Source organism: Dreissena polymorpha, chromosome 4, assembly GCF_020536995.1.
Source record: "Dreissena polymorpha isolate Duluth1 chromosome 4, UMN_Dpol_1.0, whole genome shotgun sequence".
Taxonomy (NCBI): domain Eukaryota; kingdom Metazoa; phylum Mollusca; class Bivalvia; order Myida; family Dreissenidae; genus Dreissena; species Dreissena polymorpha.
In genome coordinates this window covers 143,658,013-143,802,191 of record NC_068358.1, presented here as the reverse complement: position 1 = coordinate 143,802,191, position 144,179 = coordinate 143,658,013, and the positions used below count along the sequence as shown (strand labels likewise).

General features: G+C 36.1%; 7 protein-coding genes across 12 annotated transcripts; 3 read left to right on the top strand and 4 right to left on the bottom strand.

Annotated features, from left to right (window-relative positions):
- The first annotated feature begins 26,572 nt into the window (after positions 1-26,572).
- Positions 26,573-27,677, top strand: LOC127878865 (uncharacterized). Its single transcript, XM_052425391.1, has one exon. The coding sequence runs from the start codon at positions 26,622-26,624 to the stop codon at positions 27,675-27,677; it is 1,056 nt and encodes a 351-aa protein (XP_052281351.1). The 5' UTR covers positions 26,573-26,621.
- A 4,829-nt stretch (positions 27,678-32,506) lies between these two features.
- On the bottom strand, positions 32,507-38,649 carry LOC127877226 (tripartite motif-containing protein 59-like). Its single transcript, XM_052422906.1, has 3 exons — positions 38,375-38,649; positions 35,337-35,445; positions 32,507-34,418 (listed from the first exon to the last, which is right to left on the bottom strand). Exons 2-3 carry the CDS (start codon positions 35,416-35,418, stop codon positions 33,265-33,267), a joined length of 1,236 nt encoding a protein of 411 aa, XP_052278866.1. The 5' UTR covers positions 35,419-35,445; positions 38,375-38,649; the 3' UTR covers positions 32,507-33,264.
- Positions 38,650-39,035: 386 nt separating this feature from the next.
- Positions 39,036-48,847, top strand: LOC127877227 (tripartite motif-containing protein 59-like). 3 transcript variants are annotated; one of them, XM_052422908.1, is made up of 3 exons: positions 39,036-39,230; positions 45,683-45,772; positions 46,937-48,846. In XM_052422908.1, exons 2-3 carry the CDS (start codon positions 45,709-45,711, stop codon positions 47,965-47,967), a joined length of 1,095 nt encoding a protein of 364 aa, XP_052278868.1. In that variant the 5' UTR covers positions 39,036-39,230; positions 45,683-45,708; the 3' UTR covers positions 47,968-48,846. The 3 variants fall into 3 exon arrangements, with proteins under 3 accessions (XP_052278868.1, XP_052278869.1, XP_052278867.1); XM_052422909.1 differs by lacking the exon at positions 39,036-39,230 and adding an exon at positions 39,413-39,436 and having other exon boundaries at positions 46,937-48,847; XM_052422907.1 differs by lacking the exon at positions 39,036-39,230 and adding an exon at positions 45,019-45,174 and having other exon boundaries at positions 46,937-48,847.
- A 2,387-nt stretch (positions 48,848-51,234) lies between these two features.
- Positions 51,235-55,625, bottom strand: LOC127877229 (uncharacterized). Its single transcript, XM_052422910.1, has 2 exons — positions 55,128-55,625; positions 51,235-54,853 (listed from the first exon to the last, which is right to left on the bottom strand). Exons 1-2 carry the CDS (start codon positions 55,185-55,187, stop codon positions 53,807-53,809), a joined length of 1,107 nt encoding a protein of 368 aa, XP_052278870.1. The 5' UTR covers positions 55,188-55,625; the 3' UTR covers positions 51,235-53,806.
- Positions 55,626-60,024: 4,399 nt separating this feature from the next.
- Positions 60,025-60,678, top strand: LOC127878864 (uncharacterized). Its single transcript, XM_052425390.1, has one exon. The coding sequence runs from the start codon at positions 60,175-60,177 to the stop codon at positions 60,676-60,678; it is 504 nt and encodes a 167-aa protein (XP_052281350.1). The 5' UTR covers positions 60,025-60,174.
- Positions 60,679-62,696: 2,018 nt separating this feature from the next.
- LOC127877231 (uncharacterized) lies at positions 62,697-65,135 on the bottom strand. The gene is made up of 2 exons (XM_052422915.1): positions 64,796-65,135; positions 62,697-64,596 (listed from the first exon to the last, which is right to left on the bottom strand). Exons 1-2 carry the CDS (start codon positions 64,853-64,855, stop codon positions 63,943-63,945), a joined length of 714 nt encoding a protein of 237 aa, XP_052278875.1. The 5' UTR covers positions 64,856-65,135; the 3' UTR covers positions 62,697-63,942.
- Positions 65,136-68,468: 3,333 nt separating this feature from the next.
- On the bottom strand, positions 68,469-119,039 carry LOC127877225 (dual oxidase-like). Of its 4 annotated transcripts, none has more exons than XM_052422904.1 (34): positions 118,758-119,039; positions 115,612-116,102; positions 115,177-115,260; positions 110,883-111,044; positions 109,902-110,089; positions 106,781-106,997; positions 106,247-106,413; positions 105,597-105,699; positions 105,160-105,292; positions 104,643-104,739; positions 101,812-101,905; positions 94,522-94,580; positions 94,003-94,110; positions 93,580-93,767; positions 91,201-91,325; positions 90,102-90,263; positions 89,160-89,276; positions 85,692-85,933; positions 84,971-85,153; positions 84,611-84,703; positions 81,686-81,821; positions 81,122-81,215; positions 80,129-80,307; positions 78,734-78,833; positions 78,144-78,323; positions 77,631-77,773; positions 76,861-77,091; positions 76,488-76,581; positions 74,825-75,156; positions 74,218-74,447; positions 73,745-73,903; positions 73,373-73,528; positions 72,216-72,344; positions 68,469-71,930 (listed from the first exon to the last, which is right to left on the bottom strand). In XM_052422904.1, the coding sequence occupies exons 2-34, from the start codon at positions 115,664-115,666 to the stop codon at positions 71,808-71,810; spliced, it is 4,863 nt and encodes a 1,620-aa protein (XP_052278864.1). In that variant the 5' UTR covers positions 115,667-116,102; positions 118,758-119,039; the 3' UTR covers positions 68,469-71,807. The 4 variants fall into 4 exon arrangements, with proteins under 4 accessions (XP_052278864.1, XP_052278862.1, XP_052278865.1 ...); XM_052422902.1 differs by having other exon boundaries at positions 115,612-116,089; XM_052422905.1 differs by having other exon boundaries at positions 115,726-116,089.
- Positions 119,040-144,179: the final 25,140 nt, after the last annotated feature.

Below are 144,179 nucleotides of genomic sequence, written 5' to 3'. Positions count from 1 at the left end.
TAAATAAGTAATTTAGAGTCTTCAATCCTTTACCGCAATGCCCGGTGAAGATAACAAACATCAAACCAATAAGCCTCCATTCCTTTGCGTTTCCTTTAAGCAAGGCTTTATGCACGATAGTCACTCACTACAAACTGAGCAAATTGATTAATACTCCTCACGGATTATTATTTCAAAGCCTATGCGAATTTGTTAAAGCTATTTTCTCTACATTACGATAACACCAACATTAAGTATAGGATTTTACCTCTAAACTGAATTGTTTCTTGCGTACATTTAAATGATGTATTAAAATGCTTGTTTTTATCAAAACATCAGTAACAAAAAAAACCAGAAAACACTCACTTGCAAACATTCTCGTACTGTAAGAGGGTTACATAGTTCCGTTTTTGTATTGTGTGCACTTTAATTATAAAAGCCTATGGAAAATAGTTCAAATTTACGCATGTGTATTCTTTGCGTGATTTTCATTCATGAAGATGCGAACATAATTGTTTAATTGCAGCGTGTTCTCGTACTATATATATATATATAGTTCTATATATAGCAAGTTCCAGGTTAGAATAACGCCTGTATAAATGCAAAATTTCCTTGCAAAATCTACTTATACATATACTGGATATGTATCGAGTATTTTACGGATTTTTTTCAAAGTTTATTGGCAATTCGGCATTCAGCCTTTGGCCAAGTACACACATACACTAAAAATATGGCCTAGACAGGGAATCAGGTAATAATGCTAAATAAAGATAAGCAAATATGACAACCATAAAAAATCATAGGTGTGACTGTTAAATACAATTATGTGTGTTTGCATTCAATAATGCAACAGGTAGACTACTTAATACTCATCTCTAAGTTTGAATGCTTGGACCAAACATTTTGAAACGTTTTAAGCTTAAGAACATTAGTACAAGACATCATTGTATTTTTTAATGTTAGACAGCATGATTTCCCGATATTATATTTTATACTTAAATCGCCACATAATCGTTATAAAAACAACATAATAACAATTGATATTCGGCAGCACAAACATTCTAGTTACAGAGTTTCCACGTGCATTCTACTCGGAACAACTTACTATATCTGCCAACTTCTATTTTAAAACAATTTGAACTTAATCGAATTTGGCTCATTTGAATTCTCGACTTTTCATTATATATATACAATAAAGTTATTTTTCATATTCGACGCTTTTTAATTTTAAAGTAGAATACCATTTTGGAATGTAAAGCTAAAGTATCGCATCATTCTTGAACAAATTGGTATTGTATTCCTTGATTAACCATGTAAGTATAGTCGAACGTGTATCAGGTGTATAAAGCATATAACCCACTATAAACTATATTAAGCAAAACATTTATTAGAAACAAGAAGTTCAATAACTTAATCATATACGTTGTAAAAAAATATATTAAGAAATAAAGCAATCGTGTGTATATATGTGTCTGCATACTACATGACAATAGTTAAAATATTCAAGTGTATTCTCTCTGTATGCTTTTCATAGGACAAAAACAAAGTATATTAATATATAAAGCAAGACTTGTCATAAAACGATAACCTTGAGAGGGGTTTTAGTGCATATTTCATAAGTGTGTGCGTAACTTTCACATGTGCACAGACAAATCTAAATATGAAATGCAATCTACTGACCGTTCGCTAGTATTTATATTCAGCTACCGGCCGATAAACAATATAGGAATCAACATCAACATCTATTTGTATAACTGAATCTGTTTTATGTTATTTAACACTTGCAAATAGGTTTACAAAATCTGCAATCACTTTTTCATGCAAGTAGCATTAACAGTTTATTTAGCCATGTGTTAAAGCACATTAACACGTATTTCTGTGCGGCCTTTGGTTGTTCGGTTCTTAATCACTCGAAATATTGAAATATTTTAAACATATAGAAAAATACCAACGATGTTGATTGAAAGAAAATATTGCAGATATTTATTTTACTTATAATGCATAACTACTTTGTGTATGTTCGTTTTGTACGAATAATAATATGAATATAATGTATAAAAAATTTAGCATGTGTTTTTCAACAATTTATAAAAGATGTACAGTACTCGTCATACATGAAACAATGGTAGGAATGATCATACAATAGATACGGTATACACTAAATGAGTGTTCAATGATTTAAAACATTATTTTTAAAATGCATTACAAAGGGATGAAATTTGTTACAAAGTCATTGAAACAAAACAAACGTACACAAATCCATATTGTTTTTCATTGCTATTCATTTTTTTATTAATAGTCTAATACAACATTTTCCAGTGTCCGTACAATATTTTGAACCACAAGATACGTGCGGCGGCCTAACGAAGTGTGTGCCTTCTATATATATGGATGTGTGCGTGGTACTGACTTCTCAACTGAAAATAAATATATGAACATAGATTGGAACACTCCGTGGTGACGTGTGCAATTTCCGACGGGAACGTGTGCAAAATCACGTGCACAAAGGAAACGACGTATTATGACTCATGAAACGTATATGGACGTCAGCCCGCCATTTACATGAGATTATACAACAATCAATGGGTCGCATGCTTACCCAAGACATGACTAATCAGCGAAGCGAGCAATGGGCCATTACTTGGTGCGTTCTTCTCGTCTAGTTTGACGTTAACATATGGTGTATGTTTGCATATCTATTTAAGTAGAATTGCCCATATAAAAACATAACATATAAACAACCGATTTCATCAAGTTCTTTGCAATAAGTTTTACAAGAAACATTTAATATCAATGACAGTGTTAAACATTGTCTTAACACTCAATGATAATGTCATCAACGCAAAATAAATTGCATGTAATAATTTTTGTATTCAAGCCTGTGTATTGACAGTGCATCGGTTAATCGTCTGGACAAATCAATGAACAAGGGCTATACAAATGTGTATATTGAAAATTTTAAATATTAAATATTAAATCTTATATCGAAATGCACCTGTGAGGACAAATTTAGAACTAAGGATCTTCCATTTAATTCTGTGTATTATTGGCAGGATTCTGGCAGTGTTTTATATTAATTAAATGATTAAGGAAGAGACGATTATGGTACCTTCGTTTTGAGTTTGGATGTCCTGTTTCATTGTGTTTGTTTTCTTTGTTTCGAAGGGACGCACTATTTAATGAACAACAGGATGGTGTATAGTATTATAAGCATGGCATCATATTTCGTGTTTAATCAGCCATTTGTTTATAATTGTGATAACATATATATTAAGCAGTATTAATCTATATATTTCATTTATTGCAAGTGTTTTGTATGTGGGTTTAAGACAACGCGAGAACACCGGTCTGTTTGATGGCTAGTTTTATACTACACAGATACAGCGATAGGCATGCAGCAATACAACATGGTAGGCGGGGTTTATCATTACTGACGTGATCATTATACATAACAATTTTCCCCTTTTAAATGTGTTGATCATATAATTATTCATAAAGCTTAATTCATAATGCATTTGAAAAATAATATGAATGATCATTTTCAAACATAACATTTCTTGTTCAAATATCAGCTCAGTCAGTGTTCTTATCTAATTACTGTGAAATTACGCATTAATTGTCCATTTTTATATATCGTTACTACACTATGATATAAAATCCTCACAGCTCATTAGCATTCACAAGTACCAAAATGTCCGAGGAAAAGTACTGCAGCAATTAATCTGATTAGTAACAAATTACTACTGACAAGACAGTCGTTCAGGCTGTCGCCTGTTTCTCAATGGATACCGACGCTCCTTAGTTAATAGCTCATTTGCAACCAGAGGATCATTTTGAGAATCATTATCATTTTTATCTTTGTTCTCAATAAGTACCGGGTGGTCTGACATTAATTGGCTATGACACGGAGTCTCGGTAACAGATAGCGGTTCGCACGGTAATGGGATTGTGTCATTTTCATTTGAAGCGTTTTGCACGTCCGTAGCACGAAGCTGATCAATGTGCCTTCTCCACACTGTATTACCGATGTCCACTTTGTACATAAGTGGTCCGTCGCGTGAAACAATAGTGCCCTTTATCCATTTTTCCTTAGGGTTAGGCCTAAAATCTCGGGCAAGGACACTCTGACCTAAATCTAGTTCGCGAAATTTATTTCTGTCCGGAACTGACATTTTCATTTGTCGGTCATTCACGTGCTGCTTAGTATCAGGTTTAAGCAAATCTAACCTACTTCACAAATCACGACCTAAGAACAGTTTTGCTGGTGTTACGCCAGTTGTAGAATGCGGCGTGTTACGATGTGTATGCAAAAAGCAATTCAGTTTCTGGTTAAGGTCATTCGTTTCGCTGTTCATTGCGCGAATGCTTGATTTGAAAGAAGCATTGAAGCGCTCCACAAGACCATTTGTGGATGGCTTAGCGACCGCAGTCCTTACATGGAGAATTCCGTTTCTTTTCATGAACAGTTGGAAGCTTTCAGATGTAAACGTACTTCCATTGTCAGAAACAATTTGTTTCGGTAACCCATATCTTGCAAATACGGTTCGCATGACTTGAATTGTTCTTTCTGTGTTCGTTGTATTCATTTCAATGACCTCAGGCCACTTAGAGTGAGCATCAACCATGACTAAGAACATTCGTCCTAGAAACGGGCCTGCGAAATCAACGTGTATCCGCTCCCAGCTAGAGCTTGGCCATTCCCACGGATGTAATTGGACATTCGCTGGTAAATTCTGTTGCATTGCGCAACCATTACAACGTTTGACCAGACTTTCAATGTCAGCATCAATCCCCGGCCACCAGACATTACTCCGAGCTAGTCCTTTTATCTTTACAATTCCCGGATGGCTAGCATGTAACAGATCGAGCACACGCATTCTTAGCTTAATGGGAATGATAACCCTATTTCCCCACATCAGACACCCACGATGAAGTGTTATCTCGTTTCGGCGGATATAATAGCTTTTGAGTATTGGGTCATAAAAGACGGATCTCACTTGCTTGATTTTGCGGTGGTAAAATGTTAACCTACATTAACTAGTGGGCTGGGTTTATCTGCCAGTGATTTGCTAATAACATTAGAGTGTTTATAAACAGAAACACGTGTTTGAGCAGACAGCAATTTGGCATAGTGTTGAATCTGTGTTTACATGTAAACTTGATTTCAGTCATCCGCTATAGCTATTGGCTGAGAGAAGTTCATAACCTTTCAAGTGGGCGGTGTTTAACATTTACAGGGAAATTTGAATTTCAAGCAGACAACAAAAACCTTTTTTTCTGTAAGTCAATAACTATATAACTTACAACAACCAAATTTTACATACATATTGTTTGTATACTAAAGTATGTGTATGCAAAATCTCATCGGGAAATATTAAATACAAACTTAAATATTTTGAAAATAATCATTTTTGTTTTCTGCTGTTTACACACCAGTGTACAACTAAAAAATAGACATTTTGTGAGTTTGTGGCCTTTTTATACTGCTTCTCTGGTGTATGAGCGTTTGAAGCCCAGCCCTGTTTGGCGTATTCTAAGACGCTTGGCATAATTGGCTCGCGCTGCGTTTCGCGGCTAATTTGCGAACTTGTTACAGGGAGTTGCTCGAATTGTGAAGTGTAGAATATTTGTTCTACATCATCAGAGTTATGATTATGATTCGGCGCGGGTTGTCTGGACAACCCATCAACATTTGTATGCCGTTTTGTGCATTTGTACTCTATGTCGTAATCAAAACCGGATAGGTACAAAGCATATCTTTGTACGCGCGCAGCAGTTGTTGCGGGTATGCTTTTGCTTGGACTGAAGATTGATAACAGCGGCTGACAGTCCGTTACTAGGCAAAATTTCCGACCGTACAGGTATGGGTAGAATTTCTTTACTGCCCAGAATATAGCCAACGCTTCTCTATCAATCTGCGCGTAGCTTTGCTCGGTATTGCTAAATGACCTTGACGCGAAAGCAATAGGTTTTACAGAACCGTCTGTCATGACATGAGACAGTATCCCCGATATTCCTACCGGAGAGGCATCCGTCGCCAGTCTAACAGGTAGATCTGGGTTATAATGCGTAAGCACGGGCTCAGAAGTGATCAGCTTTTATGAATTTTGGAACGCGATCTCACATTCTTTTGAACAAATAAACTTACGATTTTTTTCAAGCATCGCGTTTAGTGGTTTAATGACAGTCGCGAGGTTCGGCAGAAACCTGTGGCAGTAATTGAGAACACCAAGACACGCCCTTAAAGAAGTAACATCTTTAGGTGTGGGTGTGTCAATCACAGCCTGCACCTTGTCATTACACTACCATAATCCATCTTTGTCGATCTCGTGTCCACAATACGTAACTCTATCCTCAAAGAACACACATTTGTCTTTGTTTTGTTTTAAACCAAACTCGTTCAAACGACAAAGCACTTTCTCGAGGTTATCCAAATGAGACTGATCACTGTCCCCTGTCACGATCATGTCATCAAGAATGCATTGCACTCCAGGTATTCCTTGAAGTATCTGGTCAATTGTGCGTTGCCAGATTGCGGGAAGATCGATATTCCGTACACACATATGTTGTACCGATACAGCCCTTGATGAGTGTGAATGGTCAACAATTGCTTGCTGTCGTCGTCGACCTCAAGTTGGAGATACGCCTGGCGAAGATCCAGTTTCGAGTATTTCTGTCCGTGTGACAGATTCGCGAAGATGTCCTCGATCCTTGGTAGGGGGTATTTGTCAACTTTAAGTGCTTGGTTGACTGTCATTTTAAAGTCTCCACAAATTCGAACATCCTGTCCGTTGCTTTTCAATACTGGAACGATTGGCGTTGCCCATCTGCTGGTATTTAGCCTCGAAATAATACCTTGCCTTTCAAGGCTGTCGAGTTCACGCTCTATTTTCGGTTTCATAGAGTACGGAACTGTCCTTGCTTTCAAGAATCTGGGTGACGCGTCTTCTTTCAATGTTAACCTGGCTTTTATGTCCTTCACTTTTCCAATACCTTCATCGAAACAATTGTATTGTTTTTCAAAATCGTGTTTAGTCTGTCTTTAACAATATCTATTTCGATCACGTTTAAGGTAACAATGCGTTGCCAGTCTAACTTGATAGCCGTTAGCCAGTCTCTCCCGAACAACATACGTCTTAAGTACTGATTTCGCGGGATCTAGTGGTACATTTCCGAACCGTTTTCGGAAATCAATTTCCGACATTAATGTCACTGCCGATCCTGTGTCAACTTCCATTCTGAATATATGTCCGTCAATTTCAGGTGACACTGTTAATTTGTTGTCTCCACTGTTCACAGAATTAATAATCAAAACATTGTCATTATCTGTGGTGTTCGTTGCATTGACGTGTTTCATTTTGGGACATATTTTCTGAATGTGTCCTTTTGTCTTGCAGATGTGACATACGGCGTTTTTCCACCGACATTTTTGTGACACATGGTTGTTCTTCCCACAGTGAATACAGTTCGGTTTGGAAGTAACTTGCACCGTTTCCCTTTTAGGCGGTGGTCTTGTCTTTGTGTGTTTACGGTTAGCAATCCGGTGTACACTACCGGTAGCTGCCGACGACTGAAGTTCTGCGGCGTCCTTGGTCGCTGTTTCCATAGCAGTCGCAATTTCAATTGCTTTAGCGAATGTAAGATCAACTGTTGAAAGCAACTTCCTTTGTGTTGTTTCCTCACGAAGACCGCAAACGAATTTGTCCCTTAATGTGTCGTTAAGGTTGTTGCCAAAGTTACAAAATTCCGCCAACTTCCTTAATGTCGCTACATAGTCCTTGATACATTCCCCCGTCGCCTGCTTTCGTTTATGAAATCGAAAACGTTCGGCAATTATCAGCGGTTTTGGACTAAGATGAGTGCTAAGCAAATCACACAGTTCCTTGTACGTCTTCTCCGACGGCTTTGACGGCGACGTTAAACTCCTGAGAAGACAATATGTCCTTTCCCCTAGGAGGGTAAGTAATCCAGCCACTCTCTTTTCAGCTGCAATATCGTTCACAAGAAAATATTGCTCCAGGCGTTCTTGATAAGAAGTCCACGTTTCCGTGTTACTCTCAAACGGATTAATGCTTCCTATTAACGTTGTTACCATGATTATCTCAGATGTAATATCCTGAATTGTATGCACAATACTTCATTTTGAAAGAAAGGATAAAATTCCCGAAATAAAAACTCTGCTCAATCCTCGTCGCCAATTGTTGTGTATGTGGGTTGAAGACAACGCGAGAACACCGGTCTGTTTGATGGCTAGTTTAATACTACACAGATACAGCGATAGGCATGCAGCAATACAACATGGTAGGCGGGGTTTATCATGACTGACGTGATCATTATACATAACAGCAAGAATGTTTTAATTGTTTTAAAACATCATTATTATATACCAAACTAAATGTATATACACGTGTTTCAAACAAAAAAAAACATGTTAATTCACTTAAAAATAAACTACCCGATCCAATATTAACTGTTATATTGTAAATCGCAATCAAGAAATACTACACCTCTTTGTCTGCAATTACATTTATGCACCTATTTGAACTAGACATATGTTTAGAATCATCAATCAATAGTATTTAAATTTAAGTAAATGCCATGATCGTTCTTTCTGGTTGTCCGATAAGGGCAAAGATTTGTAAACACGCTTCACACCTAGGCAACGCGGAAGCAATCACAGTACACTGAAGCATGTGCGTTTGGTTGGTGGTATTCGTACCGGACAGGTGGGGTTTCTAACTGGCTTTCCCCCACAACATAAAACCACTACAAATATGAAAAAAAGTTTAGAAACAACTAAACTTCTGGAAATTGCAGAAAAATTAAAAATGATCCCTACTTTGGTGAGTTAAGTTTTTTGGAATGAGTGCCTGTCACGCCTTAATATCGACCGTACGCTATTTCCGATCCTTATGGTGTATTTGTTGTGCGATATTTCATAGATTCGTGTTTTGTTTAAGTAATGTGGGGTTCTAAAGTCACCGTCACCACGATTGACTATCGAGACTAGGATAACACAGCTTTTACTTAAACGAGCTATTGTCAGATTCTGAGTGCTTTACTATACCGGCATTGTGCCATTATTACGTTTAATTCGTTGTTGGCAAATACACTATTATCTTATTTCACGTCCTGCCCATCACGATAGACAGACATATCTCATTTTTAAACCGCCAACCGGGCCATTTGCTATTTATAATCTCTAAATTTATTAGAAGTACACGCAAACACATTTCTAAAAAACTAATTTTATGCTTAATAGAAAGTTCATCCTCACACTAAAATAACACCCAAAAATAACAAGCATAAGATGCTATGCAAATTAAACTCGAATTTATAGAATACTCATGCAGTTAGGAAAATAGAATTAACAATCATCGTTATTGCATAGTACTTAATAACAACATATGTAAACACAATATTCTTCAAGTTAAATTAATAATAACTATTAATGGGCTGTGCCGAATGAACGAATTCTTAAAGAAAAATATAACCGTGGTATGTCAGATTAATAACCCAGGTTAAGCAAAATCATGGTTATGGTTTCCAATTTAGTTATTTACAGGACTATATTATTTGCTGCTAAAGAGTTAAAAATTTCATGTAAGTTATGAAAAGTATAAACTAAGAGGCCGAATCTGGCATTTACGTTGGTAGGATCGATTTTGATAATTTAGTTTTTGTGTCTTCTCGTACTTAAAACAACCCACGCATATGAAAGATGTTGAACAACATGGTATGTTCTTACCAAATGTGTACCTGTAATCAAATGCTGCTGTTTAAACTAAAATTAATATCGACAATTTCGTTCATAGCGCTACGCCGATAGAAGAGGTTACCTACCAAAAGCGGTAATAACACATAGGCACCAAAAAGTGGATATTTCCCGGCAGTTTGAACGTTTTATGTCATTTCATAAAACATCCGTTGATCGTTTTGCACCATTTGTTGGGTGTATGTATGCTCGTTTGTTATTTATCAACATTTTAACTGATTTTGATTTTTTTTTAATCTAACAAAGAGCCAAATTTTAGCGTCCATTGTCATGAGTTTGGTTGTACCATGTGTATAATTTTCTGCATGAAAACAACTATTTATTGTGTTTGGACATTGATAAATAATTTTAAAAGTAACATGCAGTGAACAAATGTAATGATTTGTTGATTAAAAGAGATTTGTGAATTTTATGAGGCAAGCATGTTGACAGCCTTCAGAGTTTTTCAGTGTTTATTAGTTTCGAGACAACAATATTGCTAAATATTAAATTCACGTATACATTTGAGTTATAGAACATATATTTAATGCATGTTGATGGGGTAAAAATGCTGACCATTCTTACATAGACACTTTACAAAAGTTTTATTCTGTTACCCTACACATCTAATGGGGCTTAATGAAATGTACTACGTTTGGTAAACCTTTTATTTCTGGAAAATTTACCAACGTTATTATAATTTATTTACTCTAACATTTACACATTTTTTTGACATCATCCTACAGAATAGATACAAAAAATCTGCATGCCAAATTCATAAGTAGATAATGCAGAATATACCAGTCGGGGGCTCAAGCGAATATGGGACTTACTGGGTTTTAGTGCGGTAAGTTGGAAATTACTTCCAAGTTGTTTTTGTGTTTTTCGTGAAGGAGTAACGGATTATTTCACACGGTAAACCACTTTTTAATTTTAAATGAATACGCCCTTTCGGCTCTACGGTTTTTGTACTTTCCTCGGATTTGTTCATGGTCGTAAACGTTGGGATAAACAAGTTATTGAAGGAAAACCGTCCAAAAATATGTTGTCTACTTACGTGACGCTCGAGACATTGGATATACAAATATCATTTATGCCATGTGGAACTATAAACGCTAAGTACCAAGCTCAATGATAGACACAGATAAGGCATGCTATTGATTTCCTTATAATCCGTCAAAAAGCTTTTAATTTAGAGACACGTTGATTATACATGTTCGTCAGTTGTGTGCTAACATGACAATGTAACTAGGCTATATTATTATTGTCCATTCTGATGCTTAATTACTTAACAACTCAGTCTCAACGTCCAGGTGAGTTCATTCATACGCATCCATATTATGAACACCTTCATATGAAAATGGGAATTATTCCGTATGCGGCCAGCGTACGAAATCGCGAATTCCGACCAAGAACTGCCCTGTCTGCTAACGAAACCACGAAAACTTGCTTGAATTTATATCAGGCATGGTAGCTTCTGATCAGACTGCACGGTCACATGCTTCGGCAACTCAGTCTCAACGCCCAGGTGTGTTCATTCATACGCATCCATATTTGAACACTTTGTAATTGATAAGACGTTGTGTTGAGGTTCGTTCTTTTAATTCAACAAACGATAACATAATATAACAAAATATGACGTTACGTTAAAAACAACGTTACATAAAGTGGCGCGACGTTACGTTAACGCGTCAAAACCGCGACATTCTTGGGGCCTCAAAATGATTAAGCAACATGTATCAATAAGTCTGATCAAACTGTTGATTTGACCAAAATACTTGAAGTTCAAATTATTAGTCAAAATAATTATATCAGTTACTCTCAAAGAATCAATTAATCACCTAAACACCAGAATATACCCTTTAAAAGTTCACTTTGTATCACATATGTATCAATCACATGTTAAGCACATTGTTTATCAACTGTTTATTGCGCTGTTTCTCATATGTTTAATGATTAAACTTTAATATACAATGTTCATCACTAGTTTCTCTCTGTGTCGCTTTCACATAGCACTTCTAACGGATAGAGTTTTACGATTGGCCTGGTTGTGTGTCCATTACACGTGCGTATTTTGGCGGCACGTGTTAACCCGTCATTTCCGGTAAGCAGCTCTTCAACCACTGCGAGTTTCCAACGTATCCTCGGGGAGTCATCTTTGATTTGTACCACTTTGCCTACTCGAATGCTCTGTGTGTTGTTGCCGGTCGCCCTATGGTATTCACGAAGACCCGTCAGGTACTCGAACTTCCCCCTCTTTTGGAACTGACTTATGATGTGAGCGTGTAACTTAGCTCTTTTGTTGATCTGGGAATGGTCTACGTTTGGGATCATCGTAGAATCGTCAGGGTTGTCGGGATATTGAAGGGTCGTCACTCTCCGGCCGTATAAAAGATGCGCCGGGGTAAGGGGCTCTGGATCGTCAATGTTGGTTGATACATGGGTTATTGGTCTATCATTCATCGTAGTGTCAATTCCTTTACGATAGTTTGAAGTGATTCAATACTAAAGTTAGCACGTCCAAGTGTTTTCTTCAAGGAAGTTTTGGTTAGGCCAATCAGTCTTTCCCACCATCCGCCATACCTCGGTGCTCGTTCCGGTATAAATCTCCATTATGTGCCCTGGTAACGTAGCGTTTCTTGTAGGGAGGTAGACTGGAACAATTCTTCAGATGCTGCTGCAAAATACGTAGTCGAATTGTCAGAAATCATTGTTGTTGGTAACGATTTCCGGCTGGAAAACCTTCGGAATGCGTTGAGGAAAGATTCTTCGGACAGGTTCGGAACCACTTCAAGATGTACTGCGCGTGTACAAGCGCACGTGAATAAACAGACGTTAGCATTGGATTCACTTCCGGATTTCCCTTTTACGGAAAGGGCTCCTGTGAAATCTACACCAGTCACTGTGAAGGGTGCGGCATGTTGTACTCTCATCTTTAGAAGTGAGGGCGGATCGAGCGTTCCATAAGATTTTCCAGACGTTTTCAGGAAGGTGGTGCATTTTTGAAGAACTGATTTAACGCATTGACGTATAGCCGGGATAAAGAACTTTTGCCTCATATGCGTAACTGTTGCTTTTGTTCCGGCATGGTGTTGATTTTCATGGACGTGTTCTACTATCAGTCGTGTTACAGGATGTCGTCTTGGCAACAGGAACGGAAATTTCGTCTGGTCATCCAACGGTGCATTATGTTTTCGTCCGCCACATCGGACAAATCCCTCGGAATCATGGACAAGTCGTAACTGTTTCACTAGGGTAAGTCGTGCTGATGACGAGGATATCATGTTGTGTATTTCTTCGTGAAACGCTGTAGCTTGGCAGTTTTGGAATCACTTTCATCTCCGCTGTATGGAGTTCACGCACTGTTAACGATCCTTGGTATCTTTCTGTGTTTTGGGATGTGCAGTTCTTCACGAATTTAAGCATGTATGCAAGTACTCTCAGTAGTTTGTTATAACGGTTGTTCAGATTCACGTCTATGATTAAGTGTAATCCATGTTGAGGACTAGATATTTTGTATACCGTGGTCACAAATGTTGTTTTACAAGTCGTCTGCTCATCTGATGTCGTCTGTTCGTATTCCGCTGCTTGTTCTTGTTGGTCCCAATGCGGCAACTTCTGTTCATCAGCTATCCACATCGGTCCGCTATACCATAACGTATTGTTCATGAACTGTGTCGCTGGAATTGCACGGGTAAGAAGATCTGCAGGATTGTCGTAAGCTGGGCAGTATTTCCAAATGTATGTCGCGGATATGTCATTTATTTCTCTCACTCTTTTTGAAATAAACCGTTTTAGTGGTTTATTTGTTTTCAGCCAATGTAGCACGATTTGGCTGTCGCACCAGAAGACCACATCTTTGGTAGAGAGGATTTTATTGTATGTGTGAAGCAAGACGAGCGCAAATCAAAGCTGTCATTAGTTCTAATTGCGGAAGTGTGAGCGTTTTTAATGGAGCAACTCTATTATTTGCCATAACTAATGAAGATTCTCTCCCTTTACATAAGAAGGTTACTGCTCCGTAAGCTTGGATGCTGGCATCGACAAAAACGTGCATTATAGGGGTATCGTCTGCGTCATGGTGGGAGGTATGTTTGTCGTCTGCATGAGGAAAATATAGTCGGAGGAAGGAAATTGTAGTCACTTCGTTGAAATCTTCTGCAAGTGATTTCCATTTCTCCCAATCTATGTTCTCTTTCCATATCTCTTGCATCAAAATCTTTGCTCGCACGGTCACTGGGTTCAGCAGTCCAAGAAGGTCATATCTGCGGGAGGAGTGTTGAAGGATGGATCTCTTAGTAGCGTTCTCTATGGTAAATGTATCACCAGATACATATGACAAATCATCTGTAACTGCATACCAACGCATACCCAGGACTTTGGTGATTGTGTCGTTGTCAAGGCAACCTTCAGCTTCCGCGAGTTCTCTTTCCGGAAGAAGGTTAATGCTTCCATCTCGTGCGCAAAGCTCGACAAAACATTGTCTACATACAGGTCTCCGTTCAAGGTGTCTGCGGCGCTGACATGAGAATTCATCTGTAGATGTTTCAGAAGGACGGTATTAGGTATAAATGGGGAACAAGTTGCACCAAACAATACAGCTTTAAACCTGTAGGTAATTAATGGGCTTTTATGGTTGTTGGGATTACTTAGCCAGAAAAACATCTCGTCGAATCTCGGTCGTTTTTGTGTAATCTCACGTTCAAAAACGCTTTCTCTATATCTGTGACAACGGCGTACTGGTGTGTTCGAAATATCAGGAGTATAGCTGTCAAGTCATTGAGGATAGGTGGGGTAGATTCAAGGCAGTCGTTTAGGCTCGGGGATTCACGTGCTTGTCGACAGCTGCAGTCGTACACCAATCGGACGGTTGTAGTGAGGGAATCTTTCTTGACGCCATGGTGGGGTATATAATGTACTTGCTGGGACGGTTGGGAATCTTCTGCGACCTTCTCTATAAAGTCTCGTCGCTCCTGCTCTTCTATAATCTGTCCGTACTTCTGTTAGATGAAGGGATCTTCACTAAGACGCTTGATAGTGGCTTCAGTCCTTCTCTTCGTGTCACCGTAGTTGCTTGGTAACGATGGATGATCCTGTTTCCATGGTACTTTTGCACAGTACTTGCCATCGAAAACGATATGAAGATGTCCTGGTAATTTTGAAGATATTCAATGGCTGTTTCATCTTTCTCGGCTGCGTTGATTCCAATACATTCTAAATTCAATAACCGTTCAAGCGCCATTTCTTCAGATTTTAGGGACTGGGGTATCATGACATTTAGGACAGTGTTCATTGGTATATTGAGATAATTGCTGTGTAAGGGGCCAGAAAGAAGATATCCGATCTTTGACTTTACTGCTGTAGGCACGTTTCCGCGTATAACGTCATCTTCTACCACATTCCAGTAATGGTCTGCTCCGATTAATATCGATATCTCAAAATTACAGCCGCCTTTAATAGGGCGGGCAAGTTTCAATCCTCGCAAATTGGGCAAGTTGGACGTAGCTTTTTGTAATATATTGCTCCTGGGCGTGGCATTGAGTGGGACAATCAGGACTTTAAGCGGAATTTTCTTACTTTCTTATGCGTGTAGTTAGATGCTAGCGCTCTCTATGTGCTGTACTTGGTTCGTTGTGCTTCAAAACGAAGATATGCTCATTTCTTCTGTTTAATCAGGGACGATGTTCAATTTCTCGGCCAGCTCTTTGGTTATTAATGATCTTTGGGCACCTCCATCAAACAGAATGTTAGCTTCAGCATCATAGAAATTAGAACTTACCGTGGCTTGCGCTGTTTTCAATAAAACTACAGTCTGTACTTTTGTAGCAGTGTGTAGCACTGAAGTATCATGGGAAGGGTTTTCGGACGTGGAATTGTGGGACGCAGATTCGGACTTCCGGCCACATATGCTCGTATGATGTTTTCGCTTGCATTTACGGCATCTTCCGTTTGCCGTACACTAAGCAACAAAATGGGTTACTAGACAACTAAAACACAGTTGATTCCCTTTGACTATCTTTCGCCTTTCGTCTACGCTTGTGATCTTTTAACATTCCGTTGTAGAATGGCTGTCTTCGCAAAATACACATTTCACATCATCTTTTCGTGTCCGTGTAGAATGGACCGCGTTTTTAGGTCTTTGATTTCCGTTCATCCTTTTAGGCTTCGTTCCGGTATAAAATGAGGCTGTAGAGTCAAATGTGTACATTTCTCTGCTATGTCCCTGTGGCATTCCCGCTTCTATAATATTTATTTCTTTACTTATCGCCCTTCTAAGATCACTTAGAATCCAACTCGCATCGTCATGATCACGAACCAAATTGCGTCGTATTTCTGCCGGGAGCTTCCCTATAATAACTGGTACAAACAATGTCCCGTATGTGTCCTGGCTTTGTCCTAACGATTCAAGCCCACGGATATATGCCTCCATCTTATCTTGGAAAATTCACAAGCTCTGTAAATTGTTACTGGGCGATGGTGTTTCTAACAATCCTTGCATTTACGCATTTATAATCTTGTGAGTTTTACCGAACCTTTCCCTGAGTAAATTTATATTTATAGCTTGCATATAGTTCCCGTTGGTAAGTGCAAATCCCTCAATCGTCTGCGCGGCGCTACCCTCCAACTGTGACTTCAAATAACTAAACTTCTGGACGTTGGACAAGTTGGTAATAAAATAAACCGAGTACTCAAAGGAATCCCAGAAAGACGGCCACTGTAGAATAGCACCGTTGAATGTGGGTAAGGACAATTTAGGTAATCTATGAAATTGGGAAGAATTTGAATTTATACCTGACAGATGACTGGTATCGACTGGATTATGTTACGCATGTGTATTTCTGTTCTCCAATGTAGTTGGTGTATCGTCGAGATGAAATGTCTGCTGTCGAATTTTCAACCTCGTATCCGCTTGATCACGTTGTGCATCTAAGGAATGAAATGTCGTCTGTTGACCTCCTACACCCGTATCCCCTCCAGAACGGTGCGTATCCATGGGATGAAATGTCGGCTGCTGACTCCCTATGCTCGTATCCCATTGATCACCCTGTGCTAAGGGATGAATCGCCGTCTGTTGACCTCCTTCACCCGTATCCCCTCGACCACGCTGCGTATCCATGGGATGAAATGTCGGCTGCTGACTCCCAATGCTCGTATCCCGTTGATCACGCTCGGCGATAAGTGTGTCTAATTTCATGCGTTAATCCATCATGTAGATGTCTGTTTCCACAATTTTATCTTCAATTTCTTCAGTTTCCGTGTTTGATAAGATTTTTTCGTTAAGTGTCTCTAGCATTTCCACTTTTGTCTCAATTTTTTTAGATGTGAGTTGATTTCTATCAGCGTTCCATTCTCTTTCTTTTCTTCGATTTTCTCCAGCAAAATAGTGATTGTGCGTTAAGTACCTCCTCTATGTGATCGTAACTTCTGTTAATTCGTCGTACTTCTGGCGTAATAATCACGGCACCAAATTGTAAAGACGATGTAAATAATAAGACGTTGTGTTTAGGTTCTTTCCTTTATTCAACTAACGATAACATAATATAACAGGGTATGACGTTACGTTAAAAACAACTTAACATAAAGTGGCGCGACGTTACGTTTACGCGCCAAAACCGCGACAACTATATACATTTTTACATAAAAAAGATTTCTTATAATCTATATGCATTTAACATATACACGTAGATTATAAAATTAATGCTTATTTGATGTTAAGTGCTTGGAACATCAAACCCTTTTATAACTAATGACATAAAGATAACAATTATTACAAAGCGCCGTGTTCATTTTTTAATTTATTATTTTGCATAATAAGACATTTATAGCTATAACATTTAAAATCATGCTATGGCATTATACACTGCAAATCCGGAAAAGTAATATTTTCATGTTGTTAATGTAAAAAACACAATAAATCACAGTGACAAGTGTAGGTTTCTTATATATTCATAAATGCGTTTCAATTGCTATAAATTTCATCAATTAGGTGCCTTTGCATTAAGGAATAAATACCAATCATGCGCCTATGATATTCCAAAAGTCCTTAGACTCTGGTTCACTCCCATCCGATTGAACGAAGGCAAACGTATCCCCTCAATTTATGTGTCCTATGCAAACTCCTAGAACACATTATCGCATCTAGCCTATCCACACACTTCACCAAACACGGCATACTCTACGAGCTGCAGCACGGGTTCCGCGAAAGGCGGTCCTGTGAGACCCAGCTTGTGGAGTTAGTCGATGTCTTAGCAAAAACTATTGCATCAGGTAAACATACCGACCTAATTCTCCTGGATTTTAGTAAAGCCTTCGACAAAGTCAACCAACTTAAATTACTTCATAAACTTAAGGAACATGGTGCTTCTGACCAGACCATATCCTGGATCCAGTCCTTCTTAATTGACAGTTCCCAATCAGTCGTAGTAGATGGTATAAAGTCTTACCAAGTCCCGGTTACCTCTGGTGTGCCTCGGGGATCCGTCCTCGGCCCTCTCCTCTTCCTCCTATACATAAATGACCTCCTTTCCCCTTGTTATATCCCAAGTACGCCTCTTTTCGGATGACCATGCCATCTATCTTACAGTGTCATCTGAGGTTGACTGCTTAAGGTTGCAAAACGATCTCTGTAAACTAGAGATATGGGAAGAGTTATGGGACATGGAGTTTAATCCTGGCAAGTGCCAGGTTCTCCATATGACACGGAACCGTAAGCCCTTTGAGTACCAATACAAGCTCCATGGTCAAATCTTATTCCCAGTTAAGGACGCAAAATACCTTGGTGTTGACATTTGCCATGATTTAAGTTGGAATACACATATCTCCAGGATGCAAACAAAACATTAGGTTTCCTCAAACGTAACATCGAGACAAAACATGAAAAGGTCAAATCACTATCATATCAAACACTAGTACGTCCCCCAACTTGAATATGCTTCCCCTGTATGGTCACCACACACTAAGGTCAACAATAACAATATAGAAATGATTAAGCGGTCACCAGTGTCACACATCTGCAAAATACACCCAACTGGCGCACCCTCGAGAACAGACACATAGATGCCAAACTCGTCCTTTTCTACAAAGTGTACCACCATCTTGTGACCATATCTCTTCCATCTTATCTTGAAGTCCCAACCAGGTTAAACAGACACATGCAGTCTCAGTCTCCGTCAAGGTCACACAGTCTATGATTATTTTAAGTACTCATTCTTCCCCCACACCACAGTTCTGTGCAACAGGTTACCCCACCCGTCATAATGCTGCCTGATCTTGAGAGCTTCAAGCAGGCAGTAGTCAAACTTAGTCACTAAACCCATGGGAATTGTTTTTATCAATTTGTATCACTTGTATTCTATATGACTTTTAAATCTCCTAACCACCTAACAACACTCCTTATTATTGTACAAATTCTTACTTTGCTGAAAGATATCTTTCTCAGCTTTTATTCTTTTACTTTACTAACAGTCGACGCGCACCCTGCCCATAATACTCGCGAAAGGCGTGAGGCAGTGATTTGAGATTGATAGATAGACAAACAGACACACAGACAATCAGACAGACAGACAAACACACAGACAGACAGACACACAGACAGATACACAGACAGACAGACACACAGACAGATAGACAGACAGACAGACAGACAGGCAGACAGACAGACACACAGACAGACAGACAGACAGACCGGCAGGCAGGTAGGCAGGCAGACAGACAGACAGACAGGCAGACACACAGACAGACAGACAAACAGACAGACAGACAGACAGACAGAAAGACAGACAGACAGACAGACAGACAGACAGACAGACAGACAGACAGACAGACAGACAGACAGACAGAGGTCATCCTTATTTATTCATTTATTCTTGTAATATATCGTTACGATATGTCACATATAAGAATGCACAGATTCACGTTCCCTTAAGTAAAGCTATAACCATTTTTAGCGTGTGGGATTTAGATGAGAGCAGCGTAGTACAAATAACATAGGCCGACACTGGATCATGGAGACCAAACTATTTAATGGATCATATTAGTTCAAATTGTGTTACTTATTCATAGAGTTTCATAGAGGCGAAACATTTGTGAAATACTTGTGAAGAATCTCATACAATGTTTAACGTACTAGATCGTCACTGATGTTCACAAAAGACCACTGAAAGATTCGAGACAAATGAAACTTTTGACCAATGTAGGCAAATTTACTCTCCGTTACTTATTTAGGATGCCAATACAAATGCAAGAGGCCGGTTTAGACAAAGAAAAAGTTTGAGCGATGTTATACTTTAATAATGGTATTGTCGCATACGCCAGAAAATCATCAGAACATGACACTATTTGAAGTTTATGCTTATTTATGTTTTAAGTTCCGAGTTAGTTTAGCAAACATAACCTTTATTGAATGTTTAAGTCATGGTTTAACAATTCTAACATACTCCGACAATGGTACCATAAATCTAATATTGTTTACTTCACTGTGATTCATAACGAACACGTTAAAGGGATCTTTTCACGGTTTGGTATATTGACAAACTTGAAAAAAGGTGTTTCAGATTCGCAAATTTTCGGTTTAGTTATGATATTTGTGAGGAAACAGTATTACTGAACATTTGCCATGGTCTAATATAGCCATAATATGTATCTTTTGACGATTTAAAAACCTTAAAATTATAAAGCGTTGCAACGCGAAACGATTGAATAATTTGGAGAGTTCTGTTGTTGTCGTTTAAATTAGTGAAACTACGAAAATTGCTTATATAAGGAATCAAATACACTTTTATGTAAGCTTGGCAGGATAGCTCAGTTGGCTAATGCGTTTTTTCTACAGGATTCTGGGGATCACTGGTTCGAGCCGTGCAGCGGGCTACTTTTTTTCCTTTTTAAAATTTTATTTTTTATGTTTTACTGGAGCTTTTAAAATTTAATGTTTTCATTTATCAATATAAAGCATTTAATGACAAACTTCAAAACATGCCAAAATCTGTGAAAAGGCCCCTTTAATATAGAAACCGATTTACATGCATGTGTTGCAGAGCCAAACAGTGTCTATGTGTCTTATGAACAAATATGCACTGACAAATGCGGACTTCTCAACAATATATAAGTATCGTGTACGTGACTGGCAACAAAATATAAGCAGTTGAATAAAACTAGACGCTTTTTTATCATCCAGTACTACTTCTTCGGAACTACTATTCTTAATTTTATTCATCAACGTATTTCATGTTTTCATAATCGATAAAATCGTACAAAATACTCGGTTTAAGAAATCGGTAATGGTGTTTGTTAGGCGCATTAATGTGTTGTAAAGATGCGTTTATCGATTAGCATGTATTTAAATTTTAATCATACCATATGTCAGATTATTGTGAACAGATAAGTCTAAGATGCAAATAAAATTCTAGGCATATTGATTTTAGTGAGGTACATGCTGATAACATAAAGGAGTGTTTAGCAAAGTATATTTTTGTTAGAGAATATGTCTTACTTTTTTCAAACTTTCAAGTGGGTTTACAGATCCTGTAATTACTATGGTCTTAATTATAGATAAGTGAATGTTTATTTAGCCATATGTTAGCACATCTAAACGCTTAGTCTAAGGAGTAAAATAAATATAGCAAGCCATGAAACTCCACAAATTCTTATCAGGAAAGAACATGTTGTTTTGATCCACGTATTGTTTACTATTCATTAACTATGAACACACAATGATAAAAGCATTGAAATAGACATAAAAAAATTGTTGTGAGTTACAGTCCACACATTCGGCTTTCAATTTATGACGCAGCAATAATAGTAATAAGACAATACAACGTTTACTCTCACGTCCATGTTTGCAAATGTTAAAAACATGCAAATACTGCTCTATTTCGGTGCGTTTCTTTCGAACTTTACATATAATGTGAGGAATACTTAATTCATAGTATAAAACTCGTTATTGTACATCTTTGATATTGCTCTGATATCACTGCATGAATAAGAAAGTACACCATTTACGACAAGACTAAATACAGTTGTTTTTATCAGATAAAAGACACATAATTGTGTTATTATATTGTTTCGCATATATATATAAATGTTATAATAATAGTTGTGTGCGCATTCATATGTTTACATGTGTATTGTTATATAGAAATGTGAATTAAATACTTTAGCCGACACTGTGAGCATGCATTCTCCACTGTACTTTATGAACTTAATGCAAATCCGTGCAGACAGTGATTGGGGTTTGCAATCTATCAAGTAACGCCACCGGACAATGTGCCTGCACATCTATACTATTCTGCTGTTAAAGACAACTAAAGCAATGTCTGCTAAAATGTGCTCTACGCGTATCAAATAACAGCAATGTGGTGATCAGGACTGCAATATTTGTCACGTTAATCTATTTTCTACGTATTAATAACGATAAAAGAAATTGTGGTAAGACAGCGTAATGGAGGCTCTGTCTTAGAGAAAAGTCTTCTACTTAGTGTATTTTGTCACGCACCCCAAATGCATTTTGGGCAGAAAAAAAACCCATTCAGAACCATTCGAACACGAAGCAATAATTCCGTTTTAATCAAAACGTATGATTTTCCCAAATGCGATGCCTCACGAATCTGTCTGTTCAGTAGTAATCAAGCTTGAGGTTCGTCTTTTATTCGCATCTGACTGGTAATGATCTTTAAATAGATACTCAAAAAAACATATGAGCTATGCTCCGTGAAATGGGGGTTTAATGCATGTGCGTAAATTGTTGTCTCAGATTAGTCTGTGCAGTCCCCACAGGCTTATCAGCGACGACACTTTCCGCCTTAACTGGATAATTGCTAAGAAGAGACTTTCTTGAAACGAAACGGACTGCACAGGCTAATCTGTGACGATACTTTACGCGCATGCATTAAACCTCTTTTTTATACAGAGCACGGCCCATATGTAAAAATAAAATATGGGGCCGTGCTCTGTTTAATGATCATGTTTAATGATTTGTAATTCCTTCACTTTTACAGCTCGATACTTATGTCATGTTCATGTTTATTTCAGTAAGTTACGCTTATAAATTTTGCTAAGAAAGGTTATTTATTCAGTTGCGATTGACGGACAAGACATCAACAAATATATTGATGAAAGCAAATCCGCACTTAACATTATGTAACAAACCGTGCGATAATAAGTTATTTCAAAAAATATTTTTGACTATATATTTATTTGAAAAAAATCAATAAGGCCTGTTATATATACTTGGAACCTGGACCCAAATGAATGTCAAATTGCATGGATCTGCCTTATGAAAACCGACTAAGGTTGAAAAAATGTTTAAGCATACAAAACTGTTACATAATTTTCATTAATTAATATATTTTATGACCTATTAGTTTCGTCCGCAAAAAAAGTGGTTTATATTTTTGATGTTTACTATATGCTTAAGTAAATCAGTATACGTTATGATTCATGTTTACTGATGTTCTCGCAATGCCTTTCGATTTATCTTACTTGTGCAAATGTAGTCTTAGTTATTAGTTTGCTTTCCAAAATAGTATGCGTTAATATTCCATTTAGTTTCAAAGCTGGCATTAATACCTTGTTGCAAACGAAATAGTGTTATATGTCCGTCTAGCTGGGCAAACCTCAGTCAATTACCGGTATTGGGCTGATTTCTTGGTTGACCTAACCTTTGTGAAATAACCTATGAAGTGGTCAGACTTTGCTGAAACGCTACCATTTATGAGTAGTTGTATTCCATGAACTTATCTTTTAAAATATATTAAATTCGTTTATAAAATTACGGCAGACCGTTTGTAAATGCTCGTTTGGAAAAGTAGTATTCATAATACAAACTAACACAGTATTTATAGATTGAATATTGTTTGTCTTATACAAGTGCAACATACCACTAAATAAACAATGAAACCTGTGAAATAATTCCCACAATCAAAGAGCACAATATATACCGAAATAATATTTGATGCATCGTTCAATCGTATCCTTATTTAATGTTCACATGTATACAAGTACTATATTGATAAATTAAAAAGACTTTTCGACTAATAGTGACCTAACTAAGGATATTCAGAATGGAGAAAACTTTAAAACATATCTAAAATATTGCAACGCCAGAAGATTGCATATATGTATCATACTCCAGATGGATGAGGGCCGTAAATAGCGAAGGATAATACTTTACTGAAATGGCGTTGATGTATTATTAACTTCAGGTTCATCGTGGTTACATTAAGGTCGAAATAGAAATATTTCAATCTGATCGTCCACGCAGAAGAAATGATAACCCCCATCACAGGCGATCAATCTGGAATGCAATACCACAGGTCGGATGCCAGACACATTGTTCGTTTTAAACTAAATATAACATACCATGGTATACGGGAACACAAGCGAAATACAATTCAAGAATTATGTATTACTTATGTAGATTACAAAATAAAACTATATAAACATTAATTTTTAAAATTGGTTCCGAACACTATATAGTAAATCATATTATAATGATCATTATAATCTTTTCATATCGTTGTTTATAAGTAAATGAACAACGCCTTATCGTTATAATCAGAGGTTATTAAGCTACCTGTGCTCACGCATGCAATGAGAAAATTAAAAAAAAAACTATTCGTACAAAGAAAAGCTTTTAACAATTTCCAAAATAAATGTGCGCCTCTGTTTTTTACAGATTGTTAATGTACACAATTCATGTCCATATAGATACACTTAATAGCGTCCATTTATTTAAATATTCAATAAATGTCGCAATTGTCACCAAATTGATATTATCATATACACGCAAACACGTATACTTGCATAAGGTACAACTATGTTAAGGGTAGCCTTCAAGCATTATTTAAACTTAATTGATCCTTGTTCTTGAGCAGTTTCAATAGCTAAAATACACTGAATAAAACATGGCAGAATGACGATGACATCATGATTATTTTGTATTTTGATGGCACAAAACACATAAAACAATGTGCGTCTCTCAAATTTAATATGTCTATACTTTGTTACATACATGTAAATTTACTATGGTTACCTTTCCACTAACACAGTTACAATAAATAGTTAAATTTCCGTAAACGTGTCTGGAAATCGCAACAAAAATTAAAGGAAACTATCAAAGGAAACAGTTTATGCAAATATTTTCACGAGTTTCAGGTTAATTATTGACATAATAAGTTCTTTACAAATGTCTGAGTTATTTTCCATATTTTTATTTTAATATGTTCCACTTCATTGAACAAAAAACGTTTCATATATCTTGAACAATTTCAAATATCTGTTTTTTGATAAATCAAGTGTACCCGAAATATCTAAAGCAATCAAACAATAATAGCTATCAAATAATGTTATTAAACAGAATACCAAACACAAATTGCATGTGTTATTCTTACACGGGAGAAGAGGACTAGAACACGAACGACCCGAATACTGCTGTGTTCAAATATTGCGCAATTTGTCTGCAAGTCAGATGCCCGTACCTAGATGGATATTTATTCTGGATGCGTCGCTTAAAGATATAACGTAACTATTAAACATCTTATTTCATCCGTCTCACATATCTGTTAAAACTTGATTTGAAAAGAATCCTATTCCTTTTGTTTTAACGCGATTTTATGGGTTGACATTTTCATGAGAGTAAAATATCTAATATAATTTGATAACCAATTAAAGAGGAATTACTGCAGTTCGTTACGGTAAACTATAATGGTGAAGTTACGGAATTTACTTACCATTTTCAAACTAATAACCTTACGTTTGATATGTTCAACGGCACATATAGCACAAAACCACCAACAACAATTCATGACACACCTCTGATAGTCTCAACATTCAATATGATAGACTAACAGTCATCCATATGAAACTTGTGTCGTTACTTTTGAATAAATGAAATCATTTGTTGCATAACAATGTCATTGTTTGGCTAGCTCCTCTTTTCAGCTCAACATTAGACTCACACGTAAATAATATGAAAGTACATGTGTTGTTGAATGTGTATGACTAATTAGCCTGTTTATCATATGGTCAGGACAGGTAAACCTGTATGATGTGTGCTTTGTTTGCACCCTGCCTGTATTTGAACTTAATATTTTGACATCACTCATTAAAGGGGCCTTTTCACAGATTTTGGCATGTATTGAAGTTTGTCATTAAATGCTTTATATTGATAAATGTAAACATTGGATCTAAAACGCTCCAGTAAAAAAAGAATAAAATTAAAGAAAGAAAAAAAAGTAACACTCAACTAGGTTCGAACCACTGACTCCTGGAGTGAAGGTCAATCGCTTAGACCAATCGGCAATCAGTGCTCATACAATGAGTGATGTATTTTATACTTTATATAAGCAATCCTCGCAGAATCACAAAATATAACGAGAACAACAAAACTCTCCAAAGTATTCAAACGTTTCACGTTGCAATGCTTTATAAGTTTCAGGTTTTTAAATCGTCAAAAGATACATATACTGGATATTTTAGAGCTTTGTTAATATTTAGCATTACTGTTTCCTCACATATATGATAACTACAACGAAATTTGCGAATCTGAAACATTTTCTTTTTATCTCTTGCCAATCAAATTAAAACAACACTCATTTGTACCATCTGTTTTTCAACAAACTATAAAACGGAAGGCTAAACCAAAGATATAAAGTCCTATACAACATTACAACTAAAATACACTTTAACGTAAAATATAACATGTATGGTATAGCATGTATCCATTGCAACATCCCGCGGGCATTTTATCGGAAACCATTGCAGTTTAAATTCATTTCCGTGTTTCATAAAATATAATAAGTGTTAAAACGTTAATGTATACGCGCATTAAAGCGTGATCAATAAAATAAACAGGAGCATTCGCTGTCAAATTAATGGTTTATAAGTGTTATTAATGATGAATCTCAGACTCGTAGCACGGATTAGTGTAGCAATGTTGTTCACGTATATGTCGAATAGTGTGACGTCATATCCAAGTGGAGCACCACGCAGTTCTTGTGAAAACGCACTTCCGTTCCACGTACTGGACGGCATTCCTGTAGAGCCGCAGAATTACTCCAGCCCGTATATCATTACAGTCAACGTGACTTCCTACGAACCCGGTGACTTCATTTCAGTTCGGGTGCATAGTTACGTCGGAGCCCTATTTAAAGGATTGTTTCTACAGGTCCGTCCTTTACCGGATTCCGGTGGCAGACGCTACAAGGATGAGCCAATTGGTTCGTATTTCCGAGAGCTACAAAATTCTGACTTGCTTAACTGCGGGTATTCACTGGACACTGTCACTCATGCTGGCGGATTTTCAAAGGTGGAGACGACATTCACATGGATGGCACCACTATTTGCAAAGTCTGATATTGAAGTAAGAGCCACCATTTTAAAAGACTTTGCAACGTACTGGACAAACGTAACGTCAAGAAGAATAAGTTTTAAACGAAAAAGCGACGATCCGTATCCAGTGGAAAAACTCGAGAAACCTTGGGTGAAGGAAATTATCAGAACAATAAAGGCGGAGGATAATCCTACATTGAGAAAACAGTTGGTGAAAGAACGATTTGCTAAAGGTACAAAGAATGCTATTGACCCTAATGGTTATATAATGGTCAACTATGTGAATGACATGTTGATGTTTGAGAACAAATTCCCGATTCCGCAAAAACAAGAAACGGCGCTTAATGATGATGCAATACAAAAATCGCAACGAGATGAGCCTAACACTGCAGGTTCAACTCCTACGCACACGACCACAATTGATGCTGAAGATAGATTTAAGGATCTGGAAACCACTATTCCGTTACCAGGTGACTTCGGGATTGAGGAGCTGGTGGGGTTTCGTTTCGTGGAAGGGAACGCTAGCCTTTCTGATTACGAGAGATGTCTTCGGGACGTGCTCAGGGGAAACAACTCAAACATTGACAGCCTGTCCAAATTGATTGAAGAGAAACCTTAGACTGCTTGGGTTGAGAGCGTCGACGTCTTTAAATCGAAACTATCGCACTGCACACTTTCTTATGATTATGAAAACGCCAATTTTTTATTGTAATGTGTGTATAAATATTTTATGTTTTACAGCAAGCTGTTGATTGGAACAATGTGACATCTGTAATTAGTGTGTGCCAACGATATGTCCGTGTTTGCAACGTCTTCCTCCTTAGTAGCTCCGTGCTGATCCATGATGGTAGCGATACAATCAAATTTTAGCAATTATAAATACAACACTTTAAATGAGACCTTACAGAAAAATAACGTTGTATGATTGAATGTATACAATTCATAGAGACATACTGATGACAACAATAAATTATTCATACATCAATGTATACATGAAGCACACACTAGTATGTATATCTAATGTGTACTCAAAACTGCGTGTGTTTTTCACATAGACCCAACACTACAGTCTACTGTCAAAAGAAATTTAAATGACAACTTTTAAAAAGGTAATGCACAACAGAAAAATCAAACGCATTGATATCGATCATTAAAGACAGCAAAAATTTCGATAGAGTCTTTTATGTATTAGGTTGATTAGTATGTTTCGGTAAATTATAAATTCTTATTTATCCACAACTATGTAAATTTTCTTCTTCCGCAATCAACACATTTATGTTAGTTTTTGTTAAACATGTGTTTGTTGACACACAATGTTAAAGCCCCAGTCCCATATTAGCACGGATGAATCACTCCGGATGAAGATCCGGAGCGAACCGTTGGACATTTTAGCAATTTGGAGCGTCGACGGTCTTCCAAAGACCACCACCCCAGTTACATTACGGCATCAACACGGACAATCACGGACAAACCCAACAGCAACACGGAATCAGAGCTACGGTGTGTTATGTACCAACATGGCAAAGACACGGATATTCACGGATAAACACGACATCGACACGGACCATCCCGGACCTTCCCGACAACGACACGGACCAACACGACGGCGACACGGGCCAAACACGATCTATCCCGTACCGAAAATAACTCGTATTTAACATTTTTTTTAGATTCAATTTTCTGACTCAGATGGTTATCCTTTTCATTCTTTTAATCGGTGTTGATACACTTTTTCGCGACTTTCCTGTTGCTCTTTCGTAGCTTCGCTTTAGCAACCAGGATACTGTTTTCACCTTGAGCGTTTTGCAGTAGAAGCTGGCATCTCATCAGCATCAGCTTTTTCTCGGTCGTCATCCTATCGTCCATGATGCATCGGCGGGACCGCAGGAAAAGTCAAGCGATTTGTAAATTGCCCATATTTAAATGAACATCCGCCAACGTCCGTGTTATGCCGCGCCGCCAATGAATATGTCCGTGTTTGCAGCGTCTTCCTCCCGTGCTGATCCGTGATGGTAGCGATACAATAAAACTGTACCGGCTGATCCGTATAACCGCCGCGAAGGATCCGGCGACAGTCGTACAACTGCCGTCATGGTCCTTAATGTTCCGGTGCCTGAAATTTGTTCATGGACAGTCAAGGGCGCACACGGCCAACCAAGGCATAGACATGGCTGTCGCCGGAACCTATACGGTTGTCCCAGGACCCTACACAGCTCCTACACGGACCATCCCGGATGCTGTCATCTTCTCGGTTTGATACGAATCAACTTCCCAAAACTGTCGTGTTTGCTTCCCGGATCCCCAAGGACAATACCGATCTGTCCAAGACCTACACGGATCGACACGAAGCTACATGGTTGCTACACGGTGTACATGCCGGATCGGGCCGGATATGAACCATGGTGATCCGGCCTCTGTATGGAACAGGGGCCTAAACATTCTAATATAATATATTACAATGAAAATATTGCCGGTAGTAAAAAAATTATAAGCCTGTCTGTTGACGACGTATTTTCAGTTCCAAGACTTAAAGGGATCTTTTCACGGTTTGGTAAATTGACAAAATTGAAAAAAGTTGTTTCAGATTCGCAAATTTTCGGTTTAGTCATGATATTTGTGAGTATTACTGAACATTTGCCATGGTCTAATATAGCCATTATATGCATCTTTTGACGATTAAAAAACCTAAAAACCCTGGTTCGAACCCTGATGCGGGCTGCTTTTTTTTTCCTTTTTTAAATTTTATTTTTGATTTTTAACTGGAGCTTTTAAAATTTAATGTTTACATTTATCAATATAAAGCATTAAATAACAAACTTTTAAACATACCAAAATCTGTGAAAAGGCCCATTTAACTATAAGATATCATGTATATCCTTAGATTTGCTGTATATATTACAAAGAAAGCATTGTCATATATTTCATAATTATCAACAGTTCTATCAATAGACAATTAACACTGTTGAATAGTGTAAGCGTATATTTATTAAAGTTCGCGAAATTTCTATTCCTCTATGTATAGGTGCAAGACTTGGAATTTTCTCCATCGCATCCAACTGGCATTTCTTCTTCGAAATCAATCAGTCTGTAACAAAAATGAGACAATAATTAACATTTATGTAGGATATTTACATCGATTGTTTTTTCTAATTACAAACACATTCATTGGATGGTGACATTTTTAACACAACCAACGCGGCTCAATATCACCGGAAATCTAGTCGAATAAATTTACTACTCTTGCTAACACATTTATAAATTGTCTGAACTATATTAACAGCATTTGGATATTGACGTTAGTTCAATATTTATAAAAACGGCTTCACAGAAAAGTGCCTTTGGATCTGGGTGGATTTATTTAATGTTTTGATGACGTTTAACTTTTTTAACGTAGTATATAAAGTGCATCTTTAACTTGAAACATAGCAACAACGGTCTTTAATTATAACTTCCATATACATGTATTATTTTAAAATGTTGTTAATATGTCAGTTGGCGCCTTTTATATTAGTTAAGCACGCGTATACGTGTACCGGTAGCTAACATGCAGTTGAATTTTAAAGATTGTAATTAGTCAGACACGATGGTCACAAAGCTCCTAGCTAAAATATATAATGTATATAGCTACATAATTACTACGTAATACTGTTATATTATTCAATCAATCTTCATATTAACATCAAGGTTAGCATGTACGTATCGTCCTCTGTACGGTCTTAAAATGCGTCTTGCCCATCACTGATTTCCTACATAAATTGAAAACACAAAAACATGTCCTTACAAATAAATTTTATATGAACAAGTATTTTTATTGACACAATAAGTTTGCTCAATATATTCCGACTTAATGTATGAATTGTTCTGAAAATACTTTACTTACCAATGGATCCCAACTTTTTGAATTAGGTAAAATGTTAAAATTATATACATTTCGTCAAGATATATCGATGTAATTGCCGCCTTTGATAACATATAAAGACATCGTTTTTTTCTTCATTCCGTGTATTCAAATTCATACTAAAACTTAGCATACGAATACCAGATACTCAACACACTTAAGAAGTTGTTCAAATATTTTATAAACGCTTTTACAAAGCCACGTATGGTCGTACAATAGTATGCATTCTACCAGATACATGTACATGGATATTCATTCGATAAGCATAAATTAGCAATATATTCACTAAGAAACGCATCGTGTGACTCGTTCTTCGATTTGAATCACGTTTCGAAGAAATCTGCATACAATACCGGTAACAAAAACTGAGAAAAAATGATAAAATGTGGTAATGGATACGTATTTTATATTAAAATTATATATAAATGCCGGTCGAATAACAGATAAAATGATTATATGAGGTCAAGATTATTCGCTGCTCAATGTATTTACTTTATATTCTGCTTTTTAATAAGAGCTTCACACGCACTATTTTGCTAAACGAACTTCATCACTCAACACAAAAGGCTGATACAATCTTATGATCGTTTCGTTATATAATTGTGTAATATATATTCACCGGTAAAGCGTATTGTACTCTGTTAATTTAAAGATGTACCGGTACTCGATGTTGTTGTTTGTTTTGCACAAGAAAATAATATAATAACGATTATAGGTAACAAAAGATTTAAGTCTACTGATTGTGAAGTACTGCGCTAATGGCCATATTTATTAGCTACAAATGCACGGACAACGCGAAATATATCAAAATCGATCGTATTATACCATACATAAGTTCGTTGAAAAAGACATTTGATAAATGATGATATTAATGTTTGAAACTTTCTTTGACATTCTTACAAAAATTAGACTGTTGAAATCAGTTAATATTTGAGCTGGAAGGGTGAATTTGTATACATAACGAAAGTGAAAGTGAAATTACGCTGTGTGTAATACCATGCGCGTCGTGTTCGGCTTAAACGCAAGGAATTCAAACCCGGATGGCCTACGTTAAAAGCGAGCGTGCGTATGAAGGCGATAGCTGAGTAGCCTTTCAAATACATATAGAAACTGGCATTACTTGTAATGCATTATATGTTATAATACACACAAATGGAGATGAAATTATTTATAACTATTTTAGTGAAACACTGTTTTAATCAAGAAGTCTATTGCTCTTTAAATTTATCAATAATTCGAAGAAAAACAACCTTTAATTTGTGAACAACTTATAAAAATACCCAGTGAAATAATGTCCAGTTTCTGTTTCATTCAATTCAGTCTGAATGACGACTTCTCGAGCAACCCGAGCAATCAAACAAAAAACGAAACGGACGCGACTGCTAAACTAAACCAACACCTAGAACGATAACATTTCCAATGTTCCAAATATTATAGGGTGCATGCACTAACTAATGGTGCAATTCTTACTGACGGACCGAAACGTTCGCTTCATAAAACAGGACCCAGTTTGTCAGCGTAAACTGAAGTCAGAAACAAATCTACATGTCTTCATATAAAATAACAAATTTATTGAAGCTATTTGGATTGCATAATAATGATTTGCATATCAAGTAATATACAGCAAAGTAAAAGTTATTTGTTCACAACAATTCTAAATACTAACAACATATATATTAATTCAAAACAATGATAGCATTTTATTTATAAGATTAATGTAAATTGTCAGTTAAACATTTAAGAATTTATGCTGTTTAATACACATTATGACATTTTAATCATGCAATATAACGATAGTATGAATAAGAAACGAACAAAGTTATGCACGTAATAAATATGTAATATTTAAGTTGAAAGCATAACAATATATACTATTATTTTGTCTAAAAGAAACTTACCTTGCAAAAAAAGGATATATCAGCGATATAACGAGTTGTTTTCCACTATTTAATATTAGACGAGCCGTGGACAATAAAAAATAATTAAGCATAAAACAAATGAATACTTTGGCGAAATAGGTAATAAAATGTATTATTGATAAATTTGATTTATCGTTATACAACAAGACAATGCAAACAGTGTCCATTCGTTAATATTTGATCTAAGGCAAGAGAAATGTTGTTGAGATGCGTGATTAAGTTACATTTCATTAATCAAACAACCAGAGCGGTAAGCAAGGAGTACGTATATTGATGCATACTATATCAATCACAACACCAAGTATTGTTAGCTAGTTGCATGTGGAATAGTATGTAATATATTTAAACTGTAAATAAAAGTCTGATACCTTATTTCACATTACTGGTATTTAATACTTATACGACCTAGTGGTAGATGGCGTGTAGCGGCTTGTGTAAGTACTTCCGGTGTAGTTGCCGTACCTTGAGCCACCGGTGTAGCTACCTCCGGCCGTATAGCTGCTCCCAGTATACGTGCTTGAACTGTAGCCATTCGATTGTCGCGTCTGAATGTCACCAAAATTGGCTATCCTGCTGATGAGCAGTGATTCGTCTCGTGCGTTGAACGTGGACGCCGTCTCGTCCTTTTTGCTTGAATCAGATTTTTCTAATCCCGGCTCCGTGTTATATGCTCGGATTTGCCTAAAGACTTTGTATAATGCCGGAACGTTGTCGGTTTTGGACGCCTTTTCTATTTCTGCTAATATCTCTTTAACCTCGTTTGATTTAGCCCCAAGTGATTTGATCTTCTCGTCCACGTTTTCAAAGCTGTTTTCTTGACCAGCTTTAGCCATTTCCAGAAGTTCTTGTTCTCTGTCATCCAGTGCCTTTCTAATCTTCTTGAACACGTCTTTGATCTGCCTTGCCAGAGTGTCATCGCCTTGATTGCATGATTCGAGCATAGTTTCACATTCTTTCTTCCGTTCCTCTAGCGCTTTGACCTCCCCTGCAAAATTGTTCTTACCTTCTTCAATAACAGGCAAGTACTTCTGTTTAGCGGTTGTTATATCTATGACAAATTGTTCCTTAGAACACGACTTATGGTCCAAGACAGTACAGTCTTTACAGATCGGCACGCCACATTTCTCGCAGAAAAAGTTCACCGCTTGCATCGCGTGTGAACTGCAATAAGTGACCGTCTGTTTGTCTGTGGTTCCAACGAAATCCAACAACTGGACGATTCTATGATCCGTTGTCAATTGTCTTATTCCATCCTCAGTCGTGATGAAGTTCGCCTTGCAGTTAGGACACGTGACTGACACTGCAAAGGTCATGTTGCTGGAAGGCACGACAGCCATGCTGTTCCGATACTCCGCCTCCTTGCGGTAGAATGAAGTGACGCATTTGGTGCAGAAGGCGTGGTGACAGGGCAGGAGGCGGGGCAACCTGTCAGTCATGTTGTAGCGGTCCTGGCAGACGAGACAGCGCAGGAAGGAATGCTCAAACTGGTCCTCGTCCAGAACTATCTTCTGCTTCACGAACACGGGTGTGATGTGTCGCATCTCTGTAATAAAATGCTTGTGTAAGCGTTTATTTCAAAATAAATTGCACTCCTGACAATCTTGATGCTTCTCAGGACAGTCATTTCTAGTTAACAAACGTGTCCGCAATTAAGTCAATGGACTTTTTAAACAATAACATTTAATTATCATTAAGTGCAGATCAGTGCACGTAAACTGCTTTCATTTACCATTAGTATACAATTGTTATTTAGTATCAAGATTCAGATAAAAGACGAAATCGCCTAGCACATCGATGAACATAATTTTAGTGTTATTCTTATTTTTCTATAACGTGTTAAGCTCACTGCACGTATAGGGGACGTAAGGGAGGAAACCTGAGCCGGTTAACAATTTAACATTCCATACTTGTCTTTCTTAAAATATGTTTACGGTTGCTTTACATCTGCTCCTGTGGTTGATATGACGCTATAGTTACTCTTGTTTAGAAGATGTTATAATAAATATTATTATTTTATTCTTTTCTTATAAACATTATAATGATTAAATTAATATAGAAATAACAAGCAAATTCGTTGAATTGATATCTCCCGCCAATATGCTTCTGGACACAAAAGTGTTATATTTGACACTCAAAAAAGCATTTTTTCAAGATACAAAGGGCCATAACTCCATTATTAACAGATGTTGTACAATGCCATTTGGCGTGCATCATCCTCTTATCCATATATATACTCATACCAAGTTTCAATGAAATCCGCCAAAGCATTTACAAGATATGGCTCCGGACGGACGGAAAGACGGACGGACAAAACAATATCCCTCCGCCTATGGCGGGGATAACAACTAACGAGCAAAATGATGACGGAGATCTTAATCATTGTTATCAATCCAGATATGATGTAGATGCCGGCCCTGTAAGACAAATTACGACTATTTGTTGCTTAGGGATCAGCTTGTACCTGAGAAATTTCGTTTCGAGTTGGGGCTCATGACGCCTCCCTGGAAGTTAGGATCTTCCGTCTCCTTGGCGGTCTCCGTCATGGTGGCTGCGGTAACAATCACCAGCAACTATAGAGGGTTAAGAATAGAATGGTTTCCTAAACATCGATTAGAATCAATCAAAAAGAAAGCAAGTAACTATCACCAGCATAAAGCGAGAGTTAAAACATAGTATTTACTAGTATTTCACATCGACACAAATTAAAGTCTGTACGCATTCATTAATTTAAAAAATTAAGCGATTAGCCATCATTAGCAACTTTAGAGGGTAATAGTCGACAAGTATTAGAGTGCCAGTAAACCACTGAAATTTGTCAAATAATAACACAATAAATATCATTTCAATTCATTTGAGCTGATGCCATTTTACATGCATTCATCTATTATCTGCGGACATGGGCTTCAAACTATAACTACATAGGCTCGCGGTATAATAATAGCAGTATTACTGCATCAGTATAATAACTTAACCTTATCAATTTTCCGAGTCTCCGGAATAATCCAAATAATTGTCGGGCAGAACAAGTATTTTTAAAACCAATGTGTCCAAAATACGCATGTACTTAAAGTAAGTGATCGTCGGATGTAAGGTCAGGTAAGCTCAACAACAATGACAATGTCCAGCGCTGACTGTATTTTTTTTATTAATGATTAAACATCAATCTTATGAAACGTGATGTTTGATTTCATCAAATGATTAAATCGAATTATTTCAAAAAAATGCTTCACTCATTAGAACCTCTATTAATTCAGCAGATACCCACATCGAATGCGCAAGCCGTTAACGATTTGGTTCATTTCATGGTTGACATATTTTGCAAAAAGCACGCCGTGAAGCGCTCGGTGTGATGGTTTACCCTACTGATTAATGAATATTTAATAAATGGGGTATGATCAAACTATTTTTTTTACAAACGTTCTACAGATTTAATGCATTCATACGAGTAAAATCTTGTAAAGTGTATATTACATATACAATAAAATGCGCATGTCCATGAAAGAACGCGTGTCAAAATACCCATGTGCATCTTTATAATGATTTCAATAGGTAAACCATCATATGAAAGACATGGCAAATGACTAAAACCTTTCCTGTTCGGTCATAAAAGTCGCATGTTCAATTCTGCCTTAGACGATGTACACTGTGCAAGTCTGAATTAAATTATAGTTGTCTTGTCTTGCCTTAGATATACACAAGATTATATGTAGTTGATTTTTTAATCGCTGATCAAAGAAGTATTTTTGGAAACCCGTTAAATAAGCGATTTCGCACATCATACAGACAGATAAACTAGTTGGCAAAAAATAAGCCAGTACTTCAACAATATCGACAAGACACAATTCGTAGAACACCATCGTAAATATTTCTGTGGTTGCATGAAGAGTTTCAATTTTAACTTTTTGCTTACCTAAAGGCTAAAAGTCGATATTGAAAGTTTAAAATGGCTATAGTTAATGGAAGTATCGCGATGAAAAGATGATGGGGAAGAGCGGATGTGGCGAAAAACTCTTTTACGTTTGAGTTTGATGATAAGTAATTAAACTGGAGATCAAAGAAATGAATGAAATAAGCAAAAGTAAACACAGAAAAAGAAAAAAAGAGAATAATTATCGCGATGCTGATGGCGACGACAAAGGCGAAGAAGAAAAAGACCATGATTATGACGATGCCTATGACGATGAGGATGACGAGGATGATCGTGCTGCTGCTGATGATGATAGTGGTGGTTCTGATATTGATGATGATGATTATGATGATGGTGATGATGATGGTGATGATGATGGCGCTGATATTGATTATGATATTGATGATATTTGATGATGACAATATGGACAACGATGATGATGATGATGATGATGACGACGACGACGACGACGACGACGACGACGACGACGATGACGATGATGATGATGATGATGATGACGACGACGACGACAATTATTATGATGATGATGATGATGATGATGATGATGATGATGATGATGATGATGATGATGATGATGATGATGATGATGATGATATGCTATTTGCGCTAAAAAGTTTAAAACGAAGACTTAAAAAAAATACTATACTTATAAGTTATCATTATTAGAAATTGATAAACTTTAAAAGCGTTACAGAATTTATTTTATCATTTGGAGTTTTTCTTTTTTTATCGCAAACTTTTGTGACAAAACATGGACTTATTAAATAAATCACACAATGCAAGTAATATTATAACACTTAGGCTTGTCGATGTTTTCTCTGTTTTGAAAAAAAAAATAGTTGTACACTGAAGCTCTTTAAGTCCGATGTGTTCGTGTATAAAATTTAAACATTAAAAGACAAACTTAAAAAGGCCAAAAATCTGTGAACAGGTCCCTTTAAAAGCATTATGTTGTGCTGTTTCACCGTGCATTAACATTGTACAATATCTGCTAATGTTTTCCTAATACTACGGGCTAAACTGTTTTGTGTCAAACAATAGCCCAAAATTAATGAACCAAAGGATTTTATAATAAAATCGCAAGTGAAATTTAAATCCTCGATTCAGCACTTTTACAGCTCAACGAGCGAGATATTTAAATATCGACAGCAATTTAACAACTAAGTAAAGTTGCTTTTAATCGTCATGATTTACATAGGGTAACATGTGACCATGTCTCTTTAAGCATATAGGATGTTTGAAAAATTATTTAGGGTATTATGTTTGTGTTCAGTTAAGATAGAATTCATTTACGCATGATAATTATGATACGTTTTATACCCTTTATTATTTACAAGCATTGCATTATACAATTAGAAAATTTAACATGTGTTTATGTAATTTAAAAGTTGTCTGTATCAAAATTAATCACAAACAATGCACAGTCATAAACGCGACGTTATCAACGTCTGACTTAAATGCTCAGCGACGATAGGAGAACGTGCCTTTAATTGTTACACTTGACCCTCTTATCATCCTGGGGCAGAAGTGACGTTCTCGATGAAATTGACAAGCTACCTTAATTAACGTACCTGTCTTCGTAGCAACCAATGCCCAGTCTCTTCACCCTGCCTAGCAACCGTTTGTCCAAACGTGTGAAGCGATTAATCTTTTGTTTTAGCCTATATCCAGCAGGCAAAACGGTTAAGTCTTTGAAAACATATACTCCGGAAGTCGAAGTACGCATGCGCTCTTAATTCATGTTGAAAAATATCGTCTGCAGTGTTTGTTCGAGCGTGGACTAATAGCCTGTGGGTTGTCACACCTCGTCGCGCGCTGATAAAATGAGGTGCGCTAAAGGTAAAACTAAGGTCTCGATCCACCGCTATAATGTTCTATATCCGCGCAGTTGCATATTTATCAGGTTGTATTGACCGATAGATCGGTACACAGTGTGGATATGTGCGTCGCTAAGTTTCGCAATTAAACCTAGTAAAATGTACGTAGCAGACCTCAATGAATATAATATATCAATATAAATTAACAGTTAAATTAAACCAACATTAAGCATTGACAATACATTTTAGAATTTCAATCAGTTTCTAAAATATTAATTTTCATTAACAATCGTGTAATAAGACGAATTTACGTGGCGTTAGGGCCCAACATGGCCAAGGACGAACACATGCAACCTCGACAGCGCCTCCACGTATAAATTAACCCGACACAGTGCATTATTGATGGCGGCGCGCAGTAAAACTGGTTTATAAATTTCAACCAATGAGCGAATTCCTTACAAACGAAATATCGTCTGTTTATGGTATACTTTGTCTGCTGTATGAATCACATAAACGGTTGTTTTAAATACAAAATTGCGTTAAGGCCGAGTATCAAGCGTCCGTGGGTGTAAACTATTAACAGGGATTGTCAAACATTTACATATGTGAGGTAAGAGTAAAAGTTTTCTTTCAGCATTTAATTTATTTAATTTCATACGGTTCTATCTACGTTAAGCATGTACAGTGTATTGCTAGTCTATGGGATCAACATGACGTACACGTCTATATCGATACACTATGGGTAATGATCGTAAATTGTCTATGCTTTAAAGCTATATATCCGAGCCGAGAGTGAAAGATAGGGTGTGATTTAAGGTAGGTGAAAATTGCATACATTAAATTGCTGATCGGACAGACAATTTTAAGCAAGTGTAGATGACATTCAATACCACAACGTGTTACACTTACAGTGTAACAGTGTTCATGAATTGTGTGCATGTTATGTTTGGTTTATATTGATATTATATATATATATATATATATATGAAAGAAAGATATGAGGTGGAAAGATCAAATACTCTATTTTTGAGCATTCAAAATAATGCTTCTATGAGTTATATAAAAGTTTTGTTGTATGGAAGGCTTTCTATAATAAACCATTTGCATGCTGGGAAATTTGTCGTCTGCTAAAATGTCGTCTGCTGAATTTCTATAATTAGCATTTTCTTCGATTTTTTTTCAAACAATACTATCAGAATAGCAAACAGTTTGGATCCAGATGAGACGCCACGTTCTGTGGCGTCTCATCTGGATCCAAACTGTTTGCAAAGGCCTTCAAAATTCGGTTCCAGCACTGGAAGAGTTCAAACCAGTCGATCTATTTGCGTTTATCAACACGTATAAAGGGAAATTAAACATCCGTTGGCGCTAATGTTTTACTGCTAATGCCAACGTAATGTTGATTCAATACCACAGGGGTCCATATTAATACATCTTCTTGCTAAACAACCTAAAGAAATTAATATGTAATTTTATTTAAAACTCCTGAATATGGTTCCTTAAAAAATTGTTAATATATCTCTGTTCGAAAAGTAATGTTTTGTGGGGGGAGTGGTGGTTAACATTAACAAAATAAGAATCAGTCGGTACTGGTAATTTTTACAGAAAAAGCAACGAAATCAATAAAAAAAATGATATATGTACAGAAAAATAATGTTGGTCTTTTCTGGCCTTTTTGTTGACTCGCCCGTTTTGACGATTCTTCCCGAATTAGTACACTTTTGCTGTTACCGATGAGCTGAAAGGAAAAGCTCCGAAGTCTCCGGCTGTCATAAACAGAAATCGAAAGAAAAGCGAAATGTTAAAAAAAAATACAGACGTTCTACTTAACAGGCTAGTTTGAAACAAACCAACGACATTCTTTTAAGTTTCGAGCTGACCAAACATTCTCCATAAATCTGTATCTTCAATGATTATCTTTCGAAAAGTATGTCTTTATTTGCAAAACATTTACTATTATTTTACATACATGTAGTCCCATCCTTAAGTCTATTACTATTTCGCGTTTAAGTCTAATTAAATAATTTTAAACACGCATGGACTACTTAAATTATCTATAATTAATTTCCGGTTTCTCAAATACATAGCTGTTTCAATGAATTAACAAGATGACGTTATCATGCTTGACCGAAAACGTACAAAGCTGTAACACCTATAAGAAAAGTCTGATATAAAGTTCGCATTCTTATCCGCATGTATGTTCTCAAAACTGTTTACTAAAACATAACTATTTCAAAAATGCAACTGATCTCGTATTTAATCACTTAGTTGAATATACGGGCATTACAAACTGAACATTACAATCTATTTTTGAAAACGATTGTAATGTCGACTATTATTGGGTCATAAGTTGTGGACGGTATTACTTTTAGTATGCATGTACATGTCATGTATGAGTTGCGTCATGCGGAAATGGGTCTCATGCCATGTGCGGCCAGCGTAGCTCCGGATCAGCCTGTGTCCGCTATAAATTCCTGCAATATTTATTGGCCCCATCAGCGGACAATGTAGCTCTATACCAGCCGTTGCGAATGCGCAGGCTTGCCTGAAGCTCCTTGAGGCGGATGTGGCATAAGACACATTTTCGCATGACGCTGCTTATAGTGTATAGGTAAACCTTCCATTTAAATAATACGTGTAGTATTTCATAAAAAATAGCACATGATATTTTCAGTTCTGTTTCTTTGTCTTACTGCACATGATAAGATATTTACATCTCGCGAAGGATGCATATAGCGTGTAGGATCTGGGTGATATATTAAGTCTTTTTCACTCCAGCAAACGCTCTTTCATAAATCAATTATCTACTTTTACCGAGAAGATATAAGTCTATATCACCGCGAAAGCAAAAAGATTTTCTCTAAAAGGTTTGTTAATGACAGTATCAATTAAAAGATGTGTGCACTAAATATTAATATGGTTGCTCTCTTTTACGATACAGTAACATGCAACTATATTTTAATCTTCTACAATCAAAACAAGATTAGTATTTGCTTTTAGGATTTTTAAGAGTATTGCATCGTTATTTTTTGATAACGGCTTTTGTTCTGTTCGTGAGAAGATTGTTACGTTGAATGCATAAACTATTATTTCAAGTAATATTCCATATGTGTAATGCCAAAGATCCCCTATACAATGCACAATAGCACGCCGGTTTTCCATTCTGTTAGACGTAGATGTTTTGTCTATCCATCACCTCTTAATATTATGATAGCCCACAGTAGACTATTAACCCATTTATGCCTAGTGGACTCTCCGTCTGAGAAAAGCAAATGTCTAGCTTAGTCAGGTTTTCGGTCAATATAACTACTTGTACATATAAATAGTAAATTTGTGTTGTTATTACAAACGTGCATGAGTATAAGCAAATGAACATCGGATAGTATGTTTTCATTATTTCTTGCTAAACGATATGCACTTCGCAATCCGCACATATAATAGAATGAGGAGTTACTAACAAAAGGCGCGACAACAAAGGCGTTCATTGAGCAACACATGTTACAGTTACACAAAACAGTTGTGCAATAAGAAATCCATATGAAAGCAGTTAAATTTAGACATTTATAAAGTGAGGAATTTAATGAAATGAGAACAAACATTTACACAACGTTAACGCAACAAATGTTATCGTCATTATCATCTAAATGCTCTCATGATCATGCTATTTCATGCTATGCGATAAGTGAGTGGCGAATACCATTGAATTATAACTTGATCATATTACTCTAGCTCGCTTGAAATGATCACTTTACAAGGCCCTGTTGCCAAGGTGTTTAGGACCATTTGTGATTTTTTTTTCAATATGAGAAATGCCTTATAGTTTTTTTTAAATATTCGACCTACATGTAATTAACAACAAAACCCAAGCAATAAAATTAAATAACTCAATACAGTGAAGCGAAACAATACAGAAACAACAACTTGTTCACATCAGTAGTGAACGTCATTTCTGTAATCACGTGACATCATTTGTATGATGTCAAATAACACGAAATAGTATAAATTTCAATCAAATCAATCGTAGACGGAAATCATAATAAGATATTATACGGAAATCAACGAATACACTCTACATCATCGCCATCGTCATCATATGATATGTATGATCCTCATCCTGATAATTGACATCATAAACCATTGTCATCATCACTACGTGTATCACACCCTTCATGTTTGTCGTTGTCGTCATCATCATTGTGCAAAGCATGGCTTGCAATTGGTTCAATCGGATAGAAAAAACAACAACTATTGACTCGACGTTGACCCTGGGGGATGGAATGCAAGCGCGTTATGAGAACAAGCAAATCCAGGGATTAGGAATTTAAACGCGTTCCTACGTCGCTTTGTTGAGCGGTTAATGCTCTCGAGTATTAAAGCTATAAAATTGCGTAGATCACAGTAACAATTTAATCTATCGAAAACAGATTTGCTTTAATTGACTTTATTTACGTTTTATAACTGTGTTATTCTTATAAATGTTTCATATTACGAGCTTGTTAAAACGCTTGTGCATTCATTGTGCTGCCACTAACAACGTTATTATTTATTAAGATGGTAGTCGTTTTTAAATATGTGATGATATCAATATACTAATTCCAATCCTTTTTGTTATTTAATGATTAACCTTCAAATTAAGTTTAATATTAAGTCAACATTTTGCATTAAGGAATCCATATAATCTAGATATCCATTATTATATGCTTAGAATCGCACAACCAATGTTTTAATCGTACAAATCCCCTTCTCTTGAAGGGCCCCGGTCCAAGTCCTCTTTTAGTGAGAATATGCCCTGGCAAGGCAAAGTTATCTAAATGGTTTATTTTTTTATTACCCTTCGTTAATCTTTCAATAATAAGAACAAGCATTATCGCATTTATCTGGTGAATCTATCAATCTTTTTACTCCTTAAAACAACTGTGTACATAATGTTTTGATTATTTAAAACGCCCACAAAGCTAAAGGAAAACTACTTACCTCGCCAACTCAAGCCGTTCTAATCCTTTCAAGCGCCTGACTAACCTGGGAGCGTTTATAAACATTGTCGCAATTTCCCATTAATGACACATACTTGTAAAATACCTGTTACATTGAACAATTTAGTCAATCCCGAGATTATAATCCAAATGTATCCCAAATATTATTGTGTTTTATTCCACCTCGCTGTATGGTTCTCAATTTTTTTTTTAATTTTTATATTTTTTAGTTTTATTGACTGCCGGTTAAAAATACACTCCTTATTAAATAATAGCATTCTGTAATAAATGTGTGAATTAGTTTGATATGTCAGGCATTTGAAATAAAATAGTATTGGACTGGTCTTTGTGTTAAAGTAATTGGAGTACACCAAGATGCCTTATAAATATCAGTTTATAATATTGTATTGCAAGCTTTATACGAATTGAAGATACTGAACGTCAGTCTTTTTAATGGGATATCTAACAATTTCTTTATTTGAAGTCCTAATTAATAAATTGAAGTGAAATCAGTGTATTCAGATTGAAACAGTTTAAAGCGCGGACCATTTCAAATCATCAGACATTACTGCCGGGCAGGATTGTGACATCTGGTATGCTAGCGTTGTCGAGCATAATATATAAATATGCTTCTTTGGTATACTGATGAAAACAAATATGGATGTTAATATATCGAACATCTGGTATACGAGAGTAGTCATATATAACATACATAATAAAAGATTAATTTTTTATGAAAGTTCAGCCAAATATAGGATGTATATGTATACTTGTGGGTTGCTAGTAAAAGGGAATGTATAATAATTTCTATAAAGTTATAAAATCTTCATTTCTTGGTTTTTATACCTGACCAACTGTAACTAATACATCATCTTGTTATGATAGAGTCTTTACTCTCAACATCGTGGTTTATATAACAACAGAGATATTTATAGTGTGTGAACAGCTGTAACCATACATCCCGCATAACTTTAATAAATGAAGCATTTGTATTGTAAACGGGAATGTATACTAATTTCTATACAGTTATCAAATCTTCATTTCTTTTTATTATATCTGGTCAACTCTAATTAATACCCCATCTTTTTATGAAAAAGTCTTTACTTTAGAGTATTTATAATGTGTGAACAGCTATAACCATACATCTCGCTTAAATTTAATAAATAAAGCATTTGTATTTATCTTTATCTTTTTTAAATCAATGTGGTGGAGTCTCCACAAGCCAAGAGAATGTTTTCGAAGTTAGGTCATCTAGTATGACAAATGCCTCGTGACATCCGAAAATTACGCGCGCGTGTCAGTGATGAATTGAAGAAAATCTTTCACGATTCTCTTACGTCGTTGTCAAACGCCCGGTTTGTTGGCACATTGTCAAATTTCGCTATCTCGTCATACGCTTTAAATGCAATGATACACGGGGAGGGCTCATTTTAATGTTTCAAAGTTGTTTAATGGCGTTTCCGTCCTCGATTATACTGTTATCTAGCAGTTTAGTTTGATACCTATGTGAAGAAGGATCTGCTTTATTGTGTTTGAAACCGCCATTCATCGAACGACACTGCCCTGCTTTGATCATGCCTGGTCAGTGCAATTTTTTTAATTAACGCGGGAAGTAAATCGAGTGTATTCTCAACTTAAACGCGACCAACTTTTGTTTTAACGACGTGATATGTTATTTATTTCTACATAACAGGAGCTAATTATTTACTTTTTCAAACAAAGACTTCTCCGGATATTGCAAATTTTGCCTTTGCATAACGCTCTCTGTATTTGGTGGTGCATTTTGTAGATCTTTAACCGCGCTTTATGGCTCTTTAATTGCTTGTTGAATAAGCACTATGTACGTTTATTTAAACGTCGCAATAATCCATATTTATTGTGCTGCATTTGTCCATGCAAATGCCTTTTCTACAGGGAAATTCAGCCGACTAATTTAAGAACAATGCTCGCCGTGTATTGAATTGGTCGTTATTCATGACGAGTGTAACACAATACGCGTATATTATGGATTTTGCTACATAGCTGAACTAGTAGACATACCATTGGTTTGTCCATGTCAGAAAATCATATACTTGGTGTACAATTTCAGACCAGCCTCTGAGCTCGGAGACTGCAATGACGACTGAAGAAGACAGAAAGCTTGCAGAGAAACTGAAACAGTTCGAAATGAAAGACGAAAGTAAGTTTGTTTGGGTTCTTCCAAACGTTAACATGTTATTTATATTGCTCATCGATAAACTGTGTATATTATGATGTCGGTACTGATGAGTATAAGTGAGCCGAATCACGGGAAAATAGGCTTCATGCCAGTTGAGGTCAGCGAAGCTCCAGAACAGCATGCTCATTCGCGCAGTCTGGTCTGGCGCTTCCCCATTGACTTATGAGACAACGGAGCGGACATAGTGGCTTCAGACCCAGACTTCGCCATTACGCAGGATGGTCTGGATCTACGCTGGCCGTATACTATGATTGCATAAGACCCATGTTCGCACGACGCGGTTAAATTAGAATCAAAATAACTCGTTGTCTTACTCTTGATGATCCCGATAATGAATCGATAGTAATGCACGTGACTGTTATGCTAATGATGATAATGTTGAGGATAATGATGATTATGTGATGAGGATAATGATGATTGTGATGACAACGATGCTTTACATGATACCTTTTATGATAATTTAAATAAACAAGTTTCTCTCGCATATTTCTTCGAAAAATATCACAAATCAAAAGCCATACAGCTATCATTTCCATTTTTAAACCTCATGAAAGCATTAAACGGCATGTATAACAATTATTATAATGATATAGTTGACGAAGACGACGATAATGGTGATGATAATGATGGTGATGCTGCTGTTGATGATACTGACGACGACAATGATGATGATAAAATGATGATGGTGGTGATGACTATATTGATGATGATGATGATGATGATAATGATGATGGTGATGATGGCACTGATATTGATGATATTTATGATGACAATATGGATACAGATGATGATGATGATGATGATGATGATGATGATGATGATGATGATGATGATGATGATGATGATGATGATGATTTTATCACTTATGCTATTTGCGTTGATAATTCCAAAACGAAAACGTTGAAGATGATTATTGTGATATTAATAGTGATGATAACAATACTGACAATGACAATTATGATGATAGTAATGCATCTACTGCTGTTGATGCTGATGCTGGTACTGATGCTTATAATGATGTTTATACAAATGGCACATATTTATCGGGTACGTTTTAATTATTGAAAACAATATACATATAAATTAAATCGACATACTGAGCCCAGCGTATATTTCTTTCTTCAGGTGCAAACACCGAGCGACATTTGGTTCCGTTCGAGCCCGCCGACCAGCGAAAGCGGAACCTGGTTCTAGACGAGGAGAGATTCGAAGACACGTTCCTAAAGTGTTTAATCTGTCGGGAGAATTACGACGACGACGAGAAGGTTCCCAAGATGCTCCCGTGCCACCACACCTTTTGCTTAGACTGCCTCAACCAGATGTTTCGGGTCGAAGGGGAGTTTCGACAGACGCTGACGTCCGCCTTTCGCGCTATGCCCGTAGCCGTCAAAATCAGCTGCCCCACCTGTCGAGAAGGCATCATCGCATCAGCTCTGGAGATTAAGAAATTACCAAATGATCACACGGTGCTGGAACTTGTGGCATTCATTAAGCAAATCGGCAAAGCCAAAGTTGCGTATTGTTCCAAGCATCAACTTCAGCCGCTGAACTTTTTCTGCGAGCCGTGTATGCAGCCGGTGTGCTGTGATTGTACGGTTCTAGACCACAAGGAATCCACGGGCCATGAAGTGATTAATGTTGACGAAGCAATGAAAAAATATTCACCCGCTATAGATAAGACACTTGGCGAAATTGACAGTGAAAAGAAATCGCTCGAAGAAAAACGCCACGCGCTCGAGAAAGCTTTTGACAATGTTGAGCAAATACAGCGCGAGCTTGCCGTTCAAATTCGACAGACCTTTGATAGAATTCGGGACTCAGTGGACGAACGCGAACGGGAGCTTTTCGATTTATCCGAAAGAGAAATAGACCGAAAGAGAACAATGTTGCGGGACTGCATGAAACTGGTGACGACACGAGAGAACGAACTGAAGCAACAGTCGGCAAAGCTAACGCAGACGAAAGACCACAAGGACTTAGTGAACATGTTCGACTTCAATAAGGCGGCCCGGGATTGCCTTCAATCCAAACCGGATATACCGGTCTCCAAGTCTTCCGAAGACTTCGCCGTGAGCTTTCAGTTTAACAGCCGCCAAGAGAACGGGATTAGATCAACTATAGCAAATTTTGGCGATGTCACTTTTAAGTTCGATTAATGAACTTAGTTGTTTAGCGTTTTCAATATGGTAAAACACTATGTGTTCATGCATTCAGCAGTAATTGGCTGTATAGGAGCATTGAGATTATAATTTTGTATTTTGCTACACTAAGCTGTAATATGTATACAATGCACTTGCATGGCTTCCGTTGTTTAAAGGCTCTATAAAGGTGACAAATCCAATTATTATGCATATAAAGTAGTCTAATTTTTACCGGATTTCAGTTATTCTTGCATAAAAAAATGCTAATTACACAGCTAAGGTGCAACATTATCAAGAATTATGGAAGAAATACCGTTTCATAATTGGAAGAAATGTTTACAACTTTGCAACTAACGTGGTGTGTAGCCTCAAAGCGGTGACGTATGCTAAAATAGAAACCTCAATTTTAATTATATTTTAAACAACTTTTTACCAGCAGAAAGTAACTGATTAGATCACTACAAACGTTTTAACCATTTAGAAGAGACCTACTTTGTGAATAATACCGGAAAACGTTGAAAATCAACGATATATTTTTGGTGACCTGAGTCACTTTCACTTTCACTTTCCCGAGTAAACAGCGGTGTAAATAAACTGATTGTAAACACAATTGACTTGGAGGACACTGTATTTTGAGCTCAAAACAAGTTATATTGCTCATTTTTTATGGTGATGCCCAAATAGCATATATATATTGTTTTTTTAATAACCTTTATAAATAAAATATAAAAAAAATATTTAAAAATCGGTTAATAATTACGGATCGTCACCTTTATAGGGCCTTTAATCATTCGTTAATGTATTGCGTATGACTGTTATATTATACCAAATTATGTTGCATGTCACGAAATATTACGTTATATTAAATAATACCATTTACACACCAAATCCTTCGTGTTTTTACAATACCGTAAACTTTAAAGTTTCATCAAAACAACTTAAAATGTATTTCTTATAAATATAACCGTGAAGGAATTTGTTTATATTTATCGAGAGCTAATTTTAGAAAACTTATATTAACTCGTGATATGAGTGTTTGCAAGAAATTTTGTTCTTATGTAAACTTCCTGGGTCATAAAATATGTTTTTTTTATTAAATATAATTACATTTATTGTTATATCAAAATATTCAATACGTTTTTATTTCCCTACCCGTTAGGGCAAGCTAATTAGATTCCTTGTGTCACTTTCAAATACATATTACAAACTTTTCATTTGTAGAACCTACTTACACACGGAACGTGTGTTATTATTCTGTGAATAAGGCTCAACAAAATGTTTTCAAATATCAGTTAATACACAGAATACAATTATCATCAAAAATGTTTCATGTTTCCACAATGTATGATTGCTATTTTTGTATATTTTAAGGCATTAGACAGCTACACTCTCAGAAGTAAATTGATATCGCCTTAGTATTTTGGTAAACAGAAGCAATGTGGTAATCAATGTATGCATGGTATATTCATTTGAAGGTTATTGTATAGTACGTCCAATCCTCATGATCATTGTTATAAAGTCATTTCAGTTAATGCATATTAAATATGTACGCACACGAATTCTATTTATTAATATACTAAATACTGATTTATTCATAAGCACTCCATTAATTGACATGTATTTTCACGATAAATGTTTTCCCTTAATACTTCGATTATTGCGATGCATATGAATTATATATCACCGAGAAAAATGGATCTTAGTACATGCTGGGACATTCTGCTTCTTACAAAAACAATCGGATGAATGTATAAGTATATAAAGGCGTCATAAAGTACTCGTACCTGCTGACTCGTAGCTCGGCTAGACAGCACATTATGCAAGATTAGCACATATGTCACAATCTTGTAAATCAATGCTACATTTATGAAGAATTGTTACTAAGGGAGGCAACTGCTAAATAAGTAAGATGAAATAAATTGTAAAACTTTCATATCAAGGGAAGTAACTTGCAAAACGTTAATTTTCCATTTTTCATCGATAATTTAATCATTTGCTATACAATCCATGTACTTATTGAATGACTACCTTTTATAGGATGTGTTCTATTCTCGACCAAGGTTCTAACTATTATGCCACGAACTACGATATCAAGTTTATTGTGATGTTTATTGAAAAAAAAGACAGAAAGACACTTAGGTGATCTACGCAAACACAAAGCAGTCCGATGTGTTAGGCAACGATATACGTGGCTGTTGTCAGGTACAAATCCGCGACATCATCTTTTACGTTTGATAATTTATTTTTAATAAAAAGAACACACATTTAAGCGGCTTTATAAGCAAATAAATATTAATACAATATATTTCATAAAACACACTGGAAACATTTTATCACTAAAATAAATTACAGCAATTTATATTCTTAAGATCACAATGGTTGTTAATATTGATCCTGACATGTTATGAAGTAGCACATTTTATTCACGTATACGGTTGTCAATAAAAACTTAATTTCAGACATCAGTATCAATACAAAATACGTCAACAGCCTTTACCAGTAACACTTGTTAATGAAATTCAGCCAGTCTCTGGGAAAACCGGGCTAAATACACGTGGGTTCTCCCAGATGAGCAAACAGGATTATCAGGGATGACACTTTCCGCTTTTATTCCGATTTTCGTTTGAAGAAACTCTATTTAACAAAATACCAATGAAGGAAAGTGTTGTTCAAGATAAGCCTTTCCGGACTGCTCAATTACATGAGTTCAAGCATATACGTCAAACCGACCTCTTTTCTGTGCATTCTCCTTTTTACGCCGACTTAAAGTCAAATGGTCGCATATTTATTCACAATAACCGCGCAAGCCTAGTCTGTATTTGCTTTTGATAAAATGCAGTAGTTATGTAATATTGCAACGGGTATATCGGGTATATCGGGTATATAGTGTATGATGGTACTTACTAAGTGTGCAAATATTAACAGATACACGTTCATATGTATCTTCGGACATATTCAAGGATTTAACCATTGTAGGTAAATTTTATTAATCACATTTTGTTAACACACTTTTTAGTTTACGCCAACATGATGTATGGGGGCTTTATATACATATGTGAACATGATCTACTAGTAAAATAAACATATTAAACAACAGTAATTGTTTGTTGTGAATCATTTTACAATGTCAAAAAAACATACTTATAATGCAGTACATATAGTATTACAACTTTACATAGATTGATACAAATTGCGTTCATATATTCACATTCTACCACGAAAGTTAGGCGAAAAATTAAACGCGTGTTCAGCGATAAACACAATCAATGCAGGGATCGCAACTCAGGAAAAATATGGACTTTATTTACAATGACATGCATGCATAATTTTCATATTAAATCGCACCAAAACTAACAAGTATTTTAAACAGCAGCAACTTTGCAGATTTAATGTATATACACATGGCTATGCATTTGAACAGATAGAATGGAAAGAGGCAATATCGAATCGATGTAATGTGTAGTCCATCAATTTATTTTATTTTCTTACACAGAGTTACTATAAAACTAAAACAAACTTTGTGAGCCAACTCATAGGATTTCGACCATACAGTGTCATGAACCGCAAATCAGAGTCACGTCACACTAACCCATTAAACATGTATAGACAGCAGAAGAGGTAATCACGTGATCATCTTATAGGGGTATTCCACTACGACCCGATTCCCCACGATTTGTCCCGATTTCCAATATGTTGAGGTCGGGGACATTCGAAGCTCAATCGGCGAAGGTCCTAACTCATTCGTAGCTAGTCGTGGGCCGGTCGTAAGTGATTCCTGCAACTCGTGTGCTCCCGAAAAATCGTGGCTATATTTTAAACGTGTTTAAAATTTGGCCAGGACATCCAAGACTGAATTTAATCGCATTTGACTCGTAACAGCGTCGTAGTGCGTTCTTGGGCGTCGTAATGGAATCGTAGGTAATTCGTGACTCAATCGTGAAATCGGTGATTACTTGATCTGTTTACGAATCAGCTACGACTTTGTCAAGACTCTCACGAGTTTACTCCGAGTGAGTTGCGAGCCCGCTAAGATTCTCGCGATTTAGTTACGAAACAGTTACGATTTTCGGAGAATTTGTGTGGTATATAAATATAGCTTCTCTGTTTTTTAGTCATTCAGTTGTTAGGGCTTTGTATGAATAATAGGTAATTTGTTTATAATAAAAATGGCAAGAAAAGGCAAGGGCAGGGGGGAGATAAGTAAGAATACACTTTGTGTTCATGTTCAAGCTCTAGTGCAAATACTACAGCTGCTCTTCGTCAAATTTCCATTTTTGATTTTGCGCCAAAAAAAGAAACGAAGGCCTACATGTACATGTGCACAGAAGAATGTAGGTCACATTGTAAAGAATGATCAATATCAATAGATATTGGCGCCTAATGCATGGGTGCGTTCGGTTAGGTCCTAGCTTAGTCGTGACCGATCTGCATCGTCCGTAGTACAGTCGCAGTAGATTCCTACACATCGAAGTGAAGTCGCGACCCTATTTGCAAGACTTCAACCGAACCCCACGATTCGTCGTAACTCAATCGTACCAGTGTGGTAACTGAATCGTAGACTGTCACGAGTCTTCCTGATTTAATAAATAAATCGTAGCGAATCGTGGGCTTGTTTTCGTAGTGGAATAGGGCCATAAAGGAAGTCAAGTTGGCGACGTCTGTGCCCAAATAGGTATTTTTTCGCCGTTTATACTGTTTATTACTTTTCTTTAATTTGTAAATGCCGCTAACTTTCCAGCCATACTCGTTACAAAGTGATCAGTGTTAATTTGGTTTGAAAGAGACCTTTTCACGTTTTGGTAAGTTGACAATATTGAAAAAAAAGTTTCAGAATCGCAAATTGTCGTTGTAGTTATGATAATTGCGACGAAACAGTCATACTTAACATTTACCATGCTCTAAAATACTCATTCTATGCATCTTTTTGATGATTTGAAAAACTGAAAATTATAAAGCGTTACAAACGCGAACGATTGAATAATTAAGAGTTCTGTTGTTATCGTTATATTTTGTGACACTACGAGGATTGCTTATATAATGGTTGTATATTACAATGTCTTTTTATCATTATATAATATATAAAATACACTTGACTGTATGAGCACGGATGGCCGAGTGGTTAAAGTGTTTTACTTTTACTCCATGGGACAGTTGTTCGAGCCCAGTTGTGGATTACTTTCTTTAATTTTGTTTTTTACTGGAGCTGTTTAGTTCCAACGTTTACATTGATCGATTAAAAGCATTTAATGACAAACTTGCATACATGCTGTGAAAAGGTCACTTTAATATTCACTCTATATATCGACGTTACTCGCTACGAAATTTCTTAGCAGGATCACACAATTACAGCTCCCGCTAACAAAGTTCGTAGTGAGTAAAACCGAGATATAATCGAATATTAATACGAAATAAACGCTAATTACTTTCTTACTGATATGGCTGGACAGTTAGGGCAATTAAAACAATAAACAAACACTAATAAAGATTATACAACGGCGAACAATATCTGTTTCGGCACGGACGTCGCCATTGTGATAGTCACGTGATGAATTCCTCTGGTAATGCAATTTAAACAACACTAAGACAATCGATCCCACGCTCATATTACATTGCATATTCACAGAAGCATTTTCGATGAGTCAGAGTTGGTATACTTGTATAATATCTATATACACACAGATCACGACAGATTCTGTGACTTGAAACAGAAAATGTTCAAAAACTTCTTTAAGATGGATTTCCATTTGTCAAAAATTGCATATACCAGCCTGTTCGTACGTTTATAGCTGTAATAGTCATGACGGTAAACTAAAAAAGACGCAAATCCATCCTGCAAATGTACACATCAAGCAAACTAAAATTGAGATGATTTTATTTCAATATCATCTCCTCCAACGATAAACTGGTGTTGCTCCTTCTTACGCCTCATACGTTGAATGCACATTCCAGCAATGATTATCAGCATCACTCCGCACGCAACACCGAAAATGATCGCAAGTTCCCTATCGTATTGAAATTGCTGTTGTTTCTCCGTAACTGGTGACGTTGTTGAAGTTGCTGTTGTTGCGGGTTCCGATGGTGCATTATTTGAGTATGGTTGTGTCGAAGCTGATTGAGATCCGTTATTAGGCGAGGTTAGAGATTGGTAAGATGTCTGGTTGGGTTCTTTTGGTGTCACTGTCGTTGGTTCATTTGATGATGCTGTTGATGCTGGTGTTTGTGTTTTAGTCGCTGTCAATGTCGCTGCTTTTGTCGTAGCAATTGATGTTCTCGTAGCATTTAAAGGAGTTGTTGCGGCCGTCTGAGAAATCATCGGTGTGTACGTAGAATTTGCAGAATTGAACGTTGTGGTAATGATTGATGCAGACGTAAAATTGTCTGTTATTGGCAATGCCGAAGGATTGGTAGGAGAAAGTTGAGTAATATTTAATGTTGTTGGAGCACCACCAGTCTGTGCTGTAGGGGCTGTTGTGGTTGTTTGTGATGACGCTCTGGCATTTGTTGTACTTGAACTTAACGTAATTGTAACTGGAGACGTTTGGTATACAGAAATACTCGTTGTTACAGCCGCTATCGTAGTGGTTGTTTGTTTTGCAGATGTTGCGTCAGTAATAGTATTAAAAGAAGAGTTTAGAGAAGGATTAGCAGGCATGTTTTTTGTTGTTTCTGTAGATGCTGCTGATGTAGGTGTTGGTAATGTCGTTGTTAACACATTTGTAGAGATATTAACAGTGCTACTAGTAGTAACCAAAGGTGATGCTGTATTTCCTTGACTTCCACTTGAAAGACTGGTAGATAATGTTGATGGTGATGTCGATGGCACAGAAGACGATATTGAAGATGAACTTGTGGGTGGTAAAGTTGTGGTTGTCGTTGTAGGTTCGGAAGTAGAAGCAAACGTCTGTATTGAAAGTTAATTATTATTATTATGGCAGCAACATCATCAATTATAATAATAATAATAATAATTATTATTATTATATCAACATAAAATTGTTTTATTAATTAAATATGTTTCACTAAAACTTTCTCAACCACTTAAACTCGGAACTGTTGATACTTATTATACAAGCAGACGACTCGTACCATCATTGTAAACACACTAATATTGTAGACACACCGCATCTTAATGTTATATAGATATACATATTGATATAAATAAGTAAGTTTCTTACCATATGACAACATACTCCTAGAAAAATAGCAAAACGTATCCATATTTCAAGCAGTTTCATTTTTATGCTCAAATATCAATATGCAACAGAGAAATATTATTTAAACAAGTGGAATGGCTAGTGTGAGATTCACTAAAAATTGCGCAAAGTGTCTTTCTTTTGAATTATTATAATCCCAAATATTCAATGGTACACCACTTAAAATCACTAGCCAACGTGATGCTCTGTCAGTTTTGCCTTTTGTAAATTTTTAGCAATGGCTAGTGTGAGATTCACTAAAAATTGCGCAAAGTGTCTTGCTTTTGAATTATTATAATCCCAAATATTCAATGGTACACTATTCAAAATCACTAGCCAACGTGATGCTCTGTCAGTTTTGCCTTTTGTAAATTTTTAGCAACGTTTTTAATGTTTAAATGTGCGCTCAACACTCCCGAAATGTTTGATTTTAATTATGACTCCACGTTTCAAAATAAAAGCTAATCTATAAGATACGGTGGTCGGGTGATAACGTTCTACAGGGAACACGAACATACGAATACGCGTATCAGAAACATTGATAAAAAGCTGCTTAAAGAGAAGCCCTTGAAAATAATCAAACTGTACACACATTGATAACATTGTTCGTGATTGAATTACAACTGGGTGTGGATGTTTAACCTCTAATAAGGCAAGTATGGACTGCTGAAAAAGAACCTGACTAATATAAATGGGTATGTGCGACACCCACCATTCACATGCTTCGGGAATCGTGCTTTCCTGACATTTCTGACGTGATGAATTTAGTTTACGAGGAAGTCTGAATTGTTAATGTTATCAGTAATTTTGTTAATTTAGAAATCAAGTTAAAGGTATGACTCCGATTATTGGTTTTCCGTTGACAGACGTGTGATGTTACAGTTCTTATACCCTCTTAATGTTCACAGAAAAATAAAGTACACATTATTGCCTTATATTCCGTCATTGCCTAATTTTATCATTACTAGGTACATAATCAATACTGCTCACCTTTTCGTATTTTATCGCTTAAGAAACATCAGTGTTGGTTATGATTACAGGCTCAAAGAATACATGAAAATGCTGTGTACTTGCCGACAAATAATTATGACGAAGATTAATAAAGTGTTCAGGTATTTCAATTCCAACATGTGTTGGCAAAACAATGCCGGAGTTTCAGACCTGGTAATCAAAGAAAGTTCAATATATCATGCAACAGTGACTCGGTATAGGACACGCCTTTAAATTCATCAATGTCTCTTATATATGGTTTCTGAAATTAATGTAGTTTGCTTTTACTAAAAGTTTTTTATTCTTTTAAAGAATAGAAACATTCTCTCGTTTTATTTGGCTTTTTTTTAAAGTGACGAACCTTGCATTACGAAACGCGTAACTTGTCATTCAAAATTAAATGAACTGTTAGTGCGCTTGACTCGTCTGTCGATAGTCAACTAACTAGGATAATTCTTCTGTAATACCTCCGTAAATGTTATATATTATCTTTTCTTGATTGCAGTATACCATGAAGTAGTAGTTCGCCATATTGTTCATCCTTAAAATTGTATTCTTTGATAACAGCAGAATGCAAGCACGGGAGTACAGTAAAACAAGTAGGAAAACAGACTTAGTCATTAGGTTCCGTTGATTTCGTCACAGAATGCTTGCACGGGAGTGGTGTTAAACAAGTAGGACAACTGTTTTAGTCACGCGTTTCGTGCAAGCAGTATTGCTTAATATGTGATTGAGGTCATCAAGCGTTTTCTCAAATCGTAGGAAAAAACTTTTTCAGCATAAAAGTGACAACAGACGTTTTAAAACCAAGTATAAATACATTATACATGGACCCATTTGTATCACACCGACTGCGTGTACCGGTGCAAATATTTCATGTCATTTTTATTGCTTTCCATGAGTTTATCGTTTGATTCACCTTCTGAGGAAATATATATTTATTCAACGTTTTTTGTTCTATAATGAATAATTTAACATGGTACTTTTATAAATTATATTGTACTTGGCAAAAGTAAAACAAGAGGGAAAAATTATTGGGTCGCTTACCTGAGATCCAAAGGAACTTAACTATTTTAAGCAGCTTTTGTGATGTGTCCGTAATTTTAGAAATCAGCAGAGATATCATTTGAACAAATGGTCTGCGCATTTTTTCATGATGATTTTGGAAAAACAAATGACTTCTTGAGTGTTCACAATGTTGCACTATTGTCTTATTTGGAACACTTCCAAGCCTCATGGTCATATGTTATGTTTAATTTAAAAAAAACAACAGCACGAGACAAATTTAGACCCCGAGGTCATGATTTTGGTAAACTTGGTAAAGGAACATAAGGTTATTTTACACAGCAAGTACCTAACATTTGGGCCATGCTATGTCAAAGGAAAAGAATTTCAGAGTATTTAGTAAAGCTCTAGAGACTAAAGAAACGCGATTTTAGATGAGATTTTTTAGTGTTCCCTATATACATATAATGGACACAAATAACCAATAGGGTGGGACCAATTTTGACCCCAGTGGCGTGATTGATAGGGGACTACCGTATGATATAAAAATCAAATGTTATTACAGTGCTGTTTCAGAGGTGACGATTGTAAAGTGTTCATTTCATGCATATAAGAAAACAAGTCTTTTACATGGAGGGGACGGTTTGACCCAGCGGGAATGATTTGAACACACTTGGTAGAAGGCCACCAATGGATGTTACATGTCATATACCAAACCTCTTTTCCTTGCAGTATCAGATGAGATGTTTTTTAAAGTTTTAATACATACGTTGAAGCGAATCAGGTTAGCCCCAGGAAGAGGCCAACTTAAACATCAGTAATTTAATTTGAACAAACTTGGTCGAGAATGACTATTCTTTGTTAATTGCCCAATAGCAAACTTTCGTACCCTGCGCTTTCATCGGAGATATTTTTCAGTCTCTACTATATATGTATATATGTATACGGGTATGACGATTCACCCAGGTAAGTCAATTGTTACACATGGGTCATCATTTGAACAAATTTGGTTACACATTAAATATGATTAATTCTGACCCTAAGATTGATGAAGTCTTCGTTTTTAAAATACAGTTTTAGCTATGGTGCTCTACATATGCATCGGATCGGTACGATCTGAACCATTTTAAAAGATTTCCCCCAAAGCATAATTTCTGTTAAAATCAGTCCAGAGGTTTATTAGGAGAAATTGTTAGAAGAAAAAATGCACGCATGCACCAACGCATAGCCTGACTTACCACGGACGACGAACAGCATGGTGTCCTAAAGCTCCTAATGAACATATACGTTTTTAACCTCTGCTGACTGATCAGTTATTTAAACACCAACCACTTAAATCAAGGCTATAACGTTGCCTGATTTGAAAAAGTAAGCAAAAAACACTAAAACATTCCTGCATGATAGGACGAGAGCCGCAGGAGGTATTTGTTAATCCATAGTGTAATCTGCGCCACTGGAGGCCAGATTCCTTCTCATGGGGCATACATTACAAAGCCGTTCTTGAAATGAGATTTGTTACAAAGATCGTGTCGAATTCTTGTAGAAAAGTAAAATCTAATATGTGATGTGTTTTAGTTCACTTTTTGAAAATGTTTTGACCGTGAGTCATGCATAATCGATCTAATTATTTTTATAAATTATACGTACTTAATCATTGATTCTTTTTTATAAACTATTGGCACTTCTATGATTACCTTAATTAATATTATTAAATTAACGTTAGTTCCCGCAGTAACAGAAGTTACATGTGTTAAACTTTAAATGGTAACGAAAACGAGTCTATTATAGAAAAAAATAAAGGAAAAACGCAGTTGTTCTCTCACGTTGAATATGCTGCATGGTCGACATACATGTAGGTAGTCTGGTATTGAAATTCTAATGCCCGGCCCCGGTTTAATATTTTAAACAAATCAATATTGAAGTAGAATTTAAATGAATTTATTTTATAAGCTAACAAATTGTTTATAACAAAACATTTGCAGTTATCTTTTTTAATCTTATAAAGATTAATAATCAAGACACGTGGCGGCCAAGCGTTTTAAACGAATCAAATCATTTTTTAAATTTTGGTAAAGGGCCAACCAAGAACCATATTTCAAGTTTCTATGAGTTCCAACAAGACGTTAAATGGCAATTTTTCCAATAATTGTGATTAAGATGACGAAAGACGACGTCGACGAATTTGGTGAATGATGATGAAGGACGTTGACGGACGATTACTGCAACGTAATTGAAGGATGTCAAATGGCGACAACTATAACATACTATGGACAACGGAGGACGACGAATAATGAGTGCAACGACTACACAGAACGACGACTGCTACTGACAAGGAAGGACGAAAGGGAAAGGTGACTGACAGAAAAAAACTCACTTCAAGCATTTCGGGCTTATGTTAGCTTAAATAATTATGAAATGTAACAAATAAGTACACGTAAATTAGTATTGTGTACGTTTATCAAATGTTTTTATTCATATAATAATTATAAAATATTCAGAAAAAAGTGTTCAAGTAAATAAATCATCAATAATCAGTATTTGAGATTCATAATTAAAGTACAGTTTAAAGAATAAAATGAATTGTGAAGATGTACAAGAAGGCCAAGTTTGCCTATATCGCTAACCTGTGTAAACGAGCGAGGCAAGTTTCGAACCCAATGACATGACACCAAGAATAGTCGAATAGGGCCACACTCTGAATATACATTCCAAGTATCAAAGATGTGAGCTGTGTGCTTTAGGAGATTTTGTTTCGCGCTATGCCCGTAGCCGTCGAAATCAGCTGCACCACCTGTCGATAAGGCATCATCGCATCCGCTCTGGAGATTAAGAAATTACCGAATGATCACACGGTGCTGGAACTTGTGGCATTCATTAACAAATCGGCAAATCAAAAGTTGCTTATTGTTCTAAGCATCAACTTCAGCCGCTGAACTGTTTCTGCGAGCCGTGTATGCAACCGGTGTGCTGTGATTGTACGGTGTTGGACCACAAGGAATCCACGGGCCATGAGGTGATAAACGTGGACTAAGCAATGAAGATATTTTCACCCGCAATAGATAAGACACTTGGCGAGATTGACAGTGAAAAGAAATCGCTCGAGGAAAAATGCCACACGCTCGTGAAAGCTTTTGATAATGTTGAGCAAATACAACGCGAGCTTGCCGTTCAAATCCGACAAACCTTTGATAGAATTCGGGACTCGGTGGACGAACGCGAACGGAAGCTTTTCGATTTATCCGAAAGAGAAATAGACCGAAAGAGAACAATGTTGCGGGACTGCATGAAACTGGTGACGACACGAGAGAACGAACTCAAGCAACAGTCGGCGAAGCTAACGCAGACAAAAGACCACAAGGACTTAGTGAACATGTTCGACTTCAATAAGGCGGCCCGGGATTGCCTTCAATCCAAACCGGATATACCGGTATCCAAGTCTTCCGAAGACATCGCCGTGAGAATTAGTTTAACAGCCGCCAAGAGAACGGGATTAGATCGAATAGCGAATTTCGGTGATGTCGCTTTTAAGTTCGATTAATGAACTTAGTTGTGTAGCGTTTTCAATATGGTAACACTCTATTTGTTCATGCATTCAGCAGTATTTGGCTGTTTAGGAGCATTTAGATTATTGTACATTAATCTGTATTATGTATACAATGCACTTGCATGGCTTCCATTTTTAATAGTACTTTAATCTATTGCGTATGAGTGATATTTTATTATAAATAATGTTCGCGTGTCACGAAATATTACGTAATATTAAATAATACCATTTACACACCAACTCGTTTTTGTTTTCACTATACCGTAAACCTTCAAGTTTCCTCCAAACAACTTAAAATGTATTTCTTATAAATATAACCGTTAAGGCTTCACTAACGATTGTTTTTATATTTATCGTGATATAACTTAAGAAAACTTATATTAACTCATACTCATATGTCACGAGTCTTTGCAAGCTTTTTTTGTGTTCCTATTTAAACTGTCTGGGTCATAAAATATGCTTTTACAAATAAAATTATAATAATTGTTACGGTATATCATAATATTTAATACGTTTTATTTCCCCGCCCGTTAGGGCCATCTACTTAGATTGATTGTGTCACACTCACATACATATTACACACTTTACATCTTTGGAACCTACTTACACACGGTACGTGTATTATTATTCTGTGAATAAGGCTCACTATAATGTTTTCAAATATCAGTTAATACACAAAATACAATTATCATCAAAAATGTTTCATGTTTCCACAATTTTATTTTGCGTTGTTTATCTCACATTGTACGATTGCTATTTTTGTTTCTTTAAGGTATTAGACAACTACACTCTCAGAAGTAAATTGATATAGCCTTACGTATTTTGGTGAACAGAAGCAATGAGATAATCAATGTATGCATGGTATATTCATTTAAACAGAAGCTTATTGTATAGCACGTCCAATCCTCATGATCATTGTTATAAGGTCATTTCAGTTAACGAATATTCAATATGTACGCACGCGAATTCTATTTATTAATAAATACTGATTTATTCATAATCAATCCATTAATTGAAATGTGCTTTCACGATAAAAGTTTTCCCTACTTACTTCGACTATTGCGACGCGTATGAATAACATATAACCGAGAAAATGGAGCTGAATACATGATTGGACATTCTGCTTGTTACAAAACAATCGCATGCATGTATTAGTATATAACGAGCTCGGCTAGACAGCACATTATGCAAGATGTCACATATGTCACAATCATGAAATGCAATGCTATATTTAGGAAGATGTATTACTAAGGGAGGCAACTGCTAAACAACTGCTAAATAAGTTAGATGAAATAACTTGTAAACTTCATATCAAGGGAAGTAACTTGCAAAATGTTAATTTTCTATTTTTCATCGATATTCTCATCATTTGTTACACACTCCAGGTACTTATTGAATGACTACCCTTTAAAGGATGTGTTTTATTCTCGGCCAAGGTTCTAACTATTATGCCACGAGCTACGATATCAAGTTTGTGGTGAGGTTTATTATAAAAAGACAGAAAGACACTCATGTGATATACGCAAACTCAATGCAGCCCGATGTCTTAAGCAACGATAAACCTGGCTGTTGTTAGGTATAACTCTGCGACATCCTCTTTAATGTTTTATAATATACTGTCATCAAAAAGAGCGCACATAATCAGAGACGACACTTTCCGCTTTAATTCCATTTTTCGTTTAAAGAAACTCTTCTTAACAAAATAGCAGTGGATGGAAGTGTCGTTCAAGAAAATTCATTGCGGACTTCTCAATTAAATGAGTTCAAACATACACGTAAAACCGACCACTTTTCTATGCATTCCCCCTTTAACGCCGACTAAAAAGTCAAATGGTCGCACATTTATTTACAATAACTCACAAGCCTAGTCTGTATTTGCTTATGATAAATGCAGTAGTTATGTAATATTGCAACGGGTATATAGTGCATGATGGTACTTACTAAGTGTGCAAATGTTAACAAAATACACGTTCATAATATTGTGTATCTTCAGACATATTGAACGAGTTAACCATTTTAGGTAAATTTTATTAATCAATTTTTTGTTAACACAAATTTAGTTTACATCAACACAATCTATGGGGGCTATATATACATATGTTTACATGATCTACTAGTAAAATAAATATATTAAATAACAGTAATTGTTAGTTGTGAATCATTTTACAATCTCAAAAAAACATAATTATAATGCAGTACACCCAGCATTACAACTTTAAATAGATTGATACAAACTGCGTTCATATATTCACATTCTACCACGAAAGTTAGGCGAGAAATAAAACGCGTATTCAGCGATAAACACAGCAATGCAAGCGGTCGCAACTCAGGAAAAATATGAAGTTTATTTACAATGACAAGCATGCATAATTTTCATATTAAATCGCGCCAAAACTAACACTTATTATAACAGTCATTTAATATATATACAAACGGCTATGCATTTGCACATCGCCTCGATGTTATTTGAAGTCCATTAATAAATTTCATTTTCTTACACAGAGTCACAATTTAAACTAAACCAAACTGTGTGAGCCGACACATTGGATTTCGACCTTAGGATGTCATGAACCGCTAATTAGAGTCATGTCACCCTAACATATTAAACATGTATAGACATAATCAGAGGAGGTAATCACGTGATGATCTAAAGGAAGGCAAGATGGCGACGTCCGTGCCGAAACAGAAATGTTTCGCAGTTTTATACCCTTTATTACTTATGTTAATTTTTTTAAATGCCGCCAACTGTCCAGCCATATCAGTAAAAACGTTTTTGGGGTTTATTTCGTCTTAATATTGGCCCTAAATCTCGACTTTAATCGTTACGAAATTTCTTAGCGGGATCACAACATAACAGCTCCCGCTAAAATAACGTAGAGTAAAGTCGAGAGGAAAATATTTATATTTATATATATAGTATTGGCACTGACGTCGCTATTGTGATCGTCACGTGATTACACCCTATGATAATTCAATGTAAAAACACCAAGATATTCTCTCCCTCGCTCTTATCAACTTGCATCTTCACAACAGCATTTTCGATGAGCCAGAGTTGGAGTAATAGTATGATATCTATATACAAACAGATCACGACAAAGTCTTTGACTTGAAACAGAAAATGTTAATTGACTCCTTTGAAGTGGCTTACCAATTGTAAAAAAAAATGACAGATACCAACTTGTTTGTACGTTTATAGCAGTAATAGTTATGACGATAAGGTAAAAGCAGACACAAATCCATCTGTACACACTGAGCAAACTAAAATTGCGATGATTGTATTTCAATACCATCTCCTCCAACGAAAAACCGTTGTTGCCCCTTCTTACTTCGCATACGGTGAATGCACGTTCCCGCAATGATTATAAGCATGACTCCGCACGCAACACCGAAAATGATCGCAAGTTCTCTATCATAATAAATCTGCTGTTGTTTCTCCGTAACTGGCGACGTTGAAGTTGATGTTGTTGCGGATTCCGATGGTGTATTATTTGAGTATGGTTGTGTCGAAGCTGACTGAGATCCGTTATTAGGCGAGGTTAGAGATTGGGGAGATGTCTGGTTGGGTTCGTTTGGTGTCACTGTAGTTGATTTATTGGATAATGCTGTTGATGTTGATGTTTGTGTTGTAGTCGCCGCATCTGCCGTAGTAATTAATGCTATCGTTGCATTTAAAGAAGTTGTTGCGGACGTCAGAGAAATCATCGATGTAGACATGGAATTTGCTGTTATTGAATCAGAAGTAATAGTTATAGAAGAAGTAGGAGGAGTAGAAGTAGGCAGGTTTTTAGATGTTGTTGTGGATGGTACTGTCGATGACACAGCCGACGATATAGTATTTGCCGATGAAGACGATATGGAAGGACTAGTAGGTGTTGTGGTGATGGTTGGTACGGAAGAAGAAACAGCAACTGTCTATGTGGATAACATAATAAGAACAACAAAATTAACATCAATAATACTAATAATAATATTATTATACTACATAAAATAATCACTACAATCGAAACCTACACAAAACAACTATTCGCATTTAATGCTTTGTCACCGATTGTGTTAAATTCACTATAATATCAATTTTATCAATCTTAATAAAAATACGTAAGTTTCTTACCATATGACAAAATACTCCTAGAACAATAACAACTCGTGTCCATAATGTAACCAGTGACATTTTTTATGATACAATATTAATATGTTATTGAGAAATATTAGTCTCCTCAATTGAATTATTATAATCCCCGATACTCAACAGTAACTCATCATCAATTGCAGAAGTGAGGTCCTGTAAATGTTGATACATCAGTATTAATCAACGTTTTCCACGTTTTGGTCGTGAGATAAACACACACAAATGTTTTATATTAATTATAATCCCACGTTTCAAAATAATAGCTAATCTATAAGATGCAGTGGTCGGGTGATAAAGTTCTTCAGGGAACACAAACATACGAACACGCGTATCAGACAATAATGATAAAAAGCGGCTTAAAGAGAAGCCCTTGATAATAATCAAACTCTACACACATTGTTAACAATTTTCATGATTAAATTACAACTGGGTGTGGATGTTTAGCCTCTAACAAGGCAAGTATGGACTGCTGAAAAAGAACCTGACTAATATATAATATAATATAGTAAATTATACTACGGTAATTCACTTCATGAGTCCTTACGTGGCTTATTATCAGTTTATTTCTTCATCATCGAAATATAACTTGTTAATATTTAACACGCAGTTTTCTCTTGATACATTCAAATCACTCTTTCATAGCCGCTTCATGCGAAAATGGTCTTATGGCGTTTCGGCCAGCGTAGCTCAAGCTCAACCTGTGTATTTGCGTAGTCTGGTCAGAGGCGATTCTGTCCGCTACAAAATCACTAAAGGTTTTATGGTCTCAGTATGTTTCTCCTGACCAGACTGAGAGATGCGCATGCTGGGTTAGCTATAGCTATGATGGGCTCATATGGCATTAGACCCATTTTCGCACGACGCGGGTCTTTTTAAATCTCATTGAGAGTTGTAAATGGCATATTTTAGCACAATGCATTTCGAGATAAAATTGAATTCAAAAAAGCAAATACAGCAAACTGGCAAATAAGGGTAGCCTATTCAGGCGTTCTTAAAGTGACGCTTTACCATTTCGGAGGTGTTTTTTTTTCTCATCTTAAAAGCAAAAATGTGTTTATCGATAGTTAAGTATGTCTTCCCCTGACGATTATGGACCGAGTACAGACACTGAAATTCTGCGAGATGGATAAATTCTGCGAGATGGATTTTCACGCATAATTGTAACTGGGTCACAATTTGTGTCAATGTGTCGTTTGAACATTCAGAGAGGTAGTCCGGAATTCCGTTCATTGAACAGTGTTACAACCTTTACGCTGCGCACAGACACAGTGATGGAGGCAAATTTCAAAGAGTTCTCTCGAATCAGCCTATAAAAAATTCGAATGTATTCATTCGTACCTGTTGGCGTTATATAGAGGTCATTTAAGCAGAGTAAAACAGCAACGCCGAAAAGCGCCCGAGTGTTCTTAATCGATGTAAAGGTAAGAGACTGGTTGACAACCTGTGAGCTACTAGGGTTACAAGTAATGCATCAACAACAAAGTAAGGATAAACAGCGCCGTCTTTTTGACTACCTAATTCGTGAGTAAAAACTACTTCTCGCAGATTTATTATTATTTATTTTCATCAATTATCTTATTGCATATTTTGAATTGCATACGATGTCCCCAGGGACATGATTTTGGTAAACTTAATAAAGGAAAATCAGATATATGTTGCACAACAAATACCGAACATCTCTGCCATGCTATTTCAGAGAAAACGATTTCAGAGTATTTACTAAAACACAAGAAAATTCAGAAACGCGATTTCAAATTAGATTATTTAGTGTTTCCTATATACATATAATGGAAACAAATAACCAACAGGGTGGGACCAATTTTGACCCTAGTGACGTGATTGAAACAAAGTTGATAGAGGACTACTGTATTATGTAAAAACTTTTTAAACACTAAAAAGCAAACATTTTTAATGTGCTGTTTCAGAGGTGACGATTGTAACGTGTTCATTTCATGTATACAAGAAAAACAAGTTTCCCACAAGGAGTGGCAGGTTTGACCCTACGGGAATGATTTGAACAAACTTGGTAGTAGGGCACCATTGGATGTTACATGTCAAATACCAAACATCTTTTCCTTGCAGTATCAGTTGAGAAGAGTTTAAAGTTTTCCTACATAAATTTAAGCGGATATGCAAGCCGCAAGAAGAGGCAAACTTAAATCTCATTAACTTAATTTGAAACAGGATTACTACTATTCGTTAATTGCTCAATAGCAAACTTTCGTGCCTTGCGCTTTCATCGAAGATATTTTTTTGTCTCCACCTTACATGTATATATGTAAACGGGTATGAAGATTCAACAAGGTACGTCCATTGTTACACATGGGTCATCATTTGAACAAACTTGGTTACGCATTAGATATTATTAATTCTGACCCTTAGATTGTTGAAGTTTTCAGTTCTAAATTATATTTTAGCCATGGTGATCTACATATGCAACGGATCGGGACGATCTGAACCATTTTAAAAAGATTTCACCAAAACATAATTTCTGTGAAACTTCGTTAAAATCAGTCCAAAGTTTTATAAGTGGAATCGTTAGAAGAACAAAATGCACGCATAGCCTGAATTACAATGGACGACGAGCAGCACGGTATCCTAAAGCTCCTAATGAGCATACACGTTTTTTAACCTCTGCTGACTGAGCAGTTCTTTAAACACCAACCATTTAAATCAAGGCTATAGCATTGCCTGATTTGAGAACAGCAAGCAATTAACACTAAAAACATTCCTGCATGATAAGACGAGAGCCGCATGAGGTATTTGTTAATCCATGTTGTAATCTGCGCCACTGGAGGCCAGATTCCTTCTCATGGGACATTTATTACAAAGCCGTTCTTGAAATGAGATTTGTTAAAAAGATCGTGTAGAATTCTTGTAAAAAATTAAAAACTGATGAGCTTTTGTTTAGTTCACTTTTTGAAAATGTTTTGAACGTGAGTAATGCATCTATTTTTTTATTTAATAAATTATACGTACTTCGTCATTCATTCTTCGTGATAAACTATTGGCACTTCTATAATTCCCTTAATTAATATTATTAAATTAACGTTATTTCCTACAGTAACAGAAGTAACATGACTGTGTTAAACTTAAAATGGTAAAGAAAACGAGTCTTTTATATAAAAAATAAATGGAAAAAACGCAGTTGTTTTCGCACTTTGAATGTGCTGCATGGTCGACATATAGGTAGTCTGGTATTGAAATTCTAATGCCCTGGCCCCGGTTGAATATTTTAAACAAATCGATTTTGAAGTGTTTTCAGAGGGCTTCCCCCAATGCGAATTTAAATGAATTTATTTTATAATCAAACAAATGATTTATTACAAAAACCATATTTCAAGTTTCTATGAATACATACAAGCCGTTTAATGGCATTTTTCCAATAATTTGTGACGAAGATCACGAAGGACGACGTCGACGACTATTGTGGATGATGATGGACGACGACTATGACCGACGACGACACAACGCCTTTGAAGGATGTCAACGGGATACGACTATAGCATACGACGGACAACGGAGAACGACGAATAATGAGTACATCGACTACAAAGAACGACGACTACGACAGAAAAACTACTCACTTCAAGCACTTCGTGCTAGTTTTAGCTAAAATAATTATAAAATGTAACAAATAATAAGTACACGTACATTAGCATTTTATAAAAAGTTTTTATTCATATAATAATTATACAATATTTCAGAAAAGGTGCACACGTATATTGCATAAATCATAAATAATCAGTATTTAAGATTCATAATTAAAGTACAGTTTACAGAATGAATGGTGAAGATATACAAGGCAAAGTTGGCCTAGATCGCTAACCTGTGTAAACGAGCGAGGCAATTTTCGAACCCAATGGCATGATAAAAACAATATGCATATAGGACCACAATCTGAAGTCACATACTAAGCATCAAAGAAGTGTGCTGTGTGGTTTAAGAGATTTTTTTTATATAATTAATTGCAAAAACATCTTACCCTAAGGCAGACAAGACTCCAGTGGTGTGGCCATTTTTTTACACAATGGTCATAATTTAAACAAAACAAACTAGGTAAAATCCACAAGATGATGTCAACCCCCCCCCCCCCCGATCACGTCGGCGTCAAAAATGATTTGTTATTTATTTTTACTTTGCACGTTTTTATAAGTCACGTGACCCTTCGGGAGTGGTCAGTTTTGACACCAACTGCACAATTTTCACAAAGATAGTAGAGAACCTTTAAAATATTAAACCACTGACACAGGCAGTTTAAGAGAAGATTTTTAAAATTTTGATTGAACAGTTTATAAAAAAACATGTTACATCTTGGGCTTGGCAATGTTTATCCTAGGGGCATGGTTAAAACATGTTACATCTTGGGCTTGGCAATGTTTATCCTAGGGACATGGTTAAAACATGTTACATCTTGGGCTTGGCAATGTTTATCCTAGGGACATGGTTAAAACATGTTACATCTTGGGCTTGGCAATGTTTATCCTAGGGGCATGGTTAAAACATGTTACATCTTGGGCTTGGCAATGTTTATCCTAGGGGCATGGTTAAAACATGTTACATCTTGGGCTTGGCAATGTTTATCCTAGGGACATGGTTAAAACATGTTACATCTTGGGCTTGGCAATGTTTATCCTAGGGACATGGTTAAAACATGTTACATCTTGGGCTTGGCAATTGTTTATCCTAGGGACATGGTTAAAACATGTTACATCTTGGGCTTGGCAATTGTTTATCCTAGGGACATGGTTAAAACATGTTACATCTTGGGCTTGGCAATTGTTTATCCTAGGGACATGGTTAAAACATGTTACATCTTGGGCTTGGCAATTGTTTATCCTAGGGACATGGTTAAAACATGTTACATCTTGGGCTTGGCAATTGTTTATCCTAGGGACATGGTTAAAACATGTTACATCTTGGGCTTGGCAATTGTTTATCCTAGGGGCATGGTTAAAACATGTTACATCTTGGGCTTGGCAATTGTTTATCCTAGGGGCATGGTTAAAACATGTTACATCTTGGGCTTGGCAATTGTTTATCCTAGGGACATGGTTAAAACATGTTACATCTTGGGCTTGGCAATTGTTTATCCTAGGGACATGGTTAAAACATGTTTGGTATACGTCCACAAGACGATGGGTCATATCAAGTATTAAAGCACTTATTAAGATATGGGTTAACCGTTATTTACTGTATCAGTCCATATAAATTATTCTACTCCTGTGGCGTGGCGAGATTTGAACAAACAATAATTATTTTAGCATTGTACTAGTCGATGTAACATACCAAATATTTAACCATTCGCCCTTGCGGTTTAAAAGCAGAAGACTTTTTAAAACTCATTTACTATATAAGACTATCCGGTATATTACTTATTAGACCATTAGGGCGTTGCCAGATTTGACCCCATAAGAACGATCTGAACAAAGTACGTGAAAGGCCAATAGACGATTTGCACACCTAACGTATTAAATCGCTAACACTTTAACATTTGGGGAATACGATGTTTATAGTTTTAATGTTCACAATATTTTGTTATCTTTTGTAACCTACATTTTCAGCTTAACGAAACGATTTTAACAATACTCAGATTGTGTCATCCAATGAGTTGTGATGTCAAGTTTAGTGAAAATCTGCCCAGCGGTTAAGGAGCTGTCTTTTGAATGAAAAGTGTACTGACGACGCACGAACAAAATCCAATCCCAAAATCTGTTTACGTTGTGCGCAGGTGAGCTAATAAAAGTAACAGCAAAACATATACTGAATAGAATACATTTCTACAGTTGTATGTATCATTAAAACTACAGATTAAAGTGTAAATGCAAAACAAACATAACATAGAGCAGGTTAAATATAAAAAAAAAAACTGAGTAGCGTGTTTTTGGATCGTTTGGCACAAACAGAAATGCAACACAGACCCGCACATTTTGAAGACTTAAACCGTATCTTGACACACGTAGACATATAGAAAGTTTGAGGCGAGCATTGACTACTTGAAGAATATCAAAGTGATGTTCTACCCATTATCAAACCGTCTAGGATTTACGGTTCCTTTGCGCCCTTCTTTGCATAGTGAAGATATTAAAGGTCTTGAAGTTGAAAACAGGTTATCAAATTATGGGAACTGATACCATCCTAAGGCGAACAAATAGGTTTGTTTCATGTTACTTGAATTACCATAAGAACTCCCCGGTCTTAAAACATTAATTTTTTTCCTTTTCGCAGATTGTTTTTATATATGTTTTGAATATCTTTTCCGTTTAAACATCTTAATATGGTCCATCATAAATGCATAAAAAATCCATACCTACCTACCAAAAATAGTTTGCCTAATCACTAAAAACACAATTGGTTATGCATCGAAGCGTATATCAAATGAATCACTATCACCTATTTGAATTGATTGGCAACTCACCAGTGTTACGCGATTATTAAATCTTGTTTCAATGCTCATCTACACAAGACATTTTTAGATATCAAAAGATATAAAATAATTGTTGATATGGTTTAAATAATTATTTGAATTCAAAACCTTCTAACCAATTAAAAATACTTAAACATACTAAAAATGTAAACGAAAACAGTCACACTTCATTTATTGCCCAGATATTATGGCCGCATAGAGCTGGAAGAACGGTAGGTCGTATGGTCGCATAGAGCTGGAAGAACGGTAGGTCGTATGGTCGCATAGCGGCGGCTGTAGATCAGATGGTCGCGTTAAGTTTACAAAGAGGCGGCAATACGTCGAATTCTCGCAAAGTGACGGTCGTAGGTCGGATTATCACGATATAGGTTCTCATAGTGATGGTTGGAGGTTGAATGGAAGTTTACATAGTGCTTGAAGTAGGTCGTATGGTCGCAGAGGAAATTGGTGATGGTAGAAGGTCGGTTGGCCCTAGAAGCTAACCTAGTGATGGTAATAAGTCGTATGGTCGCAGAAGAATTTCTCACAGGAGAGTCATATGATCCTAACATAAATCTGATGGTTGCACTAGAAGTTCTCATAGGAGTGGTAGTAGGTAGGGTATTCACACTTGTTGACTTGTTGCACAGCTTTCTCCACGGCCAATGTCATAGGTCCGGGTCCACAGCTGAACACTCCTATACGCCGGGCCTGTGTTCGGGCAACAAAAAGTTAAAAGGCTTTATGCACGTTCCTAAATCAATTTTGTACAAGAATACCAAACATTTAAAAACATAGCGAACATGCACCATCAAACTGAATATTATTTGATTTATCTTTATATGCATGTAATTCCATCATAACATTCATCAAAACATTTTTGTACAGTATAAAGGAAGTATTTCAATCTGATGGCATATTATCACTCATTGAATAGTTTACTTATATGAAACAGTGAAAGCCAGCAAAAGTACCCTTTGTAAAATGGATGACTACCTTTGGATGCCTATTCCTGAGGCTATCTAGAAACCGGAAGAAGCGGGGACGTCCGAAATGTGTCGTCGCCTCGAGCCCCGTGAACAGACTGCGACCGCAAATCTTCTGGAAATGCCGCTCGCATATATACTGAAAAAACATGTGGGCAAAGCTTTTAGACCTATGAAGAATTAACTACGTCAACAGATCTTCATTACGCTCTAAATAAAGAATGATTCATTAAACTGACAGCTATTAGTATATAAAAAAATAATATTCAAGCGAGTTATTTCGATTATTTGACACTGTACATGTAGAAGTGTTTGGACGAAATTTGACCTACTTTAAACTCGTCTTAGGGTGGAATTTGTGCTACTAAAGTGTAGAAATGCCGGGGTTCGCATTAAATTACGTTAACTCGTAGCTACGCAAATCCACGTTTTAAAGCTGCTTTTAAATTCAACACTTACAGTGCCATTTATTTCATTATCATAAGAGCCGTCTTTATTTAAAATTGTGAGACAAAAATTAGATTAATATGCACCTCTCAAAGAAATCGTCACTTTTCATCAACATGTATGATAAGTTATTTTCTGTAAAGTTTGTCAAATCGTTATATGTATATCGTTGCCGGCTTCAGACCTCCGAAACCTGCACATAACAAAAGCTGTATTTGTGAAACACAATGCCCCCTACTGCGTCGCTTCGAATCCATATATTTGACCTTTGACCTTGAAGGATGACCTTGGTCTTTCACCACTCAAAATGTGCAGCTCCATGAGATGCACATGCATGCCAAATATCAAGTTGCTATCACCAATATTGCAAAAGTAATGACCAAGGGTATAGTTTCGGGACAGACACACACATACAATGACAGACAAACAGGCCCAAAAACAATATACCCCCGATCATTCGATCCGGGGGCATAAAAAATAACAATTAACAAGTAACTCGATCGTAACTTAAGAGAAATATAATCAAAGCAGTTCCCCTAAACCACATTAACGAAACTTTCAGAAGATTGATCTAGGTTATAATCCTAAACAATAAACGCATTAAAATAAAAGCCTAACTATTTCAAGCAACCGCATCGACCATTATTGAAGTTGAAACCAATTTTAAGATTTCGGACTTTCGTAGTAATGGGTCTCTATGTAACCAAGCTCTTAACCTACCAGCATGGAAGTTCGGATGTCGAAGTTCGTCTTGATCTCGGTGACGAATATATGCGTGGTAACGATCTTGCGCTGGTCCGCTTCCTCCACGCTCCGGATGATGTCCGTCACCCACTCGAACTGCTTTTGCGTACGCGTCACCCACAGGAAGTACACCTGTCGCAGGAAGTACACAGGTTGCTGTGGTTATGGTATCTAAGGGACGGCGATTCAGTTTACGTTTTTTGTAAACACGCTTATGCAACGTGTGTGTGCGTGCTTATAACCATCGCAATTATGAAAAAAGTTTAAATTAATGTGTCTAGTTTTGGCCGGCGATCGTGCAGTACGAAATTAAATCAGTATCTTTAAATATAAAACTTGACTACGTACCTTTTTGCACTGCATGGGTATTCCGCTCTTGGACTTGTGCACGATGTCCTTGATGATGGAGCTGAAAGGCGTGACCCCTATCCCGCCCCCTATCAGCACGGACACCTCAAACTTGTACCAGTTCTGATGACCTTCACCGAAAGGGCCGTCCAGAATCAGCTTAATTGAAAAAGCGCATAATGTAAACTAATTTCACCTTTAAGCAAATTTTAATTAATCGGCGTTTGTATCCCATAATTACAGTTGTGAATTGCCAATGTATCGATAAAACTACTTTATACAAAACACCACGTGTAATTTGTTTGTGAGTTTTCCCAAACACACATACTATCAGTAATTTATGTGATATCAGATGAATCGACATAAATTCTTTATCAAAAGTTGAACAGTGGCAAACCCTAGACCCGTGTCCAATAATATTTTTTTTACAATCCAATACAGATCAGAAGCCGGAAAATATAATTTCATCATACCTTCGGCATACCGCCGTCAGTTCTTTGGCTCGGGTCAAACAGACGCCGAACGTTCGTCGTCCACGGCCCAACGGCGCGAATGTGAAAGGACAGGAAGTTTTCGTGTGGGGATGACGTCATCGTAAGTGGGTGGAATTCAGCGCTCCCTAGCGGCACGACGGCGACCTGAGCCCACTGACCGGACTTGTACACAAAATCCGGAGGCTTTTTCACTTTAAGCGCCGTAACCTCTGCAAAATGTTCATAAAAGCGATTACTCAGTCATTGACAAACGATTGCGTATGCAAGAATTTAAGCTAACGATTTCTTTGATACTAACGGAATAAAAATAATTCTGAGAGTGACAAGGTAATGAAGACTCTTACCGACAAGAGAGAAAAGAATAGTGATCCGTATTATTTAGTATAATTAAAACAAAAATACTGTACAATCTTAATTTAAAATAATTCCACGACGAAAATGCGTATAAATTTTCAACATTTATAAGTATACAAACCAGTAAGTTATTTAGAAGCATTTTTAGTTCATTGTTTTACAACAATAACACCTTTAACGAATCTTTACTTATCGTGTCTACAAAAGAAGAGCGCGCATGCGTTTTATCTACCCGAGGGTAACAGCTCAGCCTTCACGACTGTCAACTCAAGCGTTCGTCGGTTCAGACTGACAAGCTTGTCCACAGCGAATATGACCGCCGGTCCGACGACGTAATAGAAGAAGTGCGGCTCCTGCACCATGCGGACGCTACCGTGCAAGAACACGAGCGGGTAGATGGCATAGTAGAGACGGTGCGTGTTGTAAAATGCGTGGAACAGGAAGCGGCGAGCGTAAGGGAGCGAGAACGTGAATAGCACGATGAGTAGGATGGTCACAATCACGCCTGTGATTCCCGTCGTGGTGCCGTACGCCCAGTAGTGAAAGCTGGCCAGCTCGTGGGAGCTAGAGGAACGGAAAGAAAAGTGACCCGTATGTATATGCAGTGAGTCAAATATGCGTATATGATCTTAATTGCATTGAAGGAATAATTGACCCATGTCGATCTACGTCGAGCAACATTTATCGGATGCTTATACTGTCTTAACTGTAATAAATTATTAATGAGCCCCCAATTCTCCTGCATATATAAAACCTTCTCAGTGGTTCATTCGGTATTAAAGTCAAAGATAAACTTGGCAATTTAATGGCTAATTTTTGGCATACCGGTAAGAAGAGAAATGGGGGGGGACATTCGTGCCCGATTATCACATGTCTTATTCGATATAAAAGTTTGAAAGCAGTTCAGTTTTTGTAATACATTTTAGTTATGAAATCTCGTTTCTATGTCACGTTGAATGCCTTTATGTGTATCTGACTGGCAACTAGTTCTTTATATCAATGATGTCTTGTACTAATGTTCTTAAACTCAAAAACATGGCAAAATGTTTGGTCGAAGCGTTCATACTTGACAGGCGAGAATTTAAAAAGTCTAGCTGTTGTATTATTGCATGCTAACAATTATTAGTGCATTTGATAGTCACACATATTATTTGTTATGATTGTCACATTTTCTCATCTTTAATTTGTATAATAGTATGTTTTCCTGTCTTGGTCATATTTCTTTTGTATTTATGTTCTTGGCCAAAGGCAGAATGCCGTATTGCAAATAAACTTTGAAACTTAATAAGCAAGATCTTTTCCGCTGAGAAATTCGACTGACTCTATACACAGACGAAACAAAACATTGTTTTGTTTGACAAAAATGTCTAAGGTCATTCAAAGGAACTGCATTTAACAAACAAATATGTACATGTAGTATAATTTGTTTACATTAATTGTAGTTGGTCCGAACAACTAAGTTTGTAAAACGCTCGAACACATATCCGAGCTTCGGATAATCAGCCTCGCCGAATAACTTGTGTTAGGATTTACCTTCAACTATTTTCTACGAATTCTCTCTCTCCCTCCCCCTCTACCTCCCTCCCTCTCTAGCCCTCCGTCCCTCTCCCTCTACCTCCCTCTCCCTTCCTCACTCCCTCCCTCCCTCTTTCTCCCTTCTGCTGATTTAGAAAGTTCTAGTGTTAGTAAATGTGTCAATTTATTACTGCCTAGTCTGGTCTGTCTCTATTCTGTCCGCTAATTAGAAAACGAAACATGGCGAGACTTCAAAACGGGTGGTATAGCTACTGACCAGACTACGCGGACGCGTAGGCTGGGTTGGAGCTTCTCCGGGCGTTTATTACTTATGACCCATTTTCGCAAGACGCGTTTCATAAGAACCAAATGTAACTCACGCCCTAAAGTATTCCCTCAGGTAACAGTTGAGATCCAAAGACGCCTGCGTACAGATGTGGTACAGATTCGAGCCGTGGAATATTATATGTATCACTGCAAGAAACTACATGTAATATGATGCAAACTGTTCAAACACACCGACTATGAAAACTGTGTACAATTTTTATACTTGAGTGTGTTTTAAACAACACCTATGGTATTTTAAAAATGCGCATCCCTTAAAATGTTACATTTAACTATAATTTACTTCATTCGAATAATATTACGTATAAATGTTCGAGACATGTGATAGTTTTCGGAATATGTTCATTTTGCTGACTTTGATTTATGCAACCTAAGACAATCATCTATTGCGGTTGACGCAAACCATACCTGTAAACGCCAGAGAAATGCAGGCAATAATCTTGTGCATGGAGTGGAACGAATCGAAGGGTACGACTCGATTGAGTACGGTCTCGCGCAGGGCGGTGATCATGTTCTTACACATCGTGATAAGTAGTCCGCTGTAGGTGAACATGATCACGCTTGCTGAACCGCGACTCATCGTGATTCCGTGGCCCGCCACGCGCCTCAGACCGCGGTCTTCCCGCTCCGTGGAGTAGTCTGAAGGCAATGATATAGAGGCAGGCATTGGAACAGTTTTGATAGAATGATGGACAATTAAAATGTATTTTTTTAGGCAGCAAGGTGAATATGTATAGTCAATGAAAGAGTTCATAAACACAATAAAGATTGCGCTTGCTAACACTGGATTGATTCAAAAAAGTTTTCATATGATTACAAAGTTTGGTTACATTGTAGTTTGATCAAAATGTAGGGGCAGGGGTGAAAAGATTATCGGGCTGGACAGTCTTAAATGCTTAAACGCAAAAATGGTACGATACTGCCTCTGGTGATTGGAGAGAATTATTATTCAAAGGTATGAGAGGTAATAATCCAATTTATGTATGACAGATAACGGAATTAACAATAATGCATGATGAAAGCATAAAACTCTGGATGAATATTCAAAAGACTCATAAATAAAGCAATATCAACTGTTATTGAATGTAAAAGAATAAATAATAAATAAACGAAAGATCGAGTGTAGATTGATCGCTATATCTCTAATATACATGGCGAGCTAGATCTATTACACTCACAGTAGGCGCGCTCTAAGAAGATGCCGGCGGTGACGAGGCAGTAGAGTGTAAGCCAGAAGATCTGGAGCCGGTAGGTGGCCAGATACGACTGCACCTTCCGCCAACGCACCGGGACTTTGTCTGACATCTCTGAAAGGCCTTCGCTGTCATGGGCAATTATATTGGTTTAGCATTCAATGTAAACCATTATATGGGTAAATCACATTTCAAAAGGATTTTAACAATTTTAGTACATGCACTGGGTCTGAATCAGGAAACTTTGATTTGTTTTAATGAATTATTGGAGTAATTATAACACATGTTTTCGGAACTTGCAGAACATACAGACATATATATTGTGTTTAAGTCCAATGCGTTTAAGTCAGTATAAGTGTTTCCTGCCAGCTATATCACAAAACATTAAAGTGTATGGACCACTTGTCAATAAATGTATAATAAGCAAACACATCATTAATATGCGTAAAAGATTGGAACTTAAATCAAATAAATTAGTAATTTAAATAGCTTACTCACCCTGAATCGGTCTCTCGACGACCACCGTTTGCGTGTGATATTGTAGCGTCCTTCCTAGTGCCGGAAGCTACTTGGAGATGGAGGTTCCGGGGCGGAGGGCGACTGGGAGGTTTCAGTCGTGACGCAAAACTTTCAGACGAAAACTCATGAGGTTTCGGCGGTGGAGGGTCCGGTACTCCACTGCGAATGAAAACATCATTTGGTGCAATCCTTGCACATGGGTGCATTAAACCCCTTTTCCAAAAAGAAAAAAATATATTTAATAATGTTAAACGATACTTTATCTTAAGGCCAAGTTTTACATCTAAATCTGTAGACAAGGTCACCGGCAACACGACTTTGAAATTTCTCAGTCACAAACCTACAAACTTTATCGATGCAATTTGACCGGCGTCATGCGACCATGTCTTCGCGCAGTCTGGTCACGAGCTACTTGTCCGTTTATAACCACGAGCCCGTTCTTACTTTTATGGCGGACAACGTAGCTCCTTTGTGTCTGGAGCTACGCTGGCCGCATCAAACCGATTTTCGCATAATGCGGCTCAGTTATTAATAGAGGTGAAACTTGCAGCTCGGAGATCTCGCAGTACCTGTATCCCCTTACAAGAGTTGACCGTCGGCGGATCATGCGGGCGTTTGGGCCGGCGGGGGATGTCGGAGAGGCCGCCTGGTCAGCATCGGCATCGGGATCTAAACATAATTGTCATGGTCGAATATGTTATAAGCACTGAAAATAATTACTGGATATTCATCCGTTTACCTAAAATTATCAAATTAACGTTAATTTAATACTATCTGCATTTTTAACTACACATTTCGGTTCGGGTAACTCGTGCAAAGATTCTGAGTTGGTCGAACTGGGTATTTTACTCCTGGGACTATAACTTGTTTTCAGTGCTCATTCATATACTACCATTTGAAAGCTACACGCGTGGGTGAGCGCCGGTTGAGTTTCGGAATCTGTCAAAAGCATCTTGTGTGAAATGCTTTAAATGCGATATAAATTACCGACATATACAAAGTTGTTCAGTAACTCAAGTAAGTAAATTTTTTCACTTGTCCTCAACGATAAACTCAATTGAAAGTGTTCATATCAACCAGTTTCCATGGCAACCGCCACTCAAAATTGGAAAACGGACCAGGGCGACTATATCACATCATTACTACATTATACCTTATCGTAATACAGACAAATTCGTGTTTAAACAAAGGCTACACATTGTGATTTATTTTAAAGACCAAATTGTATATTTATCTCATTTGTATATTCATGAATATTAATGAGAAACTAACACACTCGGGAAAAATAGACAAATATCACTTTGTAGACTGAACTATTTCAATAACAGATTGTTTTCAGTTAATATGTGAATGAAAGCATACGCCACATTATAATATTTACTCTGTCTTCCCCTTGTGTAAACTTTGAAAAAATTTCTTTAAATATACAGCACACGCTAACGCGCTTTACATGGTTTATTAAGAAATCCATTTACTGGAAACTGAGTTATTTGTCAGTGCATTCTATTCGTGTGCGTCCTTGTAGTTACTAGACACATAAAGCTGATTGTTATCCCATCTTCATAAGGATTCTACGATTCTGTATTTTGTCGAATTGCATGTCACAGATGTTATTTTAATTTTTGCTTTACCATAAGAGGGCTAGCGCTAAATGGGGCTCGACTCTCGGATGATCTACTGAATTTACTGTTGTAAAACGATAATCATGTCAGCCAAAAAATAGAATATTTGTAAATTTGCTGATGATGAAGACGACGATAACGATGATGTTTAAGAGTGCTTGTTAAATACTGCGCCACACGAATATATCACATGCATGTGCCATGTTCGACATCAATTGTATTCGTGTAACATATGCGCCTGTTTTTTTCACTTGTGTTATATATGGCAACGTAACATAAAAGAACACATGTAACTGAACATTCCACGTTTACCAACCCCATCAAATAACAAACAGCGCGTACCATTCAGTCCAAGCGTGGCGTTTCGTATCGTCTGCGCGTAGTGGTCCGTTTGGAAGACCTTCTTGAAGTCAGAATACGTCATTTCCGTGCCCGCCCGTAGCCCCGCCTCCCGGTACACGGCTGCAGTGAACTCGGACACCCTATCGTCTGTCGCGTTTTCCGACAGATCCAGTAGGGACCTGATGGTACATATTTGAAAGCTTTTCTATAGGTTCTTTGAGCAAAATGATGCTAACAACAATAATCGGCATTCAACAGACATGTTCATTGAACGGTTATCCTTTAGCTTAAATAGATGTAAATTAATAAACAAAACATGTTATTTAAAGAATAAAAACAACATAATAATCAGTAAATTAAGAAGCAATAACACTTTATTTTTTAACTTTTTTAAAAATTATGTCTTGAAGTGCAAATATACTGCGCTTAGAAATTACTATTTAAGACGGTTCTAGCAAAGTTTCTACAAAGACGGCTTCAAGATAAATCTGACGTTAAATCAACGATACATAATGTTAAATTCTTCATCTGTTGTCGAGTATTTGTCCAACACAGACGGGCTCGTGTATGGTCAAGGGAAACCTCAATCGTACGTAAAACACTTTGTAGTCATTCTTGTTAAAAAATGTACTTAAAGTATATACAGTCGACTCGCTAGTAGCCGAAATTCCTATTCCGTAATTGGTATGGCTTTGGCCATACTAAGAGGTAATGACTGTTTGAGCCATTTTGAAACGAGCCGATACAAATATTTGATACATTTTAAATCAAATGTGCACAGAACTGACGAAATTTTATGTTGTAAACAATTCAATAGCGCGAGTGACGAATCAAAGTAGCTTCGATAAAGCGCATACAGATATTCAAATTGACATCTAGTACATAAGATGTAAGACAAACATGTTAGTTATTATGGTTGTTTTACACGGAATTGCATGTAAGTTAGTCTTTCCACGTGGCTTGAACTAATTTTGTGTTTTTTAGAAAGCTTACCTGACCATGTTTTTGACGTCATCGTTAGTCAAGACACCACGTGAGTCGACGTCATACATCTTGAAGAGTAGGCTGATCTTATTGTCGATGTCGTCTGGTTTGTGAACGCGGTAAAAAATATGACTTAGTGTGCACAATACTATTACATCCAATTACAAATAATTACATCACCATAGTATATGTGCTTCTTGTAATATAAGGTGTATGCATGATAACTTCTAGTTTTCAATTATTCTTTTTCATTCTATACACGTATTTTAATTGATTAAAATTATAAAAACAAAAAAATATCAAAACGAAAACAACAAAAGCACACTCTGGGTAAATAATGAAATAAAAATTTAGTTTTCAAACGCAACATTCAGTTTACATCCAAACGGTGATATTATTAGCGGTACTTACAAATCATAATTATGTCGTCATTGATTTTACAAAACGACTATTTAAAACAACTATGCATAATAACGATATTGTTTGACAAACGCGAATTTATTTAACCATCCTACAACAAAAAGTAAAAAATATACCTTTTAATCAGACAAACACTTGATCCTAAATACCTACCAGAAGATAACAGAATAAAGATATCAAGGAACTCTCTGAACGAGACCCGTCCTGATTTGTCGGAATCCACCAACATGAACATGTGCTTCACAAACATGGAGCTGGGCTTCAACCCGAACGCTTCGCCGAACTCGGCCTGAAAAACAAAAAACCTACATATTTAGAGCTTTTCACAAGCGAATAAAATACCCCATACTGAACCGCCACCTATGTTTAGGGGAAATAACTCATGAACACGAACACGTTTAATGATATATTTGACGCTTCAATGAAATTGCTTGAAAATTGTGGAAGCTGTTTTCTATTAAGTAACACATTTTCTTTCGCAAAATGACTGACCGTCAGAGTGACTCAAGTAAACTCCGTCTGGAACTACTTTTTACGGGAACATTAAAACCAGTCCTCCAGGAACTGAAGGGTTGGGTTTTGGTTGTCCTGTGATGATACGGCTAACTAGATTTGTGATCCGGTTAGCTAGATTTGTGATCCGGCTAGCTAGATTGGTGATCCGGTTAGCTAGATTGGTGATCCGGCTATCTGCATTGGTGATCCGACTAGCTAGATTGGTGATCCGGCTCGATAGATAGATGATGCAGCTAGCTAGATTGGAGATCCGGCTAGCTAGATTGGTAATCCGGCTAGCTAGATCGATGATCCGGTTAGCTAGATTGGATATCCGGCTATCAAGATTGGAGATCCGGCCGAGACGGACTAAAACTTTTGTGCTGCTGTGATGATCCGGTTAGCTAGATTGGTGATCCGGTTAGCTAGATTGGTTATCCGGCTAGCTAGATTGGTGATCAAGCTACCAAGAATGGAGATCCGGCTAGCTAAATTGATGATCCGGCTAGCTAGTTGGAAATCCGACAAGAGCGATTGGTGGTAAGGCTAGCAAGATTGGAGATCCGACAAGCAAGATTGGAGATCCGGCTAGCGAGATTGGATATCCGGCTCGCTAGATTGATGGTCAGGCTAGCTAGGCCTAGGGCGAGCTTCTTACTACACATTTCAATTCGAGCTTTAAACACGTTAAATTACATGCATGGAGATAATGAATTAGTTCTTTGTGATGCGTCGGAAATATGTGCAAAGACCGTTGGCAAGAATTACGTTCGGATTCTGATTTATTACAACTTTGAAATTGATAGAGTTGACTTTTCAACTCTGGATATCGGCATTCTGCGCTAACAGTCCTTTTAACAAAATCAACTTGTGTGACATGTGTTTGATTTGTCGACTGAAGGATAAGAATAACACATAGCTAACAAGTGTCCGTTTGTTACAGACTGATATCATAATGGCAGTCAAAATTGCAAACAGTAATGTCAAAAACAGTATTAAGGGATCTTTTCACGTTTTGGTAAATTGACAAAATTGAAAAAAGTTGTTTCAGATTCGCAAATTTTCGTTTTAGTTATGATATTTGTGAGGAAACAGTAATACTGAACATTTATCATGGTCTAATATAGCCATTATATGCATCTTTTGACGATTTAAAAACCTAAAAAATATAAAGCGTTGCAACGCGAAACGATTGAATAATTTGGAGAGTTCTGTTGTTATTGTTTAATTTTGTGAATCTACGAAGATTGCTTATATAAAGTATAAAATACGTCTTTCATACATGCTTGGCAGGATGGCCGAACGGTCTAAATAGTTTTAACTCCAGGACTCCAGGGGTACGTGGTTCGAACCCTGATGCAGTCTACTTTTTTTTACTTTTTTAAATTTTAATCTTGATTTTTTACTGGAGCTTTTTAGCTACAATGTTTACATTTATCAATATAAAGCATTTAATGACAAACTTCAAAACATGCCAAAATCTGTGAAAAGGCCCCTTTAAATGTGCATATGCCAAACACATAAATTAACAAGGGCTGTTTGTAAAACATTCATGCCCCCCATATGGGCTGCCAGTGTGTAGTGGCAGCCATTGTGTGAATACGTTTGTTGTCACTGTGACCTTGACCTTTGACCTAGTGACCTGGAAATCAATAGGGGTCATCTGCCAGTCATGATCAATGTACCTATGAAGTTTCATGACTCTAGGCCTAATTATTCTTGAGTTATCATCAGGAAACCATTTTACTGTTTCGACTCACTGTGACCTTGACCTTTGACCTAGTGACCTGAAAATTAATAGGGGTCATCTTCCAGTCATGACCAATGTACCTATAAAGTTTCATGATCCTAGGCGTAAGCATTCTTGAGTTATCATCCGGAAACCATTTTACTATTTCGAGTCACTGTGACCTTGACCTTTGACCTAGTGACCTGAAAATCAATAGGGGTCATCTGCCAGTCATGAACAATGTACCTATGAAGTTTCATGATCCTAGGCCTAAGCATTCTTGAGTTATCATCCGGAAACCATTTTACTATTTCGAGTCACTGTGACCTTGACCTTTGACCTAGTGACCTGAAAATCAATAGGGATCATCTGCCAGTCATGATCAATGTACCTATGAAGTTTCATGATCCTAGGCCGAAGTGTTCTTGAGTTATCATCCGGTAAGCATCTGGTGGACGGACCGACCGACGGACGGACCGACCGACAAGTGTAAAACAATATATCCCCTCTTCTTCGAAGGGGGGCATAAAATTAACTGTTATGTGCAAAAAATACAAAGTGTCGTCTTGAGTGTAACACATAATTACTAGTTACATGACGCGCAACTTATACGCGCTTAACCAATTTATGCCTTGTGGACTCCCATCCTTCTAAATTGGATCAATTTATTTCCAAAATTAGGGTTGTCTAGTATAATAATATCTATATTAAGAATATTTCTTACAGAAATTCCTTTAAGCAAACAGCTGTTTGCCAAGGCCTTTTGTCTAGACGCTAGGCATAAATGGCTTAAATCTCAATCTGCAGTATCGCCCTTTTAGTTGTGTATTATAACACGAAAGTTGTGTTCAAACCTGTGTCAATTCTATGCGTGTTAACTCGGACCCAAGTGTGTCACCGTCACCAACGTACATGTTCTCTTCGCGCGTATCTCCCTCTTCGAAGATCTGACAGAAACAGATGGACGCATGCGATTGGATTGTTTGTTTACAGAAAAGATGAAAGTTGATATTGTTTATTGCTGCTGGTATTCACTAAAGATAAAGCCCTAGTGTGAGCAAGTACATTTTGCCAAATTAAAACAAAGTACAGCTATTTATGGCTTAGTGTTGATCTACCATTATGACGTATAATCCGCTGCTTACGAGAAATTGTATAAACACGTAGCATTGACTAAGGAATATAAAGTTTAATTCTAAACCTTAATGATTTACCCTGAGTATTTTCTTGAAGAACTTATTGAGCCTCTCCTGTCGGACACGCCTGGTGACCGCGTTCCGAAGGATGTAGTTCTCCACCAGCTGTCGCTTGGTGTTTTGGATCTGCCTGGAGTCCAGGAAGTGGGTCAGCTGCGTCACGAAGCGATCGCGCTCCACAATGCTAGAGAACTGCAACACCTGAAAAGAGTTGTCACAAAACAAGGATATGGAGCCGCGCTCTAAGAAAATGTGGCTAAATGCAGTCTGCACAGGCTAATCAGAGACGACATTTCCCGCCTATACTGGATTTTCGTTTAAAGGAGACTTCCATGTGAACATTAATCATTAAAAGCGGAAAAGATCGACCATGATTAGCCTGTGCGGACTTCACAGGCTATTCTGGGACGACACTTTACGCACACGGATTAAGCCCAGTTTTCACAAAACGCGCCTCGGTGGTACTTTCAGAGGTATCGTTTGGGTCCAATGTATTTAGAAAGAGCAAACCAACATCATTTAAAAATCACAAATCGGTCTCGTTGATATTTTTTTTATTTCTTCTAAATGTTACTCTTCATGCTTTGAGTCTGTTTATCGATGAATAAAAATGCATCGTTTCGCTGAAGGAGAATTGCGGCTATTTTAAACACTTAGAATTCATAGATTCGAATTACATCCAGTTATTCGAGATTAAGAATCAATCAAGTTGAAACAAAGAAAATATTGCAGTACTTACTAAATCGTATTCTGGTAACTTCAGCGCTGCAAAATTTTCCATTTTGTCGCTTGAAACGTGTATCTCCACCTCGCTCGCGTTCACTTTCGTACTCTTCCTAGTAATATGCGAAGGTACGAACAGTAAGTCCACGAATCTCATCAACACCCGCTGTGGGTTGAAGACGCTGATTTTTCCATCGATTGTGTCCAGGAACACAGTCACTATTCTACCGGGGTTCTCTAAATCGACCCATTCCAGCGCTGCCAAAAGCAATTTACATGTATTTTAAAATAGATGGTTTTAATAAACTTGATTCACAGACTAATAAAATGACAGTGATACATATTTCTACAATGTCGATGAAAGTAAATATTCAAGCTAACAGTTTATTTTATCGTATTTCGCAAAGCCTTGTTCACAATTTCTGTGAGGCTTTTGATCGAATCCAATTTCGACATGCCAATTTATTGCATTTTTCTAATATCGTGACACATACCGCGGTTATTAAGACAGAACTATCATATCATAACGTTGAGAGAATACAATACATTTCACTGTATAATTTTATCAGTGAGAATAGTGTTTATCTGAAAATCCCTAAGATAACTTATGTTTGCCAAGTCTTTGACTGTCAGTCGAACGCTAGACTAATTTTCAAACACTATTTTTGATTCGTTTATTAACGTCATTTCACAAATACAATCGTTAATTCACACAAAATATTCAGTTTGTTGCTATTAATAAAGTATATGGCGATAAACGAATACAGTTATATAGCCTCATAGATCCAGAGCTCCAGATAAGATGCGTATCTGCGTATTTACGCATTGAACATAAAAAACACTTTAAAAATCGGCCCAGTACGTAACAATACGCAATACTAATCTTGGTACGTAGTTTTGATCGATTAAAGTGCGTAACCAAATGAATCAAAAGTAAGTCAACTAAAAGAACCTTGTAATCAAAATGGTGACCCATCGTGTTCTAAGTTCGAAAAAGGGACGTTTCAAGCAAACAGCGGCTCATGCAGGAAGTAACTGTATATTACAATATGCCAATAGAAATAAATCTTATGGTGCTTCTAGTATTGTTAACGTAATTTTAATCGATCTAATTGTTGAAGAAGTTTATAGTTAACTTACATAGACCACATGAAGTATGACTTTATTTTTAATTGTACAAGCAGTACCATAACTTAGTTTAATTGCGAAATGACGTTCGTGTACTATATGAATACTATATGCGAGAAAGACCCAATCAAGACAGAGATACAACTCATGTAAGTTGAATATTTTGAAGACAGTCTATTAATATCATCATTTAAAATTTATTTTGCTTGCACTTATTAATAACCAATAGTAATATTTCTAGATTAAACACGCCACGTACTATGTCAGTTTTCTATGGAAATTGAAAGTACCACTCAATTTTCCTACATACCCTTTATGGCTGAAACAAAGGAGTAAAATACCCTTTAGGAATAATATCAGGGCGTAAAGTACCCTTTAGACTTAATCCTTATCTACAGCTCTGCATAGATCTTTCCCAAAATGCGTTACTAGCAATGCGCAATCACGAGTGGTGTCCCCTTTTCTCTTCCGGTGACTTTTTGTTGATGTAAAGGCCTATTTATATATACTGACACATCAAGTATCTAATTGCTATGAAGAATATATGAACAAGTAATAAATGTGAATAATTTCAAGTATCTGAATGAGAGAATCTCGCCATTAAAAATTTATATAAGCCGCATAGTTTGATTGTTATTATTTAATTGAGTATTATTATCTATAAAAAGGTTTGCGATGATCAACCAATGGCTTGAATAGGCATCGCTTTAATTAACTTGAATTGGAATACAAACTAATGAATATCTGCACTTAGCGATTTCGATAATGAGTACGATTACAGCTTTTCGCCAGCTATTTTTCAATTAAAATCAAACGATTAATATTGCAATTACTATGTAATAAAAGATCAAGACAAGAAGTTATTCATTAACTAAATGAACTGTTTACAACTTAAGTGTCTCATACGCAAATGTTTAAGGCTTGTCAACAGAAATCGAGTTTGGAGTGTTTTTTGCAATTTGGTGACTATTTATATCTTAAATTGGATAAAGTTACAACACAATGAAGACCTCCAATAGTAGCTTAGTTTGATATCAATACCGTGTTCAATATTAATCTAATATTGTTGAAAATCTCTTCGGAAAATATGACAGTACTGTCCTAACATGCCTGCCATTTGTCCAAAAATTGAAATTTATAAAATATTTATCTTTAAAATGATATGCATGTTCAGTCTTTTATTTTAACCTCCGTACGGGTCCTATTTGTGAAGATGACGGCTTTTGTGGTTGCTGAAACAGCAATACAGATCTGCAGTTGGTTACAACTAACAAGCAACAGTTGTACCAGAGCTATACCATTGTTTTATTATTTCATTTTAAGTGTTTCTACAATGGATTATTGATAAACGATCCCTAGACGCGCCGTTTAAAAGTGCCATACTGAGTCTTCTAAACATTCGCACGAACATTAACAATGAGGCCAATATGTTGCAATTGCGCAATACATATAGATATGCAGTTGGTTACAACTAACAATCAACACATTGTCCCAGAGACGTAGATGTTATCTACGTATCTGGTTGTCCTCAATATTCATGTCTTTAATCAAAGTATACAGTTATTGTTATCGTGTATGCTACTCGCTAACTGTATTGCGCAATTGCATCATATTGGTCTCATGTTTAAAGTAAAATTACTACTCAAAATCAACTAAAATTTCGTACAATTTTGTGTAAAATAGACTTCACCAATTAAAAATCAGAGCTCCTTATGGCAATTGCCGAAATTGCAACGCCAGATGTGGTCTGATTAAACACATGAACACTGATTGTTTATGTGTTAACTTTATTTTACGAAATATTTTACGAAACTTTCGTTGATTTTGAGCATTATAGAGACTTAAATGTTCTCGTGCAATGTTTAGAAGACCCAATATGGACCGTTCTGCGGATCGGGTAGACGACTGGTGACGTATTGAGCGTCCTCGCAGCGCGCGAGAAGCAGTAAGATCTTTGTTTATTGTCAGCACTCCCTTCGCGGAGTTGCCTAGTCCTTTAAGGGCGGGACAACTAGACATTAATTGCATACAGCACAGCCTAATCTGGGACGACACAGAACGGACATGCATTGTTAACCCTTTCAGTGCGGGAACCGAATTTTGAAGGCCTTTGCAAACAGTTTCGATCCATATGAGACGCCACAGAACGTGGCGTCTCATCAGGATCGAAACTGTTTGTTATTCTGATAATATTCTTTGGAAAAAAAATCGAAGAAAATGCTTATTTTAGAAATTCAGCAGACGACATTTTAACAGACGACAAATTTCCCAGCATGCAAAGGGTTAAGCCCAGGTTTTCAAGAACTAGGCTTCTTTGAACGAAATGCCATGATGACATTCTTTCTATCCAACAAACCTGCAAACTCGTTCGTATTGGCTGACTCGGTCCTCTGCAACGTTGGCGGCGGCACTCGTGTCTTGTACATGGTCTGCCGTTTGTGTCGGGACAGCAGGAACATGATGAGCAGGGTGACTGACAAAGAAAAAATTGAATGGAATTAATAGGGCAGTTTGAGACTTTATGCAGTGAACTTATTTTTTGATTTGCTAATTTGTTGGTATGGATAAATTAATATTTTAACGACTGTAAAGCACACTTCTTGTGCAAAGAAAAACTTTGGACGGATACCTATTCATTTTTAAGCATATTTACGCATTTCTAAGCACACAGAGAATATACATTTAGAAAAAAGTGTAAGGCGAAAAGCAGCATAACATATAAACATTTTTTTAGAGTATAGAAAATCCTTTATTTTTAAAGAGTTCATGTTTCAATTATGGAAATATTGTTTAGATCCAAACTATGAAACCATTCACGGAATTAGAATTTGATGAACGTTGGTGTGTATTAAATCGTACATTTTAGTCTTTTTTTCTCACAAAGCCCACCATTAGTAAATTAAAACAGCAATTATCAAACAATTAACGAAAGTTGGCTTTAAATCAATATACATTGCAAAGTTGTTTTTTCTTTGTTAAAGCAAGATCAGCAATAATCATTTAAGAATCTCGGACAAAAAATATTTTACAGTGTTTTTTTTAAGTCTTCCATTTACAAGGCCAATATTCTTGTAGTGCAAATGCTTGACACGCATTTAAGGACTGGTCAAACCCAACACTTAGATATCCTCCACTAACACATACGGGTTTGTAAATTTAACCTTATAGCATTGCGTTTCGTTTCAAATTAAACAGGAACATATAGTATATATACCCGGTAATTTAAATTCAAACAATTCAATGTTTGAATATTTCACCATAGGAACATAGACCTTCTTATAACTCTATAAATGGTTACCTGGGACACATGCTGCCAGAACGAGAAAGGTCAAGGTAAATGACACTTCGCTGCCGGAGAAGTAGTCGTACGTCCGGAGGTCCGTGCACGGCTGTAGCATGGGCACCCCGTGCAGGCTGCCTTCTGGGTCCAACTGCGCTGGCTGCTTGAAGCACCCCACGTCTGCGGGGGAAATGGATGGATATGGTTAGGAATTTGTAAAATTTTACTTTTATGAAACAAACTGCCTTTTGTTGACCGAAAATGATATGCATGGTTTGTTGACGTTATGTTTGATCAATTTAACACTATGTGGGGTTAAGTTAACATAATGTTTGGGTAAGTTAACATAATGTTGGGTAAAGTTAACATAATGTTGGGTAAAGTTAACATAATGTTGGGTAAAGTTAACATAATGTTGGGTAAAGTTAACATAATGTTGGGTAAAGTTGACATAATGTTGGGTAAAGTTAACATAATGTTGAGTAAAGTTGACATCATGTTGGGTTAAGTTAGCATTATGTTGAATTAAGGTAATTTTCATTATCAAAAGACAGTTTTGGCCTTTCATATATTAGTGTGATACTGTCTCGGTGTTGTTTAAAAAGAATGCTGATAATGTTATTTTAACACTTTGATTCAAGTTGTCAATCTATGCAGGTTGAGTGAAGAACGTCTGTGGGAAACTTGATTAAAACGGTTATGTTCAAGTTGTTTTAATATTTTGATAAAGTTGTGGTGGAGGTGGTGTAAACTTGTGAAAATACATGTAAAATATAAGACAAGCGCTGAAATATTTTGAACGAAATCTGCAATGTGATTCAGGGGTATTAGTAACGTGTTTTGTAAAGTAAATTTTAACTTAAGTTCGTTTTCAAGTCCTTTGGAGATTAGCTGCGCAGTCAGGAATGACGCTTTCCGCATAAGACCGAATTTTCGTTTGGAAATGACTTATATTAAACGAAAGAATTCCTAAAAGCGGAAAGTGTCTTCCCTGATTAGGATGGGCGTACTGCAAAGGCTAATCTGGGACGACATTTTACGCACATGCATTCACTCCGTTCTTTTTTCAGAGCGATTCTCAAACGACATATCACATGAAAACGATACGCCTACTCACTGTCGGAGCTCTGGAAGAGGAAAACGTTCCGCTGCGTCTGCTGGCTGCTTACAAATGTCACAGCGTTGATGACGTCAACCAGCTGTAAGTTTTCAATGTCGTAAATTTCCGCGTCCGTCAGACCGCTGAAACGAGGCACCAGATAATTCGCTTGTATGTATGATATTTAATTTCCTAGATATAGATGTAGAGGCCGTTTGCATGTAGTGTGGCGAAATCAAGCTTAAGGAAAAAGCTGAATAAGTAAAGACAACGGTTTTCACTAAAAATCTAAATAACAAATAAAGATTCGTTTTCGAAAAAAAATTCTGCTGACTTAATATGAAGCTATCGGTCAAGATTGCATTTCGTTTGGTGTCGGATCAACGTCACTGCTAAAAACAGAAAACGATTTTTACAGAAACCTGATACCTTGACACACCTGAAATCAAAACCTTAGAAAAAACAAAATGCGTTTATCGATGTGGTACACACTTTCCATTATAGCATTAGCTTTAAAGGTCAGACGCTAAAATCACAAGTTATGGTAACAAAACTGAAAAATAATCTCGTACTATGTGATGACAGCTGAGCGCGAACTGAAATAAAACCATTTATTCTGTACTTTTATCAGATTTTTTTAAATAACAACTCCGCTGTTCATTCCAAATGTTCATAACATATAACACACTTACACAGGGCGGAACTTCATATATTACAGAATAATACAGAAATGTAAATAGTTGGTGTTAGTATGTGAGGTCAGCGATGTCTCTCAACACGTATTTTAACACTTTGCCCATCAGAAGCATGTGAAAATGAATTTTGCAACCAGCATAAAACCAGAACACCCTGCGAGTACATGTAACTCGCAATCTGTTCAGGTTTTATGCTGTTTGCTGCTCATCAGTATATACGAGTAGGAGATGAAGCCTTTAAAACTTAAATATAGTAAGAGAAGTCTTTAATTAAATTTAACTTTCTAAGTGACTACAAATGTGTTAAAATACGTATCTAAATGGTAAAGGGTTAATACAAACCGACTAGAGTTATGAGACAGTATTATTATGACTTGTATATGCAGCTGTATGCTTTGGCAACTAAGCGTGGTGTAGGGTTGGGGCTTTCTGCGTTTTTATTCAACCAATGTTTTCAACGACTGGATTAAAATCCAATCGAGTATCATGTACTTTCATTTGTTGCTGATTTTTTACCGATAAAATGCGACAGGATTAACCCCTACTCGGCGCTGGTTAGCTGATGGGCGACTTGGGTTCGATTATTATCGACAGTAATTCGCAGCCAGTAGACTGGTTCTCTGTTAGGCGACGCCGGTTCGTTCATAGGTGATGTTGGATTGTTGATAGGCGACACGTTTCGCTCTTATGCGAGTTTTTTCCGCTGATTTAAGTTTTGTGATTATGGGATATCGGGTCATGTTCTCCGATAAAAAGTCTGTCTATAAACGAATAACTTGAATTTTAACTGTCACGGACTTCTAACGTTTTCTTAAGTGTGGCAATGTTTCCACAAAAGCTGCCATCGCTTGAGACTACAGTTTACTAGACATTTCCAGTGGCTTGAATTTTTCACTGACTGATATATTCTCTCAGCAAACTCAAGAGCATAAGAGTTTCGCCATTGCACACATCAAATGACAATGTAAGCAAATATGTTTAAAATTTTCCGGGAACAAGATCAATATGGTCCTTCCTGTTTCTCACAAAATGTTGACGGATTCAATCATGTTTTTTGCGCCTTTTAATTAGATAAATGAACATACCACTAAGCTTACCCATTTGTCCCTGCATTTATGTTTGTTTGGGGTATTTGAAATACTTGTATGTGTTGCCATCATGACCTGCTATTAGAATTGTATACATAAAATACTTGACGCGTGTGTGGCACTTCTACGTTACACAATGGATAATTGATTAATACCTTGTCCCTGTAAAAAGTTTCTTGAGAATTATTATGTTTTTTTTTTGCGCATACGTCCCCTCATTTTTTGTGTTATGAAATCATTTTCGCTGTTTGAGATAGGCTAGGCTGTGGAAAGCAAAAAAACCTACACATTTCTTATTAACTTCTTCATCGAAACGATACATAGGTTTGCGAAATTATTTATCCTTGCAAAACTGCACTTTTCTTTCCTGGTATAAGAAACGGTGCGATCGCATAATTCTTCCACAGTTTGACCATGTGACGTATCGTATTTTGCATTAAATGTATTGTTAGCATACGAATAAAAAATTCATTTAAAAATAAAATGTTCTTAGCACGTTATTCAACATAACAAATTAGACCTTTAAAGTTAAAACTTTCACTCTATTAAGGCCAAAACCGCTTCAGCCAACCGTCTTGAAACCGCATTAGGAATCATTCGAGGTATCAAATTACCTTTCCTTTCTGTTCTCGTACCAGAACCGGTCCCCGTGGCGAATCCGGAGGAACTGGTCGAGCAATATCCGCTGGAACAGCTCCCCAGGTCCCTCCGCAGTCGTCTCCAGCATGCCGCCCGTAAATAGGTCAATATCGTCCAAGCCATCCCCGGACTTATTGTAGAGGGCCCTAACAGCGGCGATTTCCTGGAGAATATTTGCATAAACCAGCTTTTCCAGGATCTGTGATGGCCATAACGTTATTTTAGACAGTATTAGTCTTTCGGGAGAGATAATCGCTTTTTGCACTGCGCAATTATTTTCTGACAATGATAATGATGACGATGGAGGTGGTGATGATCTGTATAATTCAACTGAAATTATTTTCCACTGCTTAGAACTTAGAAACAGTCTCTTGAAGGAATATATAAATCTCACGTACCTTCAAGTTGTACCCCAGAGGGTTAATGCTCGCCCACGTCTGTTTCCTCGGGAGCCCATAACTCTCCCTGACTGAGTTGTAGTCCGCAAGCCCGTGGTCACGCCCCCTCTGGGATATAAATGGCGCGATTACAGAATTGTCCCCTTTATTACATTGTACGTGCGATTACTCGTGTAGAGTAATCAATAATTGTGTTTCTTTCGGCAAAACGGGCAAAAAACAATAAAATAAATATAAGTTTCAAACGAGAATGTCCCTTTTAACGAATTTCTATTTGGAAAAACTTGACAGACAAATATTAATACACCACCCTTTAAACCCGCATAGAGATACAGCACTTTTTAACACACAAAAAGATACATGTTTATTATAAACCTAAGATAAAAGAAACATGTAATTTTAAAAGAAATCACAAAAAGATTCGCTCCAAGTAAGCGATCAGATAAACACGTGCATACACTATAAATGGAGAGCGGTTTTTAATATCGTAATTTATTTGAATTATTAACCATGCAATACCTGAATATTCAACGCCGCAAGGTCTCTCCTGGAAAATTCTAATGGTCCGAAGACACTTTCTGAAAATCGAAATTGTTTTTTACAAATTATGTTAATATTTATGAATTATATAAAATGTGCAAAAAAAACTTTACATATATTTCAATATAAATTAAAATAAAGTTAAGAAGAACAGGTGTCGATAAATGCGAAATAAGCCAGAAATTTAATTCTGAAATCGAAACTGTATGTATATCATGCATGTACGTTGTGAATCTAAATTAAGTTTTACGGATCATTTTAATTTCCTACAAGATAAGTATTGATGCAAACCATCAAAGGGCGTCGGGAATTTCAGTGTAAAAGGCACTCAATGAAGTTACATGGAAAAAATTTTTTTCTACTCTAAATATTAATATATTGGTCGATTATTTTAAACAAAATAGAAAAGAGATACTGGTATAACCATTATCTATGATTTTGTGTTATAACTCCCAAATAACCGTTATATATGATGTTGTGATATAACCCCCAAATAACCATTATCTATGATTTTGTGTTGTAACCCCCAAATATTGCATAGTTCATTTTATTTACATTGGTTTCCCTTTTTTTACTGGCATCCGTGTGCAGTTTTCATTAATGGAACAGAACTGTGTAGGTTTTAAAAAATCTGCTTCATCTTGTAAGCGTAATTTTATATTTATCTCAACTTCAATGGGAGATGATTCTGAACTTATTATAACGTTGCTCACTTACGATAGGGGTTGAGTACTCATTGATATGAAAGCACTGTAAAAGTTTTAATGTTTTTACGAACCCCCCCCCCCCCCCCCTCTCACACATATATTTCATGTGCATAACTAAAAAACAAGAGAGCCATGATGGCCCTGTATCGCTCCACTGTTTTTTCTTTGCAAAAAAACGTGCAATGCGCATGGGTTGAAATGTACTCAAGCATGTGACTTTCTCTTTCTATCCCTCGTCCCACTGGGGGTTTAAAGTTGGAAGGGTGAGCATTTTTATATATGGAAAAAGTTACTACCGTGTAAACTAAACAGACTTAAAAGCCCGGGAATTGTTGCACAGGTCTTTTGCTTATAACGTAGGTACATTTATCTCTCCAAAAGATATTGTCGTTCTTTCTATGTCACATATTTTTAGATGCTGAAGATCAAATCTACGCATTTGATTTGAAACAGATTCACAAGACCCATAGGAATCAAAATGCCTTAACCCTTTACCAAACGACATATTTTGGACTTTCCCAATTTGAAAGAGGTTGCAGACGTCAATTAAATTAAAATGGAATATGAAGGAAATGATCAGGTAGGGTAGAAATCATTGTGATAGAAGGAGAAATTGCTCATCAACCCACACATCCCTAAGACCAAAAGGCCTGAGAATATTATGATAATATTAAGATTATTTCTTTATATTTATAAATGTATTTAATTAAGTAATACATTTGACTTCTAAGATCAATTCATAACTTATATTAAGAAAATTATAAAATGGTCAGAAATATATATGGATTGTTGAGCAATTGACAATCATATCCACAATTCATGAGTCACGATTCACAAATGGAACAATGAATCATTAGTTATTAAAAAGCAGCATATACGATAGTTAAGAACATTGCACTTCATTAATTTCAAAACCTTCTCTTGGATACAAAGTTTGAGTTTACCGTGCAGAATCATATATTGACTTTTCTTGAAATAATTATGTTCATGGAAGTTGTGTTTTTAAAATCAATAATATATTATTAAACTGGTTTAATCACTACAAAAACGACATGAAATTAACATGTCATCCAAAATATTCTCATCCGGATATATGGTCACTTTTGACATATTTAAATAAAACCCGACTTTTTTCAGTTTGCAAGAAAAACATTCATAACACATGTTCTTACTTCAATGCCTTTGTAAGCAGTCACCATCTGACCTAAAATGGCACTAAATGACAGGGTTTTATCTCATGTTTTCAAGATGTTGATGTTGTTGTTGGTCACAGCCAAACGGCCGCAGTAATCTCCACTGGTAAACGTCATATGTTCAGTTTTGTGAGCCCCGGAGCCGGGTCTTATTTGAGCCCAGGGGAATAATTTGAACAAATTTGGTAGAGGACTATTAGACATCACTACATACCAAATTTAGTAGCCCTATGCTCTATAATTAAGAACAAGAAGATTTTTAAAGTTTGCACACAATAAGCCTTATTTAAGCATATGTTCATTTTTGTGACCCATGGGGCAAGGTCAAATTTGTTCCAAGGGGCATAATTTGAACAAACTAAGTAGAGAACTATTATATGTCACTACCTACCAAATTTGGTAGAAATAGGCCCAATGGTTATGGACAAGAAGATTTTTATAGTTTGCACAAAATGGGCCCAATATAAGCATATGTTCAATTTTGTGACCCCTGGGGAACGGTCAAATTTGATCCCAGGGGCTTAATTTGAACAAACTTGGTAGAGGACTATAAGATGTCATTACATACCAAATTTGGTAGCCCTATGCCATACAGTTATTGACAAGAAAATTTTTAAAGTTTGCACAAAATAGGCCTTATATTAGCAAATTTTCGATTGTTTGACCCCCCAGGGCAGGGTCAAATTTGACCCCAGGGGCATAATTTGAACAAACTTGGTAGAGGACTATTAGATGTCACTACATACCAAATTTGGTAGCCCTACGCCCAATGGTTATGGACGTAAAGATTTTAAAAGTTTTCACAAAATAGGCCTTATAAAAGCAAATTTTCATTTTTTGACCCCACCGAGGCAGGGTCAAATTTGACCCCAGGGGCATAATTTGAACAAACTTGGTAGAGGACTATAAGATGTCACTACATACCAAATTTGGTAGCCCTTGGCCCAATGGTGATGGACAGTTAGATTTTTTAAGTTTGCACAAAATAGGCCTTATATTAGCAAATTTTCGATTGTTTGACCCCCCAGGGCAGGGTCAAATTTGACCCCAGGGGCATAATTTGAACAAACTTGGTAGAGGACTATTAGATGTCACTACATACCAAATTTGGTAGCCCTACGCCCAATGGTTATGGACGTAAAGATTTTAAAAGTTTTCACAAAATAGGCCTTATAAAAGCAAATTTTCATTTTTTGACCCCAACGAGGCAGGGTCAAATTTGACCCCAGGGGCATAATTTGAACAAACTTGGTAGAGGACTATAAGATGTCACTACATACCAAATTTGGTAGCCCTTGGCCCAATGGTGATGGACAGTTAGATTTTTTAAGTTTTCACAAAATAGGCCTTATATAAGCAAATGTTCAATTTTTTGACCCCCGCGGCAGGGTCAAATTTGACCCCAGGGGCATAATTTGAACAAACTTGGTAGAGGACTATTAGATATCACTACATACCAAATTTGGTAGCCCTACGCCCAATGGTTATGGACGCAAAGATTTTTAAAGTTTTCACAAAATAGGCCTTATAAAAGCAAATTTTCATTTTTTTGACCCCCCGAGGCAGGGTCAAATTTGACCCCAGGGGCATAATTTGAACAAACTTGGTAGAGGACTATAAGATGTCACTACATAGCAAATTTGGTAGCCCTTGGCCCAATGGTTATGGACAGTTAGATTTTTTAAGTTTTCACAAAATAGGCCTTATATAAGCAAATGTTCAATTTTTTGACCCCCCGCGGCAGGGTCAAATTTGACCCCAGGGGCATAATTTGAACAAACTTGGTAGAGGACTATAAGAAGTCACTACATAGCAAATTTGGTAGCCCTAGGCCCAATGGTTATGGACAAGAAGATCTTTAAAGTTTGCACAAAATAGGCCTTATATAAGCAAATTTTCAATTTTTTAACCCCCCGGGGCAGGGTCAAATTTGATCCCAGGGGCATTATTTGAACAAACTTGGTAGAGGACTATAAGATGTCACTACATAGCAAATTTGGTAGCCCTAGGCCCAATGGTTATGGACAAGAAGATTTTTAAAGTTTGCACAAAATAGGCCTTAAATAAGCAAATTTTCAATTTTTTAACCCCCCGGGGCAGGGTCAAATTTGACCCCAGGGGCATAATTTGAACAAACTTGGTAGAGGACTATAAGATGTCACTACATAGCAAATTTGGTAGCCCTAGGCCCAATGGTTATGGACAAGAAGATTTTTAAAGTTTGCACAAAATAGGCCTTATATAAGCAAATTTTTATTTTTTTAACCCCCGGGGAAGGGTCAAATTTGAGCCCAGGGGCATAATTTAAACAAACTTGGTAGAGGACTATAAGATGTCACTACATACTAAATTTGGTAGCCCTACGCCCAATGGTTATGGACAAGAAGATTTTTAAAGTTTTCACAAAATAGGCCTTATATAAGCAAATTTTCAATTTTTTGACCCCCCGGGGCAGGGTCAAATTTAACCCCAGGGGCATAATTTGAACAAACTTGGTAGAGGACTATAAGATGTCACTACATAGCAAATTTGGTAGCCCTAGGCCCAATGGTTATGGACAAGAAGATTTTTAAAGTTTGCACAAAATAGGCCTTATATAAGCAAATTTTCAATTTTTTGACCCCCCGGGGCAGGGTCAAATTTGACCCCAGGGGCATAATTTGAACAAACTTGGTAGAGGACTATAAGATGTCACTACATACTAAATTTGGTAGCCCTAGGCCCAATGGTTATGGACAAGAAGATTTTTAAAGTTTGCACAAAATAGGCCTTATATAAGCACATTTTTATTTTTTTAACCCCCGGGGAAGGGTCAAATTTGAGCCCAGGGGCATAATTTAAACAAACTTGGTAGAGGACTATAAGATGTCACTACATACTAAATTTGGTAGCCCTTCGCCCAATGGTTATGGACAAGAAGATTTTTAAAGTTTTCACAAAATAGGCCTTATATAAGCAAATTTTCAATTTTTTGACCCCCCGGGGCAGGGTCAAATTTAACCCCAGGGGCATAATTTGAACAAACTTGGTAGAGGACTATAAGATGTCACTACATAGCAAATTTGGTAGCCCTAGGCCCAATGGTTATGGACAAGAAGATTTTTAAAGTTTGCACAAAATAGGCCTTATATAAGCAAATTTTCAATTTTTTGACCCCCCGGGGCAGGTCAAATTTGACCCCAGGGGCATAATTTGAACAAACTTGGTAGAGGACTATAAGATGTCACTACATACTAAATTTGGTAGCCCTAGGCCCAATGGTTATGGACAAGAAGATTTTTAAAGTTTGCACAAAATAGGCCTTATATACACTTCAACACCGTTATTTCGAACACCGATAATCCGAAGTCACCGTTATTTCGAAGTATTATTCGGGTCCCGATTTTGGTTCTTCTTTGTTTTATGTAAAATTTCATTGTTAATCCGAACTTCGATTAAACCGAAGAAATCGTTATTTCGAAGTGATTCAGTCGGTCCCAACACTATAATTCGCACCTTATTATCAATCTTTAATCCGAAGTCAAAACTGCAAAATACTGAGCGTATTTTCACACCTTGTCGTGGCGCGTCAAAAGCCAATAATTACACCTTTGTCGTCTGTGCGAAAGCTGTTGTTCAGAGAGACATCGCGTATAAGTTAAAAAAAGTTAATTCAATTCCGAAAATGTATTCATACGTTTGTATGTCTGATAATTTATGCTATTCGTTATATTTTATATGTTCTGTAATTATACAAAAATAAAAACAACAAAAAGAATATTTTTATTCCTCCGTTTGTTACAAGTGAAAATCTATTGCTATATGACTAGTTTACGCTTTTAAGTAAGCGTGTAACCGAACCATGCGAACCACTTTTACAGAATCAAAGAAGTCTTCTGTCAAATGTTTATTTCGAATTATCGTTAATCCGAAGTTTTTTTAACGGTCCCGACGACTTCGAAATAACGGTGTTGAAGTGTAAGCAAATTTTCAATTTTTTGACCCCCTGGGGCAGGGTCAAATTTGACCCCAGGGGCATAATTTGAACAAATTTGAAAAAGGTTCACCATATGAACATTCCTGAGAAATTTCATCACAATTGGACCAGTAGTTTAGGAGAAGATGTTTAAAGAATAAGTTAACGCACGCACGCACGCACGCACGCACGCACGCACGCACTGACGCACACACGACGGACACAGGACCATGACATAAGCCCCGCTGGCCTTTGGCCAGTGGAGCTCAAAATGGTAACAATAAAACAGCATATTTATTTAAACTAAAATGTCTACATCAAAACAAAAAGTTAACATAGAACACAAATAAAATAATTTGATTCTACTGGCGCTCGAACCTTGGGCTTCTCACATGTGAAGCGAGCGTGTAACCACTACACTACGGAACCGCTTAAAAAATCACCTTCTAACTAATATATTAATAAGCTATTAATAGTCGGTTTAAATGTAAACCCGGAAGTTTAAACGCTGGATAGTGAGCGGGGATAAAGGTCCATACCAAAGGGTCCATACCACTGGCAAGATACGGGTCAGGCCTGTGGCCTTCTATATGTGGTTCTTAAAAAAACAAACCTGTAGGAGGAATTGATAGTAATGAGACTGGGGTGCTGTGATGGTGCTCCTCATTGATAAGCGGCTGTTTCCTTTATCAAGACTCACTATTACAATTAATAATCCGTGTCGCGCTTCGCGCTCTATAGCGCCTTTATTAGTAACTAGGTGGTTGCTAGGATAGTGGAACAAAGAAGTTTTGTTTTTATACAAAACCAGAAAGTTTCACCGGTTCGCGTATTTGCCCAGTCCATTGTGATCTTTTATTATTGCCCAGTCCCTGTGTTCAGTTATTAATTAAAAGAATTAGCGTTGCATTATTGGCAATAAATGTTGTAGTAAATGTAATAGGCACAAATGCAGTACTTATTTACACTAATTTACACAAAAAATCACCACTATGCAAGATATTCTGACAACAAAAATATATACATTGATCCGTAAAATAACTTCTCCCATAACCTAAAAAAACGTATTACATACTAGTCGCCGCACTTCAGTGCGACGCCAACAACAATATCTATTCATACGACACATAAGGCACATGTGCATGACTCGCACATGAAGCAATAATCATAAAAAAAACATGTTTTTCAAATCAGCTGAAAGTAAACGACTAAAACATTTCAATGAATTAAGGTTAATAGTACTCGTGATTTAAGGGACTGTGCGAAAAAACACGATACTGTTGTAGCTTAAAAAGTTTAAATACTTAATACAGCACCCGTATAATTCCATATTATAATATTGAAACTAAATTCAGACAAAACTCTTATTTTTACCAAACGTTTAAGTTCAAATGCTCCAATTTGTTAAACTAACCAGTGAGGTCAGAGACAACAATCGAGTCTTCCTGCTCTGCTATAGTGGTGGCCATGCCTCGGAAGAGTGAGTCTAAATCCTCTTCGACGAATCTCTGAAAATTAAGCTTACTTTTAAACCTTCTCCCGCTCATAAACAAAGTGAAAACGGCTCAATGCAACCAGCATAACGCCGAAGCATATGAACTGGACATGTTTTACAACCCCGTGATGATGGAGTTCATAACTAAGAGTATTACGCCTTACTCCAAGTATTAAATGACCCGCGTCGTGCCAAAATGGGTCTTATACCACAAGCGATCGCATGGTTAGGAGCTACACTGGCCGCTTTACAGTCTCGAAAGGTTTCGCGGTCTTATTAGCGGACAGTGTACCTGTTGACTAGATTAAGCGATTGTGAAGGCTGGTCTGGATCAACTTTGGCCACAAATCACATAAGACCCATTTTCGCATGACGCACATCTTATTAAATAGAAATTCCACTTAATAGTATAAATGCACATTTATTGTCTAAATAACAATACATCATTGAAAAATATCTTTAAAAGGGACGTGTATGCATTATGTTTTAATGCGTGTTTGTAATTTACTTAATATAAATTTGCATCAGGATATATCAGGATATATATTTAAATACCCTGACACTTTGAATAGAATAAAAAATAAAACGTATCACGATGGCAAATGCAAGGATCCTTTTCTAAGTCTTATCAGATCTGATTCTATCTGGTTGAATAGTTCTTTTGTGAAACAGTATATTTTTTAAGCATCACATAAAGTTAAAAAAATTGTCTTAGTCGTGACTGAAAAATTGTTTATTTTCGCATTTTACTGTGTTATTAGGCGTTTTCAAATATCAAAGTAATTATTGGCGAGTTTTTTGTCACGATGCACGTTTCACACCGCATGCATTTACAAAAACAAACAACAAACGCAGCACTAAAATAGCATATTGAGATGGAAAACTAACAAACAAAAACAAGCCAAACAGAATTTTATGGTTTTATAATTCAACCTATATGTTGCATAAAAAGAAATGCTGGAATTTTTAGAACATTTTCATGATTCGTCGTAGCTGTCTAAGATGAGGTTAGAACTAAATTTATTGAGGGAATTATAAAGCGGGAAAATAAAGACATTGTTCACAGTTTGTAATGTCAGGTTATTTACTGTTACCGGTACAACGATGGTTATACGTCTAAAAATAACTGTTGCATGTGCATTAAAATTCACAGAAAATGTTAAATACTGGTACGTTGTTACAACAAAGTTGTGAATACATTTTCGAGAAACGTTCTTGTACTAAAGGCAATTACTAATTCTAGTTGTCATTCGGTGTCGTGAGCAGTATGCCTGAGACATTCACGTCATTACGTAAGTAATTTAGCCTACACGACAGCTGTATAAATAGCAATTTCAAAGCTCAAATTGACTCTGTAGATGTCGATTAGAACGTACAAATGGCTGTTCAGCTCGTATTACGGCCACTGCATGTATGAACGTATTTTGTATGTTAAATGACATTGCGATTGTGTTTTATTACGAAATACTTATAAGCCCTCCTTTAACATCTACTCCAGCAGATGGTGATTAGTGTAGAATATATATATATATGTTTTCAATAGAATCAAATAAACTTGGTTAAATTAGTCTGGCAATACGACCCAAGCGTTCTTCTTAGTTGCTTTCATTTTACTTTCATTAAAAAAAAACACTAAAAACTTGCCGCAGCAGAACATTATACTTGTACTCGAGTGTCTCATGTGCTATTACTGTTTCATTTAGCATTTTCACAAATCACTAAATAAATATTTTATTATTTTTTTTATATATGCTACACAATTCGCAGATGGTTTATGGGAATCGAGTGGGCAGACAATTTGTATGATTAATCATGTGCAATTATTGGCAGAGTTGTCTGATATTGAGTTTGTTAACGATGTTTATTGATCAATGAGGAATTAAACTGTTGAAGCGCTGATAAAGATACGAATTAGGCAATTTATTGTAAAATGTTTGATTAAACCATTTATGCCTAGTGGACTCTCCCATTCTTCTAAATTGGATCAAGTTATTTCCAAAATTAGGGATGTCTAGTATATTTTTTCTATATTTAGAATATTTCTTACAGAAATTCCTTAAAACAAACAGTGCAGGCCCAGATGAGACGCCGCATCATGCGGCGTCTCATCTGGGTCTACGCTGTTTGCCAATGCCTTTTTTCTAGACTCTAGGCATAAATGGGTTAAGTAATAGTTTAGTCTTGTTTAAGTGGTGAGAAAAACATATTTTGATTCAAACAAATTCAACATGTTTGATCTAAAACAATTTGTTAATCTTCCAGAACCAATATCCGTATTTAACAATATGTTTTAAGTTTAAATGTCATACTTGGAAAATATTTTTGAAGCATAATGTGTAAAGTAATGATAACAATTGCAGCATTATATGTGATTATAAATTAATACATTTTTCATCTTGACGACACAACTGATATACATGCAGACTTCAATGGAACTGTCTTGAACAGTTCCTGTTTATGGACTTTTGAAAAAACTGTCAGTAGAGGTATTTCTATTTTTATAGAGAATTCTACAAAAGCTGTTGGTTAATATGTTGAATAGAAATTGAACCTGTTTTCCTGCATGGTACCGTAACATTAAAGTGGGGATTGTATAAGCATAGTACTGTAAATTTTACGGTTTTACTGTTAAAGTCCTAGAAGCTGGTTCCCGTTAATTTTACGGGACTTGTCAAGTAAAACCAGCTGTCGGGACTAGAGCCGTAAACTTTAACGGTAATTGTTTACTGTGCCTGCACATGGTGACCTACCCTTGCGTCGAAAAACGTGTTGCAAAGACGGAGAGCGGCGAACTGACGCTTGGTGTCGGGGTCTACGCTGGGCAGGTAACTGCAACCGTCTGCAGCCCTGGAAGAGCACGTGGGATACGTTTAGGGTAAAGGCACATTTTCCCTAACATTTAATAAGTGTACATAGTATTGAACTATTTGCATTACTTTGGAATGAGAATCGTGTGTCATTGTATATTTTGGTGGTCAATGCTTTGTTTATGTAAATAGCAGTTAAATTAAAGTGAAAACGATTATTAAAATTAAAGGCGGTTTCGATACAGTATATGAACCGATTCCGGTTTAAGCCGCTAATTTGGGACGCCTTAACGCGAGAGCACACACGTTTTTAATAAAGTAGCAGAAAACGACTATGTTAATTATGTTGGTGTTGATGATGATGATCATCACTCCTTGGTGAGAGTCTAATCATTTTTTATTTGAAAATTCATTAGGTGTGCTAGAGGTGTCCCCCAGTATAAATCGCTTACTGTCTTACCTCCGCCATAATCCGGGCGGTACAAGGGTGTGGCCGAAGCGCATGGCGGCGGACTGAAACTCCAACTTGATACCCGGATGGATGTCAGGGTCATATCCGCTATACTTGCCTTGATATGGGACTTGCCGGAAACCTAAAACATGTATAAGTAAAGATATACGTACGTATACCTAATGTGTCAATAATATACTACCAAGCGTATTTCAAATTTGTGGAATTTAACAAATTTCGATAAAATCGTGATTTTCATTTTGCAAATCGAACGTTGTGACTTCAATTTATTTAAATAAAATTTGATCGACTTCTAATTGCAAATTAAATTTAAAAAATATTGACTTAAAAATACCAGAATATTATTTATTTAGACAGACATTGAATGTTTCTAGCAAATGGCACATGGCCCATGCAAAGTTAGCGCCTAAAGGAACCAGACATACCGCGACTTCCGTTGCTTCTGTAGTACGGATAATCGAGTCGGAACTGCTCGGGAGAGACGCTGATATTTAGCCACAACGGAAGCCAGTCGTAAAACGTTATTTTCTGCACAAAAAAGTGTTGTTTCAGCTTGTACACAGAAATGTAAAATTAACATGTATTCCAAACCTGTGCTTTTGCAGTTGCTTTAAAATGCGGTTTTCGGTTTCATATTATGTTGTTAATACTTAATACCGGTTATTTCTTCTTGAATTATTACTGTAAGAAAATTCACATATAAAATACATCGCGTGCTGATGCCTGACCAGGATTGCTTCTTTTATTCAATCGCTTCCCGTGAATGTGTAATTGCCTACCATCCAGTTAAATTCAGGTAGCTAAGGCAATCTATGAAATTGCTGGGTATAAAGACACTTTTGTCCAATACCGATACCTCTATCTTATACCATACTTCTCAAGTTATGTCCGTGCATTTATATATGTAAATTGCTGTTGCCATAATCAATGTCCAAGTCTCCCATTGTTGTAATATAATTGTGTACATCAATTGTTAATTAGTTATGAACGGAATGTTCTCTCATAAGGATTTTAAGATTGTGATGTCAAAAGATAACACCGCCGAAATATTTATGGTATGCGATGTTAAATGTACCTGATACAGAGCTATCACTCGTTTCCTTGCAATCTCGAAGATCTGTTCGTCTGTGTAATTCGGATTTCTGCTAGAAATCTGCCCTGCCTGGTAATTGTGCCATCGATGCCAAAGGATTCCGAATGCGAGGAGAAACGGGTTTTCATGACCACGTGGGTTGCCAATAGCTATAAAGTAGATGTCCATTTTATTTATAATGCGGTAATGAATTAAATAATAAAACAATAGCTGACAATTTGTTATTAGCCAACCTCAATCACGAGCTTAACGTCGGTAAGCGTGTTGCATATACAACGTTGGACACTGGGTGCAGTGTACAGTACAAGCGGAGAACAGCTTGTTGAAGCACTGTGACAATCTTTAAAAAGATCTACTGACATACCAAAGCGGGAATAATAGAAGTTACAACAGACGTGTCCATAGAAAAAAAACATCAACATGAAATTTTAAGTACAAATACATTTCCATGCAATCTGCTTTACCTCAGTATCAATCCAAAAAAAGCATTTAAAATGTAACTTTTTATGTAGTTACCATGAAAACGAGACACGGGTCGCAGCTTATGTTCGCGCACTACGGGAGGGTTAGCATATGGAAGGCGTGCAGTGTTGTTCAGCGGAAACGACATCATGATGTTGTCCGGACTTGTGGCAGCCAAGCGGCCTCCTTTGAATTCCCGAATAGCGTCCGTCCATGCCTTAGCAGGACCGTAAATCAACTGGCCGTCCAGAAATGGCGTTATCTCGTTCAGCTGCAAATTTCGCATGTAATATCTCATAAGTCCTGTGGCCGAATTCCAGTAGCTTCTTAAGTTAAACAAGAGCACCGCCTTGCGGGTGCAGACCGCTCATCTATTTTCTTTTTAAAGGTGAAGGGACTCTCATTTTCAATCACAAAGGAGGGAGGGGTGGAGTGAAGAGAGGTGTATAGTGTGGGGGTGTGGACATTTATTACATTATTTTCCATAAATGCGAAAAAAAATGCAAAAAAAATATAAAAAAAACGGGGGGGGGGGGGGGTGGGGGGTGGGTGGGTGGGTGGGGGGTATTCTTGGGTGCGATGGTTGGACGGTATTTCAAACATAAAATAATAAAAAAAAATATTTGTGTTTTTTAACCGTTTCAAAAAAAATGACATTTGGGGGTGGGGGGTGGGGGGGGTATAGTGTGAGGGTGTGGTGGTCATTTGTGAGATGATCTTAAAAAAAAAAAAAAAAAAAAAAAAGAGGGGGGGGGGGATTCGGGTGGGGGGAGAGGGGGGTGGGTTGGGATTCTTGGGTGCGATGGTTGGACGGTATTTCAAACATAAAATAATAAAAATAAATATTTGTGTTTTTTAACCGTTTAAAAAAAAAACATAATTTTTTTTTGGGGGGGTGGGGTGGGGTGGGGGAGGTATAGTGTGAGGGTGTGGTGGTCATTTGTGAGATGATCTTTAAAAAAAATATAAAAAAATAGGGGGGGATTTGGGGGGGAGGGGGGGGAGGGCACGGGGGATGGTTTGGGTGGAGTCTATTGTGGTATGTCAGGTAAGAGTAGTTTTGTCAAAGTATCAATCAAATCTAATTATAAATAAAGAAGGTATGGCAATTTTAGCAAAATTTAATAATTTGACCTTGAGAGTCAAGGTCATTCAAAGGTCAAGTATGAAGGGCCCATAATTCCGTCCAAATGCCAGTCAGAGTTACATTACTTTGCCTGCACAGTCCCCTTATGATAGTTAATAAGTGCTGCAAGTATGAAAGCAATAGCTTTGATACTGTAGGAATAAAGTGGAATAAAGTGGACCTAAACACAAAACTTAACCAAATTTTCAATGTTCTAAGTATAAAAAGGGCCCATAATTCTGTCAAAATGCCAGTCAGAGTTACATTACTTTGCCTGCACAGTCCCCTTATGATAGTTAGTAAGTGTTGCAAGTATGAAAGCAATAGCTTTGATACTTACGGAATAAAATGGACCTAAACCAAAACTTAACCAAAATTTTCAATTTTCTAAGTATAAAAAGGGCACATAATTCTGTAAAAATGCACGCCAGAGTTATCTAACTTTGCCTTTCCAGTCCCCTCATGATAGTAAGTAAGTGTACCAAGTTTGAATGCAATAGCATTGATACTTTCTGAGAAAAGTGGACCTAAACGCAAAACTTAACCAAAATTTTCAATTTTCTTAGTATAAAAAGGGCACATAATTCTGTCAAATTGCACGCCAGAGTAATCTAACTTTGCCTGCCCAGTCCTCTCATGATAGTAAGTGAGTGTACCAAGTTTGAATGCAATAGCATGGATACTTTCTGAGAAAAGTGGACCTAAACGCAAAACTTAACCGGACGCCGACGCCGACGCCAAGGTGATGACAATAGCTCATAAATTTTTTTCAAAAAATAGATGAGCTAAAAATAACTTAAGTTGAAATATTGCGCAATATTTTTTCTCATCTCCGCCGTTTTTTCTTTAAACATAAGATTTCACTTAAGTTAAATTCTAGTAGCTTAATAAATTAATACATTTCTTTACTCTGTGTATTTTTTCTCATATATTTAAAATAAAGTTAACTTTCTTTAACACTTAAAGAGAAATTCTAAGCGTCTCATGTTTTGTTTTTGACATTTCAAATTTAACTTAAGAAATTTAAGAAATTTCTTAACTTAAGTGAAAACTTAAGAAGCTACTGGATTACGGCCTCTGGACACGACTGAGATATTACCGTTACAAATGTTCTAACCAAGCTCCAAACAGATGGGGCAGCAAATGTGGCTTCTCGCGGACACACGCTTTTTATATAATAAGGCCTGGTAACCTAGTGTTTTACCACCACTTGATCCAGTGTTGACCAGAGCCAATATATAATTTGGATAAATTTACTGACTAAGCGTCATGAAAGATGGGCAACAATGTGGTCTTCTAAGTGTTCTCAACCTTTTTCTTTACATTGACCGTGTGACCTAGTTTGTAGTCCCACATGATGCAGTGTTAAACTAGGTAATGATATCAATGGTATCAATGTTCTGACCAAGTTTCATTGCAATTGGTCAATAAAGATGGTCCTTAGTGTTCAAAGTTTTTTCTTCAATATGCAGGGCTCAACATTAACCGAAAAACCAACTTGCACTGCTGGGCAAGTACTTAGAAAATCAACTTGCCCTGAACGTAAAGCCAATTGCCCAAACATGAAATATCACATCAACTGTGAACCTCATATTTTTTATAAACCAAAATGATACACCACAAAACCTTTTTTCTTTTTGATCATTAAACACAATGATTACAGCAATTAAAAACTAATTAAAGTCTTAATTAAAAGCTCTTTGTTTTTTGCACTTTTCCGGGCGGACAACTAGATTATAAAATAACTTGCCCGCACCTAACTTTCACTTGCCAGGGACAATAGAACAACCGTTTAATGTTGAGCCCTGATGTGACCTAGATTTTTATCTAACGTTACCCGGATTTGAGCTGGTCAGGACGAGATTGTGCGATACATGTGGCCTTTAGAGTGCTACCAAGGCAAATTATAACGTTGGACGAACGACGGATGAAATCAATCACAAAAGCTCCAGATGAGCTTGTTTTGCTCAGATGAGATTAAAACAAGATGGGTCACATGTCAGCCTTTTGAGGCCATAATTATTTATGATATCAACTAATAAAACCTACGATTTTTCTTGGATTGTTTGGAGAAAACCCGCTTCTGTGATCATATCTTGAACGCCGAAAAGTCATTTCCATGTTTCCGGTTTTGTTAGGGTCAAATTTAGGATGACCTTCAGGTACCCGAATGTTGAAAAACTCGATCGGACATCCAGGGCTTTGTGCGTCCATCAGCTCTTCGACGAGCTGCTGACCTAAAAATAGAACGTTTACGTTGAACTTATTAAATGTATACAATAATTTCAGGACCATGAGTTTGAAATTGTATTGGGTGACGCCCTGAAGTGTTTATTTCGCATGGATGGGTCCGAGAGGCATGTCATTAAATTACCGGCATGGGCGAAGCACACCGATATAATACTGTAGAAGTAATGTTCGTCCTCAAAGTAGATACAGAATTCTGACTGGCATGACTGCTATTGAAAATGAAATAAATTTATTTAGTGTTTATTAAAACCCTGTCGAATTAAAAACCTATCACACGATAAAGCGTTTCCTGTCGCTTTCTGATGACTATTAAATAGCGTTTTTTAAATGTTATATGTAGACATTAATTTGAGAAATTATTCGTTAACTTAATTAGCCGTGATAAGGTTACAATGCCTGTATGATTTATACCAAGGTGTGCCATGATATCATCTTATACGTATAACAAGCAATCACTTCAGTTGTTGTATAGCTTAATAAATGAAACACATTTTATATTAAAGGAAAATTGTACAGTATTGTGTATTGAATGTCAGTCTTATAATTTTTCCCTTATTAGCATTTTATTAAAAAATGACAGAAACATTCCATTAAAAGCAAATTACAATTTTACATATGAAAGGTATTGGTTGCATACTTTATTGCACTTGCACTAATTGTACTTTATTCAAAATAATTACGTCATTGGTTTTCAGACGAGTGAGATTTGAAAGCCATTTTTTTCTACAGGTTCAAAATTTATTCCCAAATTGAAAGATGATTTACGCCGACGCATCTTACCGTAGTACACCAGCATGGCCGTACGGCCTACCGAGGACGGCCTGCCCGCGGGTCCCTGGTGCGCGGCTCGACTGATCACCAGAGGGTTGGGCCGCCCGCCACCGGAAGGTGCGTAAACGCCGTCGCTGTAATCCACCTTGCTCTGTCGCAACATCGCAGTCTCTGTGTGAAAATAAAGAACAAGGCAATGTTACAGCAACAAAGGGTTTGTTTGTTGGGATCAGAATACTTAAAGATTAAACCGTAAGAAAATATATTCAATACAATACATATGTAAATGTTAAAAGACATTAAGATTACATATATATATAGAGTGTGGATGTGTGTATTTCGAAGTCTATGAGGTCCTTTCCGAGCCAGAGGTTAGATTATGTGTGGATACGGAGTTAGCCCCAGCAATACTACCTAATTAACTAACTTAACTTACGAAAGTTGGGAATATTTAAGAATTATAACTGCAATTTTGAGCTTTTAAGTCGTTACTGAGATTTTTTTTCTATTTTTGCGTGGTCTTATGTTGGTGAGGGGGGGGGGCGGAGTACCCGGAGGAAACCCCACCTGTCCGGTATGGCGACCACAAACCAAAATCACATGCTGCCGGGAACGGGAATTTAACCCGGATCGCCTAGATGAGAAGCGAGGTATCCGGCCAGCCATACACGTACACGTATATAGACTTTCTAAACACATTTAAATGCGTGCCGATGTCTGACATGCGTCGCATAATCGCATCGTTTTATTCGCATGCAGTGAATCGATACATGATTCATTTGAAAGATATACTGTCCTCATCCCACATTATTAACAAGAGGGCCTGCAAGGCTCAAGGTATCCCCCGCAACATATGCTTTGTTTGAGGATGGGTGCAAATTGGACGGATGAACATAATGATAGATGGACGGACGGAGGACAATAACACAAAACTAAGACAAAGGAAGGTTCTTAAGCCTTCACAATTGATTTTGGTGAATTAATAAGTCGTGCGTTTTCCACAAAAACTCATACCAAGTTTAAATGAAATATGCCAAAGCGCTTCCAAGTTATGGCTCCGGACACAAAGTGCCTATAGTAAAAAGCATTTTTTCAAGATACAAAGGGCCATAAGTCTGTTTTTAACAGATGGTGTACAATGCCATTTGGCGTGCATCATCCTCTTATGCATATATATATACTCATATCAAGTTTATATGAAATCCGCCAAAGCACTTCCAAGATATGGCTCCGGACACAAAAATGCCTATAGTAAAAAGCATTTTGTCAAGATACAAAGGGCCATAAGTCTGTTTTTAACAGATGGTGTACAATGCCATTTGGCGTGCATCATCCTCTTATGCATATATATACTCATACCAAGTTTAAATGAAATCCGCCAAAGCACTTCCAAGATATGGCTCCGGACACAAAAGTGCCTATAGTAATAAGCATTTTTTTCAAGATACAAAGGGCCATAAGTCTGTTTTTAACAGATGCTGTACAATGCCATTTGGCGTGCATCATCCTCTTATGCATATATATACTCATACCAAGTTTCAATGAAATCCGCCAAAGAACTTCAAAGATATGGCTCCGGACACTAAAAAGCATTTTTTCAAGATACAAAGGGCCATAAGTCTGTTTTTAACAGATGGTGTACAATGCCATTTGGCGTGCATCATCCTCTTATGCATATATATACTCATACCAAGTTTAAATGAAATCCACCAAAGAACTTCCAAGATATGGCTCCGGACACAAAAATGCCTATAGTAAAAAGCTTTTTTTTTCAAGATACAAAGGGCCATAAGTCTGTTTTTAACAGATGGTGTACAATGCCATTTGGCGTGCATCATCCTCTTATGCATATATATTCTCATACCACGTTTAAATGAAATTCGCCAAAGCACTTCCAAGATATGGCTTCGGACACAAAAGTGCCTATAGCAAAAAGCATTATTTCAAGATACAAAGGGCCATACGTTTGTTTTTAACAGATGGTGTACAATGCCATTTGGCGTGCATCATCCTCTTATGCATATATATACTCATACCAAGTTTAAATGAAATCCACCAAAGAACTTCCAAGATATGGCTCCGGACACAAAAGTGCCGGACGGACGGACGGACGGACAGCCGTACGGACGGACGGACGGACAACGCCAAAACAATATCCCTCCGCCTCTGGCATGATACCACACCAGTCGAAGCTGTATCATGGACATGAACACTAAGCCACCTTATAAGCAGAATTCAGGGACGGATCCAGAATTTGTGGTTAGGGTGGCGGGATATTGAAAGAATTGAAGGGGTTCCAGGAGGCTGCCAGGGCCCCTGGTGGGTGCTAGGGGGTCCTGGGGAGGAGGCGAAGCCCTCCGTAAGATCCACGATTTGAGTGATTTTGAAGGCTTTGACAACCACTTCTCGAGCATGTCACGCCTTATATACTTTCATCAATTTAATGAAAGTACCTTCTTTTAATGCCAAAAAAGTACATAGTTTATCGTATAGGGGATCCAGAGGGGCGAAGCCCCCCCCCCCCGGAAGCTTCACGATTTTTATGTGATTGAAGGCTTTGACAACCACGTCTCGAGCATGTCACGCCTTATATACTTTCATCAAAGTACCTTCTTATAATACCAAAAAGGTGCATAGTTTATAGTTTTGGGGGTCCAGGGGGCGAAGCCTCCCGGAAGCTCCACGATTTTAGTGATTTTTAAGGCTTTGACAAGTTTAAATAGGTGATTTATATCTAGTTAAGTGTGAAACATCAAATGAATTGACTTTACTTTGGCGATTTTAGGGGGGGGGGGCGTACGCCGCGTCCGCCACCCCCCCCCCTTGGATCCGCCTATGGGATTTGTCTTAACATCGCTATCAGAATACATGATAATTAAATGAATTTTATGGTTTCATTTTTATGACCATTAATATTTTTTTTCCCGTATGGTATCACTATATCTTAGGTCGCGTGCAATAGATTCTGCATAAGCGGATTTACATTATCCCTTACGTTACGAAGACATTCGTGACAAAATAACATTCTTCAACCTTTTTCTTTTTAATTAATGCATATTATTTATACGAAGATTATTTCTTGCAAAGGTGTCCTACGTTCTCTATAACCTTGGCAATAATTATAAATAAATTAATGTTGAATTTTACATCAATAAGTGGTCGTTGTCTCAGACAAATATTCTATAAAACAAACATCGTTATCTGTAAATTTCCGATAATGATCGATGTAAAGTATCAGTTTAATTACCAGCGTTTCGTACCGGTGTCCATAAATAAGCCATCGAAATGTTTATTTGTAGGAAAAATAACGATGCTAAGCAGTCACGATACTGATCTAATTAAAATCTATTTATAGTAAGTTTCTCAAGATTTCGATAATTAAATAGCAAGAATAATTACTCATTGCAACGCGGTAAGAGGCTTTTTAATAGTAGAGTAGAGTTCGCGTGTATCACAGAATATCCAATGCATACTATTTATCTACAGTTATTTAATTCAACAAAAATGCGCCAAACATGCATGAGTAGTAACAGTCAATGTTGCAAAGAGAAGAGAAGTAGTTGCTGAACTATAAGTAGCAGTAATAGTAGGAGTTTTAACACGTATCTACCTCAACATTACCATCAGTACAATAATATTCATCCTCGTCATCATAGTAGCCATCGTTATAGCTATCACAATAATCATAATCATCTGCATACAATAATCATAATCATCTGCATACTCTATCTTTCTAGTATGATCAACAGCAGCAAGATCAGTGTCATCTTAAACATGATCATCAGATCTATTCGTCGGACCGGTTAGGTAAGGATGTAATGCGCTTGACTAGGAGGGTCGCGGGTTTGATTTCCGGCGAGGACACATTATTTGTATGTGGATTGGTCATTAAATAATGTTTTCCCACTACCTCATATGAAAGTAAGACATTTGTCAGTTTCTCTTATAAATGTGTGCACTAAGAACTAGTGTTCCAGCTATCACGGTAAGTGTAAATGTGTGCACTAAGAACTAGTGTTCCAGCTATCACGGTAAGTGTAAATGTGTGCACTAAGAACTAGTGTTCCAGCTATCACGTGAAGTGTAAATTTACTGCACTAAGAACTAGTGTTCCAGCTATCACGTGTAAATTTACTGACTGTCGTGATATGAATGAAGCATTGTTGAATAAGTCGAAAAATCCAAGTAAAGAAATTATCAACACTCAAAACCATTTCAACATGGAATACATATCGACTTATCCACGCATGACATTACCGATGTGGCGTTGAAATGACGTCACAGGAAGTGGATGCTTTATTACCTGCTGCGCCCCAGTCTGGATTCTCCAGATTGTTGAACCATCCGTCGTAGGGTCGCGGCTCGAACTCCTCATGGCTGTGAACGTCTGCGGTGAGAAAATGGCCATTGAACAACAGCGTTCCGTAAATGTATGCACATTCCAGGTTAACAAACAAGACGTTGTGGTACTAATCTCATAACATCACGAAAATATATTTAAAAAAAAGATAAATGGAAAAATGTTCAGTGATGTTTGTGTAGTTTTTTACTTGAACAAATATGATTACCTATCATACAATCATCTCAAATTTAAAAAAAAAATACGGCTATTTTAATTACCATCAGCTTTATGTTCAGAAGCTGTCTAACCATCAGCACGTAAACATCTATTACCAAAATCGTTGAGTCGGCCAAATGCATTCAACAATAATTTAAACACTGAGGTATTTATATTTACCAACTAATACAGCACATATCAACAGCAGACAGACTCGACACCTCATCGCTGACATTTGACCTGCTAATCCTTGCACATCAAAACGTTATCTCAATTCATGATGCTATTGCTCACCATATTGACGCCATCATTGAATTGTTTTGGTATGTTGTAAGCGGGTCTAAATTCTTCCTTCCGATTGAAACCGTAAATATACTGTTGTTCTGATGTGTGAAATTTGTTGATGTTATTTCAACTAGTTTCAAACAATGTTTTACACTAACTCGTCATGTCTCATCTTTTCCAACATTCTTCGACATTCTTTACGTTCTCCAATGAATGTCTTTTTCTTCCGGTAGAGGTCTGTCAATATCTTTACCGTGTTGTTTAAATGTATTTATTTTAATTAATATTCTTTTTATTCTGGCATCATGGTGTGCATATCCCAGTCCGGTCGTGTTAAACGGTTGTTTTCGTCTTATATTCTTCAGCCGTGTTCCTATGAAATAACACTACAAAATCAATACTTTTACAGCGTGATTATTCAATATCGCAACGCATATCAACCTACATGTAGCTAAGTATTTATTTAAACATTAAACGTACGAACATATTGTAAAATGAGATACATCCCCAACACCATACTGACAATGGTTAAAAGCACGTGTATTGACAGCTATACAATTATAAGCTGCATTGCGAATATATTATACACCGGAAGTACTTTTCTTTAGGCTAAGTGGTATCACACTTAAGCATTAAGCCTATACCGGAAGTACTTGTTCAAATCCAAGAAGCAACACAATTATGAAATAAGCATAGATTACACACAGAACAATCACATTCACATGAATGCTCATTAACAATTAATTTGTCCATGCCTTTATATGCCACACTTTAACACCAGTCCATGGATTCAGAATGTAATACTTGACATGAGTCCGGCCTTTCTGTTCCATTTTTGTGTTAACTGTCTTACGTGTTTTTTAGCTCTGTAAGCCCAAAAAAAGTTTTAAAACGGCTAAAATCTATCAGAGAAAAGGACATATAATCACTTGGTTTAGTGCTATTTAGTTTTCATAACATAACGATTTTACTATCATAATGTTCTTATTAAACGATATGGTATATGTCATTTGAAGACAAATGAAACTGCAATAGTATGTTGGTATTATTTTACCATATTCGTACAATAGTTTTACACATTGTCAAATATCGCCATTATTAAGTATCCTCCCGTATGAATATATTATTTTTATTTTAAGATGTGATGCAGTAAAAAATTGATTATTTTTCAAACAGCGCGTTTGAGTTTTTATGAAAAGATCACTGGGTTTTACAAAATACGGAAACCGGTTAACAAAAATATAACCAAAACGGCCTTACTTTAAACAATAGTCCTAATAGGGCTTAATATTTATTGTCATTTGAGCCATTATAGGCTGAGTAATATTTTTTTACGTAAATGGTTACTACGAACATAGTCATGGCATGAGGAAAACGATGGGAAAATTCGTCATTTACCGTAATCTACCACTAGTTATCAACCTTCATTTAAAAATAATAATGAAGTTTATATAAAATAAAGTGTCGACAGATTATTCAAGTATATCAAATACAATGTCAACATTACAATACAATACGGCCCTGTCACTTCATTATCAAGTGGTCTACGGTTTATTCTTTCTTTTCTGTCACTGGAGTAGATCTTTCTTCATCGCATGTCGAACCGATTAAATTACAGTTAAAGTATCTCATATGAAATATATTTGCATAGTGGGTTTAAAGAGCTGTAAGTGTTCGCTTCATATGTCATTAGCTTGTACCAAATACGTATCTTATTGTAATTAATTGATAAACTTTGTATTTTAAAAGCAGTTTTACAATCCAACAACTAACAGAGTACTGACGCGCGAATCCATTTAGTACTTTAGGACTTTAATTATTAATACTGCAACTGATACAAGAAACAAGAAATACTAATACACATCTACAAGATGCTGCTGCTACTTCTACTTCTGCTACTGCTGCTGCTGCTACTGCTGCTGCTGCTGCTACTGCTACTGCTACCTACTACCTACTACCTACTACTGCTACTGCTACTGCTACTGCTACTACTACCTACTACCTATTACCTACTACTACTACTACTACCACCACCACCACCACCACTACTTCTTCTACTACTACTACTACTACTACTACTACTACTACTACTACTACTACTACTACTACTACTACTACTACTTCTATTACTACTACTACGACTACTACTACTACTACTACTACTACTACTACTACTACTTCTACTACTACTTCTACTACTACTACTACTACTACTACTACTACTACTACTACTACTACTAGTACTACTACTTCTACTTCTACTATTACTATTACTACTACTACTACGACTACTTCTACTTCTACTATTACTATTACTACTACTACTACTACTTCTACTACTACTACTACTTCTACTACTTCTACTACTACAACTACTACTACTACTACTACTACTACTACTACTACTACTACTACTACTTCTACTACTAGTATTACTACTACTCTACTACTACTACTACTACTACTACTACTACTACTACTACTACTACTACTACTACTACTTCTACTACTAGTATTACTAATACTACTACTACTACTACTACTACTACTACTACTACTAATGCAACTACTACTAGTGCTACTACTCCTACTGATGCTACTGCTGCTTATACTACTTATTCTTCTACTATTACTACTAAGTACGTCGTGTACAAAACTACTACACAATCGTCTACTCATAATACTACTAATGCTACTACTACTTGTTGCGTAAGATCTGGATATCCATGTTTCTAACTCAAAATATCATGCACACAAATATTCAAACAATTATCTTTCAATTAAATTTTGCATCTGTTCGAAAATACTGAGTGACCAAATATAACACTGTCCACGATAGCTTCAATAACAAATGCGCAATGTTTACCAGTTGACAACGTATGCCCTTGCGGGGCTGCCATACTATTGAGTACCGGTATTTGCATATGCACTGTAATCTTGAAAGCGTTAATGAAGAGCTTTTACAGATTTAACATACAGTTTATGTTTACGCATTGGCTGCATAAGCAGGTTAAAAACAAGAAGATACGTTTAAGAGTTACCTGTAGCACATAAGTGTCACAGAAGATCCATGTTAGGAAAAAATGTCCACCTCCAACTGGAAAGTAAACAAAAGTTTAATCCAATCTGAGCAGTAGTTTTCAATTGTTCTTTATTTTGACCAACCTACTTTAAATTTGTAAAAACGAAAAATGATCGGATTTTCTGAATGTATAAACGCTGCACAAACAGTTAACATTCATGTAGTCTTTAATAACTACTATATGCACACACAAATAAACACGTTTAAACCCTTGAGGCGTATGCTATGTTTATAGCCTGGTACCCAGCTCGTCCAAATATAGTACGCCTATTATAAAACCCACAACAATGTCGTACGGTATGGTGTATTTGGAGTAAGACATTAAGTCGGTGGCTGACACATTCGCGTAGTGTTAAAGACCAGGCAGGTTAAATGGACCGATATACACATTATAAAGTAAGGTAAACATTATAAACTGACAGTTGCGTTTGTTCTGTATATTGCATTGTGTCAATGTTGACCATCGCATTAAACGTAAAATTAAATGACATAGTAAATCAGAATATCTAAATATTAAGCCAAATTACTTTCTGTCTTAACTTCTTTTTATTTGTTTGCCGGTAAAAATTGAAATTTCAAATTTCAGACCCGTGAAGGAAAACGTTTTTTGTAGTGAAAACAAAATTGAATTAATTAAATTACAGATATATTACAGGGCAGGGCATGCGTATAGGGAACTTAGCGGTTTTAAGTGGGGTTAAAGTTAAATGGAACTTACTTTTAAGATGGCCTAGTTTTCATGTTTTTCGTGAAGGAGATGCGGACATTTCACCCGGTAAGCCAGTTCATATTTACATTTCGTTTAAATGATTACGCCCCTTTCGACTCTACATTGTTTAGGTGGCAGGGGATATATTAGTGGAAGGGGGGAAGGAGGGAAAATTACATATATTTAGGGTAGGTGTTACCTATGGTCTTTGAAAATCAATTAGGTATTTATAAGATGTATTTCTTGTGTTAGGTTGTAGAAAGAATGTCTCAAAATTTTGGAAAAAAAAACATTAAAACTAGCCACAGCTCCCTAGCAAGGAAATTTTGAATCTTCAAAAAGGAGATTTTCACTTTTGTCGGAAGTCAATATTTCACGCTGCAGAAACAGAACAAAACTTTGAAGGTAAATTGTGAAAAATCTAAACGTATGGGAGACACTTTTCTAGGTAAATAAACAAAGCACAGGGATGAAATTAATGAGTAATGTAGCCAAAACTAGGATTGCATTCTGTTTGAATGTTCTGTGCATGCCATGAAATGGGTAAAATTTCTCAATTTTTAGTTAAAAATGAGGAGGGTGGGGGGAAAGATCAAGGGCCATAGTTTCACAAGTGAAGAAGCCAGCCTTGTCTTTGGTTGTATTTTCAATGTATATTGCCTATGCTATGACACTGACACAAAAAGGCTTTCTCGTGTCACTTTCTGTTTTGATGCAATGGATTTGACTGTTTGCGGCCTTTCGGAACTCGAAATTTGGTCAAAAATATATCCCCTGCCCCCTTACGCTACCCACAGTTTTTTCGTCTCAAGATCGGAGGCGTCAGGATGAAAAAGTTATTAAAGGAAAACCGTCAACAAATCTATTGTCTAGTTACATGACGTTCGGGAAAGTGGATGCACAAATAGTATGTTCCCTTATAATACACAGAATTGACGCACGTGTACAGTAAAATATAACTTAACTCACAATTATTTAATTTTCCGACGTAGTTTCATCTCTGATAAATAATTGATTGGCAAAAAAGTCAGTTTAACCCCCGATTTGAAACTAGCTACCTTTTAAACATATGTTGAGACCTGACTTCCAAATGGCAAACAGCTCTTTCCCATGTTAAAGAGCTTGACACGAGATACCTACCCATCTTTAATAAAGTTTATATGATATAAACTTTATTAAAGATTGGTAGGTATTTCGAAATTATATGTGTAGATCTACTCCAATATTATAGTTGTATAGCATATTATGTGGTGCAAAATAAGTCATTTATTAATCACGTTACTTACTGTAGAATTATTATAATGCTGTACGAAAAACTGCCAACCAACTGAATAAGTTCACATATTTGCGTTCGGATGGGTTGTGTGGTTGTTGATGTACGAGATAATAAAATGTTTATCAGCCCCTTTCAGTAATACTGTATTTTAATTAATTTAATGTTTTTTATGACTGTCGACTTTGTTCTGATATGAACATTTGTTTAACCATTCTTTTACTGTCTTTTCAGATAATGCAGGTTAAAGGAAGATAATAAGTGCATTTTTCGTTGCAGTATTTGGAATTTTAAATCAGCTGAGGACTGAGATACTTCTGAACATGGGCCAAGAAGTCGGAGAACGGACCAGGTTTTCTAATAACGATACCTTGAACAAACAGGAATCTTATACCTAATAAAAGTGTGCCCCATCGACAGCTACCCATTCAATTATAACTCTATTCGGGAACTACTAGTATATGTGTTCGAGTTCAAATTACCGAAAGAAGACCAAAGCGTTAATATTAAAATATTGTAAAGGACGAGTTTCAACAATCCTCAATACAACAGAAGGAAACAAACTTTAGCTAAATTCAAATCAGCACTAAAACAAATACCGTTGACGTCCAAATAAGAATTACCATGACGACCGCACCGATGGCAAGACTGAACAGGTTGTGGACAATCAACTCCATCAGCATCCCGATCAGGTGCATGCTTTACATCCTCCACGTAGTCTGTATCCTACTCTTCGGCTGCGAGACCTGGAGACGCAGCATGCAGGCCGTTTAACACAACTGTCTCTGAAGAGACTGCTCGGCATCTCCTTCGTGGAGCACAATACCAACGAGCACGTCTGGAACATGATAGCAGCACTTGTTTGCCTACCAGAGCCCCTCCTGACGACCGTCGAACGAAACAGACTGGTTTGGTTTGGACAAGTAACACTTACTGTTTTAGAAGTATTCGTCCAGGGCATGCTACAGGGCAGCCGTCAGAGGAAATGCTTCTTGGTCAATTTGAAAGAGTGGACGTCTCTCCCCATTTATGCGCTTCGCAAATCAACCAACAACAGACGGGACTGGGAGGGAATTTAAGTGTCGTCGTATCGAATTTCATCCCCAACGGACAGACCGGTCAAAGGAATGATGATGATGATGATGATAATGATGTTGATGATGATATTGATGATGATGATGATGATGATGATGATGATGATGATGATGATGATGATGATGATGATGATGATGATGATCATGATGATCATGATGATCATGATGATGACGATGATGACGACGACGAAGACGACAACGATGATGATGATGATGACGACGAAGACGACAACGACGACGACGATCATGATGAGGAGGAGGAGGAGGAAGAGGAGGACGACTTAATTTATTACTTGTCTCTATAAACACAATGTACTTTTTTGAAAAGAAGTACTACTTCATTCTAAGATTAGTACTGTTGTTATTGTTGACGATCAATACAATTAACCACTGAAAAAAAACTATTATAGTCGACGATAAAATACATATGCTGCCACTTATACGAACAAAATAACAATACACCAGTAACGATATTTCTATGAGAGTTTCCGAGAATTCTGTTTTTATCATCTGGAAGATTCATTTTGATTAGCGAACGCTGTCTTCGCTAATAAGAATCAATCTTCCAGGAAGTTTTTACGAATACTCCGTTGTTGTAAGTTAGAAATATTCAAATGTCGATCTAAATATGTCTGTAGAAATACCATTTGTTGCATAAGTAAATAACCCGGTTTTATTGCTGGAACATACATGAATATTAAAACATTTATCATTTTTAAACCGGCGTAATTTCTGGCATTTTTTTAATCTTACAAAAGGCATTTTTGCATTTACGTTTTAAGTCAGCATGCCTTAAAGGAAGAAACATTTAGAACGTTTAATAAAGGCTCGCCAATTACAAACAACAGAACAGATCACAGCAATACATTGTTGCTAATAGCGGTCAACTGTATGTAAGAAGTATCTTAGATTCAAACTTAAATGCGGTCACTCAAGAATGAGCGCACTGTGTCGCGATGCGGTCACTCAAGAATGAGCGCACTGTGTCGCGATGCAAAAGCACCACACGTTGCCACAGCTTTACCAACCGGCATTTTTTCATTAAATATTTAAGAACGTTTGGTGTTTTTGTTTTCTAAACATGCATTAAATATCTTCTTTCAATACATGTTTAATGGTAAATTACACAAATGTTGTGTTTCTCTACGAAATTTTATCAAAAGGTAATTGGTATGGGCTTTTCTATGCATATTCTCTAAATAGCTTATGTAATTGCACGCGAAACTATCCTTTCAATCGAGCCAGTACTTCTGAGTTATGCGTTGTCAAAACAATACCGTGTAACATTGACATAAGGCAAGTTTTTGTGAACATTGAAGGCTGAATTCAACAAAGAGAATAACTCAAATATATAACAAGTAAAAAATAATCAAAAGAAGAAGAGTAGCAAGCAAAGTGGTGAACGGGTACTGGTTTGCGGTTTTTGTTGTCCATGTTAAAAGTAGCAAGTAAAGTGGTGAACGCGTACGTACTTGTTTGCGGTTAAAGTTGTCCGTGTTTGAAGAAGCAAGCACATTAAGAATGTGTTTTCTTTGAGAGTTGCCTTGTTCAAAATAGCATCCAAAGTGGAAAACGCGTTCTTGTTTTCAGCTGATGTTTTCCATAAAAAACGTCAAATACAAGCACATGCCTATTAAAACGTTTCAGCTTAATAATTGTCAACACCTGTAGTATTATGCCCTTTTAAAGCAAAATGCAAAGTATAAACCATCCCACTAGAGAAAATATTATTACAAATAACATTGTGAAGAAATAAGATAATTTGAAGATTGGACGTCGTAAGCCCTGATTTCAGCTTTAAAAGAAAAGTTATACATTTTAATCTCATATTAATAACCCCATAACGCCGTGAAAGTATGCACAATCTTAATCGAATAGTTAATAACTTTAGATCCGAAATACTGTCGGATGATCTTTTTTGAAGACCACGCGTCTATATCTTTTAACTTTTTTTCAACGCCATAACCTCAGGTGCGAATACTGACTTGACACTTCCTTAATTGATAGGTCTATAAAGAGTTTATCAGTGTGCTTGGAATGTATCTTCCTCATTGAATAAAAGTAAGGTGGCCTTTGTGCAAAAACGGAAACATACAATTAAAATTAAAAGTTCGTCGCTGTTCATTGAAGGGTATAACTTTGAAAAAATGCTTTCTATCACGTTAAAGAAATATTTTTTATTATGCCACTTGTATCCAATATCTTTCGCTACGCTTTCCCAAAATGTTACGGCTAGTTATATCCCTTCCCGATAAAACTTATTAACTCTGCCTTTTTTTCAAAATAATCATGTTCCTGACCCATAATACGATTTTAGCCCCAACAACATTTGAGATTATCATGCTTGAGTGCAATGTTTAATAATTCGTAAAATTTACGCCCACATTGAACTACAATAATTACATTTTGTATTTTTTTATATGAATATCGTTTAAAAGTGAACACAAAATCGATCTCGGTCAGATGTTTGAAGCGTTACGTATGAGGTATGACTTTAACGGTTTTGACAAGGAAACACACAAATAGTACAAACAATTCACATACGTGAACGAGTATACGAAATAATACAGAAATGTGATTGCTTAACAAATAACGTAAAACAATATCAACAATCCCCATCTTAACAGTTAATTGTAAACAATAACGTACACTGCAAATAATGATAGAACATTTTCGTGTATGCATAATTAAATTTAAGATAATATTAGTATTTGCTAATCCGCCTCATGCTTAGTTTGTTATGTACTACATTAGATTGTTATGTATGCAATTTTTAGTTCATGTTTAGACAGTTTACAATTCAACACATAGTGCTCATTATATTTCCCAATCCAGTTGATACGCTTGAATATGTTGGTCTTTGCAGACATAAACGAATTATCTCTTACATATAACTATGTACACGTATATTCAAACTGCACACTTTTATACGTAGCTAAAAATGATGCTACAACCGATAATAGCATATTCGTTCTCATATGACTTATAATTTATTTAACATTAATGGGTTCTTCACGACTGAAATATATTGTTTGTTAGTATTTCATTGAAGGAACATTGTCACGTTTTGATGAATTGAAAAAAAAAACAGTTAAAAAAACGTTTCAGATTTGCAAATTTTCGTTGTAGTAATGTTTTCAGCAAGGAAACATCTATACTGAACATTTACCATGCTCTAAAATTGACATTATTTGAATCTTTTGACGATTAAAAACCTGAAAATTATCAAGCGTTCCAAACGCGAAACGATTGTATAATTTGGATCGTTCTGTTGTTATCGTTATATTTTGTTACGAGGATTGTTTATATTGAGCATAAAATACGGGAAATATCATCTAACCATCGATGGTCGACAGGTCTTTTCGCTGGACATTTATTCCAAAGTCAGTGGTTCGAGCCCATGTGTGGATTTCTTTTGTTTCTTTCTTTAATGTTTGTTTTATACTGGAACTCTTTAGTTACGATGTTTACATTTGTCAATTTAAAGCATTTTATGAAAAACTTCAAAACATGCCAAATCTGTGAAAAGGTCCCTTTAAGACGAAGTTTTCTATCTGACGGATCTATCTGATTGCTTTCTGTGAAACTAAGCACGATGGTTTTAAATATAACTGAAGGCAAATTATGTTACAAGTAGTCTAGAAAACGGTCAAATGTCGGTAGCCTATTTTCATGCATTAATTCCAAACAGCGAACTGACCTTGATATCGTGCAATATGGAATACAATACGTCTAAAAATTGCACAAAGTTTAGTGCTGGAACATTGGCAAAATCCAATTAATTAAACGTTTGTATGTTAGAAGTAAACTATATAACACGACTTCTCGAAAATATATCAGTGTAAGAAGCCAAAGGGAATAGAGATACTTTTATGATATAAAAATAAATGAGTAAAATGAATAGTTAAATTTCAAAATCTGTAGTATTTGGCTAATATAAAGAGACAACCACACAATCTATTGATTTGCAAATTTGATTTTCGAACGGTTGTACATGCTTATTATTTCTTATTAATAAGATACGATAGCCTCACGCTTAACATTCGGCTAACATTGTTACAAAACGAGATGCTGCATTCCAATAATTTTAATGTTGTATCAATACAGTGTCACCGTTGTATTCATTTTAGTCTCGTGGTGGAAAATTTATCCATCTGTTATTTGCTGCTAATAAAAGTTCATAAGGGTCAAACTTCCGGTAATACAGCTGCGTCGCATACGTAATATGTATACATGAATATGTTGTTGGTAATAAAATAACTCACTTAAGCTTTATTATAAAGAATAGATGTACATGTAGATCTAGTTGATATTCGTTTAGGTTTAATTGTTAAGTGCCTTGAAAGTTTCGGTTAACTTTATTTGTATTAAAATTTGCATTGTAAGATTAAAAAACACACCTTGTATGAGAAGTGTGAAATGAACTTATTGAACGTATGCTGCTTGTGGTGTTAATGGTTTATATTTCTTATGGATAGTGTTCATCATTAATCAGTAAGAATTGTCAATATCGATGTAAAATTAAAATAATAAGTCATTTCCTTATTTAAACTTGGGAAATTATAAATATTGCAAATGAATGTAACGTCATGTAGACGGTTTTAGAATAAGGTCAAAATTTGTATACTGAAAATATGCACTTGAGTTAAACACTGTCGTCATAATGAGCATTATTTTTATCTTTCTATTTTAAATCTATTAGTTTGAATGCCGCATACAAAGCCACTTTCTTAATGGGTAGCATGGTGGAAATACGCCACCACAGTCATGTACCATTCATACTTGTACATAAATATATTTATAAATAATGAACCAATACTTTCCATGCTGTTATGAATCTATTTGCGGCGCATCCTATGCTACACCTCAGTATTTAGTTACTAAACATGCCAATTAAAGTAACGAACATCCCCAAAATACCCCCATATTAGCATCGTTAGATGTATGATAATAAGTGCTTAAAACTGAATAAGATAAATATGTACCAACACGCGCAAACCTGTTATGAACCATACACGGGTCAAAGATCGGGTATTGTTCTGTGTCAAACATCAATACCAATTGCCATGTTAAAACGGTCAAAGAGCATTAAATCTACGCAATTTTGTAACCTTTCTGAAATTAGCACTGTCGCATTATTCAATGCATGCCATTTGTCTATGTTCATGGCGAGTCATGTATTTATGCCTAGCAGTGTTTTCGAAGCGAGCCTCAACTGCACATTGGAGAAAGAGCGTGTCCGTCCGCTTGTCGGTCTGATTGTTCACAAGTGTATGGGCCGTGGTCTGTGAAAAAGGGGTTCAATGCATTTGCAGTCCACACCGGCTAATCAGGGACAACATTTTCCGCTTGTATGATATTTTTCGTTTCAAGAAAGTCTCTTCAAAGAAAAAAAATAAGTTAAGGTTTTAAGGCGTTAAGTGTCGACCCTGATTAGCCTGTGCGGACTGCACAGGCTAATCTGGGACGATATTTACGCACATGCATTAAACCCCTGTTTAACAGAGCAAGGCCCGTATGTATTTCTCGGTTGTGTTTGTGTATAATTGTTGTATGTGCCTGTGTATCCGTCAGTCTGTACGTCCCTCAACAATTAGCGATGCACATGATCTATTAAAACTTATCTTCAACACAAAAAAAGAAATATATGTTTACTCAGATTTAGCTTACAAATCACATTATTTTTACCTCGAATTGACACACAATGACGCGTCATTTTCCCGGTGAATGAGAGGGAGAGTCCAGGCTTTGTTTACGTTCACCCATAACTCCCACAGAAACCGCAGCAAAAAGACGTTGAAAGATGCGTTATTATAAAGATTATGTGTGCACATGAATTGCAATATATCAAAGAATGCTTATCCACCTCAAATAGCACTCCGACTTAACTTGATTCTCCATAAAAATAATAAAACATGAAATAAATATTCCTTATTCCCTTACATTTATGGGTTATGGACTATTGTCAAATAAATGTCATTTCTAACATTTAAATTGATTAATCATTACTAAATACATTAATAGAGCGCACTTACAAAAAAGAGATTGCATTTACCAACATGAACTAAAACTGAATAAAGCCTCATATTACTAAACAAACATATTGTACTATATATAATTAAAGTTCCGTACGTAAAATAGTCCCATTATAACCCCACAAATGTAATTTTTGAAAAGTACAAAACGGAGAGTATTATTGATAAAAGCCCGGCAAATTTTCAACCGCAAGCTTTTGACACCATTCTATGATTAACAGAAATTGTGGCCGACAGGTTATATATGCAAACCGCTAATCATTTTCAGATTAAGAGAGACTTATAATACTGTTGCGTCTCATCATTATACTATATTTGTACAATATGGTACACATAATATATTCTGTACTTCAGTAAACAATTTGTACGTAATCAAGTTAAAAAGGCAACCAGACGTGCTTACTTCAACTTATTTGCTCATTGATATATAGAGAACACAAACCGCTTGAAAGCATTCAGATAAAGAAACATTATGTAAAAGACACATTGATGAAACAGGTAAATAAACTATGGCAACTAGACAAGACTCGATAAAGCCCCCAAAAGTCGAATTATTCCCCTTGGACTAAAGCCGTTGGGCATTCATCGTGTTGAAGAGGTTATTATAAAGCTCTTCCCCGGCTTCGCCGTTTATTAACCTCTATTATCTCAAAGCGCGCGAGGGGTGATAAGGCATTGTAGTCCTTTATATTTTGCCGCAACATGATCTTATAACTGACAGCAAACACAGCACAAGTTTGAAGCACATGACAGACCACACTCGAAATATATGTGGGAGTCGTATTTTCACACATTGATGTCATCATATGATAACAAGTCAATAGGCATATTGACTTTTTAAGGCACAATAACAGACCCCGACTTTGTGGTCTATGTTAAAAGTCATTCCTGTTCACCGTTTTCAGCATCCAAATTGAACTTAAAGCTGTTGTGATAACGCACAATTAAAATTTTGTTTCCATATACTTCTCGAAATATCTGTGGGAAGACCAACTTATTGACTAATTATTATTTTTGTAGGTGGTGGTGATTTTTATATTTTTGCTAGTGTTAACAAATTGCACTTGAGAAGTGTAAGATTTACTAACTGGTACAATAATTATAATGTTGACGTAAATATATCACATCATCATTAAAGTTTACACGAAATTGCATAGAAATATATATTATACATACGGACATATTTAGTTTCTTAAACTAGCAAGCAATTGTTGCAAGTAAATATCCTAGAAAGTGGATGTATTTCGAAGTATATGAGGTTCTTCTGCGCCTGAGGCAAATGTCATAGAACCACTGCTTACCTATTTTTTGACACGGAAGCTGTGACGAATTTTGAAAAATTGCTGTAATTTTCCAGCTATTTGTTTTTTATTTATATTTAAAAGATATATTCAATTTTGATGTGGTTTTGGGCTGTTTTAGTTTTCTGTTGTGTTTTTTTTCCGAAACACCACACGGATTGCAAAAATCTTTGGATATTGTGATAGATGGAAGCTGATAGTAAATGTACAAAAACAAAATTAGTCATAAATAAAAAGGGTTGAAATAATTCGCAGAATGCGCAATTTTTTTGATAATAATGAGCAAATAGAAATGGTCAAATAATTTAACTATCTTGGAATTGTACTATCAAGTGGTGGGTTATTTATACAGACTGCTCAAACGTTGTCAGATAAAGGCTTAAAGGCTATGGAATTGCTTTTTTTTTCAATCACCAAAGACATGCATATTCCTGTTAAAATAATGTTGAATCTGTTTGATTCGTATGTTATGTCAATACTGTGTTATGCGTGTGAGTTTGTTTTTCAAATGCTGATGATATTAAAAGAGTTCATAGAAGATTTTTGAAACGAATACTTTGTGTCAAAATGAGTACTCCTAATGCAGCAGTATACGGGGAAATAGGGCGATACACGTTATATATATATATCTATTGCTGTGAACGTATTATATAATATTTGATAAAATTGCATACTGTTAAACAAACTAATTGTATATTATATAGTACACTGCGTTATATGAGAAAAAGTGCTGAAAATATTCAACAATGTTATAATTGGATAACCTAAGTATGAGACTTGCGTCAAAATACTGGTTTTGTAGATATACGGATGTATCCAGCGTCAGTAAATTAAATGTGTTTATCCCTATAATATACTTTTGTTAACAAATACAAACACTTAAGTTCTGACAAATCTCGCGAAATATTGTAAAAATGCATTTAACATGAGAACTGAGATATTGAATGCAAACGTTTAGTAATATAATGGCCTAATCCGCATTATTTAACACATTTTATATACTATTTTTGTCACTTTGGCAGTGCTATGCATGTGTTGCTTGCTTACATAGTGTCAGTTTTGTATTTCTAACGATGAACTAGACTTGTTCAAGATATACGAATAAACTTTCTTTTCTGTTCTGTTATGTTTTTCTGTTCATTACTTTTAATTTCCAATAATTATCAGCGTAGGTGTTCTTAGCAAAGAACTAAAACTGTGCGTTTACCTTAAAATCTAATTACTTAAGGAACATGAAGTGTCTGCTTAAGCTACACGGAAATGTTATTTGAAATTAATAACTCTTTGAAAAAGTTAGAATACTCTTGTTTTTTTTTCTAAGTTGTCAGAAATCCAAAATTAATTAATGATTTTGATGGTTGATCAATTTAGTTAAGATATTGGACACAAATATGTAACATAAGTACGTATGTCATCGGGTAATTGCATGTTGAGAAAAACAACATAAAGTATGTGTTTCACAATAAATTACAAGGCTTGTCCTTGTCAAAGAAATATCTTGTTATTAAAAGTGAAGGAACTTTACCAAATTGAATATATATAATTAATCTTAAAAACACGTATCACTGATAGCATAAATGAACATCATTTAACTATATATTTATTTATCTTTTTTTATATAAATATAGGAAAACAAATTGAAGCTGGAGTCTGAAAATAGACAAAAATACATAATAATATGACCATTACATTTAACACAAATATTACTGTACAGCCGCGTCTCTCATTTGTATAATTCTGCTAATTACTGGGTTTTAATGAGATAGAAATACCATGTGTAACATTGTTTAAGCCCAATAATAAATTACATGCTTAATAAGATAAACAATGATTCAAGTGATCAAAAGAACTAAACACGTGTTTGATATTTAAGAAAACTCTCGAGAGATTGTTTTATATATTTTAATTTTTGTTCGAAATTATTTATTTAAAAATAGACTGCAATTTAAAGGCGCATTTATGCTAACAAGACTTTAAACTTGTTCCCTTGTACACTTAAACTTTCAAAACATTTCTGGTCAACCTAAAATTCTCTCAAAAGTTCAGCATTGTTTAGTAAACATTGTTTGGTGGTTATAATGATGTAAGCAAATTATGTGCTTATTAGAGTCTAATATAACCCCAAACCAAATTGTGTTTGTCATGTCTAGTCCAAAGCAATAATAGGATAGTGACCGATTAACCACGCACAAAGTAAATTTGCACAAATTCTGATATCATTTAAATAATAAAGCGAAGCAAAGTGTCACCATTTAAATACCGCACGTGTATGTACTATTTTTTAGTGTGTACCCTTTGAGTTTAACCGTCGATTAAACGTCTTATTTTTTAATTTATCGTGTTATTCACACCGATCTAGCTTTTGCTTTTGTCATTTAACACCTACAGGGGCAATGAATATATATTTGCATTATATAATTGGATACGCTTTCCTAGAAAAAAGCAGGATAACAAAATTGCCAGCACGACTTTCTTCAGGCAAATTACAAGGAAAATCCAATTTAATAAAAAAATGTTTTGATTGCTTTGTTCATTTCACGTTTTTGATTTGATATATCATGACATTAAATTGACATAACTTTAGCTATTTAGATTGCTATAAATTGATTGTAACCATATTAATACAATTAGTTCTCAAACGCACAACTATGATGATGATGATGATGATGATGATGATGATGGTGATGATGATGAAGATGATGCTAATTATTCAAGTGATGATGATGATATGCGTGTTATTTAATTAAATCGGACAAGACATTAAGTTTTTAAGTTTTCTTTTCATCAGTTGCCATGGTTATCAGAGTTGCGCTCATACCTGCTATCATTTATTACATATCCAAACAAAAAATATTTATCGAAACACAGCTTCTGCATATTTGCCTATGTGACAGTTTCGATATTTTGGTATGACAGTATTTCAGTCGTATATCAATAAATAATATGTCGACAAGAAAGCTCATTAAATAAGAACTAATGTTATATTGCGTAAATAGAATGGCATATACATTATATTTCTAATATATTGACGTGAGCTGATCCTTATATAAAACCAGGCAGACACCTATATTTAATCATTAACATGCCAGAGGATTGTCACAAAGCGATTTAATTGCTCTTAACTTATCACATTACCTTATTTCTTAGATCTACGTATGCTATCTTACATTTTTAAAATATTTTCGAGCGACATTCTTTCCTGAAGTTTTAAAAGTCTTAAGTCTACAAAACTTGTTAAAACTACAAAATCATTGACCGCACTTCGCCATTTTATGAATGCGATGTGATCGTTTAAGACGAATCTTTTTACACATAAACTGCTTTCAAAGTATATTAACCTATACTTGAACAAAAGACATTGACTTAATAATAATAGGGATGCAAATCTCATTCGTTTCTTCGCCCGATAGAGGGCCCAGAACACACAGAATTACTCCCGCTGAAGTATTCTTCAAAGTAGTGTATGAGATACTTTCGTGGGTCGTTAGTCGTTGTCGAGTTTCCATAATTACGACTACATCTTAACTTCCTGTTTGAAGAATCAAATGGAAAAAAAACACAATATTAAATAGGTCATGTATCACATGGGTCATGGAAAGTACTTTTTTGTCTTCCAAATACAGTTTGCAGTCCAAACACCACCTGTTAACTGTTACGTATCAATAGCAAACTTGCTCTCAGAAACTAAAAAGGGCCCCCAATATACGATGTCACCTCCCATGTAAGTTTGTAAATAACAGTATACTGTATGAGTTTGATGCAGTTTTGTTTTTCAAAATAATTCTGGTTATTGTTATGTATGTCTGTTTATGCCAGATACATGTTTCACGGGTTTATTCCGAGTTTTCATTACGCTTTTCCGTTTTAATATATAACGAAATATTGCAAAGCTTAGGAAACAACTAAAATTGTGTTTGTTTCCCCTTCTGACCCATGCAAAATAGGACTGAGTTGGTTTGTAGAGACGTTTTTTTTACTTTATGATTATCTGACAATGAACTTATTGTTTATACGAGTTAATGCTTAAACAATAGCCACATGTATTTCACACTTGATTTACAATGGGCATGATTGTAATATATACAACTAGAGAGAAATCTAAACGTTCTAGGATTGAACTACACACGTGACTATGATATTTTTTGAATTTATTATACTAATTAAAAAAGCGAAGTAAAAGGCATTTACAATGCACCCGTATGAGAAATTAATGCTTTTTTGCATGGTTTTGATTTTGTTTTGTTCATCAACGGTGTCGAAACTTTTTAAACCTCATAGACCGGAACTAATAGATGCCTCACAATTTCTAAACTCAATACGATTTTTATGTGACCATTTTTTATCATCGGTAAAACTAGCTCAGGCAAAGTTGAAGCGCCATACAAAGTATAATGCACAACAGGGTCAAGATGGCAATTAAATCTTTCTAAATTGCATGCAGTTATTGCAAAATAAGCATGTTAATTCAAATTTGTATTACATTCAGGACGATATCTTATATGCTACAGGTTTGCGTACTCCTTTGAGTAAAAACATTTTTTAAACAATGATTTAAACTTTACAACAGGCATAATAAAAGATAAGAACAACCATATTTTCAACTCTGTTATATGCTACATAATTGCGCACTCCTTTGAGTTAAGTACAATTTTTAAACAATGATCAAGCTTTACAACATTCATCATACAAGATGAACATTACCATATTATCAACTCTATTACTTTTCAGCTTTCTGGTAGTTGAGGTAAAACAGCCCTAGGCACGTCTTTGGGATATAGATGCAAAAAGAAAGGTTTTAAGCATTATCATTAAAAAGCGGACACGGCTCATGTCCGCGTTAAGTGCTTTAAGTGCAAGTCATGGACCTCCACAACAAGCTGAAATTTCTATCCTATTTAATGAGTTATTTGGGTTAGAGAATTATTACATTACTATTGTATGTATTGGACAATCTTCCAAAATAAGACTTATGAGGCATTTTGTCGTTTACTATAACCTCGAAGGTGAAGGTGGTTGAGAGAGTTAAATTTAACTAATAATTTAGTTTAAAAATATTTTAGAATATTGTAACATATCGTATGGTTTTACATGTATAGGTTTTATAAAATATGATATATATTTCAGATGTAATATTGATGAAGCCATTTCCTTCCACTTAAAGCCCTTTACGCAGGAATTAACCATCTCCGCTTTTTAGTCATGCACGTTTAAATATAATAAACTATTTTCCATGATGCACATTGTAGAACATATATATGAAAATTTTGCAACAAAAATATGTAAATTACGCAAGACAATTATCAGAATTTTACCACATGGATATGAAAATATTGCATACATATATGAACTTTCTGAACATATGCTAGTATATATATATCATTACACAGTGTTACATTACAAAACTAAAAACATGTAACGTGAATTAAAATATATCATTATTCAAGGCTTTAATTTATTTAACGATATCGTTTCATCGTTGCTGAATTTTTTCAATTTACCAACAATATGCTCTATGTAATATAACAATGTTCTAATATTTGATCCTTCAACCTTCTAAAAACTAAAAAAATAAATATACATATTAACGTATCCATTTATCAATTAGTTTACTAATGGCTTGTTTTATTAATACTATATATATACAGTTAAAAGGGAAATTGTTTGTAAATTCCCATTTCTCCTCTCACAACCTTTAAAGTTAAGTGTATGCTTATATGTATGATTATAATGTTAGCTGAAAGGCTCATTATTTATAGATACATATAATGACGTCGACATATAATTATACATAGTATGCAGTTCAATGAACGTTACGCTAAAGATACAGTTAATTTGTTCAGAAATGTGTGACGCAGTCACACACCTTATCATTTTGGAAAGTTTTCAATTAAGAAAATCAACATAAACTGCTTTATTTCATGTATTCGTACTCAATAACATATCTAGCAGATAATATTGTATACATTTTACTTATATTGATGTTGCCGCCATGCGCTTGTCCTCTGTAAACAATGACAGATGTTGTTGTTTTCCGATAGCCGAACTTTAACCCATTTATGCCTAGCGTCTAGAAAAAAGGCCTTGGCAAACAGCGTAGACCCAAATGAGACGCCGCATGATGCGGCGTCTCATCTGGGTTTGCGCTGTTTGCTTAATAGAATTTCTGTAAGAAATATTCTAAATATAGAAATAACTATTCTAGACATCCCTAATTTTGGAAATAAATTGATCCAATTTAGAAGGATGGGAGAGTCCACTAGGCATAAATGGGTTAATAGCACCGTCTGTTAAATTTGTTACAATGTTACGGAAAAAGTACGTATTTATTTATTGATGGTGATGTAAAACCGCCCGAGGTGTATCATTCAACGTAATTTTTTAAGATGTTTCTGCATAACCGTTTAGGCTTTAAAGGGACATTTTCACAGATTTTGGCATGTATTGAAGTTTGTCATTAAATGCTTCAAATTTGATAAATGTTAAGATTAGAACTAAACAGCTTTTAAATAATCCTTAACTGGGCTCGAAACACTTACCCGTGGAGTAGTCTAAGTTTAACACTTTAAAGCCTATAAACACTCAAAATCATCGACTTTTTCGTACCATATTTCGAAAAATAAAATTTAGACATACAAAATAAATGTTTCTTATAGAAACAACCGAAATTTCAACGCTATATGTTGTCTGATAATATAGATGTAACGCAATACAAAATGCTCGTTTTTAGTTTTTGTTTCACAATGTGTTCCATGTGAATTTCCGGCTACGATACCCGAACATTTACGACGCACGTGTTGCAATGTGTTAAATGTATCTTCCAGCTTTTGGTATTGTTTGACGAAATCACTTACTGAAAATAAACATGCATGCATACTCCTTATCAAATGATAAACAAGCATGAACTGTGGTTACGATATGATGTTGGTAACATAAAGCCCAGGCAGCTATGGTAAACATCAAACCAAACCGACCAGCACTCGTTGGAAACACGCTTTAAAACTGTCTGCCACTGTTTCGCGTAGAACCATTCGAATTATGATCAGATCGTTACTTCTCTGTTTAAGAAGAAGGGTTGATCGTATTTTACTGGTTGACATGTGTATACATTGACATGATTATAGCATTCCTTCATGAATTTAAACCAGATAACGATGTCGCATAGGATGACAATTCGTTTATGATGGTTCTTCCAGGACCCATGCAATCGTGTAACACTTACCGTATATATTCGTACATAAACAAGCACATTTGTTTCGATGTGACTGGTATTCGACTATATATTGCACGCCCTATAAGCGTGGTTCATGATAAGCTGGCGTAATACAACCAGGCGTAATGAATATGCCTTAATTGTTGTCCCTGATTAGCCTGTGCAGTCCTCTGAGGCTAATAAAAGACGACACTTACCGCCTATAATGGATTTTCCTTGAGATGAGACTTTCTTTAAAAGATACATTCAATTAAATCGGAATGTGTTGTCCCAGATTAGCTAGAGCGAAATACACAGGCCTATGTGGGCCCACAATTTACGCAAATGCGTTAAGTTTTCTGGTGAAAAGGGCTCCGCTGATTTGTTTGTGTTTGTTTTAAACCCTTCCTATACCATTATCAAATTTTTCATAAATAACATCTTCACAATTTTCACCACTATCACATACACACTTCTTTACACGGATATCTACACGCATCACATTAGCATATACGGACTACTTCTCACATTTCTTTATCTTAAACAACTTCATTTCTCATTTATAACAACTATATACGTTTATCATTTTATTACATACACATCTTTTGACCACAAATAAGTCTAATATTACAATAAATACATATTTATGCGTTGAAACTTTCGTCTTTAAATCAAGAAATACAAATAAACAGAATAATGACGAGGTAAGTACACTACTAAGTCTTGCAAATCTTCTGAAGTCACAACTCTAACACAAACGGATAATACCGTAATCAGCAGTGCGTTACCAGCTAATAGCAAAACGGCAACGGAGTACACCAGAGAAAAAACATTGTAAAACGCAAGAGATGCCGAGTAGTGCTGATGAAAATCTAAACCACGTTATATGCCAAATAGTGTTGTCTATGGAAGATTGTGGTTTACAGCTAATAGTATACTTCTAAATGCGATACGATATTAAACAAAATATATCAACGAACGAAAACAAATGAATAATAATTATCTCATGGTATGAGACATATTATAAGATCATGGAATTTATGTCGACTTAAAACACTACATATAATAATTGTCACGTAATCGTTCATTGTTCATGGAAGACACGCAATAACAACAAAGTTCATTTCTCTTAATTTAATAGTATGTAACCTATTGTTCGATTTCACGTCATGCGCATATTGCCATAATGACGAGATTCGCAACAACTACATTTTGCTACATTGCGAAAAGGGCAAGTCCGTCTCTTTCCATTAATGTTTATTTCTCCGTATAACGTAGAATGAAACACTCAACAACAACGCCATATATGATTTACAGTCCAATTTAATATCTACTATGATTCATATTTTCAGTCATACAAAAACAGTCTGATAACTACATGATTGGATCTTTCCCGATCCGTTCATATCAACATCTAAGCGCAGTGTGTGCTATTCTGACAAAACATTTACATTTTGTTTGCAGGTTAATTTGCATAAAACTGCATTATTACTTTGATTGGTCATTAGTTCACGTGCTTATTGTTGATTGGTTGTCTTGCTAAATATACTAGAGAGACTAATTTATTAATGTATTTACATGCTTGTCGAAAACTTTAAAATTTAATTACTGTGTGATGATATTAAGTTTTACCGTTATGTTTGCCGGTGCAATACTTTGTGTAACATATGCAAATAAGGCTTTTCGGTGACCCGTTCATCTGGGCTATTTCAATGACTATATGAGGTAATACTAATCTTATGTCTGTAGGTTGATCCTTTCGTTAATTGAACGCTTTGCTAAGTATATGGTCTCTCAATTCTCTTATCTAAATGACTTTTCATTTTGTTGACTCAACCTACTCCACCCTGGATGTAAATGTATTTCATGTTCTTACTTAAAATAAATCTTAATTCAAGTTCCAGTTTATGTGTTCTCTTAGATTATTCGTAAATGACCAATATATCACAAAAACTTATTATTAAATTTTCAAACTTCATCCTAACATTCACATATTTTGATCCAGTTTCTACTTGCTTATACGATATATTGATTATAACAGTTATTTTATTTATAAATTGCTCAAACATATTATTAAAATATCTCCTTATTAATTTCTATCATTTGTTATACTATATAACATAATGTTTATGTTTTATATGGATACATAACTAATTAATGTATTTATCTCTACGGGGTTATTACGTTACACAATGTATAATTATATTGTTTGAAATAACAGGCATTGGCAAAACGTGAGCACATGCGTTCAATAAGAAATGCATTTTTATTTCAATGGCACCGTGTATTAGGCTAAACCCTAAAAAATGGCACCGGATATGTCCGGAAACAATGTACTGGATAAAGTACGATATCAACTGATACATATGCAGATTTGTACTTGTTTCTCTACACGTTTTATCACCAACATGTGCATATCGTGTTTGCAAACGTTTCTGCTGTATTCGATAATGCTGATAATGTTCATTTAAATAGTAAATTTCATAGTGTTGTACATGACCATTCCCTTTGTTTTGTTAAATATTCGCTTCAAATGAACTAAAACAACTTAAGGGGACATAATGAACTTTTTTTTTCTCAAGTCGCTTACAGAAAGCTCGTAATCATAATGCGTGCGTGAGCGGTTTATTCGCCCGCGCTTTACCCGACTAGATAATAGCTTGCCACGAATGGCCACCATGATACGACAACGTGTCGCATGGAACACCTGTCTCCCTACGTCAAAAGTCACACCCACACAAATTTCAAATCTGATAATACGACAGCTTTTCCGGTCTGGTCCTTTGTCATACATCATGCAATTCTAGAATAACCTGCCGCAAATGTCCGTGTCACGACTTGTTCGTTTACGGATAACGGTTTAAGCTCTTTAACTCAAAAAAAGTATTTTAAAAATTTAAACAACAATATTATTGCTATAAAATATTATTAAATAAGCCGTTTTAACAGAACACGCTTTCCTCATCAGATTTGTAAGAACCAATACATTATGTAACGCGTTTTAATAGTTTTAAACGTTTGGAAGTGTTCTAAGAACTAATCGACAGGAATAACAGGTCCTGGCATTTTACACAGTGAATGCAAATGACGAATATAAAACAGGTTTTTGGTAGTAGTAATGGCCGAATTAGCAACCGAAATTCTGTGTTGCATTGTGCTTGATCTAGAATCTATACAATATTTTATTGTATACCGTATGAGCATATATTCTTGAACCGTAATTTTCTTAAAGTAAGTACTTTCGGCTAGAATGCCTTGTACATGTATTCTTCTGTGCTAGCATTCGATACAAAAAATACTCGTTTTTCTGCAAACGAAACGGTCGATTACCATTGCAATGACTTCACAAGCCGTATGATGCCTATTTGAACAGAAACTTACTATGAAGTAGTATTTACATTTCCAATATGAATCGATATCTATAATTTACTACCGTTTCGTTAGTTTTGTGCATAAACTGTCGGACGGTGTAGTTTCCTAATTCAAATCGAAGTGGTAGTAGTATTAGTATTAGTAGTAGTAGTAGTAGTAGTAGTAGTAGTAGTAGTAGTAGTAGAAGTGGTAGTAGTAGTAGTAGCAGTAGTAGTAGTAGTAGTAGTAGTAGTAGTAGTAGTAGCAGTAGTAGTAGTAGTAGTAGTAGTAGTAGTAGTAGTAGAAGTAGTAGTAGTAGTAGTAGTAGTAGTAGTAGTAGTAGTAGTAGTAGTAGTAGTAGTAGTAGTAGAAGTAGTTGTAGTAGTATCATGACAACTATAAAATCTTTATATGACACAGAGTGTACATTCAAATGAAACACATTAAAACATGCACGTGAGGACATCTGCAATCAAATAAATATACACAAAAGAAATTAATTCCTTTAAAAACGAAGGAATCAATTTATTTAAGTCCACAAAGAATGCCGTTTTGAAGGCGCAGAGAGACTAAAACAATTTAGCATATACACAAAGGAATCAATTAACGAACATGACGTTAACTTAACAAATATAAAGACATATGTTTTATGAAATGCCATTCATTTGTATCTTGTATTACAACATATATTTCACCCAGGCAATTTCCCCTACGACATGAACAACTTCTTACGACTATTATTGTGAACAATTATACGTACATATATTATAATTAAGCGACACAAATTTAGTAAATAAAGCATTTTTTCCCACTACAGCCTTTATGGCATAACGCCATGACATTTTATGAATGACGTTAACATAACCACACTTTCCAGACATTAAAAACAAGAACTTTTTATTGAATTTAATCATACAAAAGTTCTATCACTTGTGAACATGTTTGATATGACCACAGTGACTGATAAAACGGTCTTACACTGAAATCTACAAATATCTTCTGCATATATTCACCTATACAATGTTTTTCTTATGAGGACACAGTCTTCCAGACTTTGTTCAGTTTTATCAGCAATGAAACATTTTCGGTAAAGGGGTACATTTTTTCATGACGCTTCATTTTAGATGAAGCTTCACTTATGTGTCAAAATACACTTATCTGCAACAGGAAAGGCTTTTTCTTAACAACTCATGTGCTTTTGTCCGGAACTCAGAACTAAGCCATAAATAGAAAATTGGATTTGCGGCGCTGTTTATAATGTGGGATTGTCCTAACATTTTCCTAACCAGTCTTCCCATGCGGGTTTCGGTAGCAGACATAGAATATCCTAACCACATTACTATCCAAGAAAGTACGAATACAAGTGTGATTAGAAACATGGATAATGTCACTAACTTAGCCTTTTCCTCTGACTGTCGTATGTGTTCGATTGTGTTTTGTCTGGCAACCTCAAGCGCAGACTGGTTATGTACAACCTGTTTTGAACTAGTCGTTGGTGCAATAGTTGCGTCGTTTACTGAAGCATTCCGAACTGCCAAAGCCGTAGACGTAGGCAATATCCCCGGAGTACTGGTGGCCGCTGTCATCTGCGCAGCTCGGACTTTATTTCGTCGTCGAAGCTGCATGGCGACAAGTGTGTACGTGACACATGTTGTTAAGAACAGAATAACAAAGAGGCAGGTTAAAAAATACTCAAATACTGTTCCAACTGGTCCTTGTATACAATGCCATATTTCCGAATACTTTCGGGAAACAAATCCAGGTGTGCAGGTAAGTATTGTCATAATACTTAAAGCTATGCAGAATATCTTAGCTCTCCTCTTCGAGATAAGTGTACTATGTGGCCTGCATGTTTTCATGTATCGGTCAACAGCAATAGATGTCAGCAGAATATTCGTTCCCATACTAGTAGCATACACACAGTAAGAATATAACCCGCAAAAGACATTGGAGCCCACGCTTAGCCAAACGGATTGACGAACTTTTAAAATCATCATCGGAACAGGAAAAATCCCGGAGAAGAAATCAAACACAGCCATCGTCATTATAAATACGTCGGTGGTTGATTTATTCTTATACGTATATTGCACAAGCAACACAAGTCCGTTTCCTGCTATGGAAAGTAGCATTATTAGTAATAAGATTATGATATTTACAACTTCCAATACAAGCAATCCATTTCCATTTCCAATGTTACTGTTGCTGGTATTCAATGAAGAAACGTTGTCCGGTGCGTCGGCTTCATCCATGATGAGTTGAAGGTTTGGTGTGGTTTTCTCAACTTTAACATAACACAATACTACCGTTAATTGTCGGAAGAAATTGCTTATACAAACGTAAAATAAGTTTAATACCAAAGGCAAATCGTGATGAATGTCATCAAAGGTTCAAATGATGTAAAATCATAACATCCAAGTAACACGCTTTATTAGATATTCATAATGTTTACACCTACATGTTTAAATTAAACGTATCATGAAACATTTAAGGTACGTCTTGTATTCAACTAAGAACGCGTCTGTTATGACTGTGGAATGAACATCGATATTTATCCAGATATTGCCAACAAAACCAATGAAGCTTGTTTTACTCATGAAATTGAGGCGATTTCGATTTCTGAATTATTGTTTATTTAAAAACTGATATATTTGTTGCTTATTGCTATGTTTCAACACTTAAAAACATAAACTTAATAGCATTTAAATCGCAAGTGTTGAAACAAAACACGATATTCGTTTAGCATTCTCAGGGCTGTTTATCACGGGCGCCACCTCTTTTTTGAGATGCATTCATAAATGAGCCATTGCAGCTCCCGGGGTGGCGCTGAGGGCCGGGTGTTTTGAACTTTCATGGATAATTTTACAGGGTGATTAGGGTTTATATTTTTTTCAGCATTTTTAGCATTATTTTAACAATCGGACAATGTAGTGCGATGCAGCGAGTATTATTTCATCAACAAATGTACAGAAACATACATTTTGAACCCATTTAAAAACGTGAGAACCTTTATAAGTTGTGGCATGGTGGATTTTTAAAAAGGATTTCGATGAGTTTTTCCTATGTGACGTAAAAATTTCCACCCAACTAAATCGCTAACGACATCAAACAATTGCGTACAACATATATAAGTTGCTGCATGCACACAACTAGTGTCTTATTGCCGACGTAATAGATAATTTTGCACTTTTACAAAAGAGATGGAGCCAATGCTGAGGAGTTGGCGTTAATGATAGGAGATGGTGCCAATGCAGGATATATTAATTAACAGTCGTATCGCAATGACATCATTACATGACTTACATTTGATAGATAATGTTATTTGTTATTTTTTCTTTATTTTTCAACGTATATACGAAGGCCCAAATCTTTACAGAACATAAACACGTTATTAAATAAATGAGATGTAGTTTTTTGTTTTTAATATAAAAGTTATCAACTCATTTAAGAAGTCACCAACATGAATAAACAGTTTGTACGATATATACCAATTATTTGCAATACTCAATAAAACAAATAAGTAAATTCTCAACATTATCAAAATAGTTCATCGACAGCAATTTTCGTATACAGTATGATAATAAACGAAATAGATATAATATGAAACTTCTTCTTGAAACGATGATTTGTGTCCCTTAATCCAAATTCTTAATTTACTAAAAGGCCAAGGTCAACGAATCTTAATAAGGCTCATATATGTTGTTTTTCCCACTATCAACTCCAAAAAATGAAGATAGCTCGGTCTTTATCCGTTAACTCGTTTGTATTATACATGTTAAATGTTCTTATCTTACAAAGAAGTACATATGAAAATATGTGACTTTAAAATAGTTATACATGTGCATTGGCGCCACCTCCTATTCTAAGCGCCACCTCCTTGGCATTGGCTCCATCTCTTTTTGAAAGATGCAAATTTAACTATTAGATCGGCTAGAAGCCGATGTTTTTTGTGCATGCAATAACTTGTACATGTTCAAAACAATCGTTTTATGTAATGAGCGATTAAATTGGCTGAAAATGTGCTCGTCACACAGGCAAAAGACATCGATTTGGTTCTACGAATTCTACCATGCAACAACTTATAAGTTTCCCAATGGGTTGTGATTGTATGTTTCTGTACATTTTTGGATGAATATAAATAATGCAAAATATGTTGAAACAAACACATACAACCTACGAGTAATCATCCTGTAAAATTATCCGTTAAATTTCAAAACATTCGGGCCTTAGGCCACCTCGGAACTAGAATTGGCTCATTTATTAATGCATCTCAAAAAAGAGGAGGCGCCCGTGATTAACGGCCGTATTTATTGTGTCAATCAAAGTGTATTTAATACGTCTTGCTAGTCACACTTTAATATGCTGTCAATTAATCAATACAAAATGTAGTTAATTTTCATATTCGAAGATTAGCTTTGCTACGTTTAACAGA

What these genes read in the sequence shown, in the direction of transcription:
- LOC127878865 (XM_052425391.1), top strand. Translation starts at nt 26,622, where the DNA reads ATGATGAATCTCAGACTCGTAGCACGGATTAGTGTAGCAATGTTGTTC.
- LOC127877226 (XM_052422906.1), bottom strand. Translation starts at nt 35,418, where the DNA reads ATGACGGAGACCGCCAAGGAGACGGAAGATCCTAACTTCCAGGGAGGC. An exon ending in CTCGAAACGAAATTTCTCAG is followed by an intron (nt 34,419 to 35,336) that starts GTACAAGCTGAT and finishes ATTTTATTACAG; the next exon opens with AGATGCGACACATCACACCC.
- LOC127877227 (XM_052422907.1), top strand. An exon ending in GTTCGAAATGAAAGACGAAA is followed by an intron (nt 45,773 to 46,936) that starts GTAAGTTTGTTT and finishes TTCTTTCTTCAG; the next exon opens with GTGCAAACACCGAGCGACAT.
- LOC127877229 (XM_052422910.1), bottom strand. Translation starts at nt 55,187, where the DNA reads ATGAAACTGCTTGAAATATGGATACGTTTTGCTATTTTTCTAGGAGTA. An exon ending in TAGGAGTATGTTGTCATATG is followed by an intron (nt 54,854 to 55,127) that starts GTAAGAAACTTA and finishes CTTTCAATACAG; the next exon opens with ACGTTTGCTTCTACTTCCGA.
- LOC127878864 (XM_052425390.1), top strand. Translation starts at nt 60,175, where the DNA reads ATGAAGATATTTTCACCCGCAATAGATAAGACACTTGGCGAGATTGAC.
- LOC127877231 (XM_052422915.1), bottom strand. Translation starts at nt 64,855, where the DNA reads ATGTCACTGGTTACATTATGGACACGAGTTGTTATTGTTCTAGGAGTA. An exon ending in TAGGAGTATTTTGTCATATG is followed by an intron (nt 64,597 to 64,795) that starts GTAAGAAACTTA and finishes TTATCCACATAG; the next exon opens with ACAGTTGCTGTTTCTTCTTC.
- LOC127877225 (XM_052422904.1), bottom strand. Translation starts at nt 115,666, where the DNA reads ATGTCAGCGATGAGGTGTCGAGTCTGTCTGCTGTTGATATGTGCTGTA. An exon ending in ACACGTTTTTCGACGCAAGG is followed by an intron (nt 101,906 to 104,642) that starts GTAGGTCACCAT and finishes CTTAATTTTCAG; the next exon opens with AGATTCGTCGAAGAGGATTT. An exon ending in TTGCGGCGTTGAATATTCAG is followed by an intron (nt 94,111 to 94,521) that starts GTATTGCATGGT and finishes TTTATATCCCAG; the next exon opens with AGGGGGCGTGACCACGGGCT.